Genomic DNA, 144,179 nt, shown 5'->3' on the forward strand with positions numbered 1-144,179 from the left:
TGTCTAAAGAACTAAGAAAACTATACAGAGAAAATGTCTCATAAATAATGAATATCACTAAAGACATGAAAATTCTTTTAAAAGAAACAAAAAATTCTGGAGTTGAAAACTACAATAACTGAAATGATTTGAGCTGCCAGAAGGAAAGAATTGGCAAACGTGGAGATAGGTCATGTGAGATCCAGTCAGGAACAGAGAGAGAAAAGGATGAAGAAGCTTTGTTGAGGAAGTAGGGAAATCAGAAACTGGACTGTACAATGATATAGCTACTTGGAAAAGTTTGGCAGCTCCTTGAAATGTTAAGCATGGCTTTACTCCTTGACTTGGCAACTCTACTCCTAGTATAAACCCAAGAGAAATGAGAGCACATGCCCGCACAACAACTGTTCCATGGATGTTCCCAGCAGCACTATTCACGATGATACAAAGGAAGATGCAGCCTGAATGTCCATCAGCTGGGGAGTGGACCAAGTGGTCTATCCACACAACAGAATGTTGTTTGACAATAAAAATGAAGTGCTAATACATGCTGTATCGTGGATGAACTTTGAAAACATTATGCTAAGTTAAAGAAGCCAATTACAAAAGAAATCAATCGTACAACTCCGTTTATATGAAACTCCCAGAATAGGGAAATACATATGGAAGGTAGATTCGTGGTTGCCAGGCATTAGGGAGAGAGGGAGTGAGGACTGACTGCAGATGGGTACGAGGTTTCTTTTTGCGCTGGTCCATATACTCGGGAATTAGATGGTGTGTGGGGGGCTCCACATCTCTGTGAATATACTAAAAACACCGAATTATACACTTGAAAGGGAGAATTATATGCTTTGTGAATTTATCTCAAAGAATTGTACTTTAAATTGTATAAGAAATGGTCATTTTTAATGTGATCAAGCTATGTTGCAGAGAATATTGTTAAAAAAAAAAAACCCTGAAGTATATTTTATTTCTTTTGAAGTAGGTTATAGGTATTCTAATTTTTAAAAAATAGATGAATAATTACCCTTGAATGTGAGTAAAACATTTCTAACAACTCAAAGTTCTCAAAGCCTCTTTAAAAGGAAATCTACTGCCACCTAGTGTCTAACTCCTAGAATAACCTAATTCTGTGCTTGGAAATATTGTAAAACTTATAGAACCACTTGGTGGCACTGTGGACAAGGACATTAAAAGGTACAACTTCCAATTTATGGACCAGTTGTTTTCTGTTCATAAGAATTTGTTAAATGTGGCAAATACATTGCCCTTTTTGGGGGGGGGGATTAACAGTGTTACATTTTCCAAGAAGATCTGGCATATTTTTGAACTGCTGTTTCAACTTTCAAAAGTCATGAGAAACCTGAACATTTTCAGATTTAATTTTTGATTTTCAAAGATTTAAGGCTTTAAATAATTCAGATTAGATTTTCTTTTCCCCTCCGTTCTCCACTTTAGCCACATAACTGTAATCCAAACCAATTTCAATACATGGAGCGAGGTTTAACATTTGCTCTAACATTAAGTGAAATTATGCACAACGTGTTTCCACATAATTCAAAAGAAGGAAGAAAAGCAACTCAGATGAAACTATGTGATGATAACAAGGGCTCTGTGTATTTAGAAAATGTGGTGGTGGGTGTGGGGATAACTTCTGTTTTAAGCATTAAATCTGGTGGAAACACTTCACCTCCTGACAAGAACATCTGCCTGAGATGATGATTCATTATAAAGTGACACACAGCGTGGGTCTAGAAAAATCGAGAATATTACTACGAAAAATTTAGTAATTTATTATGTGAGCATACTTCTGCTCTTGTTTTGTTTTTGATGCCATCAAATTTAGTGTAGTCATAGCAATGGGAAATGACATTCATTCCACTTCCTCTAATAGGCAGATTCTGGAAGAGATTGCTCTAATAAGCTGACTTTATGGTTATGCAAGGAAGAGAAAGATAAAACAAATCAATATTTGAAAACATAACGCCTGGCGAACATAAACATCATGCCCTAAACACATAAAAACATCAAATAAAATTTTGGTTCTTAGTATCACATAATATCTATGTATGTATGTATATATGTATCAATCCATCATACAGAACATATACATCCATAATGTCTACTGTAGCTTTTACAATTTTCTAAGTCTAATATATAATTGGTTAAGGTATTATACTTACAATGATTCCGTCTACATACTGTTGCTAGTGAAATGGGAAGACTAATTGCCAAAACACTACTTTGGTATATTCTGGTAATAATGATTATTAAGATTTTTAAGTCTAATGAGGAATGAGTTCTCACAGCTTATTAAAGAGCAAAAGAATTTTACTTGTTTGATTAGATTTCTTTATCATCCCTTTTGGTCTCTATTACAAATCACCATCATTCTTAACATTTAATTTATAATGTTCCCCAAGCCTTGTCTATTATGTAACTGAGAAAGTGGTGATTATCTGTTGATTGTCAGCCCTACCCCATACTTACTAATTCATAAGCATTTCCCTCCCTCCTTTCTTCATACTCCGAAGGACAATGTACTCCTCTTCCTGCTCAAAGCTAAACCCTCTCCTGGGGCCCATGGCCTCTTCCTCCCTCCCCATCTCCATGGGTGAATGTTACTCCACCAGTCATTCCCATGCTATTCCCATCTTCTACCTTAATCCTTTTTTGGCTCCGGTACTGGGTCCAGAGACCCAGAGATTTTTCTCATCCTTCAAAAACAGACAAACAAAATACCCCAAAACACAACAATTAAAAAAATTCTTATGACCAAAAACCAAAACAGTCACTAACAAAAAATCCACCTTTTTGACCTGAAATTTCCCTTTGCCTCGCATTCTGTCTTTTCCCTTCCTTTTTTGTCAAGGAGTGATCTCTTTTTTCACCCTCTTTTTACTCAACTTACTACCTTCTAGTTTCCTCTCCCACCACTAGACTGACACAATTTGTGAAATTTGCCAATGATCATTTTAGCCCTTACTGGACCTATTTGCCAAATTTGATAAGATTTTTCAAAGCTTCCTTCTTGAAACTGTCCCATGTTCTCTTTGTAGCCTTCTTTTAATCCCTTCCTGGTCTTCTGTTAGTCTGCTCATCTCTTAAATGTTGATTTTCCTTTGTTTGATTCTCAAATTTTCCCTCTTCTGACTCTGCATCAAGAATTTTTAAGCCTGAGGTTCTTTCAGGGTCCACAGACCTCCTGAAATGGTATGCAGAATTTTGAGTGTTTGGTATACATAACTTTTTAGTGAGAAGACCTTCTCAAAGGCATTCATGTCTTTCAGGTTAATAACCACCATTCTACATGGTCTTCCAAGGTCATCTTAGCAATTAATTTAGTTTTTAAACAACTAACATATATCAGGTGCCAACTAAGAAAAATATAATAATTTTCTTAAGTAACTTTCAGAACAACTGTATAAAGTAGGTATGATAATCTCCACTTTACAGATGAGAAAACTGAGACATAGAGAGATTAAGTGACTTGGCTAAGGAAACACAGTTAGTAGGCAGCTGTCATAGATTTAACTCCCATTTATTTGCTGATGATTCTCAAACTCATGTCTCCAGCCTTTATCTCCCAAGCTTCAGGTAACTCAGATGATCCCTGGGCTGTCCAGCTCAACATTTCTGACATGAATTATTACCTTCCCTCCCCAAACTATTTCTCCTGTGTTCTCCACTCAGGGGCCATGTTACAGGAGTCATCTTCGTACTTTCCTTTGGTCTCCTACATTGGACTGATCTTCAGTCCTACTGAATTTAAACTCACATTACTGCTTCTTCAGTTCAGGTCCTGATCACCTTTCACCCAGCTACAAACTCTGTCCTGTTTCATCCTTTCCCAGGTCTTTCAGGGAAGCGAGTGACAACCGGTCTGACTACTTCTTGCTAAAATGGGGCATAGTCTTACCTCCTTGATTTGGGGAATGGACAGTGATTTGGAAATGTTTTCTGAGTTCCAAATTCTGGATCTGACCTTTGCATGATTGAGATTTCATTCCCCGAAGAAATTCAGGAAAATAAACCTGGAAAACCAGTCTGGACCTGGCACTTTGGGGGAAGACTTGTAGCCAGGTAGCCAGTTGAATACTTTTATCTCAGTAAGTTTTAACTTTTCATGTGGTATTAACATATATATGTAGAAGAGCTATTGGCCACTACACATATATACTTTTCTCTGCTAACATCTGATCTGAAGCAATTTTACTGTCTAAAAATGTGTTACAAGAGGAGGCTGTGAGATCATAAGGTTATAGCTGCCATCTGCCAGCAGACACTGCTTTGAGAATGGCTGGTGGTGTCTCCAGTATGACACAGCTCAGAAAATCGAGTTCTCAACAATACAGGAACATGTTTAAAATCATGTCCACAGTAGCCACCTAGTTTTACCTTGGATGTCTGAACCACAGATACTCCATTTTGACTTTCAAATGTGTTCCCCTCTTCAAGGTCAAAGCAGATGTACAATGCATGTGCAAAAGGCCATAAAGCAGGCTGCTTTTGTCAGTAAAGTCAAACCATGTATAAGCCAGAATGACTTCCCCAAACCTCAATATGTGCAGGTTTTCCCATCATTTCCCCTTTTGATTGCAAAGTTTATAAAAAATATCGAAAAGTTTCACACAGTCTGTTATCGCAGCATTCTAAGTAAACTTGTTCTCTTAACAGAGAGGAACCAAAATCTAGTCCTACATTCGCCTAATTTAAATAACAAAATCCAAAATCTGTTCCTTGATGCTGGGGTGGTGGCTCCCATGTTCATATCATGTCCCTTTATATTTGCCTAGTTATCCTTTATATGTATGTATGCTTTATCTTTGCTTTACATTTTGCTTTATATTTGCTAGACTTCCTTTATATTTGCCTAGTTATCCACATTGGGGGAAAATTATCAAATCCTGTGAAAAGGCTCAGAGGTATGTTAATGGGGAAACACTTTCCAGGCCATACGTTTTATCACTTATACCCAAGTTTTACACAAGCATTGTACATGTGCTTTTAGCAACAGACTTACAGCAAGCATCGTTATACATCATGAGTTGTCACATTATACTCGGTGACAACTCCATTAGAGAATTCTCTTTCTATCCTAAACACTGGGGGCAATATTGATAGTAAGACAAATATTTGGTAAACAGTTCAATTAGAAAACAGAATAAAAGCCAGGAATACTTAAGACAACCAAACAATTATAACTATATTCATCAGTTCACCCAATCCCATGCAATCAATCCCCCTCACCAACAGTTTCATGAAATCCAAGGTTTGACTAGAACTCTTAAACATCCTACCAGCTCAGCAGCGTGATTTAAAAGAAACCTGTACTTGTGAAAAAGTCCGCCCCACAGATCGCCTTGAGGATGAAGCAGTTTCGCAAAGCCACCAGCTTAATTACTAACGATGACAAAAGACCCAAAAAGGCAAGGCAGAAGATCTGGTTACAATGTTCTTGACAGAGAGGCTTAAACAAGTTGCTGTGATGTATAGCATTTCAAGATAACAGTCAGAGTCATGACTGATAGCATTATATCAGGACACATCTAAATTTCAGAAACTTTATATAATTTCTAGAATGTTCTACATCAACAACATTCATCCATACCGTACATTCCAAGAAGGCTTATCACTCATTTGACGATGCTTCAGGTGCAATTCAACATACCAACCAATCTTAATTTAATAGTTTTCTCTGGGATATCTCAGAGGCCGTTTGAAGCCTCCCAAAGTTAGCTGGGAAGTCAAAAGAATGTTAATTAGAATTTGATAGGAAGTTTATAAAAAATACCGAAAAGTTTCACACAGTCTGTTATCACAGCATTCTAAGTAAACTTGTTCTCTTAACAGAGAGGAACCAAAATCTAGTCCTACATTCGCCTAATTTTAATAACAAAATCCATTTACCTAATAAAGTTTAATCTAATCTCAGCCCAACCATGCACAAAACTCCTTTTTTTGGGGTCCCTTTCTGCAAACTTTCCACAACTTTCTGTATCCATATTAGTTTGTCCTCTATTTTTTCCCCCATATAGAAACAACTAGGACCAAATCACTTTGTTTTCCCTTAACAAAATGCAGTTCCATTCCTCATGCCTTTTTCTTTTTTTAACCAAAAACATATATCCTACTTGCCTACTGTATACTGAAATGTTTCCCCCCATTATTTTTAGTAGTTTCAATTACATATTTAAATTAGACTCCTCAATTCTTAAAAATCTTAATTTCTAGTGAAATGTTTCAGTGTCTTATTTTGTTTGGGAATGACCAAGCTATTCAACTATTCAATAAACTTCCATCATTTAACTTAATTTAGCACAACTCAAAATTTCAAGTTACCTAATATCTGGAGAGATCATTTTTAACTAGACATTCCTGAAACAATGATTTCTAAAGAGTTTGTCCAAAAGCTATTATCTCATTTGCATTTAATTCAATTATAAGAATTTCATCATACCAAGTTGATTTTTTTCTTTCTGCTGACAAACTGCAACAGAAACATGAACTTATTGACCTTCAGTAAACCTACATATAATAAAAGACATGTCTGTATTGATTATACCAATAAGCTTAAGCTAGTTTTAATATCAGATATCAATATTAAATATTTCCCAGATCACATGAAATTTGTTGTCTAGCTTCTTTTATACTTAGAAGTATTTAATTTGTAAGCACTTCCTTTTAAGTCAATTAAATAGAGCTTATTTACAAGTTAATTTTTTTACATGAAGACAGGCAGAACCAGAGATCTCAGTTTTTCTGCTTGAGTTTTAAAAGAAACTCTATTTTTCACTGAGACCCCAGGTAGGTCATCTATATCTCAAAGGCATTGGAAGAGAAATGCAAATTCCTCTTCTACAAAAACCTAACCATCCTGGCTATTTTCAGGAATTTTTTTCCAGTTCCCAAATACCCACTTCAGTTTAAAAAAAAACAAACCCAGTGATAGACAATTATATATATATAGAGAGAGACAGTGTACCACCCCAGTCAAACTCCCCACCTGGCACTGTCCATATATATATATATATATATATGCACACATACACACACATATATAAATCATTGGCTCACATTTGTATGCCTCAGTTTTAGCAAAACCAGGAGGAGAGAACAGGATTTGGATTCAGGTACTGAGGCTCACACACACACACACACTCACACTCAATCAAGATAAAAGCTGAAGCAATTGCAAAAAGCCCACTTTGATATAACAGCAGAACCACTGGGGCCATTGTTCTCCAGATCTCGGGGAGTCCTGAGCCCACACAGTATTACAATAAAAAAAAATACCATTTTCGTTCATTTATAGGAGCATACCTGAAGATCTCCCAGTTTTGCAAAATATATCCTAGGGGGTCTATAAGATGGAACAGAGCTCTGATCATCCATAAGTAATCATTCACAGCTGATTTTATCAAATACTAAGCTAACAACAATTCAAAACAGTCTTTGGGTTACAGTTCCCTTGCCCCAAAACGGGAGAAACCCCAGCCAATGCACCATCAGAGATGGAGCTGAATGAATGACCAAGGCTAACCTGAAAGGGAAAATCCTGACCAATGCTCTGCCATAGGCAAGGCCAGCACAATAAGGAATGGTACCCTGGTGCCGTCACATCCAATCCCCCTTGCTCACCAAAGATGTCTCAACCAGCCAGCGCAGGTACTTACACACACACATAAAAAGAACAAATACGATCCCACAATCAAAAGACCAGATGCGGTGCAGCCCAATAATTCCACTTCCACTCCCAGATGGAGGCCTCCAAACGGATGTGCCCCCAGCTCTCAAAAAAGAACGGACCTAGAGTGCTCACAATGAGCCCAGAGGGGCTCACTTCCCACAAGGGGATGAGCTCAGGTAGAGTGGAGGATTCCCAGCCTGTGTAAGCTGAAGTAACTCACCCCCAAGCGACACTGAATGTGGACCACAGCTCCCGATGTTTCTTGGCTCCAGACAGCTTCAGGCTGTTGCCTGCAGAATCCCACCCAGTTCCCTGGAGCGAAATGAGCTCTGGCAGCTGCTGGGACCCAGGGAAGGGGATGCCCCCAGCTAGGGTTGACCTGCTTCAGCCACAGACCCCTAGGCTGGCTTGTCAAAATTATTACTGGGCGCAAGTTTGTGTGCCTGACCTTAAAGGCCAAAAACCCCTCCAAAACATTGGAGTTTGGGGCAGAGAAAGGTTTATTGCTGGGCTGAGCAAGGAAAACGTGTGGCTCATGCCCAAAAGACCCTGAATTTCCTGAAGGGTTTCAGCTGAGGGTTTTTAAAGGCCCACTGAGGGCGGGGCTCCCCAGGGCCTGTGATCAGCTGTGCCCAGTTCTCTAACTGATTGATGGTGATCAAACCTTAGGCACCAGAATGTCTAGGGGCTACGTGCTCATGACCATCATAGTTTATTTCTTCCACTGGGTGGTGGTTTTTAGCAACTGAAAAACTCAGGAAATCTGCATGAGATACTATTATCTGGGTGCCTCAGAGAGGAGCTACAGTAGAGGGTATGGGGGAGGGGGTCTGTCCCTGGAAGCTCCCATAGGGTCCTTTGGTTACATCCCTTCCCACAAGTCACCCTGCAGTTACACTGAATTACTTGGTGTTCCTCCCGGATGGATGCCCTGTTATTTCTCACTTCCATGCCTGTGCTCATGTGGTCCCCTCTGTCTGGAATGCACTTCACTTCCTTTTTCATCCAGCTAAGTCTTATTCATCCTCGGTGTCACTTCATGAGGACTTGTGGGCCTCCTTCCCTGGACTAACATGATTTACTGCTGGAATGGATGAGAAGGGGAGGAAATGAAGATGACTTGAGGTTTTGGCCTCAGCAACGAGAAGAATGGGACTGTCACTCTTTGAGACCGAGGTTTTGGGGCTAAAATCATGATCTGGTTTTGGACATACGGAGTTTGAATGACTATTAAATTTGCAAGTGAAGTTATTGATCAGGCATTTAGCTAGAAGAGACTGGAATTCAGGGCCAAACTAGGGATGCACATCAGCATAGAGATGGTATTAAAGCCATGAGGCTGAGGGAGAGTATCAAGGGGATGAACAAAGAAGGAGAACAGGTCCAAAGACTGAGTCTCAAGGCAACCAGGTAGTAATAATCTGTTCATGTACATGCGTCCCCACCAAGGGATGAGATCGTGGTACTCCTGGGCTTTGTTTTCATTATCCTTTTAAGTACCTTGTATAATATTGCATGTATAAACGTTGTTTAATAAATGCTTGTTCAATGAAATGAATTAGTGAATGGATGGATGAGCTAGAATGGGTGATATTAAACAGAGGTCACCATGCCAAATACCTACAGGACACAAGCAACAGTGCAGGAAAATAAAGCATCTTAGGTGTAAGTAACAGGGAGCGGTACGGGCCATGGGAAATGGAGACGTATGTGCTTCGGCAAAAAGAGGGAAGCCTTGACTTAGGTCCAATTGATTGCTACGATGCACAAACTTTTGTCAAGGGCAGCCAGTTTTTCTGATTTCAGGAGAAGCTGGACATTTCAGACTTTGTTAATGTGGAATTTTCTGTGAGCCAAGATTCTGTAGGTCAGATGAAATTTGTCCTGAATCTGTTTATTATCCTGCCAGGTCATGACCTCTGATCAAGTAGTTCAACATAATTTATAGATGAGGAAAAGCAGGCTTTTCTGTTATCTATTATTAGACAGGGAGCTAACCTTTTCCAGGCAGCAAATGACCCTTTTACCTTTGGCTAAGATTTAGGCTGCCTTTAAGCTCAAACAGAAAGGCAGGAAAACTGTAACCATGAAAGCTGCTCAATAAATATTCTTATATGTGTTCTGCTTCTTTAACTCGATTGCTTAACTTGCTCCTTTCCTTTGGTTTCCGGGATTTAGTTACCACACATAGCAGTTTTTCCACCTGAAAAATGGGATAACAATCTTTACCTTAATTATCTAACAGGGTTAGTATGAGAATCAAATAAGAGAATCTAAGTTTAAGTGATGTGAAAGGCTTAAATGGAACGCAGCTGTGAGCTGCTGTTACCCTACGCTCCAGAGGTTAACCCAGGCTGAGGCATAAATGGCTGGCTAAGCTCAGTGGTCTTGGCCAGTGTGCCCTTCAGTGTGAGTGGAGAGCATAAGGCCAAAGTGAATGTACTAAATGCAGTTCTCTGTAAGTGGGTAGTACAAAAACCCAAAACAATGAAATATGCTTTCTTCATGTCTGGATTGGTCCAGGGATAAATTAAAAAAATTATTTATTGGGTTGGGTAAACATTATACCGTTTAATTAGTCCTTCATGAATATTATTTCTTGCACTTTGACTTTGGATCAAAGTTGGCCAATGATGCATATTTTGCTAGTTGACAAATGTCTTAGAGTAATTATTTGGTGTTACTGATTGAAGTACATGTATTTTTAAAACTCATATACTTCACAAATAACAGATTTAAAAAATCAACTGAGCAGAGAGGTAAAAGGGAATGTCACCTTAGGAAAATCAAGGTGCCCAGCTTAGACTTTGTCTTGATTTGGCACGGGCCTACCCCTGCACAGAGGAGGCCTGGGAGCACTGTAGACAGTGTAAAGATTTTTCTCAGAAAACAGTTCTGAGTCTGCTCCAGGATAAGGGCAAATCAATAAACAAGGTTCCAAAGTTCTACACTGTAGACCACGGCTTTGACAATTTTTGCCTGGAAAAATTTCAAAGCAGAATTACCCACAGAAAAATCTCAGAAATCCTTCTGTGAAATGTCTGACTTTGAGAGTTTCCTAGTGACCCTTCTGGGGAAAATCACTTGTGAAATGTACCCCATACTAATAAAAATGATTGAGATGCTGTCTAAGGTTGTTGGATATAAACCAATGAAACCTTGGAGGACATCTGCCAGGAATATGAATTTATGTTTAGAGATAATTGATCTTAAATGAACTCTTTCTATTACATGGTAGGAATACTGTGTATTGAGCCCAGTACTAGTACAGAATATTTCTCTTTTTAGTTTCTTTGTTTGTTTTTGTTTTTTGGCAAGGGGAATTATACTCAGGTTATAAAGTTGAGCTTGGTTTCTTTCAATTTCTAATAGTCTTATGAGACTGCTGTTAACTGGGTATTTGTCTACAAATTAACAAACTGTAAATGTTTGGATTTTCCACACAACTACCCAAGAGAGGTGCATAATTAAAAGAAGTACTCAGAGGCTTTGAGCTATGCTCCAAAACCTTATGTTTTAGAGGTGCTCTCAGTGACTGAACTTGTGTATAATGAATCACATTCGGTTGCATAAAATGACTCTTCCCCTCTACCAATGACCTTACACCTTCTTTTTTTTTTTTTTTAAACGTTTCTAATTTAACTCACCTGCCATAGCATACAAACTCCTAGGAGTAGATCAGCAGACATCACTGTGGGAGGGTAGGGAAGTGGAAGAAGGAAAAAGAAAGTGGCATGTTCTAAGGCTTAAAAAAAACAGCAACAACAACTTTCCCCCCTTAATTTCTCTTCAAAAACTGCAAAAGTGACATGAACTTAGTGAGAGTGAAATAGTATAAAGATAAAGAAAAAAGCCAATGATCAATATATTTTTTCACCTCATCTCCCGGCCACCTCCCCATCTTCTGGGTTCTCAGAGCAACGAATGTTGACAACCTGGTGGATATCCTGTCACACAGTCTACTTGCTCATTCATTCACGAAACGACTGGTACATATGAAATCCCATGGGTCCTGAATTCAGCTGCACCATTCTCTCCACGGACCTGACTTGGAATCTCCTTTTCCTTAGGGACACCAAGTAGTTGCTGTCTGGGTTATGAAATGAAGTGTGACAAGAAACATCAAAGAGCACCAACAGAGATGGCTCTGGGAACTCAGCTAGGATGACTCAAATGGCTGAGGAGGACTTGAATGACTGGGGCTGGAGGTCTCTACTTCCAAGACGGCCTCTTCCTCACACATCTCTCCTCGGTGGAGATGGCTGAAGAACCAGCTCAGCAGGGATTGTTGGCGGACCGTGGGTCTGAGCCTACTCCAGCATGGCGGGCTCAGGGTAGTCAGACTTCTCCTGGTGACCCAGGTCACTCCAAGAATGAGCGAGGCAGACGCTGCATGGCTTCTTATGACCTCAACTTAGAAATCACATGGTACTGACCCCTCAGTACCCTACTGGTGGGAGGAGTCACAAGCCCACCCACATCCAGGGGATGGGCACATGGGCTTGCCTCTTGATGGGAAGATGAGTGCACATTTGTGGCCACTCCCTAAGAGTTCTCCCGTGAAATATTTATCTGAGAAGCTCATGCTTGCTTTGTATCAAAGTAGAATATGGCTAATAGGCTAATAATTTGTTTTGCTCCTTTAAAAGTTGCTCTTTTAAAAATAGGGCTGACTGTATTCTGAGCCTAACCAGGCAGGGCCACATTCTTAAAGATTGTAAGTGCCAACAGAGATTGTAAGTGCTGACGTCAGCCTGTCAGAGAAGACCTTGACTAAATCATGGCAAGAATTCTTTATTATGTACTTTATTTAGCTTGAGCTGTGAATCAGCTCTCCTAAAGGTGAAAACTTTACTGAGACTGAGGTATAAATAAGCCTGCATCACAAAGTTTAGGGTCATTGCCCTAAAAATAAAGTATAAGTCAGCTTCTCAGGTGGCACATGATTTGGACTTCCATGATCCCACCCAACATGATAATACTGTTGGATTCTCCATCTCCAGGTCTGTCTTCATTAGTGGTTCCAACAGCGAAACTCAGGCCCTGCACAATCATTTCTTATACCTAAGGTTTTATAATGCAGCAAAAATTTATAGTAAAACCATGACAAAGTGGTGGCCATGGTACCAGGTACTCAGATATAAAAATGAATAAGGTAGGGGGGCTGCCTTCAAAGAGCACACAGTCTGGTGGGTGTTTCTGGCATGTGAACAGATAAATTGCAGCAGAAGTCATTACCTGGAAATGAATCACGTGACCCTAGAGGGAGATCTGTGTGCCTGGGCGTTCACGCTGACAAGCACCTATAACCCCTCCTCTCTGCCCACACCTGAGCTTTTGAACCTTATCTCTTCTCTGGCCTTTTAGGATGTCTCTTTGATAGACTTCAAAGCCAGTGTTTTCCTCTGCCTTGATTTTTTGCTTTCATGACTGACTTGGATTCTTTTTTTTTAATTGAAGTATAGTTGATATACAATATTGTGTCAATTTCTGGTGTACAGCATAGTGATTTAGTTATATATATATACATTCCTTTTCATATTCTTTTTCATTATAGGCTATTAACTTGGATTTCTTCTTTTTCCCTGACATTCCCCTTTTCCACAATATTTTGTCTCAATCCTGTTTTTTGTGTCTAACCTCTAAAGCCTGAGGGTAAGAGATTCATTCATTAAAACATGTAAGTTGAAAAGTGACTCTATGCTGGGAAAAATGCTAGATGCTGGAGATACAGTGGTAAGCCAGTTACATACAGTTCCTGTCTATTGCAAGGAGCTTACTTCTGTAGGATGCCTCCTAGACTCTCGGAATTATGTGTCTGGCCTGGTCAAATGTGGGGTTAGACCCTGAGAAAGTCAGGGGAGCCTTTCTGGCCAGGTGACATTTGATCTATTATTCTTTTCTAATGAAAAATTAGAAGTTTTCCAGGTTGGGGTGGAGGTGGAGTGGTGGACGACCGGACACTTCAGGCAGAGGATGTAACATAGGCCAAAAATAGGCAGAGCACGGTCAAGTGGGGAGACAGAGAAGTTCATCTGGAGTGTGGTGAGGCATATCAGAGAGTGAAGCTAGAGAAACAGATTGGGGTCATATTGGGAAGTGCCTTGTATGGCCCTTCTGATGAAGTCTGAACTTAATCCTGTAGGAAAGGAGAATCAGCAAAAATTTAGAAGCAGGATGGTGACAAATCAGATCTGTTCTTCTCTAAGAAGGTAAACCACGCTGGATGGTCACAGGGTGGGGAAAAAACAAATAGCAAGAAGATCGGTTAGGAGACTAGGCATTATCCTTGATTAGAATGTGTGAAAGCCTGAGTGAAGAGGTCAAAAGAGGGGACAACGAGCAGAGGTTAATTTCACAATAGAGTTTCAAGGTGGAATCAAGAAACCCCAGTGACTCACTAGCACAGAACACTTGACGAATGGTAAGATCATCGATCTAAGACAGAAGAAGAGGGACGAGGAGCAGATTTTTGTGAGTAAGAGAACACCAAGTTTTGTTTTGGATACTTGGATATTCAAGTGAAAATGCACGGGAGACTTTGATTTGAATCTACCGAGGGAGAGAAGATGGGCTGGAGACTCATTTCTAGAGGCCAGAAGAGAGGCAAATGGACAGAAAGTTAAAAAAAATATTCGAGAAAGAAGGAGAAAAGTCAACAAAGATTGTGGAATCAGCGAATAAGGAGGAGAAGCAGCAAAGATTAGCCTCTTGGCAGGGAGGAAAGATCAAATAGACGAGTAGGGTTGCTTCCTGGTTGACCAAAGTTCTGTGAGCGTCTGGGACAAGTGTGGGTGCATGTGATGACGAGGATGTAACAAGGATCAGCTGCTGGTTCTGATGCTTAGGATGTTGCCACTGATGGTTGCACCAAAGTGATATCCGGTGCAGTTTTCGGCCCTCCATCTTGGTTCTTGCAAGTCGGGAGTCAGAATGGAGTTAGAACACTTCCTGGGTTGGTCTCACTCCTGAGAAAAAGAGGACTCTAGAAACTTGGAACACCACTTTCCAAAAGTTAAGAATCACGGGAGACATCATCTGCCTCTTGGGAATAATTGCACTCTAGTTTTAACTTTAAGTTACTTTTTTCCATTTCTGTGCCTGAAGCACAGAAAGCCTGATGCATTTGGTTGAATACCACGTTTATTTTTTATTGCATTAGAGATGTTTTTGAGTTGGCATGTTATGCAGTTTTATGCTGAAGAATATTTCAGATTGTTCTAAAAAGTCCTCCCCAAGAAAGCAGTAAGAATTTTCTCTTTCTTCATCATAGATGCACAAGCCAATTCCAAGAGAAGACTTTTGCCCAAATGGCATTTGTTTCCATAGTTTATTTGTTCATTTAGTTTCCATCGGGAAGTATATTAATTATAAATGCTCCAATTGTTTGAGATGAGTCATTTAATTTGCACAGTCCCTTGTGAGTAGTGTTTGGTATCAAAGTATCTGGACTCAGTTTAGATGCTAAGTGACAATCGGGTGTGGTGGAGTTAGTTCAGAACGATGCTGGCTGACTGCCCTGGGAAGATTAATATCCACATTCTGGATTATCTGGCTGAATGAAAGCACTGCTTGTAGATTAGAAGAGAGTACAGTGGCCAGGTGACCTGGAAATAATCATAATGGGAAGAAAAATCACCATAAAACCAAATCAAGCCAAACACTTACTCTGCCCTAGAGAAAGTGATATGGGAACAGGGCTTAAAAGGGAGCCCTGAAATTCACTTCCAAGAGTTAGTCTTTTCACTCTCTCTTTGTTGATAGCATTTTCATTTTTGTCTCCTCTATGCGATACAATCTGTGGGGTGACTCCTTCCTTCTTTTTAAAAATTGAGTGTTAATCAGCAGTGTAATTGAAGCCTTTCCTGTTTGGTTCATAAAGGAAAGTGCTCCATTATGTGCATTTAACTAGGCTTTCTTTCAGATCAGAATCTCCGTTGTGAAATACAGTGGCAATCATGCAACATCTACTGACTTGTATTTACACAACTATCTGTGTATGAGTTGTGTTTTTCTTACTTAATAATAAGTACTTTCAGGGCAGGAAACACTAGCTTTTCATCCATCTGTTTGTCCATCCATCCATCTATCCATTTACCAAAACTCTAAGTATGTGTCAGGAACAGTGAGGAAGAGGACAGTTTGACTGGGGCTGTGGTTCCTGACCAGGCCTGCACGTAAGAGTCCCCTGGGTTCCAGGGCTCCACTTCCTTGAAGTCTGTTTTCATTATGTGACCTGGGTGTTGACGTACATTTTTAGAGCTTTTAAGGTGATTCCAGGGGGCAAACAGATTGAGAGCCTCTGAGTTAGGCAGATAGGCCTATGGTATGTTAAGTTCTGTAATTAAAAAAACAGAATTTCGTTGACACACGGAAGAAAATACAGTCACATACTTTTAAGAAAAACCTTGTATCCCTCAGGGCACCTACCACAGGGCACAGCATCTTGACTGCTACGTGACACATTTCTTTAATTAATGAATGTATTACCGTTGGGCTCAGTCACCTACATCAGTATCATTAGGTGATATTCTCTATTGCAATTAAATTAGGACAATTCTATCATTTATTAATTGACTTTCTGTCCCAACTTAGAGACTTCTGGGGTCTTTTTCTTTGAGAAATAATGAATTTAGCTGTTGCTATATTTAGCTTTATAGCTTTTGGGTTCTTGATTTTATTTGATGAATTCTATTTCATCTTTTAATGGGCAAAATCCTTTTTGGACTTTGAAAAACCTGACTTTTAAATATCAGCTTTTCTTAGTTTAGACAGGTCATTTTATAAATTAATTAACTATCTTAACATATTTTATATATTTAAAATGATAATTGGAGCTCCCATAAAGTGGATATGACACTGTCACACCATAAACTCCTGACCTGAGGAAGGACATTGGAGAGGCTCACTGAGGCAGTACGGTATTGTGTTTCTCTCACTGGGGAATCCATTTCTGCTCAGACACCTAATCTGGAAATTACTCTTCTCAGTCAAGTCCAAATGAGATAAAATCCTCCCCTCCTCACAGAAAGCATGAGGCTGGAGAACACACGGGGCAGACTGCTGAGTGTGCCGCTCAGAGTCCAGTTCCTGTCTCGCTGAGAGCAGCCCATTTAGACAGAACCAGTGTTAGTGGCAGATGCTTTGTGGTGCATTGAGCATAGCCAACCTCTTCAGAAATACTATTGATCAAGATAGAACTCACTATGACCTAGAAGCCTTGATGATTCCACAGAGTAGAGGTCCCATACCTGGTCAGACTTATGTGAAAGAGGAATGAACTATCAGATTTGTCGCTGCTACTTTGTGTCTCCGTCATACACAATTTGTACTGTGTCCTAATTCCTTAGTCCCTCAACCTCTGGGCCAACCATGCTGAACTAAATACAGTCCCTAACCTTGCTATAAACTTTTCAAACTCCTTCTTACCTTTACCTGTACTTGAACTGCATTTTCAAATACATTTTCTCCATGAGCCAAGGTGGACTCCTACTAATTTTTCAAGACTCAGATGAAATCTTACTCTCTCTTGGAAGTCTTCCTTGATATTTCCATGTAGAGGTGATAATCCTTTCATGATTTCCTTCAGTAGACCTTCTACATCATTAAAATTATGACAATATGCAGACTCTATTGAGTATCTACTCTGTGTCAAGTACCTTAAATTTGCTTGACATAAAATAGCTCATTTACTCTCTGAATAGCCTTGCAGGGTGTGTGTATTAAACTCATTTTATAGATGAGAAAAATCTAAACTTAGTGAGAGAGGCTGGGTAGTCTGCCACACGTCATAACGTTAGAGTAAACAGTAGAGCTGGAACTCAAAGACAGATTAACTGGATTCCAATCCCATGTTCTATCCACTCTGCCTTCATTGCAGTCCCCCCTCCTATGGTGTCACATTTATTTGCTTCCATGTACACCTCGTCCAGTTATACCCTGGATTCCTCATATTGAGCTCCTTGTGGGAGCTCAGTATATACAAGTATATACACTCAACTTCCCTCTCCAGTTGTCTTCCAAAGTTATGGTATAAACTCTAGGGATAATGCCCACCTCAGGTGCAGAGCCAAGGGCAATCACTGCTTGTCCTCGGATTTCTCCTTGGATCGTGTGTCTGTAATTGTCTGATGCTTCGTATCTTAGGCTGGCTCTGGTTACTGTTTGACAGGGTACTAGTCTACTCGGGCTGGCATAACAGAATGCCACAGACTGGGTGGCTTAAACAACATTTATTTGCTCACAGTTATAGATGCTGGGAGTCCAAAATCAGGGTGCTATCAGGGCTGGTTTCTGGTGAGACCTCCCTTCCTGGCTTGTAGATGGACTCACGCTTGTTGTGTCTTTATATAGCCTTTACTCTGTGCCTTGAAACCCTAGTGTCTTTCTCTCTCCTCTTATAAGGACACCAGTCCTATTAAATTAAGGCATCCACCCAGATGACCTCATTGTTGAAATCAATTTCTGGACTCAAGATGGAACTTCTCCTGCCTGAGGTGCCAAGTCAGACACAAAAACTTGGAAAACCTTCCTTTCCCTGTAAACCCTCTGCTTGACCGGAAACACTGAATATCCAGTCAGCCAGTCTCCAAACGCCAAGCTAATTCTGGGCTCTAGACTTATCACCTTGTTTCTTTATCCTATAAAAGTTTCTTGTCTTCCACCCCATTTTGCAGTTCTCTTGGGAATGAAGACTGTCTGCTTCCTGAAGTGTTAGTTTGTTTGTATCACCTAAATTGTCTTCTTTCATCATTTTTAACACTACAAAAACGAGTCTTCCTTTCCAGTATGTTCCATGGACACGACTGCCTGAATGTGTGGTGAGAATGTGAAGTGTGCCAGCTCATCCTACCCAGTCCTCAGTTTCCTGATCTTTAAAATGGGGATAATAATAACAGATCCTCCTATCTCACAACTGGATTTTTCTTTTCTTTTCCTTTTCTTCATATTAAATACAATAATATCCAGAAAGTGCTTTGCCAACCAAAGGTGCTATGTCTAAAACATCCTTTCCCCAACTGCCTGGTAAATTTTGACTCATTTTTAAGACTCAGACTAAATATCACCTCTGCTGTGAGCTATTATTTTTCCTTATCATTATTACTGACTGGTGGATGGGTAAAGTTTTTCCACCCCAGGGCCCAAGCCTAATACAGGTAAAATATAAAAAGAGCATAGATAATTTGCTGAAGTCTTGCAAGTAATCAGCCCTTCCTTCTCTAACCAAAGTTCCTACATGGTCCGGTGTGTTCAGACACAGAGCAGACTTCTTGTCCTTTCCTTCTTTCTCTCCCCACTTCTTACCAATGTCCTATGAAAAGAGTGTAAGATTTGAAGTAAGACTGATCAGGGTTTAAACCTTGATTCGGCAACTACTTCCTTATCTGACCTTGGGCAGCTCATTTCGCCTCTGTGATTCTTACTGCTCTCTGGGCCAATCTGAGACTTCAGGCAGAACTGCTTTCCTGATTCACCTCCTTCCTCTGCATGGCCAGGAAGTGCGGGGCTGTGGGTGCAAGGGAGAAAGGAGGGGGTGTGGGGGAGGGAAGAGTATTGAGAACTGTGAGGAGAGGTGGCATTTGTGTCATTCTCTGTGGTTGTATTGCCACATCTGTCCCCAAATCGGGATCCAGCTCCAAAATCCATGAATCTTACATGTTCATTTCCTGCTGAGTAAAATCAGGCCTCTGTTATCTTTTACAGTAAGTGTTGCTTTTCGTGCTGTGGGGGGACAGATGTCATAGTTGATGCACAGACTTCTGGGAAGCAGGGGAGGGGGCAGGAGGCCGTCTGGTAAAGCAGGTGGGCAGGCCATGGACGCCCGGAAAGCATGTGTGTCTGGGGTGTTGGTTACTGTGCTGACCTGGCTGAGAGTCTAGAGAGCTTGAATTTTCCAAGAAGGAAAAAAAATTTTTTCTGGCACTTGGGACTGAACGAAATAAATTAACCATCTCTGATTGGTTTCAGATTCGCAGGTCTCCGAGGAATTTGAAAAGGGTGTGGCAATTAAGCAATCGTGGAAGCTCCACATACTGAATACACTAAGTATTTTGAGGCTTGCACAAGTTCTGAATACGGTCCAGGTCTTTTTAGTAAACATCTATTGCATTTCTCAAAACAGAAATGGCTGAAGGAAAAAAAAAATAAAGAAACACCTAAAGAGAAGAATGAACGAATTTATAAAAGGACAGAAAAGGTTTTTGAGCTGAAGACTCTGAGTAAATGCTCTTTTATTAAAGGATGATCTGTAATGCTTAGCAGTGACTTAGAGGCTTTTTCTCCCTGCCCTACCCCTCTGGTAGATATAGATTCATTCTTTTTATCAGAGTGATATTTTGTTCAATGGGCAATGTTTGTCTGTATCCATGTCTGGTGATAGTCTTAAGACACAGGCAATACAGAAGTGATTTGAGGGACTCCAGGGAAATGAATTCACCAGTAGCTACGAGCAAAGTACTGGAGTTAAAATTTGCATCTGGGAAGGGTGCAAAACAGGATTCAAAGCAGATTTGTTAGGCTCGGCAGCCTGTTTCCCTGGGCTGGCCTTGACAATGCCGCTCCGTCTCCCAGGGCTGTCGCGAGGACTGAAGAATGTGTGCCATTTGTAAAGTAGGTGCACAGTAGGTGTTTTTCAACTGTTAGTTCCCTTGCCCTTGACCTCAATGACAAAACGATGCCCATATCAAAATTATTTCCATCTCCAAGGTATGCGTGTGTGTGTGTGTGTGTATTTGTGACACAGGGATGGTCTTAATAAAATGTACATGTTGGTACAGTATCCGGTGGTTAACTGATCTTGAAAAAGATGTTCAGCTCTGGATCATTTAGTTTTCTTTTATTTAAGGGACAATAAGTTTCTATTTTCTGTTTTACTTTGGACATAGATTTAAGAGGAGGCCTAAATATTAGGGGGTTTTAGGAAGAAACATACTTAAGTGGAAACTGTGGCCCCACATCCAACGTCTAAAGGGTAGGCCAAGGGCGACTTTCATGGGGTTCCAAGGGAGGCGGAAACTGGCTGGCGTGAAAAGCCTCTTCACTGGGGAGTTCAGACTAAGCTGAGTGTCGTGGCACCAGGGCTCAGCAGGCTGCTGTGAGGACCACAAACCTGTGGGCCAGAGTCTTATGATGTAGCAAGAGTTGATTTGAAGAAAGGACATACTTTCAAGGGAAATGGTAATAAGGCAAGATTACCTCAGGGTCAGTGGGGTGACCCAACCATCCGGTAGTGATGATGTGCATCGAATCTCTGAAAGGCCTTTGACCATCACTGTCTAACAGCCTAGCTCTGGCCATTCTGAGGCTGTGTGCTGACTGATGTTTTCTTTGAAGAGAACCTTGAATTGCAGTTTCAAACTAGAAAGAAAAAGTAATCAATAGTTAAAGAAAAGCAAGGCAGGTAATGAGCCCCAGTTTAGGCTGTTGAATGTACTGCAAATATATGCTGGGAATTTACACTAGGGAGTGAGCTGGAATCTGAACCTTCCTACAGAAGCTTTCAATAAAGACTCTTGCTTCTTTCTTTGCTTCTTGCAGGAGACTATGTTGATTTTCCTTTTTACCAAATGGAAAAAACAATGTGTGAACAGAGAAAGACAGCCAGAGTGACAGGTGAGTTTTGCAAAGCTCAAAGTATCACACACATTTCCCTGCTGTTTGCCAACACGCTGATGTGGGCCCCAGCTCAGAGTCTGTCAGTGTTCTGTCAGTCCTGCTTAATCAAGGAAAGAAGTTCGGCTTAACATCTTTCTCTTTTCCCCACATTGTGCACCTCTGCAAAAACAAAACCGGCACTGAATAAAACACAACAAACAAAAGCAAATACCCATCCAAGACGCTGAGTGATTTACCTCTTATGGGGATTAAACATGACAGAGGCTGAACTCATGAAATGGTGAGTCACTGTGAGCAGCTGAGCAGCTGTCACTGTGAGGTTGTTACTGTTTTTCAGTCTGGCCCAGACATGCAGTTCAATTAAAGAAGGTACCAACTCCAGGGGTTTGGTATTGGGGATCTAATTATGGACATGATTACTTGTGGGCCTTCAAGATGCTTGGAGATACAGAGAGGTTTCTGCCCCGTTTGGACACCCTCCTTGCATGGGTTCTGACTCACTCAGACACCCTTCTTACTTGGATTTTTACTTATGCTGGGCTGATTTCTTATCTGCTGGACCATCCTCTTACCCTCATGTGGGACATGGCCACCACTGGGCTGCCATGAAGGAAAGAAGAAAAGAAAGAAGGAAAAAAAGAAGAAGGAATCTAAAGAAATAACTTCAGAGTTAATGATATTTTTTAAAAAGCCATTTATATAGCCATTGTCTTTTTGAAAACTCAAGCTCACATTGCTTTATAGCTATTATTATAGAATCATTGTATTGAGGCTTGAAAGAAAAGTTAGAATGTCTAATCAAATTCTCTCATTTAACATGCATGTGATGGTTACTCAGGACAAGTTACTTGGAAAGGTCATGTAATTAATCAAAAGTCATAGTCTGATTAAGAAGCCAAGGTATCCGGAAGGTTCTGGTGCATTAGAAGATTTTTTTTTTAATGTTTTACTTGAAACCAAAAGAGTAATATATTCCCCTTAAGATCTCGATTTCTAAACCTGTGAAAGAGTAAAAGCTTAGCTAAATTTATTTTCTGTCAAATTGATATCAGGGAGTTTCTTCCTTAATACTTTGATACAGGAAAAGGGAATGAGAAGTATTTGCTGAGTGCCTGGTCTTTCAGGAAGAAAACCAGGCTCCTTTGCTTAGTTAAATAACCCCAACTTCACCTATGTGAAGTTCTTAAGGGATAAAGATGAATACTTAACAACATAGATCTTCAGTGTAAACCACATCATTTTTCAACTGAGGACTTCATCTTTGCTTTTAGTAGTTAGCTCTTTAGACAGATGATCCCTATTATGAAGCAATGGTGGTTCATTTACCTCAGTTTAAAAATAGACATATTCTTAACAGGAATGGTTGATGGACTGTTCAATTCCCAGGATGTTCATCCTCTTTAACATTGTTCCAAACTGGGTAGCTGCTTCAGGGAAACATGGTTAGGATGTGAATGGTGGAGTGACATATATAAAGCCAGTTACACTTCAAGTTTGCTTGTTAATCAAAGCCTGGGATCTAAAAAAAAAACCCAGGCTGTCAACTTATGAGATGGTTTTATATATTATATTTCTTCTAGTAAACTAGTTTAAAGAATGCATGCTCATTTGTTAATATGATTTGAGGGGAAGATATAAAAATACATCTACAACTATTGCTTAATATCTCAACTATAAAATATTGATGAAGAAAGTTTAATATATTTTAAGTAAATTAGTGATAAGAATATCTATTCAGCACCTATGATGTGTTAGACACTATTGATTTACCCATTTTAATGCTCACAATAATCACAGTAGGTGGAGCAAATTTATTCCTATTTTTAGAGGCTAAGAAATCGGGAACTTGGTGTCCGAGATCACATAGTTATAGAAGGTGGACACCAAGCTCAAGGAGCTTGAAATAAGCATGTAGGGAGTCCTTGCTTGCCACACAAATCTTCATTCAGGGAGTCCCCAAAGTAAAGTTACGGATTTCTGTAAAGAAGCACAAGTCCTCATAACATGAAAATGTTTACTCATGAACTTCTGCTAATAACATCAATCTCCAGTCGTGCTTCCTTTAACACCACTAGAGATTTTGATGCCTATAGTGTGCCTTCTCTGTCAGCCCCTGACCAATTTTGGGATGCCAGGATAAAATGCAGATCAATTGCCATGTGAAATTTCAAATCTTGCACAAAGGCAGGATTACACGCAGTGTTGAACACAGTGCTGAAGAACTTCTCAACCTTTTACTGCAAAAAGAACATTAGGTACAATTAAACCAGTTAGCAGTAGAAGACAGTGGAAATCTACCCAGATGACAGAGTTTTTTTTTTTTTTAAATTTTGGTAAAAAACTACATAAATTGCTGACTTTTGACAAATACCTCCACTTGTGCAACTCAAATATATATCCCTACTGAGATATGGACCTTAACCTTCACCACAGAAACCTTGTACTCATTCCCAGTTAATATTCATACCCACTGCCCCAGAGAAAACTATTATATTCATTTTTTCCACCGTAGATTAATGTAACCAGTTGTAGAATTTCCCATATATATATTCATACTGTATGTGCTCTTTTTGTAAGGTGTCTTTCATTCAAGATATTCTTTTTGAAATTCATCCATGTTGTTACACGCATCAGTAACTTATTCCTTTTCATTTTGGAGTAGTAGTCTATTATATAAACATACCACAGTTCATGATGGCATTTGGGCTGTCCGCAGTGTTTAACAATTACGAATAAACTTGTGAAGAGAATTCATGCACAGATGTTTTTGTAAACATATACAGCTGTCCCTTGGCATCCCAGGAGATTGGATCTAGGACTCCTGTGGATTCCAAAACCCACAGATTCTCAAGACCCTTAGGTGCAGTGGTGTAGAACATCCCTCATCTGCTGACACGGGGGGCTGACTGTACTTTCATTTCTCTTGTGTAAATTTCTGGGAGTGGAATTGCTGGGTCGTAGACTAGGTGTGTTTTGCTTTGCAAGACACTAGCAGACCTTTTTCTGAAGTGCTCTTACCATTCTCATTTAGGTTTTAAAAATGACCATTTTGGTTGCAATGTGGAGAGGATTTTAAGGAAACAGGGATAGACTCTGGGAAGCCAGTATATTGTCACAGCCTAGAGCCAGAACCTATGTGTAGGTTTTACCCAATTTTTTTGGTTAAATATTTGTATGTTTTTTAATTGCTAGTAAAGCTGGTATCTGACTCAGAATGTGATAACTAACCATAGGGCCAGTTTCAGCTGTGTACTTTGGAACCATGTAAGGAATTTACAACTCCAGCTCTACTTACAGGAAAGAATCCTTCAATTTAGAGAAGGTAATACTTGTAAATCACACAGGGAGGATATTCCTGTAAGCCTCTGTGCTGTTTTCCAGGTGAGTTATGAGGTGTCAAATAAAGCTGTATTAGTTTTTTTTAATCACAAGACTTACATATTTTTCTTTTTTTTATGAAATTAAAGTTCAGATCCAGAAAAACCACACAGAGTTATGTAACTCTGAGTTATTATAAACTGAATGCTCTTTTAACTACCACCTAAGCCAAAATATAAAGTTTTTCCAGCCATTCCAGAAGGCCCTCCAGGTGACCTGTTCTGGTCACACAGGCCCCTCTCTCCAAAGGTAACCACTACCCTGACTCTTATGATAATCACTTCCTTTTTTCATGATTTTTATCACTTAAGTGTGCATTATTTGACACGATAGTTGATTTTTCCCATTTGAAAAATGCAGTATCTTTTATGTCTTTTTAATCTATGGGCTAGCCTCCATTCCATTCTCTGTGTTACAGTTTGTTAAAGAACCTAGGCCATTTCACTCACGTGTCTTGCAGCCTGGACTGTTTTCACGGCATCCTCATGGTGCAGTTCAACACACTGCTTTATCCTCTGTATTTCCTGAGCATTGGCAGCTGGGTCCAGTAGCTTGGTCAGACTCACATTTAATTCCATGGACCCATATGTTTTTCTGGTGTTACCAGACATTGACACTCATCACTGCAAAGTATTCATTCACTGGGGCTTGCAAAAAGGGTGAGGCTCTAATTCTGTCATTTGGTTTTCAATTATTAGCTGAAATACTTTTATTAAGAGATGCTCCCTTCACCTACTATTAGGCTACCTAGAAGTACAATTTATATAGGAAAGGCTGCATAATAAAAATTTTTTTTTTCTTTTTTTATTGAGGTATGGTGGATTTGCAATATTATGTTCATTTCTGGTATATAGCATAGTGTTCATTTATACATTTATATATTCCTCTTCATATTTTATTCATTATAAGCCATTACAAGGTATCGAATATAGCTCCCTGTGCTATATGATAGGATCTTGCAGTTTTGATTTGTGCCCTTTACTCACCAGTTTTTAGGTGAAAAATTGGATTTGGTTCCATAGCATCCCCTGAAGATGAGTGATTGATTTTATATATGTATAGGGGGAGGGAGTTTGTAAAAGATTTTGGAAACTTCTCTTACCTGGAATGGTTCCATTGTCAAGTTTTACATTGTGTGAATGTGTGAGTTTGTGTGACAGGAGAAACAAAATAGGGCTATTCTTAGCAACACTAGGAAGCACTTTCTGTAAATATTCTATGAATTGTGTGTCAAAGTTCAACACTGAAGTTCTTGGTCATTTTAGAGCTAAAATGGTTCTGTTTCTAATTTGGGCTTTGCTTTGACTATAGTTATTCATTTTGTAAGTGATGTCCTTCTAGTTAATGGAGTTAAGGTATAAACAGGTGAAATAAAAAAGCGTAATTGCCATTTAATGTAGAAGAATAATGAATATCGCCGTGATGAACCATGGTCCCTAAAGACTACTGGCTAGGATAGCTGATCTTAGCCAGTTTCTGTTGCCTGAGTTCTGAATCCAATAGTCTTCTTACCGGTTGTTTGAATTATCTACTGCTGAAGCTGCCATCCAGAGGTAGGTTGGTTTATCCAATTTAACCAGCAATCAGTCTGTGCTACCTGTGCCCGCTCTGTGCTCCGAGAGGAGATACAACGGTGAATGAAACATGCTTCTATCTTTGAGAACATATATATCCAAAAGCAGTGTTACTCAAAGTGTGGGCCGTGGACCAGTGCCAGCCCACAAACTGTTTCTTACTGAGTTGATTATGAAATAAGTACAGCAATTAGGAGTTAACGTTTAAGAAAGATTACAGAAGTTTAGCAGTAATTTTATGTGTGTTGGTATCATTCTGCTAGTCATGTCATTGCCTTTTTATTGTATTTTGAAAAAGTATTGCTCTGAGACAGACTGGAAATTTTAAAATCTAAAAATTCTATGCCACTGATAGTTTCAGAAGCACCTGTTAAATGTATAAGTCAGACATGTAGATAAATAACTACAGGTAATCGAATGGTTCAAACAAAACCCATAAATGACTGATAACTAGGTTTCTTGTCATCAAATTAACTTTGGCTTAAATATTTTCTTATTTAATATCATGATAAGTGGTTTGACTTTTCTCTTTTATTATTATTTTAAATTGGGATATAATTCACTTACAATAAAATCCACCCCCTTTAAAGTATACAAAACTTAATAGCTTTTAATGTATTCACAGAGTTGTGTACTCTTCACCACTATCTAATTCCAGAACATTACTATCACCCTAAAAAGAAACCCTAAACCCATAAGCAGTCACTTCTCATTTTCCCATTCTCCCAAGCCCTTGGCAAACACTAATCTACCTGCTGTCTGTATGGATTTGCCTATTTTGGACATTTCCAATAAATAGAATCCTAGAGTATGTGGTCTTTTGTATCTGGCTTAGTTCATTTAGCAAAATGTCTTCATTTTTCATAATGTTCTGATAAGTATCAGAAATTCATTCCTCTTTATGGCTGAATAATATTCCAATGTATTGGTTTTTTACCATGTATTATTTATCCATTCATCTGTTAATGGATATTTGAGTTACTTCCACTTTTTGACTGTTTTGAATAATGTTGCTGTGTTACAAATTTTTCTGAGAACATACATTTGTTTTCAATTCTACTGGATTTATAAGAGTAGAATTGCTGGATCATATGTTAACTATGTTTAACTTTTTGAGGAACTACCAAAATGCTTTCCAAAGTGGCTGCAGTCTTTTTTCATTCTCACCAGAATCATACGAAGTTTCCAATTTCTCCATATTCTTGTCAACAAGTGTTAGTGTTCATCTTTTAATGACAGCCATCCCAGTGGGTGTGAAGTGGTATCTCATTGTAATTTTTATTTGCATTTCCCTAATGATAAATAATGTTGAAAGTCTTTTCTGTGCTTATTGGCCATTTGTGTATCTTCTTGGATAAATGTATATTCAAATTCTTTGTCCATTTTTTAATCAAGTTTTTTTTTTGTATTTTTGTTGTTGAATCATCAGAGTTCTTTATATATTCTGGATTCTAGGCTCTTATCAGATACATGATTTGCAGTTTCTTCCTTTTTTTTTTTTTTTTTACCATTTTATGGGTTGTCTTCATTTTCTGGACTTTTTAAAGCACAAATTAATTTTAATGAATTTAAATTCATCTATTTTTTTTTGTTCATCACTGTGCTTTAGGAGTCAAATATAAGAAATTATTGTCTAATCTCAGGTCACAGAGATTTGCACCTGTGTTTTCTAAGTGTTTTACTATCTTAGCTTTAGCATTTAGGTCTTTGATCCATTTTGAATTAATTTTTTGCATAAAGTGTGAGGTAGGGATTCAACTTCATTCGGGTTAGGAATGGTAAATCCACAAAGTTCAACCATCACCTGATGATTGTATTCCTCCTACACTTAGCTTTTCCAAGTATCTGTGCAACCTGTGGTTCAATCCCTCTAGTGAGAAGAAACTCTCTGTCAATAAGACCACCAATTCCACCTTGAACACTTCAAAACATTCAATAACCTAACCTTTTTTTCATTGAAACCTTCTGCAGAGAGTGGTAATACAAGGGAAATGAGACAAGATTTCTAGTAACAGTATGAGTAGTACAGTTGATTGGAAAGTTAAAATTACATATGATTTAAGAATAATGACAATTTCTTTTTTATTTAGAAAATGAAAATTTTCTGAAAATCAAATATCAAAAATAAACCAAATAATAGGCATTCCTTTAAATTTATGGTCAATTTTTTCACTCTTAGGTCATAGTGGTCATATCATCATATGTATTATAGGAGAAATCCGTTAATTAAAACATGTTTGTTGAGAGCCTTTACTTTAAGTGCTGTGGATAGTGAAAAAACTTGACAGTCGGTCTTTTAAGGAGCTTACAATCTCTTTGAAAAGTTTGGTAAAAATACAGAAAATAACTGAAAATATGAAGGCACTAACAATATGGATCAGTGAAGGGCTGAAAATAATAAAACTTAGGACTTCCCAGGAGGGAGAGGTACGAGTGGTCTGTGATGTATTGTGGAAGTAGGAGGACATGGGAACTGATGGAGGATGTGACTTTACCATGGAGGATGGAGGACATGGGAACTGATAGGATGAGGATGAAGATAAGGAGGCTGTTTCAGGCTGAACGATGAGAGTCAGTGGGTGTAAGCACAGCTATGGAGGCAGGAAAGAAGAGTGCCTGGGGGCGGATCTGGTAACTGTAGGAGGTGAGGCTGACAAGGTAAAAATGGGTCAGATGGTGGAGAACCAGGCTAAAGCATGCAGATTCTTGTTGGGCAAAGTTTTGAGAGTTACAGAATGAGTTTGAATAAAGAAGTGCTGTGTTCCACAAACTCTAAACATCAGAAGAGGAAAGACACTGCAGTTATGTTGACTTTGTGATTACGGCAGAACTTCAGAATTGAAATGAAAAAGTCTGACCTATGTTGATAGTAAAGAGTGGAAAAGTAGGGATGGATGTTAGTGAAGTTATACAAGAAGAGTTAAAAGAACTTAATAACTTGGCTTAGAAGCAAGAGGCAGGTAACTCTCATACTTTTCTTGATGAAGGACATTATAAAAAATGCATTTATATGTTTCATATATAAGTACATATATGTACATATGTTATACATACATCCGTATAACAGAAATGAAAATTCTAAGAAACATTATTTACCTTTAAGTGATTCTGTCCTGATGCTTATATTTACTTCTCTTTTATTTTATGAAAAAATAAGTTGGTGTTAACCCACAAAGTGGGTTGTCATACACAATTTGAACACTATGTTCTGGGGGATGATTTAAAGGAAAGCAGAAAGGTATCTTTCCCCGGGACCTTTTAGTGATGTTGCATTTCTAGCATTGGAAATTGAGATTTTGGTTCTCTGTTAAAGCAAACATCTTTGGAAAGGGGCTAAATTTTGCCAGTCTTATACCTTAGGATGAATGATTATTATTTTTTCTGGAAAGCTAATTATAATATAGGGGCAAATAGAGAAAACGTGGAAACCTGAAGTGTATGCCTGGAAGGGACCAAAGATACAGAGGTTCTGAGAAAGAAATCAGACTTCTACCATTTTACCTAAAGGTTTCCACAATGCGTACAAAATAAAGTTAATAGTTATTGCTAAGATAAGACCTTAGCAGTTCACTCTCTGAATGAGGAAGAAAGAATCTGGCAAACAGGACAGTAGTGCGTCATTTCTTAACTCTATAGGAAAGGTATTAACCAGTACATCTGCAAGGTGGGAGCCTGGAAAGGGAGTGGTTTGGAATTACCAGAATAGGAAAGGACGAAGAGTGTGGGGTTTACATTTTATAAACAAGATGTGTCAATGGCCCATAATAAAGTGACTCTGGTGCTCTGGTTTAGGCAAGATGCCTGGTCTTTTGTTGCCAAAACTTAATTCCCCTGGAATTATCTGTCCCGACAAATCAACACAAAGGGAATTAAGAAAACTGGTTCAAAGGTCGTCAGTGGTATTGTTAGGAGGACAGAAGAGTCAGGCAGCTGGTGTTTTCCTGGTGGTTCTCAAGACTGAAAAAAAAAATCATATCAGAAAAGTGGCTTAGGGCAGGTGCCTAAGTTAGTGTGTGTGGAGAAGGACTCTTTCAAGCTTGTTGTGAGAGTCCCAGGATGGCAGTGGAATTTCACTGTGCTGGTATGTTCTGCACCTCCATGATTTTGTCTGGGCTGAGGGGTCAGTGCAGGGTTATTTTGTACCAGGTCACTTTGTCAGTATGTAGAATACAGCAGTTTTACCCTAAAACCTGCGGTGTTAATTTGGCACAAGCAACAGTCAGTGAATGAAGTAAAATAATTTAAATAGAGCATAATGGGTGCATTAACTTGTATCATAGCCCATCTGATCTCTGTTATCAGATGCATGAGACTACTTTTCTCTTGAAGGACCAATATCCTTAAAAGAAAGATCAGTTTTCTCTTGTTTAATAAATAGAGGCACTAAGTGTTATTTGCAACTCGATCCTCAGAATTTGTACCTGAAACATTCCCTTTAATTTGGAGTAAATTCTGTGGAACCGGAATAACCAGAGGAGTTCACCCATCTCTCTTTGTCAGTTTACAAAGAAGGGGTCAGAGAAACGGATAGGACCACACTGCTTTCTTCCCAGAACAATAATCACTCAAGTGCTGAGGAGAAGCCCAACTCACAGTGCAAAGGCTTTCTTTCTAATCTTTGTTGAGAGCGTGAGAGGAAGAAAGTGAATTTGCCCTCATTTCCCTGAGATTGAGGAGGAAGGGAACAGTGTGTGTGAGCCCCTTCCCACCTTCAGTGACTTTGTCATTAAATCCTTGCATTACTCCAGGAGTCCCCCCACTTGCCCTACACTGCTAGCCAGAGAATTTGGCTGGATGATGGTATCAGGAATCCCCCTGAATGTTGTACCTGAGGAAAACTTTGCCATTTCCTGTAATTGTGTAAAATAACCCATAACTAACAGATGGGGGGGGGGGTTACCCCTGCCCCTCAATGCAAATGCTCCTCACTCTCTTTTCCTTCTCAGAGATAGGGGTAAATTCTAGCTAAGCCACACCTTGTGATGCTATTGGCCTGGGGCAGAGATGAGAGCTGGCAGGGGAAGCAGTAGACCACAGTACTGGGTCTGGAAGTTCTGAGCGTCTTCTTGAGGTGGGGCAGTGAGTACCTATTTGAGATCTTTAGTGAGTCACAACACCTGCCTCCTCTGGCAGCACGCCATCCTCACTTCATTGACTCTTCAGTGAACCACAGTCTAATGGTCTTATTGGGGGATCTGCTCTGTAAACATACACTCCTAGTTCTGTTTCACAGGAACAGGAGTCAGAACTTTAAGGACATAAACAAATCAAATGACCACCTTGGAAGACTAACTCACTGTCTACAAGACATTAGCATTTGAACATTTTACATGATTTCATGATCATGAAGAATGGCAAAGAACAGCATGGAACCTGCAACCAGCCAACTGGTCAAGAATGGCTGACTTCAGGAGACTGACTCTCCATCCTTGGGAAGACCAGGCTGAAAAGTCTTGATTTTTTTTTTTTTTTTTAGCACATCCCTCTCAATTTCTGGATTGTAGTTTGGGCCATATACCAGTGATTCCCAACTCAAGTGAGATGGGTGTACACAAGGGCATGGTGAAAGGAGAAAAGTCACAAAATGGAGTGAGTTTTTCATAAGGCCAAATTTATTGCACTTAATGGAATTTTTCTTACCTTAAGATTATGCTTTTACATTCTAGCTGATAAAATGTCCTCCCTCTTAAGGAATATTATGGAGAGAGTGAGCGGGTGTGTATGTGCACAGAGATGCATTATTTAATGTGCTTACTTGGCAAAGGAAAGTGGGAAACTCTTTGCCTCTTCCTAACTCTTTTAGGGAAATTTTACTGGTCTCTGAAGTTCCAAGATCTCGGAGCCACAATTTTGTACCATGTTTTGTATGTTGGAAGGTCAAAAAGATAAGAGTTCATCTTAGCTGTTTTCTTGAAAATAATTAATATATTTATTTTAGAGCAGTTTTAGGTTTACAGAAAAATGAGTGGAAAGTACAGAGTGTTTTTACAAGTTCTCTCTTGCTCCCCCAGTTTCCCCATCATCAACAACTTACATTAGTGGGATACATTTGTTACAATAGATGAGCCAGTATTGATACATTATTATTATGGACTAAAGTCCATAGTTTACATTAGGGTTCACTACTTGTGTTGCAAATTCTATGCATTTTGACAAAATATAATGATGTGTATCCACAATTATTGTATCATATAATATACTTTCATTGCCCTAAAAGTCCTCTGTGCTTTGCCTATTCATCCTTCTCTTTACTTAAGCCACTGGCAACCACTGATCTTTTTATTGCCTTCATTGTATTACCCTTTCCAGAATGTCATATAGTTGGAATCATATAATATGGAACCTTTTCAGATTTCCCTCTTTCAATTGTCAGTGTGTAAATTTAAGGTTCCTCTATGACTGTCATGGCTTGATATCTCATTTCTTTTTATCACTGGATAATATTCCATTGTCTGGATAGACATCTTGGTTGCCTCCAACTTTGACAATTATGAATAAAGTTTCATCTTGGCCTAATTTTTTTGCAGTTAGAAATACATAGTGTAGTATTCTTTTGCTACTATTAAAATGATATTCATTATGAAATTTTAGAAAGTACAAGGAATATAAAAAAGAAATTAAATATTATTGGTAATCTCACTCCAAAGATAATACTAGTAACTGTTAGTGTATATCTATACTCTTTTTTAAACCTAAATCTATTTCTAGCTATATCTGGAAACTATATCTATGTCTACATACGCCTCCATTAATTTTTTTATAAACTTGGAAATCATACTTATATATTACTTATATAGTATATTTATTTTTGTATCTTAGTTGTTTTATCACTTAACATTATGTATACATATTTACAAATCTTTAAATTGTAGGTTTTGAAAAGATATTTAATAACTATACATAACTCATTGTATGCTAAGTGTTTTTAAAAATGAACTACATGTGTTACTTCATTCTACTACTAGTGAAATAAGAACTCTAAGAAGGTAAGGATTTTAGTCTGTTTTGTTTATTGATGATCCTTCAGTGCATAGAAGAGTGCCTGGCAGGCACATAAAAGGCACACCCCAAAAGCATTTGTTAAATAAATGAAAGAATTATATTTTTGAAATTTGTATGATTCCATCAGTTACTCCTTAGAATCACCCCAGCACTTAGTTTTGGTGAAAGTCATTGCCTGCTAAACTGAGGATCAAAACAGTTGTGCAGTCTCAAATATAGTGTTTTTAAGGAATGGATTACTATAGTGGCTTATTCATATAGTTAGTGATGACAATATATCTGCAACTTGGTTTTTCAGTGAGGGGGTAGTACAGTTCCTGCCCTGCCCCTTCTGTCGAGAACAGTGAAACGTTAAAAAGCTGTTGAAGATTAAATCTTTGTCCAGAGAGCAGAGCAACTCTTCCTGGATTAGGCTGGAAACAACTCTTACTAGGCTACAGTGATGCCCTGATGGTAGGGTCCCATCTAGAAAGTGCTTCTCAAGGCTTCCTGGATGGGAACCCAGAGTGACTAGCGAGGCTGCACATGTTTCTGGAATTGTCCAGGAAACTAACCTCTCCATCTTAGCTGACTGGAAATTCTTACTCATGTTCTCAAGTGCTGGTATTGGTTTGTGTCCAGCAAGGTGGAGAGAGGGGAGTGGCAGTGATCACACATCGTTTAGATGGTTTGTAGCTGGAAAGGGCAGTTCAGCAGCGCATCCAGGCAAGATTCTTAGATTTGCCAAGGGGTGAGGCAGCAAACAGACACAGAAAGCTTCTGATTTTAGAGCCAGGACTTGAAGTGGAAGCAGCAGGAAGAGAAATCATGGAGTCAAAGGCCTGGAACAGATTTTACTTACTGCTCAGCCTCACTGAAAGGCTAGTTCTTTTCATCACCTTATTGTTTCACTGGGTGAGGTCATAAATTTAAACAATGTCACTAAAAGTCATCAAACATTGACTAATTTACTGGATTGACTTAATTTTCCAATTGAAAATGCCTGCTTTGTATTACAAACTTTTAAAATTGCTTTCTAAGTAATGGATTAACAGAATCCGAGCAGGCAAGTATCCATGGCTACAGCAGGAATGGTATCAGAGAGTTCTGAAGGTAGCATTTTTGTCTTAGATTTTTATAGAGTTTCAACTTATTAATATTCCTTCTGTTTTGCTTCAACTCTTTCTATATGATTTAAAACTTTTTGCCAGCTTTTTGATTGTTAAAAATTTTTAGTAACCTTATTTAACAATTTTAATTTTACTGTTTCATCTATTTTACCAATATTTATTGAATACCTAAAATATGTGAAGTACGTGAGAATCAGTGGGAAATAAAAACCTTCAAAAATTATGATCGATAAACAACAAGGACTAATTGTATAGCACAGGGAGCAATATTCATTATCCTGTAATAACCCATAATGGAAAAAATACGAATCACTTTGCTGCATGCTTGAAACTAATACAATATTGTAAATAAACTATACTTTAATTTTAAAAAGTATAATCTAGTGTATAGCTTAAAAAAATAAACAGGCAATTAAAATACAGCATTGTATGTGTTAAGAACACATAGGAGAGGCACCTAACCAAAAAATTAACATTAGAGGTTTTCAAGAGTAAGTGCCAGCTGAACTAGGAATGGTAAAGATGAGTGGTAGTGGTGATGAAGAATGGAGAATGGCATTTCAAGAGGCAGGAGTAGCAGGTGCAAAGGCCCTGAGGGGATAGATGGCATGGCTGGTCAGAGACCTGAAAATAGCTTCATTGTACTAGTCTATCAAGTGAGAAGTGAGAGATGAGTCTGTGGAGGAAAACTAGGTCTAAAAGACCTCACAAGTCACATTAAAGACATTTTGCCAGAAACAATGGGAAATATTTGAGGGTTTTATGAGCAAGGAAGTGGGATCAGATAGCCCATTTAGAAAGCACACTCTGACTTCCCTGTAGAGAACAATTTGGTGAGGGACAATTCACAAGGCAAGCAGATTAGCTGGAAGACCGCTGCATTATTAGGTAATCTTTGATGGTGGCCTGAGCCCAGGATAAAGGCAGTGGGCTTGGACAGAGTAGACCCATCTGAAAGCCAAGATAGATTTATGAGAATTTAATGACTGATGGCCAGGTAAAATGGACAAAGGAGAAAACTAAGAGAATGACACTGACGATCTTAGTGTGAGCGCCCCCAGTTACCTGCAAGTCTGAGACAGGACTGGGGTTCCGGAGGTTGATTTTTTAAAAATAATTTTTATCCTTTTATTTTTTGTAGTATAACAAGGTTGTGATTTTTAAATTTATTTTATTTTGTTTTTTAGTAATTAGGAGTATGAGAACAGTAAGTTTGGTTAAAAAATTACACTCTTTAGACATTTTCTTAACCTTTAATTACCACTACTAACACCTTAATAATAAGAAAGTGACTTCCTTTCCTTTCTTTTCAGGAAGTTTACTTTACAGGTGATCCGAGGCAGTAAGAGTGAATGAATGGAAAGAGCGAGTCAGGAAAGGAGAAAAGCCAGTTCTAGGAAGGATGAAAGTCAGGCAAGTGTGCACCACTGAGCCATTTCCTGCTGCAGAACCTGGAGCACAGTCTTGTGGGGGCGTTCCCGGGGAACCATGTTGAAACCTCTCAGAAGGCTCCCTCTGGAAGACTGGACACTGGGCCTTCATTCCCTAACTCTCCTGTCCCTTTGGTGTCTTGCCTCCAGGGATGGTCACTCATCTGCTCTTGAGACCTGCTGAGTGAGTTGTTAGAACTTTGCAGAAAACCCTGAGGCAGAAAATCTGAGAGAAATACCTGAGGAGAAACCGGAGTTGGAAGTGGACTGAGGAGACCTGACATGGGGCACCAGCAGGGTCTACGACAGTGACCATGTTTCTGGTTCAGGAAGCTAGATGCACTGGCACATGTAGAATTCTTGAAATATTTTTGAAACATCCACGTGGTGAGATCCAGTAGATAGCGGGGTATGATCGGGTGATTAGACCTGACAGTGATTAAACCCACAGTAATGAGTTTAGGAGCCATAGCCTAATTGTAGGTTGTGCGTTAGTTTGGTAGGGCTGCCAAAACAAAGTCCAGAGACCCAGGGGCTGAAACAACAGAAATTATTTTCTCACAGTTCTAGAAGTCCAAGACCCAGGTGTCGACAGGGGCGACTTCTTGTGAGGCTGCCCTCCTTGGCTGTCCTCTCCCTGGGTCTTCACATGGTCTTTCTTCTGTGTGTATCTGTGCCCACATCTCCTCTTCTTATAAGGACAGCAGTAATATTGGGTTAGGCCACCCCTATGATCTTATTTTAATTACCTCTCTAAAGACCGTATCTCCAAATGCAGTCTCATGCTGAGGTACTGGGGGTTAAGACTTCAACGTATGCATTTTCATGGGACACAGTTCAGCCCACAACAGGTAGTAACTGACACAAAGGGAACAGATAAGCTTGTTCAAGAAATATGAACGAGAAAGAAAGGGCCTTGAGCAGGGTTTGGAGGGACACCAGCATTTAACAGGATTAACACCAACACTAGGACTAAACTTTAACTAATGAAACAGACTGATGAGTTTAGAAAACTTGGAGGAAACCAGAAGTATGGCTGCATGGAAGCCAGGGCAGGATTGTGTCAAGAAGGAGAGAGTAGTCAGTCAATGCCAAACGCTGATGAGAGACATAGCAGACGAGGCAAACCATGAGGTTGCCGAGCCCACTTGCTGATAATTGAGAAGAAGGTGCAAAACTTTGCGAGAAGAGTGAAGTGGAGCGTGAAGTAGGTGGGTGGGTTTTGCAGCAGAAAGAACTAATCTGACTCCGTCTTAGATCTGTTCCTCTGACTTTAACCTTGTGCTCTGTTTCCTAGGCTTAGTCATGCTGGTTCTGCACCTTTTGTAAAAGAATGTTGCCTATAGCCTGAAATATACAGGATCGCTTGTCCTCAAGGCTCTGACCTTTAAGGGTGTCAACACTTTTGCATTCATATAGAGATAAAAAGTTGCAGAGTAGAAAATAACATTTGTTTTGTTGGAGATTTACAGAGACACCGTGACCTGACCCATGTGGACAGCTGCAAGAACAAAGAATCCGACACCAGGGAGTTTGCAATAATCAACCATACCCCTCCCCCTATTTAGTATAAAAGGAGCCTGAATTCTGACTTGGGAAAGATGGTTCTGCAGGACATTAGTCTGCCATCTTCTCAGCCTGCCAGCTTTCTGAAAAAAGTCATTATTCCTTGCCGCAACACCTTGTCTCCCTATTTATTGGCCTGTTGTGCAGCAAGCAGAACGAGTTTGGACTTGGTGACAGTTTGAGTGCTACTGGGATGAACCACTGTGGGGGATAGGGCTGAAGGTGGAGGAAGAGAAATGGATTCATAGGCCTGGTGAGGGACTGGTCTTAGTTAAGTGTAGAGACAACGCTTCCATTTGTCTAGGATGGAAGGAGGAAACAATGGGAAAAATTGCAAAGTAAGGAAGAATGGCTATGAAGGCACAGTTTTGGGGGAGAGAGAAGATAGTCTGAGTTAAACAAAGGGTTGAAGGAAGATTTCTTAGAAGAGCATGCAAATGTGTTTTTATAAATAATTTATAGGTTGTTAAATCCAGTATAATTTTTGTCCTTGTAGCTTCTGGAATCCATTTTCTTCACAAAATCAGGGCTTTGACATATTTTTAAAAAGATGAGTTTGGTGAAAATATGAAACACAGCATTCAGAGAATGTTCGTTATTGTGTGTATACACGGATGATTAGATGGTATTGTTATCTTACTCCGCTTCTAAAAATAGCTTGCGTAAAGCTCCTAGTTCTCTTCTTCTATGGAGGCCTTGCTAGGAAGTATAACAGTGTATCCCTGATATCGGCAGTTAGCAAAGTTTGCCTTATCTTGCTGTTGAGCTACTGTTTACTACTGATAACGAGGGCAGTGGGGAGATGAAGGCACGTTTACGTGGATATAAATGGTTGATTCCCGTGAACTGTCACATCATGGACTAATGCCATCACAGCCCTGTTCACAGTTTAGGGAATGTGTTTTACATTTAACTGGGCTCCTTAGTTTTCTCTTTTCACTCAGCTCATTGTGCAAAATTCCTGCTGCTTCTCAGAGCATTGAACCGAGCAAGGAATCTTCACTTACTGCATTTATTTGCATAATATCTCTGATTTTGTATTCCTTGTCTGTAAATTGCCTCAATATCCAGGAGGAAGTTATTTTTTCTCATTTAATATAATTAAGATAATAATCTTAAATGTCAATGAAATTATAAGGTGGGGTTGGTGATGTGGAATTTTAGTGGAAATTAAACTGGTTTGATAGTGAAAAGCTTTTATCCCAGTTTGCATTTTATCGTGTACGCACTTAGATGTCACAGGAAGGCCTTTTGGTTCTTAAGTCATTTAGTTTCCAAATCTGTAAGATAAAAGTTAAAACCCTCTTTTCCTTAATACATAAGATGAATATGAAGATTAATATCTGCTAATAGCTTTGGAAGGTATAATATAAAATAAAGACATCACAGTTTACCTTAGGGTAAAATGTTAGTGATAATGTATGCTTGCAAAATATAAAAATCCTTTTCATTAGTAACCTTCAAATTCTTGAAAACTTATAACAAAATCCTTGCAAAATTTATAGCATTCATAAATAGTGAGTGCTTAAATCAAAATTTAAATTTTATGTATCATATGTAATTAATAATCTGAAAGCAAATGCATTGCACTGTTCCACAAAATTTAACTAAGAACCTACTGAGTGCCAAGGCCTGGAGTGGGGTATGAAAAAAACACATCGATTCTCTGTCTTTTTGGAACTTAGATTCCAGTGAGGAAGATAGACAATAGTAAGAAATTAACATATAGTATTACTTGTTTTCAAGAAAAACAAAGTTCAATAAGTTACTTTGACAAAAGTGGCTTTGGGGAGTGCTGAAAGGACTGGGGCTGACCAGAAGGAGTGTATCAGAGAACTAGGGGGAAGGGATGACAGCAGTTATAGGTAACTCTTTAAAGATATTTGCTATAACAAGGAAGCAAAAGAATAAGGTGCTAGCTTAAGGGAGATTTAAGGTCCAGGGATTTTTAAGTGAGAAGAGATAATGTTTCCCGCTCACTGGGAATAATCTAGTCCAGAGTAGAAATGATATGTTATTTGTTAGGGCTGCCTTAACAAAGTACCACAAATTAAGTGGCTTAGAACAACGGAAATTTTGTCTCACATGCAGTTCTGAAAGCTAGAGGTCTGAAATCAAGTTGTTGGCAGGGCCACACTCCCTCTGATACCTTTAGGGGAACCTCTCCCTGCATCTCCCTAGCCTCTGGTGGTTTGTTCGTAATCACTGGCATTCCTTGGCCTGCAGCTGCATATCTCCAATAGCAGCCTTCATCGTCCCTTGGTGTTCTTCTCTCCCTTCACATGTCCGTCTTCTTATAAGGACACCAGTAACACTGGATTGAGCCCGATCCAACTCCAGCTAATTCCATCCACAATGACCTTATTTCTAAACAAGTTTATGTTCTGAGTTACTGAGGGTTAGAACATCAACATACCTTCTTTTGAGGAACACAATTCAACCCATATCAAGTAGAATGATAGCTTCAGTGATATGTAGCATGAAAGGAACTTCTCAGACATAAGAGATAACAATTTCTGCTCTTGGAAATGATCTAGTATGAGGGGAAAACCAGTGGTATCATAGGAGAGGGAAGTATAATTGTGGGAACAAGAACCCTGAGTAAGCAAGAGAGGATGGGCCCCACTGACCCAGTGGAGGCCTGGTCATAGGAAAAACCTTGGGAATTTCATTTTCTCTAGCAGGAGAAAAGGTTCAAGATGTGCAAGTATTAACTACTATATATAAAATAGATAAACAATAAGTTTATTCTGTATAGCACAGGGAACTATATTCAATATCTTGAATAGAATGGAATGAATATGAAAACAGATATATGCATGTATATGTAGGACTGAAACATTATGCTGTACACCAGAAATTGACACACTGTAAACTGACTATAATTCAAGTTAATAAAAAAAAAAAAAAGAATTTAGGTAAGAGTGGATTGTAGATTTGATACTGGGGAAATAAATTTCTTTTCTGAGTGCTTATATTTTCTCAGTGAAAAAGAAACAGATATTTCTGATTTGAACTTCAGATCAATGTGATAATCACAATGAATGAGTGCTGTTTTAGGGAATTGCAGTCCATGTGAAAATACAGCACAGTACTTGAGACCCATGTGCACACATACATCCCTATGTCTTTATGCTAGATACTTTACATATATTATCTACTTTAATCCTCACAACATTGGACAAAGGAATTTTCTGGCAAAAGAACTTCTTTTTCTACATGCCATAAAAACTTGACAGGTATTGTATGTCTGCACATAGTAGTCCAGAGGCTAGCTAATAGCACATGGTCATGTCAATAGGTCTTTGGAAGTTCGTAGTGTAATCAGTACGAAACTGAGAAGAATAGTTAATTTTTTTAAAGAAATATTTGGGATGTAGATTAAAGATCAATTAGTGAATATTTACCATAAACCAATTCATTTTATTAATATCACTGTTTATCAATAATCAGTCATGTGTTAGCAAGGACAGGACCAAGAGACCTAAAAACCACACCAAACAAAGTCTCTTTGTGGTCATTTAAAACTTACAGGGAACTCCACATTACTTTTTTGGTCATGTATCTTGTATAATACTTAGCTGTTAGAAGAATCCAGGCCAAGAAAAGAAATGTCAAAAAAGAAACAGACAAACAAAAAATCCAAACCAACCAAACAAACAAAAAAAAAACCAAACCCATTTTAACTGTTGTACAAGATGACAAGTAGCTGCACACTGTGCACAAGGACACTCGGGTTCCTGGCAACCGACTTCATGGGCTGATCAAACACTGCAGCCTCTTTGGACTTTAACCCGGCTTCTTGGCCAGAAGCCCATTCAGGAGGCATTGTCTTTTGTTTCAGTTTCTCCAATATAGATCAGTTTGTTAGTAGGTAGTGGTCTTTACCATCCTTATCAAGATTTATATCAAAAGATTACAAGTTTGAAATGTATACTGCTTATGACTTTTAACATTAGCCTTTGTTTCAAATGAGTCAACATTTAAAAACCATTTTGGGGGGGAGGGTAATATTAGCTCAGTGGTGGAGTGTGTGCTTAGCATGCACAGGGTCCTGGGTTCAACCCCTAGTACCTCCATTTAAAAACATTAAGTTAAAATAAATAAATAGATAAATAAACCTAGTTACCTCCCCCTCCAAAAACAAAAAAAATAAAATAAAAACCAGTTGACTTTTCTGTATTTAACCTATCTTCGATTTGAATTCACTCCTAATATTTAAGAATATAAACTATATGGGAAGTGCTCTCATCTGATTAAGGCAATGAATTAATGTTCCAAATGTTCACACACTAGAATTGAAATGTCAGATAACAATTCAAACAAAGGTTATATGAGGAAAATATCACCTGTAAGAAAATGATAGCATTTAGACAACTACACATTAATTTGGATGATACAGTAAGAATGCTGTTACTTTCATTGTAGGCTTCCCCCCAGATCTACTCCAGAGACCAAACTGCCCCAGTGGTTATGTCTTTGTAGTCACTGTGGATTAGAAAGAGTAATTACAGAAATTATTTTTGTTTATGGCATTGAAACTACAGTTATAAATATTGAATTCTACAGTGTCAGCAGGGATGGCAAATGGCAGTGATACAAATGTTTTCTAATTATCTTAAAGCCCAGGCATCTCTGAACCTACTCTAGAAACGGTTTTGATATGATCCGGTTTGTGATCACACTTGACCCTATTCTTTGGTTCTTAAATCTGTGTCAGCCCAGGCACAGCGTAGGCAGATGGTAATGCTACGCATATCTCTTCCTTTTCTAATCCCAGTCATTTTTGCTAATCTTACTCTCCAACATTGGCCAAGACAGAGCATTGCAAACCTCTCGAGCAGGAAGGAAATACTAAGGCTTGAGAGCTTCAACTTTCTGTCTGAACTCTCTGGATGACAGATTTATTTTGGCTCCAAGTTTGTTCCAAGGTTTTTCTGTCTTCTTTAAAAATTCAAATCTTAGATTCACAAATGATGAAGAGTAAAAAAGGCAGGGACCTAACAAAAAAAATTTTGCATTATAAAAATGGAAAACTTCACATAATATTGGCAAAAACCTGCTTTGCATTAACTTTCAGTGGATTAAGTAGTAAGAAACAACTTGGAGATGTTACTTATTCCTATTTTAGATATTTTAGATAATTTTATTTTAGATTAAATTTTTAGTCTAATTTAGATATTTTGGTACTTAGTAATATTTTAGATTAAAACTCTCTAAAATAATTATTATTCTTATGCAATATTTTAGATGAAAACTTGCAAAGTGGTAGCTACCCAGAATTTACTGGACCATCTATTGTATCTTAAACATTTGGATTCTAAGGTTTTAGTCTACCTTTTCCCTTTGTATGTAGGAGGCTATAATTGTAGTTGGAAAGTTTTATGGGGCTTAAAAATTCTGGCCTTGGGGGATTTTTTTCTCCCTACTAAATACTGGGTTTGCTGACTCAATTCTTGTTCTTGCTGTGAGTCTGTAATTAACTCTATAGACAAGGAGAAAGCGGGGTTCTTTCCTCAAATTAAAGGAAATCCCAGAGGCATGAAATTCAGAGTGGGAGAGTCTCACCTCACGTTACCAATGGCTTTTCAGTGAAAAGCTGTTTATATTCTCCTTCTGCTTAGCTTTCTAACTTTTAACTTTGTTGTTGTCATTGTTTTTAAATTAATAGTAAAAACTTAATTGTGAAAATACAGATAATCAGAAACATTTCATATTTCCAGAATCCAGGGATGATCAAGTTGATAATTTTGTGCATTAAATTCTTTCATCTATGCACATTTATTATTTTATTTTTAACAAATATGAATTTAACCTTGTTTAAAATTATGATTGTATCAGCAACAATTTTTCATGACATTTGAAATAATGAAAACTGTATTTAAATAAAAACCACAGTAGTAGGGTGAGAGCTCCATATATAATAAGCTCTCTATTTAGTTTGGAAATTATAGTTGGGAGATGTGATTCCATTTTTAATAATAAAACTAATTTGGAAATGTCAAAGGAAATATGAACTTGTTCAGTATATGAAATTCATATTATCAGACTCATACCATTATAGAATATTTCCTTTAACCCTTCTTCTTTCTTTTCCTTGCCTCAAATTCACAAATGACAGATAATAAAAGATTGAAAAAAATCCATCTGAATTCTGTATTTTCCTGGAATTAACTCCATTATAGCAATTCTTTCATTTTTTAGGTGAGAGTAACCGAGGCGATAGTCTTGGGACTTTGGAATAAAGCACCTACTTAATCCTGCTTGTATTAACCTAAAACCTACTCACAGTGTTTTTGTCTGAGTAAATATTTAGGCTTCTTTTAACGTGAATTGTTTTCATGTCTAATTTAGTTTCCAAACCACAGTGGAAAATATATTTTTCACTTGTGAGAAAGAACAAACACGTTTTGGGTAACTTGAAATAAGAACTAGGCTGGTTCCTAGAAGACACCAAAGGGCTATTAGTTGGTCATAGACTTGAAAAAATATTAAAAAAAGAATAAAATAATACATTTGCAGCAACATGGATGGGCCTGGAGATTGTCATTCTAAGTGAAGTAAGCCAGAAACAGAAAGAAAAATACCATATGGTATCACTCATATATGGAATTAAAAAAAAAAAAAGACACAAATGGACTTATTTACAAAACAGAGACAGAGTCACAGACATAGAAACAAACTCATGGTTACAAGAGGGGAAGGGGGTGGGAAGGGATAAATTGGGAGTTTGAGATTTGCAGATACACACTACTATATATAAAATAGATAAACAATAAGTTTCTACTTTATAGCACAGGGAACTATATTCAGTATCTTGTAGTAACCTATAATGAAAAAGAATATGAAAACAAATATATGTATGTATATGTATGACTGAAGCGTTATGCTATACATCAGAGATGGATACAACTTCGTAAACTGACTATACTTCAATTAATTAAAAAAAAAAAGAAATACACATTTACCAGGTGAGACATTTTTAGAGATTTTGCCTGGAACATAACAAGCCATGGACATTAGTAAATCCTGTATTTTCTCAGTGGCATCAGACTTTATGTCTGAGGAATATTTCTTCTTTCACAAATACAAGTTGAACAGCTCCCTACAGTCTTTAGGGTAGATATTAAGATTTGTTCTTTTTGGACAGTGTTTCCCATGTTTTCAAATCAGTATCTTTCCCTGTAATATCTATCCTGCTTTTACTTTATATTTGCGTACAATTTTTATTCCGTGTACATTTTTTATTCCAAGTACATTTATCTATATTAAGACTTTCCCTTAAGAATGGATCACAGTTAAGTGTAAAGCCGCAAGTACCAAAGCTTGTTTTTCCTTTGTGTGCGCCATGAATAATTTTCCTCCTTCTGAAACAAACCAAATAAAGGCATCAGAATAAGAAATCAGACTAGAAATCATTAAAGTTTCTATGATAAAATGACAAATTCCATCCAAGTTAAAAAAAAAAAAAAGCAGTTTTCAAAAGTGAGCTCTCTGGACCATGCTGTGGCCCTACGGAGAAGTAATTTTCCGGTCTAGAGAGGATGAGCTACCTGGCCTGTTTGATGTTATGTGTGTCAGACAGACAAGTAGTTTTCACAAAGTTATCAACCATGCTCAAAATGACATCTCAGTCTGGTTTGGATGATTTGAAATTTTAGTGTTCCTTGGCTTTGTAGATGATAAAATGCTTTAATTTGTTATCTCAACGAACTATCAAAACAACCCTACGAGATACACAAAGAGCTAAGGGATTCAAACTACCCAGACGACAAAACTGTTCACACGGTTTCAGTTACAATGAAAACTCAAGTCTTCTGATTCTTCTCTCATCGTTCTTTTCCTCAGTACTGGGCTGTCAGGGGACCTTGGGCTGGTTAGTCTATTTGCATTCCTTAGCGATCATGCGCCTCTTTCAAACAGAAGTTATAGATGAATGTTCCACAGTGAGAGGAATTCTTCTGCAGCAAGAATGTGGAGTGGACAAGCCTCGGGGGGGAAAAGACTAGAAGTGACGCCGGTCAAGAGGATTCTTTTGTAGATTTAAGCTCCTCAGAGTGCATACACACACTGAAGAGAGAACACTTGCTCTGTTTGCTTTTTTACTTCCAATAGTCTCATTTAAACTCTTCAAAATGTTTTGCCAACTAGGTAAGCCAGTGACACCTTCGGCATAAAAAACTGCAAATAGTTCCTCGGCCATTCATCATTTAAAATTCTTAGTCTTTTATATTTTAATGTAAATGGAGAGACTGAATGTGAGTGGAGAATGGACGATTTGAAGGAAGGGACGGCAAGGGAAAGAGGGCGTGGGCCCAGGTATTAGGAGGTTGAGAACTCAGAGGAGAAAACAGTCCCTTGTCATAGTTCCATTTCGCAAATTTGCCCAGGGCCAGGCTTTGTACTAAGATCTTATCTTGAAAACAAAATTCTTCATTGTTCTCACATGATTCTATTTCCTAGCAGCTCCATTTCACTCCAGCTTTGAGCCCCTGTCCCTCAAGTGCTGGGAGAGTGAAGATACGGGAAGCCCCCGCCTTTCCAAGGAGAAGTATTCATGCCTATAGTTCAGCGGACTCCTTTCTTCATCAAAGACCCGGGGCTACTCCGGATTCACAGGGTGAAAGCAGTTGGCTGCCCTTCAGGGCTATTTTTATAAACTATGCTATTTTTGTTAGCTTTCTGTGATGAAGCAGCAGCCAACCCTGAAGCACCACACCTCCGTCTACTGCTCACTGGGCTCCCGGAGGCATCTTGATTCTAACTCCCCGTGTTCCCATTTTAGAGGCCACTTAGAGTTCTATCACCGCCTACATTTTGATAATTTTAATCAGTTATTAAAGTAAGACACACCTGTTAAAAAATTCAAACACTATAGACGTGTGTAAAGAAAAAGATACAATTTTCTCATTCTTCTCTCCAGAGAAAGGTGTTATTCTTGCATGGGAATCCCCTGCTCCCCAGACCTACTGCTCGAAAGGAAGACATTGCAGACAGCTTGGTGCATAAACCACCTCCAGACCTCTGATAATCAAAGTGCAAACACACACACAGAGTTGTTTATATTGTTTTAAAACATATTCCGCTCCTACTTTTTTCATTAATTTATTCAACATCTTTCTGCCAGTGTGCATATACATTTTCCAGAAATTCTAAGACAATCTTGAAAAATTGTATGACATTATAGAGCACAGAAGCCATGGTGAGGTCACCGTGGTGAGGTCATGCTGGGTGAGCTGAGCTGAATGGGAATGAAAGGCCCGCGGATGCTGTTCCATTAGAAAAGAGCTGAAGAATTGGGAGTTCGAGATTTGCAGACACTATTATATATAAATTAAACAACATTTCTATTGTATAGCACAGGAAACTATATTCAGTATCTTGTAGTAACCTATAATGAAAAAGAATATGAAAAGGAATATATGTATGTATATGTATGACTGGACTGTTATGCTGTACACCAGAGACTGACACATTGTAAACTGACTATACTTCAATTAAAAAAGTAAAAGAAAAGAGCTGAAGAGAAAGGAGGAGGACGAGTGGGGAAGAACATAGGCTGATTTAATTTCCAGTTTCATTTACTCAATCGAAAAGTCACGTGTAATATTCTCCAAACATTGACTGGTGTTTACTTTGGGTGGTAAAATGGAAAAAGGCAGATTTAGGCCCGAGAGTTACTGGACCGTGGCACTCAGCTCCCCTGAGCTTTCCTCTCCTCACGCCAAAATGACCAGATTAGAGCGAATAGAATGATGTCTATCTTTCTTTCCATTTCTGATTAGCACTTTGATTTCCTGGAAAAAAAACCTCAAGAATTTAGTTCAGTATAAAGTCGTCTTTGTTCCAAGGGTCTTGGTTGTTTTTGTCCGTTTTCCAATAGCAACTCACCAGGCTGATCACACAGGTCACACTACCTTACCGTGTTGAGAAGCGTGTAATAATACTGATATTCTGTTACACAGTTTATAAAGAGTTTTCACACACCTTTCCCTCTCTGATTTTCACAGTCATTCAGTGACACAGATTGAGCTGAAATTATTTAAATCCCCATTTTATAGACTGAGTCAAGATCAGAGAGGACTTGCAGAAATCTGATTCCTACCTGTATTGTCTGTAGTGTCGATGGCTGAGTCACGTCCAATCTGGATAGAGTCATTACCTGGCTTCTATTTGAGACTTACATGTGGCGTGTTTGCAATAATAAGACATGAATATCATTTGATGCTTGGAATACAGGAAAGGGGAGGTTTACATTCACCGAGGAGAATTTTACAGCTGATGATCATGAGGAATCTTTTGAAGTTTCACTAGATGAAGACATCTTTGACCCAGTGGAACTTTGAGTTCTGGCTCCAGACTCTCTAGTACCAAAGACCCTCTTGTATTTCTCCGTGCTCTGTCAGGTCTCTCAGGGCTTTTTATTTTGCATCTCTTCGTCCTGGAATGTGCTTCCTCTCCCTGCCTTTCTGTCAAACTTCTACCTGTTCTTCAAGCTCAAGGGTTACCTGCTCTGTGAATTATTTGCTCAGCATCCTCTGCAGACCTAAGTCCTCCTCTCTCACTCCTCTGCAGCCTGTACAATCTCCATTATAGCAACCACCTCCCTTCAGTCTAACCCTATGGGCCTCTTAAAGGGAAAACAAAATGCGTATTTTCACTCTTGTTTCCCTAAACAGCATGAACTGTGATGCCAATGCTAAAAATATGAATTGAATGACTCAATTAATTTCATGGAATATTACTAAGTTGGGATTTTAGCAAAATTTTAGTTTTAATTCCTATGTAATTTGTTACAGGAACTTTCTCGTTTCCTTATTAATGCTCAACATTTTGCTTTTTAAGTTTTGAAGCAATGACAAGCTTACAGAAAAGTTACAAACACAGTACAAAGACCTTTTCCCTGCTGAGCCATTTGAGTGTAATTTGCTGCTCTGATATTCCATTATCTTGAAATACTTTAACATGTGTTTCCTACATTCTTTGACCACTTCCTTGCTTTCAGGAACAGCAAGAGATTCCAGGTTCATCTCGGTCTTTGCCTGCCCAGTCCTGGAATCAATCCTCTTTCTAAGGAGCCCTGGTTCCTATTAGCGGAGAATAGTTTTTAGAAGCCAAGCTCGGGGGCTTCGGTATGTTTCTTGGTTTTAGGTGTTTGCAGCCCCTCCCAGTGGGACAAAGCTAGGGATCATCTCCAACAATATCTGCTTTATCTGTTTATACACTGAAAACCATGAATTAATGCTGATCTCTCCAACACAGCATCATGGGCTCATTCAAGGTTCCTCCTTCTTGATGTTTGCAACTCCCCTCTCTGACAATGAGAAAACTGGCTACTATTACCTTTAATATATTTACCTGTTTAATGGATCCCTTTACGTGTAACTAATCTATTTCTGATGCCATCTCCTTCCCTCCTGACTCCCTCCTTCTTCTCCTCCTGTAATTCTGCACCCAAATTTCAATATGGGGGGGGTGGGTTTCCCCACACATCCAAGTGATTCTCAGACACCAGCTGGGTGTCCTACAATTCAACTCAGTTCATTCCCACAGTTTCAGGGCTTAATTGTACAAGACTGTCACCCACCCCCCATGCTACACAAAGTCCAGGTTGCCACCTGAGCTTCTGATAGACTGGCTATAGATCAAAGGTTCCAATGACTCAAGAACTCAAAAGAAACATGTTACTTACTCAGTCCCCAGTGTTTTACAAAAGGATGTAACTCAGGAATAGCTAGATAGAAGAGATGCATAGGATAAGATTTGGAGAAAGTGGGCAGAGCTTCTTCCCTCTGAATGCACCTCTCCACGAGTCTCCGCCTGTTCACTAACCTGCAATCTCTCCCAGCTCGGTTCCTTTGGATTTTTATGAAGGCTTCGCCGACCTCCAGCCCCTCACCTCCCGTGAGAGGTCAAGAGGGTGGGGCTAGGAAAGTTCCAACTTCTAATCACAAGGTTGGTTCTCCTGGCAACCAGCCCCTTAGGTGGGGTCCAAAGGTCACCTTTAATGCTCCCATCACTTAGGAAATTCCAAGGGTTTAGGAGCACTGCACCAGAAACTGAGGTGAAGACCACATATATATTTCTTATTATAAATCACACTATCACACATCCCTTGTCAGGCTGCCCTCCTCACCGTACAGACTCTGGTAGCTCATGCTGCTGCTTGGCAGGGTTTCCCTCCTCATCCTTATCCTTATGCACGTTCTGTGCAGGGCCACCATCAAGCATGGATGCCTTCCTCACTCACCCATGCTCTGACTCCACGCTTGGCTGCCTCTTTCTCTCCTGTGACCCAAGGATGCCCTCCAATCTTTGCTCTGACTCTGACACCCCACACCAGGCCACTGCTTTGTGGAGATGCCCCCCTGTTCCAGCTTTGGCTCTGACAACATACTGGGAAGGATGCTCCTCTCATACTTGGGTGCTGGGTGCCTGCACACACTCTTACCCGGTTAGGGGTGCATCCTCTGATTTTCAATGTTTCCTCTCCCAATCTGGACACCGTTGTCACCCCGCTTGGACTCTGTCCCCACTAAATTTCCCTCCCACTTGGATAGCCTTCTCCCCGGTTCTGTCTCTAACACCCTTCTTTGGACCACTGGGACTGCCCTCCACATGGATATGCTTTATTATGCTATGCTCCCTTGACGGCTTTGGAACAGGAAGGGAGAGGAAGAGGAGGGAAGGGAAAGAAGGGAACAGGGAAATACCATCCCCTAGATTTGCATATTAGTCCTTCCACAGGGAAATGAATGCAAATTGCATGAAAAAATTTAAAGGTGGCCAATTTGTTCCTTATTTGCAATAGTACCAAAAAATTTGGACTGAGAAAAATTTGAAGCTATCAGGAAAAAAAAAGATTTGAGGTTAAATGCCCTTTCCATTGGAGAAATGAACTTTTCATTTCTCTCCTAGGTGTTTCACATGTTATTCTGATAGATGACTTCTAAATTAGACATTTAGAAATGAAAAGGTTGGAATGGATATCTGTATTTCTACCCCAGTTTTCTTGTTTCATAGATGAAGTAATTGAGTTAGGGCAAATGACTTTCTCAGGTGACACAGTCAGAAAGATAAAGACATCTTTCAGTATCCTGGCCAGTGTTTGTTGCATTCTCCTTTCATTATTATTATTGAAAATTGTTTGATCTTTAAGGCAAATTTCTGAGAAAAAGTAGTTTTTACATTACACCTTATATTTTAAATTGGAAGTCCTTTCCTTCAGTAATGATATTGCTGGTAGAATGCTATATTTTGGGCCCTAAAACATTGTCTGAGTAGCGCTTTGGTGAATATGTTCCATCAGAGTGGAGATTTAGACCCGGCCTCACCAATTTGGTAGTTAGTAGCTTATAATTGTCTGAATACTCTCTTTTAATTGAATGCTTACATTATGTTAACTGTTTTTGGTAAAGTTTCCTAGCAGGTTGATTATCATTTATTTTACTATTTATTGTCTTGTGGGGTTGAGGGACTGGCAAAATATATATACATGAATGGCTGATAAATAAAATTTTATTCTAAAAATCCACAATATAAAATTTGTATTACTTGAAATCCATTAACCATTTGTGGAAAGTCAAATATCTTATCAACTTCTCAACACTGCAGTTCAAGTTGGCAATGTACAGCTTGTTGGGTGTAGACGAACCATTAGAATGTTCATTGATTTCCAAGAATCATCTTGAGTTTCTGGGGCCAAAAGGAAAAACAGGCAACAGACCACATTTAAGAACTCAAGAAAAATCTTGAAGTGATCCCATCAACTGTGTAATTTAAGAGCTTAAGTGTGACATGAACTTACTTCTGGCCTTTGGGTAAAATATTTCTCCTTTTTGCACCAATGTTATTTTGTAAATTAATATCAACAATACATAGATTTATTAATTGAAGTATAGTCAGTTCACAATGTTGTGTCAGTTTCTGGTGTACAGCATGTTTCAGTCATATATATACATACATATATTCGTTTTCATATGCTTTTTCATTATAGGTTACTACAAGCTATTGAATATGGCTCCCTGTACTCTACAGTAGGACCTTGCTGTTTATCTATTTTATATACAGTAGTGTGTATCTGCAAATCCAGATCTCCCAGTTTATCCCTTCCTTACTCCTTTCCCCCTAAGTAACCATAAGTTTATTTTCTATGTCTGTGAGTCTGTTTGCTTTTTTTTTTTTTAAACAAATACACACACCATCAAGATCAGTTTATTGATCTCTCTCCAAGACAGGAATCCTTCTACTACACACCCATGGGTTTGAATCACCTTCAATCATGGGGAAATCACTACCTCCCAAAGCAGCTGTGCCTTACTTTCTGCAAAAACCTTCCTCTTGGTAACTTTGCCTTGTTACTTCTACTTTCTGCCCTCTGTAGTTAGAATACAGTTAAACCCTCTTAACATGACACCCCTTCAGTTATGTGCCCCTAGAGCCTCATCCTTCTGGAATTTTCTCTCCCTGTCTCTTTCTTCCATCATCACAGTTCCTTATGGGAAATGAGATTCTTTCCCAGCCCCTTGTCTGGACTTAGTGTCTCTTTTAAAATGTGCTGTTTTAGGGGACTGTGCTCTCTACCCCATGTAACCCAAGAACAAAACTTTGAATTCCTCTTGTCTTTAGCCCTGTAACAGTGAATCGTGGTTTCACTTTGTTTCTGGACAGTTAACAGCCACCAGACACAACCTTTGCCCCTAAACACCGCATTCACTTTGCACAAACTTGTTGACCACACACCTAAGTCAGCTTTTCTTGAACCCTCATCTGAACAAACAAACATTGATTCTGATCTGCGGATATCCTGTGTGGCGTCAGGAAGGGCCAGCTTGAGCCGTGCTGGCTCAGTTAGCTTGCCACCAACGCTACAGATTTGGTTTCCTTTTTCTCCTGACTAGTAAGACAAAAAAGCAATTCCTGCTATTCTCTTAGACAATGCAAAGGGCTCCAGACTCTATTTCAGGAAACTGGTTTCAACAAGGTAACAAAGAGACCACCAGACCAGAATGGAGGGTAGGGATATCGACAAGGAGGTGGCATTCAGGTAACCCCTGGGGATGAGGGTGGGGAGCCGGCTCGGCTGAGGGTGGGAGGGCGCAGAGAGAGCCAAGAGCAAAGGCCAGCGGCTGTGCGCCCCGGCGTGGACGCGCGCGGTAGTTCAGGCTGGGGAGTGTGTCACCACGTGCTGCAGGGAGGCGGGGACAGGGTCCTCCTCCTGTTATCTGTGAAGAGCGCCGGGCCGGATCTCGGAGTTTCACAGCGGATTTGCCAGAGATAGTGTTGAGAGAGAGACAGAGAAACAGAGAGAGAGATTGAGAGACTGATTCACGTGGACATAGACGCAGAAACAAACAGGCGAGGTGAGAGGTTAGTTAGCAGGCTAGCTAACCCACTAGCTTGCCAATTGAGAGAAGAGATCTGGGAAAGGAAGGGTCTCGTTTAGACGCTCAAACTTCAGGACCCCAAAGGGCCATTTCCTGCAGCTCCTCGGGGACTGCACGTCTCACCCCTTCTAAGTTTGCTCTACGGGAATGCAGCAGAAAGAAAGGAAGAGGAGGTGGGGTTCTACAGCCAGTAAGGTTTTAGTTCTCCCTAAGAAGTGGCGTGGTTTGGGGCTTCATATCCGGAAGGAGCGTGTGTCATCACTCTGTACGCTAATCCTGGGACGTTTGCAAACCCGGCTCCGGGGCAGTTGGCCCCTTGCCCGGCCGGGCGTTCGAGGGCTCCGGCCTCACAGTGCTCCCGGGGCCGGCCAGCGGGTGGCCCGGTGGCCTTTATCTCTGTCCCCCTTTGTCCTCTTTATCTCAGGCTCTCCAGGAGGCCCGGGGGCCCGCTCTGTCTATCGCTCCACACCCCCGGCTGCACCGCCACTTCAATGCCCGGCAGGTCGCGGGCGGCTGCTCTTTCCAAGGCGGCGGAGGACCAGGGGCGCCCCGCGCCACCGCTGACTCGGACCGACGCCGACGCCTGACCCGCGCGTCCTTGGGCACCCACGCCGGTGCGCCTGGCGCGTCCCTTGTGTGCTCCAGTCCTTTTCCGGCCCTCGACGGGCAGCCCCGGCCAGGATGGCCCCGGGCCGGGCGGTGGCTGGGCTCCTACTGCTGGCGGCTGCCGGCCTCGGAGAGGCGGCGGCGGGGCCCGGGCTCGCCTTCAGCGAGGATGTGCTGAGGGTGTTCGGCGCGAACCGGAGCCTGTCGGCGGCGCAGCTCGGGCGCCTGTTGGAGCAGCTGGGAGCCGCCCACGCGGAGGGCGCCCCGGAGCCCGGGCAGCTGCACTTCAACCAGGTAAGGCTCGGGCAGGCCGCCCTTCCCCGCGGGGTGTCCGGAGACGTCCATTTGCACACGAACGCTGTTTATTGGGGGAGAAGTGCAGGAGGAAGAATTTCGTTACGTTTTTCAAGTGTGAGGCGGAAGCTGATTGGTGGTCCTTGCTTTTCACTAGACCCGGCTTTCTAGTCAGGCAGGGTTCAAGGGCTGGCGGTGTTGAGGGAGCCAGAAATCGCAGATTTATGCTTGATGAGCTGAGCGGCCAGACGCTAGTGATTATAACATTTTACAGAAAAGTTTACGAAGTAGTTGAGGGCGGGAAGCACTTTAAGAGATGCATTTTAGGTAAGAATGGTGTACTGAAGTTTTCTCAGCAGACAGAGGCTCACATGCCACCCTCGTTAACAGTTACTCGGTGCCAACGAGATATACTGTAGTTTTTTTTTTTTTTTTTTTTTTTTTTTTTTCTGGTGTACGTTACAGAAGGCATTTAGGCTGAAGGGCCTATTTACAGAGATAGAGAGACTAAGGGAACCTTGAGGCCAATGTCACACATCCTGTTGGTGGCCGAACTGCGTTTAGAGCCATAGTTTTCAGTCATCTGTCACGTCAAGGGTTTGATTTTAATATTCACTCAAAATTAAAAAAAATCTATCTCAGTACATGTAAACAGAATTATCTAGGCATTTGGTAATTCCTAGGATTTAAGGACCGCTGTGAGTTACCTAGGAGCAATTAAGATCTTATCTGTCAATAAACTCCAAAAATGATCATATTATAGATTCCCTAGTTACTTCTGTAATGAACATTCTGTGGTAGTTCTTTGTGAAGTAGGCAAAATGTGCTTTCAGCATCCTTCCCAGAACTCCTCCCTACTTTTAAAAACTCAGTGCTTTGATTTTTTTTTTTCTTCTGCTTTTGTGCCGTTGACAACTGATGATGAATGGCAGTATGCAGTATTTTCCCTATTGTTTAGTCACTTCTGGGCAATGTTAGTTTGTGCTACAAAAAGTTTTCGTGGTCCAGGATGCTTGGGAAATGCTGAATATTATACTCCATTGTTGGAAATGAAGCATTTCCCAGTGTATCTGACCTTACATTACAGTTAGGGAAACTTTAACCAGATACATTCTTTGCTAATAACATTATAGTTTGGCATTCTTTGTGTTAGAAATATCTATCTCAATTAAAACATACAGTATTCAAGAAGTATAAGTTTCTGATGGCATGGAATATGGCTCTAGAAGGGCCATGTGGTCCTCTTAGGCATGTTCTTTAGTTAACTAACTATAGATCCAGTTCTGACTGACATTACAGTTGGTTTAATGTCTAGGAAATGATATGCTGGAAAAACTGTACTGACGCCATAATATATTGATACTTTAGAAAATAAAATAAAAGAAACAACTTCCTAAGCAGTTTCTGTCTAGTTGCAGTCCCTTCAACTGAGGGGAAACAGCTACGCTGACGAAAGCCTTTCTAGGCAGGGGCAGTCTACGCTTGGAAAGAAGCTTGGGGACTTGACTTGCAGCTGCATATCTGTAGCCCACATATTGTCTTGACTTAAATTATCTCCTTATCTTGCACTGTTGATGAATTATAAGGGGACAAAAGACTTCTGAGCCACACCTTGGCAGAGACACTGGAAAATACACCTAAATTATTTAGGAAAATTGGTTGTTTATTAGCAATGTGATTCCCAGTTTATGAGTAAGTAGGATACCTCAGTAGGTAAATTATATGTTTGTCTCTCATTCTTATGTTTTTATATTTAACTACCTTTATTATGGCCTCTGTGGGCATCAAAAAGGATGGGAAGAAGTCCATAATTACTTTGGAAACAAAGGGAAGCCAAGGAAAATTTATCACTTAATCAGACTTAGCAAACGTTTGATGTTTTAAAACGTCGTGATTAAAACAACAATTGTCGGTTAAATGATGTCAAATGAAATGCTACTCCAGAAGAATCTATTAATTTGCTAGCATTTATATCTGCTCCAGCAGGAAACCATCCAGTCTGGAGTAAAATTTAGGGCCATTAATATCTCCATATCTTAAAGAATACAACTTCAGTTTCCTCACCTACAACAAAATAGAGTAATAATATATATGATTTTCTAACTTTGAAAACATTTGAAAAAATAGAACTTACTTCTCTGGGCCATTTATTGAATCTCCCATGAGGTCTATTTACAAATAACATTATTCCTTTGCGTGAAGGCTGAGGTCAGCTTTTCCCAGGTGATAAGACTATGGTACTACAAAATTTAGATAATTTTGGAAGGTTTCCTAATATTTTTTCAGTGTGCCTAAGTACTAGTAAGTTAACTTGTTGCTTTGAGAGAGCAAGGTGATCTGAGTTCAAACTGGAGACAGCAGAATAATTGAGTTTATTGTTCTGCTTCTTATGGTTTCTGAGGGTACAAAGCGCAGGTAGAAGAGGCAGCCTGGAGAAGCGGGAGGAGGGAGCTCTTTTAGCCAAGTGGGCCTCTGGGGCCCGAGACTGGGTGTAAGTCTGGTCTATTGCAGGGCGTTTCCAGAGTACAAAAGAAAGCCCCCCTGAGCGGAGAGCCTGGGCGACTAACTTAGGGGATTTAAGAAAGGGCTCAGTGCCACCCTTAGTTTGTTCATATGCTCCTTTATCATTCTCCAGGTGTTTTTTTTCTTCTCTCTTTATTTCCTCTTCAAAACACCTTATCTCCAAGTTCTTCCGTGTAGACCCATATATTAAACAGCTTGATAACAAGGAAGATCCTCATTCTCCAAGCTATCACATTAAGCTGCGGGAAATGCCCCCATTCAGATAAATTGGTCTCCCGGAGAGGGTTAGTGGGGGTGCTGGAGATGTGGGTGCGGGTGTGGTAGGTTGGCACAGGAGGCAACCTTTGTTTCTCACCGTCACCCAACCTGTTGTTCTTTTAATAGGTATCTTGCAGCACATCTCCTATATCTTTTTTTTTTTTCTTTCACATTTCTATCACCTGGTTGCCTGAACCTTGTTTTTAAGTCTCTTTCAGTTTGTTTTCAGTTTTCCTAAAGGAGTCCTTGGAGAATGCCTCTCTTCTTTCAGACCTCCCCCAGACCTCCTCCTCCTTTAGAATTGTCTTTTGGCTGGTGAAGTCTAAATCTGGGGCCTGGCATTCAGGCCCTGCATCTCAGGGTTGATCCTGGGATGTCAACCTACCTGTCCAGACCTCGCACTTGTCAAACAGTACTATTCACTCTTCTCTGAATTCACCTTATACTTCTACTCAACCACTTGTTACCTCATTATGTTTCTTGCACCCTTCCTGTTTCCAACTGGACTGTCCCACTTTTCCTGGAAGCCCCCTATCAAAATCTTAAATTTTTAAAAGCCCAGCTAAACTCCTCCATAAAACCTTTCTGGGGCATCACCACCAGCACTGATTTGCTGATTTCTCTTTTTTTTGAATTCCTGAAACTTTTTTTTATTATGCTAATCACACTTAGCTCTTCACTTCAACAAATATTTCAAATAACGACTATACTTTAATTAGAGTGGCCAGTTTTTATTAAAACAATTAAATGCCTTCAAGATAAACTTCAAACAGTTTAATGTGGCTTAAGCCTTTTATTGATCTGGTTCCTGTATATTTCTCAAGCCTTATCCTTCGCTCCTACTCCAGTCCTAATGGACCACCTGTTGTTCCTGGTTCTCCATATGCACCTGCTTGCACTTCAGGTATCAGTTTAGACATTACCTCTTCTGAGAATCCTTTCTTAGTCTGCTCAAGGATTTAGTAGGAGCCCCTTCTGTGTGATCCTAGATTAATTGGTGCCTGTGCAATCACGACATATTACATATTGCAATTATATTATAATATGTAATTTTATATGTATTACAATTTTCTGTTTATATGGCCCCCAACCCCCTTACACACTTTTAAACGAATTGAAGGGAATGGTCTGATGCATCTCTCTAGGGGCTACTATAGTGCCTGGTACATAACATGTATTTATTATATATTTTTCAAATGAGTGAGTGTGAATTGTTTAATCTGAGTAAGGTGATTTGTCCCTCACATGACTTTACAGTTTATAGGTGGACGTATAACATATGTACATGTAACTATAATGTGCAGTAGAATGATATATCTGATTAAGGAATTTCAAACAAAAGTGGAAAGGGATCAGATTTGTGTTTTAGAAAATTCATCTGCGTGAGAGTGTGAAATGTGTCAGAGTGGGTCGAGACTGGAGCTAAGGAGGAAACTGCAGTGGTTTGTTTGAGATGTAATGATTGCTTGAATCTGGACTTGAGAGGTAGCATAAAGGCTCTGCCTTCTTCTGGAAGAGCAGGCATGACTGAAGAGTAGGCACAAAAGCCCCACAAAAGATATTTTCTGCTTCACTCTTTTGCTTGTGGTAGTTATTTAGCTATTGTTAGATTTTTCCTTTCATTCGTTTCTGGTCCAGTGAGAGGCGGTAACTCTTGGCTTATTTCAATGGAGGGCCAGGCTAGTGGTCTCGAGCAAAGAGCGTGTGTGTGTGTGTGTGTGTGGTCATTACATACATGTATGCATAGCTTGTTGTCCATTGTACTTTCTTCCTGGGATGGGGGTAATAGTGGATTAGATGATGGAGGTTTTTGGAAGCACTGACCATGGACAGAGGAGAGAAAGAGCATCTTCTCTCTCTCTCTGTTTTTGTTTGTTTTTTTGTTTTGGTTTTTTGCCTTTATGTTCTGAGAAATGGTGGGGTAAATCTTCCAGCCTCCTTGTTCAGGTGAGGAACTGTTTGGAAGGGCAGGACTGAAGGGCTAGGTTGTGCTGTGGTCCCTGGTGGCTTTTCCTTCAAGACAGTAGACCTATTCTGATCCATTACATCACTCTCATTTAAGTTGACCGTGTACAGTGTGTCATTGTTTCCAAGAGGTTTTGGGAAAATGAGAGACACTCACAATTCATTTGACTATGATGTCAAGAGCTTAGTTTGCTTCCATGCCAGGGATGATTGGGATCCACATGAGAACAGACCCGTCATTTTTTCTATCTTGAATTCCCAAACTTGCATCTTTAGCCATTCCAAGGAATCACTTGAGCTCTTTTGTGCATGACAAAAATAATTATATCTATTTCTGTTTTGTGAATAAGTTCATGTGTGTCCTATTTTTTTAGAGTCCACATATAAGTGATATTATATAGAACAAGAAACTATATTCAATACCTTGTAATAACCTATAATGAAAAAGAATGTGAAAACAAATATATGTAGGCATATGTATGACTGAACTACTACACTGTACACCAGAAATTGACAAAACATTGTAAACTGACCATACTTCAATAAAAAATTTTAAAAATTAAAAAATTATTATATCTAGGATTTATTGGTCTTTTACTATGTCACATAACTCTCAACCAATTTATTTGTATTATCACATTTCAAAATCATAACAATCCTATGATAAAGATACCATTATTAATTTTACACAAGAGAAAAATATGGTGCCAAAAGATTAAGGAACTAGACCAAAATCATGCAATAAGTGGTCAAACCTCAGGCAATCCTAAACACTGTGCTGTAGTGGACTTTTTGAATTAAAGTTTAGAAAGTCATACTGTCTCTAGGCAAGGCAACTGTTACTGCAGATTTGGAACTATGGGTAGAAGTTACTAATCATCAGTCAATCACTTGTCTGGCTCCATTGCTTAGTTATGTTAAGGGAACAGTGCTAAGACTACAGAAGGCACAGTGATGATGACAGGTCCTTGTCCTCAGAGAGCTTATAATCGAATTAAGAAATAAGATGGAAACTTGTGAAAAGTGTGCAAGGCAAAACTGCAGCAGTTAAGTAATGACTGAAACAAATCTTATAAGACATATCATAAAGCTGAGGGCGATTAACTGCCAGATAAATACAGTGACAGCACGTGTTACTGGTTAGAAGGCTAAGCAAGCCTTTTGGGAAACACCTCGTGGAGGAGTTACCAATCAGTCAAGTCTCCTTTTGAGAATTTTGCTTATTTGGTTTAGTTTGTAAAAGACTTCTTGGCTGAACATCTACTTGTGCCAAAAGTGTCTGTGCTATTGATTACAAGTTGGGTTTTCCTGTAGGTTACATGAATTCCCTTTTATAGACTGAAGTTTTCTTTTAATTTTTCTTATGTACTGAATTTTTCTCAGAGAAAATATTTCAGCAACAATAGTTTTCCGATTCTGAGTTTCAGAAGTTTTCCTGGAGAAAGGCATATTAATCAAATTGTTCTTTTTCCTATGGACAGACTTCAGATATGGGAGAAATACCCATGTCTAGTATTCAAAGTTTCAATCCTGTTCTCCTTTTTACTCTAAAAGGATTCTGCCAATGAATTCACTCTCTTCTGGCAGACTAGAGTGTAAGTCCTCCTTTTTTTTTTTTTTTTTTTTTTAAATTGCCCCGTGTTCTTTCTGGTAGATTTTTTTTTACATGTTAATTAGCTATTGTCTTTCTTTTTTATTGAAGTATAGTTGATGTACAATATTATAAAAGTTACAGGTGTACAATATAGTGATTTGCAGTTTTTAAAGGTTTATAGTTATTATAAAATATTGGCTCTCTTCCCTGTGTTGTATAGTATATTCTTGTAGCTTATTTTATACATAATCATTTGTACCTCTTAATCCTGGAAGTCCTCCCTTTTCATGCCTGTGAAGCAACTGCACTGCTGACAGCACAAGCCTGGAGAAGGAGGTTTGTGCATAGGCACTGGGGAATGAGCTGAAGCAGTGAGCAGGGAGAATAGGTGGGCAGAGCACGGTAACAGGGGTGCTCTTCTCTGACAGAATAACTAACTCTGAGTAAGTCATTGCTGCTAGGGGGTAATTTGAGCTCTCTCCCCAGGTACCAGGAGAAGAAGAGGCAAACTTTTCCCCTTAACTGAGATAGATGTTTATTTCTCTCTAGGGATGTTCAAAGTCGAGTAGCTGAGTGGGAGATTGGCAGTTTCTGTGCTTTCCCGGCTTCACACCGTATTTCTGTTTCCTGACGGTGCCCACTTTGGGAGATGCTGACGGGAAGGAACTTCATTTCCCCATCATAAAAAATCCTATTGCTTTTCAGCTACAACTGTAGTTTAAGGTTTTTTTTCCTTTAAATTTAGTATACATTTAGGATATGTATTCAGGATTCTGTATACTTCTGTATATACTATATATGAAATTGATAACAAGGTTCTACTGTATAGTGCAGGGAACTAAATTTAATACCTTGTAATGACCTATAATGGAAATGAATATGAAAAGGAATCTAGATATATTATAACTGAATCATTATGCTCTACACCAGAAACTAACAAATTGTAAGTCAACTATCTTTCAGTCGAAAAAACTTAAGATACATTTGAATCCTCTGTGTTACCCATTTCTTCTGGCAGTAGTAGGGGTCAGAAGAGAAAAACAGGAATGTAAATAGGCAAGGAAAGTAAGCCTGAAAGATTGAGAAAGATTGACATTCCTCAGGGAAAAGAAAAGCAACCCCGTAGTGAGGGCAGCTTAACGTGTTTGGTAATAAAAGTTTGCCAGTTACTTGGATTCAGAGTGGCATTTCCTCAAGGGACTGTACATATTACTAAGTGCACACAGTTGACATTAGGATCATTTAAAGAATGTTGCTAAGCTCTCGACAACCTAAGAAACTGTTTTCTAGTTTTCTGAGGGTGTTCCCATTTCCAGCTCCAGGTATCAGTAGATTCCTGATCGTAATTGAAACAAGTCAATTTATTCTCAAACTACTCCCAGGTGTCTGTTTCAGGAGACCAATGAGTTTGCTGAGTCTTGAGATGTATTTTGTAAAGAAATGAAACTATCATTGAATTACCCTTGTGATAATGGGTTTTGGGAACATAGAGAGTCTTCAGAAGGAGCCTTGTTTAATTTGGTTTCCGTCTCCTTCCAAAGCTCCTCCGTTGTTTCCCTTGGCCTGAAGTTTAAGGAGAACAAAGACAAAAACCTGTGAATCTAGATCAAAGGTGTTAACCTGAAAAGTAGTATTATGCCTTCCAAGTCCAAATATTTTTAATACCTTGACCTTTTAAAAATAACTTAATACTTAGAGAAAACATCCAAGTGAGCATTGATAAGGCCTCTAAGGCTCTGGTTCTATGAACCTAGTTCAAAAATAATATAGTTGTCAGTGATGTGTTCAGTAGGCTTCTGAGGTCTCTAAGAAAACACAACGTAATGGGTAGCAGTTTGGCCTCAGAGTCAAACAGACCTGGGCTGAAATTCTAAGTCTGTCCCATACTAGCTGGGCAATCACAGGCAGGTGGCTTGAACCATCCTTAATCCTTAGTTTTCACATCTGTGAACTGAAAAAAATGAACCTTACTCATAGGATAGTTGTGAACTAAAAACAGCATGAACAATAACTGTTACTGAGCATCCCCTGTGTTTCAGGCACTTACATATTTAGTGCGTTATATATAGTAACTCAAACAAGTAAGGAATTTTTACCCATTATCTGTATTACTTCATGTAGTAAGTGAAAAATAAGACAATGCATGTAAAATACTTAGCTTCATATCTGGCTCAAACTACATGCTCAATGAATAGTTACTATCGTCATTATGATACTGTGTTGGTTGTTAGGGCTTAACAATAGCTTAACTATCCTCAGCAAAACTCTCTCTCACTGGAGGCTTGAGCACCTTAGAGTCAGTTACCTTAGAGGAAAGTGCTGCTATAAAAAGACAGCAAGGATTAATGAAGTAAAAATTCAGCGAGAAATACGTCAGTCCAGTGACTTTGGTTTCAATGCTAGTTTCCATGGTGACTCACATCCTGAGAAAAGCTTTTACTAATTGCCTCTACTTCCCTTTTATCAAGCAGTAGTCATAAATTCCTGAAAATGTAAACCTTTGGTGCAGAGACTAATGAAATAATCTGAGTGTTTCAGTATGCACTGGGATGATGAACGTTCCCTCTTCTCTGGAAAACGTCTGAGGCTGTACTTAGGGGTTGGCTCTGTTTTCATTGTTTTTGTCCAAAGTTTACATCAATACCAAAATGTGAATGGTTGAAAGTCCATATTATACTTATAGAAATGGGTGTAATTGTGGTTTTAAATTTAGATTTACCTCAGGAACTCTGTGTGGGTTTTACAAGCCCAAAGAATCTGGGGCCCCCACGTTCAGCCGACCTTGGGTAGCAGGCAGGTAAGAGAACAGGGGCCACTTTGTTCTCACTGTGGGAGTGAGGGATGTGTCTCTTCAGGGACAGGGGAGGAGAAGTCAGCCCGAACTTCAGATGAGAGGGAATGGTAAAGTGAGTGTACCGACTCTGAGGTAGGTAACACACCCTGCTTTTTATATATATGTGTGTGTGTGTGTGTGTGTGTGTGTATACATACACACACACACACATATAGAATGTATATGTGTGTGTGTGTGTGTGTGTGTTTATACATACACACACACACATATATAGAATGTATATACTAGAAAACACAAATCCTTTTGTTAAGGGATGCAAGCTGTTGAGGACTCCAGGTACTTGAGTTTGTATGTGAAATCACAATGCTTTACAGTTTTCTTTAGGAGCAGGGTTCTCAGTATGTTCTTTGGTTACTTTACCTACACGTATTAATGAGAAAGTCTAGACACTGGCTCCGTCCCTAATCTTGGGATGCATGCCATTTAAGTAAATGTTCAGGTAGAGCCTTCACTCTAGCAGAGAAGCAGGTCCCATCCTAATGGGAGTGATAGTTAACGTTTACGGAGTACTTATCATGTGCCAGGCGTTGTGCTCAGTACCTTCTTATATACCGTCCCGTGCATTCTCTTAATTTCCTTGGCTAAGTGCTCTAGGCATGCATGAGGAAACTTGGGCTCAGCTAGGTCGAACACCTCACTCGGAGTCAGAGCTCAGAAGTGGCAGGGTGAGGGCTCCCCTCCAGGGTGACTAGATTTCAACACCTCACCCTCTCTACTGTTGCTCTTCATGCCGAAGAATGTCATCCCATGGAGGGCCTGGTGTATTTTCCAGAAAGCCGAGTGCCTCCTATATCATCCAGGTGCCTGGATGTCAGAGTAAAACTGATGCCAGTTTCCTGAAGCCACTGGGAACCGTACAATCATTTGAAGCAGGAGGGTGCTCTCTGCTGAGATTCCTCTTGTTTCAGTAAAACAAGGAAAAAAGACTATTATTATTACTATTATTACTACTACTACTACTACTACTACTATTATTATTATTATTATTATTATTATTATTATTATTATTATTATTATTATTATTATTATTTTCCCTGCTGCAGCTATCTCTTCAGTAGTCAGGTCTGGCTCTAAAGCATGATAGTCCCACATTATTTTTCAACCTTATGAAGCTATTACCTGATCACTGATACCTGATGCTGAAAACAGCATTATGAGAGACTTAGGATGTATCAGTTTCCCCAGAAACTGAGGCACAACGAAGTCACTTGGCAGAAGTCACCAAGTACCCAGTCTTGTCTGAGAGAACAGCTGTTCCGGTTTTGAGTCCCCAGCTCTTCCCCACCGTGGTGGCTTTAGGCAGGTGCTGTTAGGGCAGCCCCTGTGCTCCGAATCCCCTGAGCAGCCCATGGCCTTTGTGCCGTGCTTTCTGTATATAACTGGGCTGTGGAGACGTATGAATCCGATTCCATTTTCTCACCTTCCGGACACTCCTCAACACCTTGTGGTTCGGTTCTGTCCCCACTGCTTCCTTGAGATTGCTCTCCAGGACGTCACCCAGAACCTTCTCATTGCTAAATACAGTGGGCACTTCTCAGGCCATAGCTCTCTGTTAATTTTGACACATCCTACTTGAAACACACCCCCTCCTTGCCTGCAACTGTGCCTGTCTTGGTTTTCTAACACCTCTGCCTGATTATTTTCAATTTCAACGTCCTGTTCATCCTTTAAATATCAGTGGTCCTCGGGGTTCTACCCCAAGCCCTCTCCCTTCTGGTTCTGCACTCTGTCTCTGCGTAACCTCAGTCACTCCTCTGGCTGTGGTCATTATCCAACTGTAGATGCTTTCTGCATAGGTTGGCTTGGTTCAGGTTTCTCTCTTGAGGTTCAGCCATGCACATCCTGTTGCCAATTGATGTCTAACTCTCTTCCCTCCCTGACTCAACCTGTCCCAAATGGAACTCATCAACTCCATCCATCCTTTCCTTATCAACACTTTCTGGTAATCCTGTTCTGTCAATCTAAGTGATCAGTATCACCATCCACTTCGATGAGTAAGCTGAAAACCAGATGTTATTCTTGATTCCTCTCTCTCCCTACCTTGCATATCAAATGCCCATAAGTCCTGTCACAGTAACTTTTTCCTTTTTCTTTTTTTATTGATGTATAGTCAGTTTACAGTGTTGTGTTAATTTCTTGTATATATATGTGTATGTGCGTGTGTGTGTATATATATATTCCTTTTCGTATTCTTTTTCATTATAGGTTATTACAAAATATTGAATATAGTTCCCTGTATAGGGAACAGTAGGACCTTATCTATTTTATATGTAGTAATTAGTATCTGCAAATCCCAAACTCCCAATTCATTCCTCTGCCCTCCCCCTTCTCCCCTTGCAATCATAGGTTTGTTTTCTATGTCTGTGAGTCTGTTTCTGTTTTGTAAATAAATTCATTTGTGTGTGTGTGTGTGTGTGTTGTTTTTAGACTCCACATATAAGTGATACCATGTGGTATTTTTCTTTCTCTTTCTGGCTTACTTCACTTAGAATGACCATCTCTAGGTCCAGCCATGTTGCTGCAAATGGCATTATTTTATTCTTTTTTATGGCTGAGTAGTATTCCATTGTGTAAATATACCACAGCTTCTTTATCCAGTCATTTGTCAGTGGACATTTAGGTTGTTTCCATGTCTTGGCTATTGTAAATAGTGCTGCTGTGATCATTGGGGTGCATGTATCTTTTTGAATTAGAGTTTCCTTCAGGTATGTAAGTTTTAAATATCTCTTACTTCACCTCTCTAAATTCCAGCTTTCTCTTCTGTGTAAGGGGGATAATTTACCTACTTTGTGGGATCATTGGGAGATTAAGTTAGATACAATGTCTTGCTGCCCTGTTTGTGCCTGGCGGGCTGCTGCCCACTGCCTTCCATCTTGCCCCATTTCCCATCTTCCACATTGTTGCCAGACTTATGTCTCAAATATGCAAATCTGATCATTTCCACCATCTTCAGATGGCTTCTCATTACTGTTAGAATAAAATCTGAACTCCTTGCCTGCTACTTAAGACCTTGCAGTATCTACCCCTACCCCCAATATTTTCCCAAACTGATTTCTCCTTTTTTTTCTCCATGCCATCTTAGATGTTCTTTTCTCCAGGAAGCCTTGGGCAATCCCACTACTTTAGGGTAGGTTAGTTATCCTGTCTTCTTCACATTCCCAGATGCTACCCTAAAACTTACCAGGCCATCCTCTAATTACCTATTTATCTGAACCCTGTAATAGTCTGTAAGATCTATTGTGAAGGACAGGGTTTATCTCAGTCACCTTCTTTATTCCTGTAACTAGCATAGTGTCTAGCGTATAGTAGGTATTCAGGAAATACTTGTTAAATGAATGAATAACTTCAAACTTTTACAATAAATTTTATAACACAAAACAAACATAACTTTTAAATTATTTCAGTCAACCTAGATGTCCCATTTAACTCAAAGTAAACCAGCAATCCATTTATTTGTTGCAGACAAATTAATAAAACAAATAGTAGAAAAGAGTATGATAAAACTGAACCCACATATCATATCAGTAGAAGAAAATAATAACGTTTTTTGTTCCTTCTAATTTCTGAGATTTTCAGATTTTTTCGGTCATAATTTAAAATTAGACTTTCTCCATAGCACAGAGCTATAATTTTTAGGGCGGCTTAGAAACAATGATGTCAGTATTAGTTTATTTGTAGTCTCAGAGCCCTACTGAGCTGACGTTGGGGAAGTTTTATAAAATGGGCAAAGAAACTTGTGATTAGAAAATGTGGCTCTTCAGAGTTCCTGGTAAATAACTCTCAGGTAACAGTAATAAGCCTATACCATATTAATGTTTTTTAATGAAAACTAATTGTATTTACCATGACAAAAATTTAGTGAGAAGAATAGCATTGTTTTACATTTTTGCAAATCTCTAATGTCTGGCTTAGTAGAAGATAGTTGGATTCTAATATGTGCTTCTGTAGTCAATCTGTAGGAACATGTTATTTAGCCTCTGGAATATCCATTGTTCACTCAGAAAAGACTGAGAGTGAAAAAGAAAAATGAAGTTTTAGCATTATTATGAAATACTGTCGTGAACTTGCATATTGTCTGGCAGGGTCTTGGTCACCCCCAGGGATCCCTGGACCATACTTTGAGAACCACTATACTAAAAGATTGTGCTGTAATTGGGCCTGTGATGGACAAGGTGATTCCACATGTGCAGAGGTGAGATAACTTTGAAGGATGAACTCATTCCTCATAGCATCTACCCCAGCCCTGAGTTGGAGAAGCGGCAAGCCTTCCACACCTGGTCCCCCACAGGGACTGAGTGGAAAGCCCTTGGTGAGCAGCAAGGCTAAAAGGATTTTTTTTGTTTTTGTTTTTTGTTTTGTCTTGGCAGCAAATGGGAAGATGCCTGGGGACTATCTTGCTAGTGATGGAAAATAGGGTGGCCCCTGCCTTCTGGAGGCAGGTCAGGGTCATGAAGTCAAGGATACAGACTGTTTGTGCTCTGACAGCAAACCAGGCATTTAGGGGTAAGAGGGCTTTGAGAAACTGCATATGGAGTGGGATAGAGATGAAAAACTTGTCAGTAGCTGTGGTTAAGTCAGAAGACTTTGTAAACCTCTTTTAAAGAGTATATCATAGCTTTTAAAATTGATTTTTCTTTAGTAAAAATTAAAAATTCCAGCCTGTCTTCATTGTGTTTGAAGAAACCTGGAAAAAGATTTTTAAAACCTCTGATTTAATTTTAACTTCCTAACTGAAACAGGAACACATACATGTTGTCTAAAACTTTGGCAAGTCAGGAGGAGGTTATAGCTCAGTGGTAGAGTGCATGCTTATTTAGCACGCACAAGTTCAATCTCCAGTACTTCCATTAAATAAATAAATAAATAAATCGAACTACCTGCCCACTCAAAAAACAAACAAACAAACAAACAAAAATTGACAAGTACAGAGAAGCAAAAATGAAAAAAAAAATTACCCATAATTTCACCATCCAGAGATACACACTGTTAACATTTTGAAGCATATATCTCCAGATTTTATTTAACCTTATTTCTAGCAGTGGTGTCATTCTATACATACTGTTTTGTAACAGTCTTTTCCCCCCTTAACAATGTATTATAAAACAAGGCGTCTTTCTCCTTTAAATAATATATGGAGGAAGGGCTCTTTTCATCTCCTCTTAAGGAAGAACTTCGAAAGTGCATGTGAACGTGTGTTTGTGTGTGTGTGTGTGTGTGTGTGTGTGTGTGTGTGTGTACATCGTGGGAGGGAATGCCCAGCACCATAGTGGCTTCAGTAAGAAATATAAGTAAGAAAATCTGCGAGGAGAAATGGAAAACAAATCTTGGGGAAATAGAGTTGTGATCGCTTGATTAGCCACCTCTTACACTTCTTATATCTGGAAGATCTTTCTAGAATGTTCTTTGCTCAAGCCTTAGAAAACTCTTTGATTATGGTGAAATAATGAGTAAACTTTAAAGAGGAAATTAAGAGGGAAGAAGTTCAAGAGAAGTTTGGTAGAGGGTGATTGAGCACATTGTTGTGCAATATCAAGGCGATTTGAAAGTGGTACTCGAGTTCCTTGTAGCCAAAGTTAGATAGTTCCATTATTGCATCACTAACAAATGTGGAAGTGATGTCGAGTCACTCCAACATTGACATTTCTGCTGCCAGGGTGGAATATTTAAATCACCAGCTCCGTGACGTTGTGCAGTCCCCCCTGAAGGGGCGAGTTAGTGGGACTGTCGACTGGTTTCAGGGTCAGAAATGGCCTCCCACTTGTTAAACTCAAACCACCCTTTTTAAATATAAATATTTAAATTGTCCTATTGGGATCTTTGGCCAGTTGCCGTATTTGAAACACTCTTGTGTGTACTTTTCCCTCTGTACTTCTTTTGCTTCTTTTGTCATTTTGTTTAGGTTACTACTATGAAAAACTGGTTTTGCTATTGATTTTAAATATTACTGTGATGACAGGTAAGAGGTTCATTCATTCATTTACTGATTCATTCATTCAGCAAGTATTTACTGAAATCTTCTTGTGCCAAGCACATAGTATTATATTGTTAGTATTAGCGTTAGTAAATACTAAGGTAGATATGAGTTCAAGGATTGCAGCGGTTTCTTTCTCATTAAATAAGTATTTTGGATCTTCATCTTTTTCTCTTCTGAATACATTCCTAACAATCTGTGACCAGTCTTACTGGTCTCGTAGTCATATGTAGTTATATGATGGTAGCTTAAGTGGGTGAATCAACAAGTTGGCTTCTCTGCTTGAACTGCAAGGATACTGGGTTTAAACTAGTCATAGGGAGGCAAAACATTCAAGACGGTGCACATCCATGTATTCCAGGTTTGATGGTCCTCTTGCAGGCGTGCTTCATGGCGATGCCAGCAGGCATGGGTGTGCAGTAGAGGGTGTTGTGCCACGTCTGGGCTGTCTGCCGCTTGAGTGGGGCTGTTACACCTGCCCAGTGTTCCTGCTTGGGTGATGGACTTCTTGGGGGGAGATGGACAATAAGGGGCGCTTTTGGTAGGGGGGGCAAAGAATGGCTACCATCTTGCATTTCCTTCTTAATTCTCATCATGGTGAGAAAACTTGGCTGATGTTTGATTGCTTTTGAGGTCTCTCTTTGGGTAGGGTGCTAAATATGGCCTGAGAGTACTTTAAATTTATGATTCAAGTCACTATAAGGGGAAACAAATACACTCCTTGTCAAGATCTAAGTGGTTCTTTCTTTCATTATTTGTGTTCTTGGTGTTCAGTCCACCAAAACATACGAGTATAGCAGCAAGAGTGCTGGCTTAGAAGTCGGAAGACACAAGAAGACATTGGTTTGAATTCTGTCTTTAACACTTACAAATTGTTTAATCTTGGACATGATTTCTTTATCCCAGATTTCTCTTAAAATCCACTTTAATAGTTGAAGTGGGAATTGAAAGAGATCAATCATACAGTTATGTTAAGCACGTAGCTCTTATGTGCTTCCCAGAACATCTATAATAACTATTGTTTATAAAATTCACTTGTCAACTAATCACCTACTTATTTGCAGTACTGATTTCTGCCTTATTTAAGTTCTTGTGGCTCATGTCTTATCTCTTCAGCCATCAGAAGTGTTGAGCTAACGTTTCAAACATGTATCTCCTCCTCCAGGAAGCCCTCCCTGACCTCTTCCTTCTTCCCTCACAAGACTTGGCACATATCTTTATCATTCCACTTATCCCCTTGTATTGTAGCTATCTGTTTGTATCTATATGTTTTACTTACGGAATGGTGAGCTTATCGAAGGTGGAACTATGTCTTCTTCTCAGCACGTAGCAGAACACATGGCCCAGAGAAGATGTGATCAGCATGTGTTTGGTGAATGACTAGATGAACGAGAGTGAGGGAGAAGTGGAACTGGTTTCTACAGGAGCAGAATAGAGGAAGATTTTGCATGGATTTTTATTCAGCCTCTTACCTGCGGCATCTCTTCAAAGAACAGGAGACCTGTCATTCACCTGGAATGTGGAGAGGGACAGGTTACATGGCTCTCATCTCAGCTACGTATATACAAATTCCAGAAGGTTAGTTGTAGTTCTTACTGAAAAACAACAGCTGTGGCAGAGCAGGGCATGATAGGGAAGTCACTAAAAGAAAAGAAGGTAGATGGGACCCTTTCAGACTTGGAGTCTAACCCCAGTTCTGCCTCTAGGACTTCGTAATGCAATTTAGAGTTTAAGTGCTCAGCTACTTGACCACCAAGAAAAACCGACCGGACTTGATGTTTCACTCTAATTTTGATCGTCACTGAGTCTAGATGTATTACAAGGCACTCTCTCTCTTGGCCTTTACCTCTGTGGCAGAGAGCTGTGACACACCTGGCAGCATCCTGATTGGGGATGTGAGCTGCTCGCCTTCCACAGAAGCACAGTCCATGCAAAACAGAATTTGAAACCACCCCTGGGGTGACTTTTGAGTGGAGTGATACTTTATTTGTGGCGTGGTGTGAAGGCCTAGGCTTAATGGGTACAGGCTCAGATGGTCCTGTTGCTTTGTATTATTTAGTGGGTGCCACTTGACTAGGCAGCCAAACAGAGAAGAAAGCCCATGTGCTGGGAAGAGGAGGAAGGATGGAGAAGCTGCTCTCTTCATTTCCCACAGTTTTGGGTGCAGCATTCCTTTGCTAGCTTTAAAAATGTCTTTTAAATAATTACTTTATGTATCAATTAGGACTCTTTCATTTCTAAGTAAAAGAAACCTAAGAGAAATTAGCTTAAGTCAAAAAGGAAATTCATTGGCTCAGGGAACTGAAGAGTCAATGGGTAGAACCAGCATTAGGTACAGCTGTATCCAGGAGATTTAGTGCTGGCATTGGATACCTGCCTCTCTCTATTCATTAGTCCACTTCCTTTTACGTGGTGGAAAAGTGGCCTCAGGAGCCCATAGACTCCTAGAAATCCCAGTGGAAGATTTCTTCAGTAGCTCCACCAGAGAGTGGACAGGTCTGGGTCCTATTTCCCTGGTCAGCACCTACTAAATCACATGGAGAGGGGCTCTGGTCACAGGCAGGTGGTCTGTTACTGGATGATGGGGAAGGGGTCTCAGGCAGGCAAAACCGATAAGCACTTACTCCATTTTACTGGCTACGTTTTGGGCTTAGCTTGCTCTGCTTGATTCTCTGGCTCCCTTTTCTGCTTTTGCACAAATCGTGTATGTGTTTCTATTCTCTCTCCTGATGGTCTCTGCCACTCCCACTTAGCCTTTGTCTCCTTACAGAGGACAGCCCTGTCCTTACCTCCGGCCTCTCCCTTTCTCAGAGAACACTCACACATCGTTTCTATCTGGTGTCCCACAGGCAGGCACTGCAACTTTAAATGTCTAAAACCAAGCTTGCCACAATCCTCTCAAAGGTATTTTTCCCCCCAGATTCCCTTATCACACCAGTAGCAACATCCTCTTTCTACTCTCCCAGAGTTGTAACCTCAAAAGTCGTTCTTTGACTATTTCCTTTGCATATTTTTTTTCTGCTTTATGTGAACTCTCCGTTGTTCTTTATCATTATGTCTCTTACGAATTTATCACTTTCCCTCTGGTTTTATACCTACTGGTGTATCTGATTTATTTCTGCAAAAATTATTTAGGTTTCTTGATGGGAGGTGTGATGGCTTATTTATGTTTGTACTATTTCTTTCTTGGTTGTCACCCTCCAGCTTCCCTTGCTTTCCACTCTTTCCGTCAGTATTATACCCAGGATTTTATGATGCAATAAATATTTGTTGAATGAAGAAAAGAATTGATGTGCTGTGTAGTATAATTACATGGTCATTATACTTGGTATTGACAAGGAAAGCCAGAGCCTGACAGGAGTTAAAGCAACGAAGACAGAGTTTATGCAAGAACTATTGCAGTGGGGTAGCAGGGACCTCCGTATAGAACTGGGCTCAGTTCCAAGTACATCACGGACAGGTGGGGGTTTACAGTCAAGGAGCAAGGTGGGGGGGTCAGTGGATGGGAAATTACTAAGAGGAAACATCAAGTTTAGGGAGGGATGTTGGTTTACTAGACCTCAGAAGATTCCTACTGAAGGCAGTCCGGGATAATCAGATACCAAGGGTGAGAAATGAGGAATGGGCCAGATATTAAGGGTGATCAAATATTAGCGATGGGGGATTTCTCCAACCTGACTTAGCAGGACTCTTGCTAACACTGGGGAGTGCAGGCCCAGAAGGATGGAAGCAAGGCTGAGACCTAGATGGCTTAGGAGAACCTGGTTAAAGTTTGGTCCAGTAGAGAGTGTGTGTCATTCTCTAAGCTGTGTAATTTCACATCTTGCCTAACTCATTGGCATTTATCCTAGGCAGATTGCCACTGTAAAAAATGCTGAGGGAGGAACTTGCCCTCATTGTTCAACCTTCCCCATCTCCTTTTTGCTCCAGTCGCAGCATTTCCACAAAGATCTATCTGGGAAAGAAGAGGGAAAAAAAACCCCCAACCTTCTGACTAGTCAGCTCTGGAGGAAGACAGAGTAGAGGAAACAGAAGAAGAAATGCCTGGGACTATGTGCTAAAATGATGTTGAATATAATTTGGCGTCTTATTTATGATACAGGCCAAAACCCTCTTTTCTCTACCATGACCTGACTTTGGTGCTTCCTGTGTATAAGGCCCTTCCGAGATCACTTTAATGGGGTAAGAGACTAGCAAGTAGGAGGTTAAGTCCACACTGAGAAAATATCTTTAGGAAGAAGTCAGCCCCCTGTGCATTCGTGTGTCTGCCGGTGGGGGTGTGCGTTCCCTAGCACAGAGCTCACAGGGCCACAGCACACATCGGGTGGCGCTCTTGAAAACAGCAGTTTTGTAAGAGCAAACAGGTGGAAGGAGGAACAGCTGAGTCCAGGAAGGCGAAGGAGAGAGTGAGAGCGCCTGAAGGCACATGCTGTTCTGGTCAATCACCTTGCCTGTCTGCCCAGGAGCTCTTGTGGACCACGCTGGCTTCATAGTTCCTTCAGTGTTTGTTTTGGAGGAGAAGGGGTGTGTTTGAGAGGACGTTTGAACTTCCTCAATGGTTCTACCGGTTCTGCTGTCACCCTCAATGTGCAGGCCCTGGGCGCTCGTCCTGTTTGTCTCTGCCCTGGGCAGCACCGCCCTTTCTCAGACAGCTGCCTTCCTTGTGTGAGGTTCAACTGTTTAATCAAAGCACTATCAAAATCAATATTGTTTAAAGCCAAACAAGGTGCTGTGTAATGCTCTTTGCATTCTACTTGCTGGAAGATAGCTATTTAATTAAACTAACTAATTAATTTTCACTCATAACTTAGCTCCTTTATTTTGTTTTTAATTAAACTATAGTTAGCATTCAATATTATGTCAGTTTTAGGTGTCCTACCTAGTGATTTGACGTTTGCAGACATTGTGAAATGGTCACTGTGCTATGCCTAGCAACCATCTGTCCCTTGCAAAGTTACTGCAGTATTATCGACCACGTTCCTTATGCTGTGTATTATATTCCCATGGCTTTTTGTACCTTTTAATACCCTGCACCTATTTCACTTCCCTGCTTCTGACAACCACTGTTCTCTGAAGGTAGAAGCTATTTTAAATAAATCAGGCTGCCATTAATTCAGTTTTTCATGCTATTAGTATTCTATCCTCATTCTAAAATCATAAAGCAAAGCCTAGAGGTTTGTCATCTCTCTTCCTTTTTGTTCTTTCTATATAGATCGCCAAGACTCTCAGCTATCTTGTAGTGTTGATTATGTATTCGACTGCATTGTTTATTTTTCCTAACCATATATAGGAGAGTGTCTTTAATAACGTACAGTGAGCAATCTGGGCATCCTTAGGGATAGTGACTTTAAAACTCTTGATCGCCATTTATAGTGAAAAATGAACTTTACATCTTGTGGTCCAGTGTACACGTACATGCTACGTACAAAGTGTAACTGAAGCAAAAGTTTGATTAAGTCATACTTACCCTTGTGTGTAATGCACTCTACAGTTCCTATTATATTGTTTTTTACTTACAGAATGCTGACTGTGACTTAGTGGATTTCCTGATTCACTAATGGGTCACAATTAGAGTCTGAAAAGAACTGCTTAACAGTCATCAAGTTTTAGGAAGTCTTAGACTGTTAATTCTGAGACTTTGCAAGTTATCTTTGGGCAGCTTCCCCTTTTCCTCCTATTTTATAGTTGGAGGAACTTGAAGTCCAAGTCCTTAAGACTTCCTCGCAGGGAAACAGTGCTGCTCTGTGTTTACCCTGCTACACTTATTCCTGGAGTCCTGCAGTGGGGCGGTTGAACCACATGGACTCTGTAATTTTTGAGCCTAACAATTATGCTCCTGGGTGTCTTCATGGTAATGAATAAACTACACCCGCTTTCTCTCCCTCAGTTGGCTTTTGAGCTATTTTCTCCCTCCATTAGTTTATTGTCCCCTATTCTCGGCCTAAGGGAAGACTAACGCAGCATTGAGTGTACTGTCTCCTCTTCCAGGGGTGGTGCACAGCTGTCACTGTCAGGAACCCAAAGGAGAGTTTGAGTTCAGTAAAGAACAGCTTTAGGCACATACTAAATCATTAAAAAAAAAAAGTCTGTGCATTTTCTTTAAGGCAATTGAAGCTGTAGCTTTCAACAACTACCTATATTTTGATGTGTTTGATGTTTTTTTCATCTTTCCGTCATAAACAGTAGTGATCTCTTTTTACCAAATCGTACATTTTTAATTTGACTGTTTCTGTTGTGAAAGGAATTGCAGCACTTTAAGGTCAAACAATTAACAACAACTTTGGAGTTCTCAGCATGCTCAGTTCATAGTGTATTAGTCAGCACGAGCTGCCATAACAAAATACTGTAGACTGGGTGGCTTCAACAACAGAAATTTATTTTCTCATGGGCTGGAGACTGGAAGACCAAAGTCAAGGGTTGGTGTCTGCTAAGAGCTCTCTCCTTGGATGGCTGATGGCCGCTTTTTGGCTGTGTCCTCACATGGCAGAGAGAGGGAGAGAACAAGGAAGCTCTTTTGTGTCTCCTTGGAGCAGGGCCTCACCCTAGTGACTTCATCTAACTCTAATAGCTCCTAAAGGCCTCATCATCAAATATCATCACCTTGTGGGTTAAGGCTTCAATGTATGAATGTGAGAAGGACGCAATCCAGTCCATAGCACAGAGCTAAGGTCTCAGTGGGGTTTAAATACTGGCTGAAGTATACAAAGAAATGTTCTTTGCACACCTTAAAGACAGACTTTTCTATTTGAGTGAATGAGTGTATTTCATACTCTATAATTCTCATAACATTTATTAGCAATAGTAATACATTTAATTTCTTTTGTATTCTTCCTAATAATGCAAGTATATGTAAGAAAGTTTACAATTAAAATATGCCCAAGAGTAAAATGATACTTTGAAAAAGTTATTTCTGCCCAGAATTTTTTCTAATGCAGATTCTGTTCCTCATTAATAGTTAAATAAATTTCTAAACAGTCTAGCACCATTTTCAAAACTTTATATAATATAGGAAAGCTACCCACCATCGAGAATAATATATATCTTAGCAAACAACCATTTGTGATAAAGACATATTTTAAAACAACTTTTATATATTGAAATTATTATCAGAGTCTAGAATGGATGAATTTCTTGACCATGAAACTGTGAGGGAACCAGGTGTTTGTCTGCAAGAAATGCTATACAGACCCACTCCCGTAGCCAACACAAAACACCTAATCAAACCAAAGAAAAACAGAGAGGGAAGGTTGAGGATACAGAATTGTCTTAAACCTCCTTGTGAGAATTACCATCATTCTAATTTTAATATGTTTAAAGTCCCTGGAAATCCCCAAATCCATTCTTGTATTTTGGCTGCTACGGGTAGACTGTTGACTGAGTTTTCTCTTTTTTTTTTTTGCTATTTTTCTAATTTCTAGATTTAAAGAGATGTGGCCTGCTTTATGATTGTAGAGGTCTAACATTTTTGTAGTGAGTTTTTGTATAAGAGATAGTGTTGTGTGTCTAGAGGAGATGCTGTCTCTACAGTGTCTATGCTTGCAGCCTTCTACTATGTTGACACGTATATGTTTACTTTGTGTCTTCTCTTCCAGTGTTTATCAGCTGAAGAGATCTTTTCCCTTCATGGCTTTTCAAATGCTACGCAGATAACCAGCTCAAACTTCTCTGTCATCTGTCCAGCGGTCTTACAGCAATTGAACTTTCACCCTTGTGGGGATCGGCCCAAACACAAAACAAAACCAAGTCTTTCAGAAGGTATGTTGGAAGCTTTTTCTCCCATTTGTTGGAAAAGTCTGCGAGCTAGTTTGAAATGAAAATAAGGCGCTTCTTTTTCTGCTTTATTGCTCTTAATTAATCTACATCAAATCCCTTGAGTAAAAATACTTATATTCTGGAAGTATTTAGAGTATACATAGTTAGAACTCATTTAAGCTTCAGAAGTTATGCTGTTTGATTTATGGAGTCAAAATTTTACTTGGTACCAATTGAAAATTTTAGAAAATTTGGTTCTTGATTTTAAACAATGTGTTTTATGCTGTGTATGTTGGATGGCACATTCACTATTTGGGTCATAAGTGACCAATTTCCATTACCTTCTGCTTATCGTATTATTTTAAAACTGTCAATTTATCTGCCATTGTTAGGAAAGAGATAAAGGAACTAGTGTGGTTCTAGAGTAAATCTTAAGGTACTGAGTTATTAGTGCTTTAATTTTCATAAGTGAAAGGAAACACCAGTGCCTATTTTAAGTGCCTATGATGGTGTTGCCATAGATACTGAATTAAAAAAAGTAACCTGCAAAAAAATGTTAAAAAAAGAAGTGTGTCCTTACTGGTTAGTTCACATACTCCATTAAATATGTAGAAGAGTTCTTTCACCAGTGAGAGAAACCAATTGTTGAGGGGTTATTTTGCTAGCTCTGTGCAATTTCTTGATATTCCCAAATTGCTACCGTATCCCACACGAGTATTTTAATTCTTATTTTTTTTGCTCCTTTATGTTCTGTGTATTAAGGATTCAGCAGTGAGCAAGAAGAAAAAGTACAGTAAAAGCACAGATTCTGAAGTCAGCCCACCGAGGCTCACATCCCAGCTCTGCAGCTTTCCAGCTATGTTGTGTGCTTGACTTTATGTCTGTGGGCTATCTGCCTCACTTTTCTCATTTAAAATAATACCTTTCTTATAAGGTTCTACAAGGATTAAATAACAATGTTTGTAAAACATTTAGAGTACTATCTGGCACATAATAGGTACTATATATATATCTTTTAAATAAAATGTATTTAACATGTACATAATTCTGGGGACAGGGGGAAAAGCTTCAGAAAAAGCAAATCCTCTACTCTGTGCAAGTCAATTACTGATACTCAAAAGTGTTTTAACCCCAATTCCCAGGTTACTCTCAGGAACCAGGTGGGAGGAACAGGGAAGTGGGAAGCAGTAAGTGGAAGAATTCTAGGGTCAACACTGCAAAGTCACAAAATGGAAAAATCAACACTTCTTAGTTACAAGATCAAGTAGACTCTGACTATTTGGACCCAGGACCCAATAATGAAAGAAATGCCTCTTAGGGTGCATGTTATCTTAGGAGTTTAAATAAGGCTGGAGTGGGTGGGATTGGGTGAGAGGAGATAGAGAAAAGTTTCTGGAGAACTAGAGGAACTAGAAGAATACTCACTGCTCATCTAAGATGTTGAATTTGATGGCATATTGCCTATACTTGGTGTAATATCTTAATTGTTTCATTTTCGTGCAGCTGTGTAGTCTTGGGTAACTTATTTAATGTCTCTATGCGTCATCTGTAAAATGGAGTCATAATAGTACCTTTCTTACAGAATTACTGGGTGTATCAAATGAGTTAATACATGCAAGCACCCAGGACAGTGCCTGGTACGGAGCAGAAAGAATATGTCTTCACTCTTCTTATATATGTGCTCATAGGTTCACCCCATTCCCTGGCTGTGTGTAAGCTTGTCCTTTTCTCACAAAGAAATCATTTTTTAACTACTGAAATGCATTGGATTCTTGATATAACAGTTCACCTAATATAGAGTCAATTTTGAGCTCATTTAAGGGAATGAAAAACCAAAATAAAAGCAATCTAAAGGAGTCATGATACAGAGATTTTATGAACACATTTACTCTGATATTTCAGTGAGCAGAGCAAAGAGTTTTATTTATCTGAAACCTCACATTTTGTGGTTTTTAAATTGCCTTTCAGGTGCTTTATAAACTCATACTGATGAGTGCAAGAAACTGATGATAAATTAAATTCTCTAGGATATTAATTACATTTTAGCAAGAAATTAATGGCCAAAAGTTGCCTCATTTTTTTTTTTTGCAATCACAGAATGCGGTTCAATTCAAATAACAGATAAGAATAATAGAATTTTACTCGAAGTGTCCCTGAAAATCACATTGTCTAACTCGTAATACAACCAGTGACATAAATCTATGCTCCAGAGAGGTTAGGTGGCTTCCTCTAGGTACAATACCTGAGACGGGATGACAGCCCAGGGCTCCTGACTCCTGGGTTGTTGCCCTTTCATTGTCTAACAGTGGGATAAGTGAACTGAAATTTGCATAATGTCTGCTTACTAATTTTTTAAAAAAGTAATAATAACACTTACTGAAGACTTACTGTATTCCAGGGACTGTATTAACTGTTTTTATTCTTGTAAAAACTCTATGAACTAGGAGAATTCAATAAGTTTAAAAAAGTGAAGTTCTTAGAAGAATCTTAACACATTCTGGGCATTCAATAAATATTAGCTGTTGTTACTAATATGGCTTGTAATGTATTAAAAATCCTTCAGAGTTCACTAAGAAGCAGAGAGAAAGGATTCTCCCTGGAACACATCATTAGAGGGAGTCCTATGGGTGTATAGAGCAGTCCAAGGAATGCTTTTATACCAGTTCAATCTTTGGTGCCCAAGTTGAGGGGATGAATGGATTTTTTTTTCTTGAGTAATGTTCTAATGATACAAGAAGGGGAAACCATCTGCAGTGCGATGGTTCACACTTCCACAGTTCCCCAGGTGCTTCTGATAAAATGTGCACAATAGTAAGGAAGGTAAGAAAAATTGGACAAGGAAATGAATTAGTATTTTTTCGAAAGAGTTCTGGGCTGCACCTTGAGATATGGCATTCATTAATTCATTCATCAAGGAATGTGTACTGTTTGCTAAGCAATGTTCTAGGCACTGAATAAAATATAGCCCCTGTCCTTGAAAATCTTATAATTTGTATTAGGTAGACAAGTACAGGAGTGATAGAATGATGGTAGCATGCAAGAAATGGTGGACGGTCCACACACCTTCAAACAAAGAGCTGTGGGAAACATGACAAGCAAGGCACTTCTGCCTGGAGGAGCCAGGAAAGCTTCTTAGAGGAGATCTTTGAGGTGGCTGGGAGAGCCCTGTGTGAATCTGTCAGGCAATGAAGATAGAAAGGTGTTTCCAGACAAAGAACCACAGTGCAAAGATAATTCTGCTTTTGGAAAACATTGTATCTGCATAAAGGCTGTGTTGATCTGGGTAAATAACATTGGAGAGGTGGTGTGGCAGTCTGTTTATGAAGGATAGTTGTGAATAGAGGCACGAGATGATTTGAGCTGTGTTTTGGGATACTAAGTCTGGTGGCCATGCCAAGTAGGGGGAGGAAGACCAGAAAGCTGTCATAATGTGTCAGATGAGGAGAGTGAGAGATGAGAGCCTGAACTCAAGCCATGAGCAACGGGAGGGAGAAGCTGGAGCGAGAGAGATCTCAAGCAGAATTGATAGCGTTTGGTCACTAATTATCTTTGGAATTGATTGTGGAGAGTGAGAAATTGAAATTGATCCTTATCCTTCTGCTATTTACAGAAACCATGAACATGGGCAGTGAAATAGAATTTCTCAGGGGAAGCTGATGAATTTTTATGTGTAGTGGCTTTTCCTCCATTTGGTGCTCAAAAAATTTTTTGCATTTTTCTTTTAGTTTCAATGTGTATATATCTTGTCTACCCAGCTGGATTATATTTGTTGAATGAATGAATACATGTAGGCTAGTGATGGGATGGAAGGTTAGGACAACTACACATTGATATACCATGGAGGAAGAGGTGGGACTGAGAACTTAGTCTAAGTGGGAACTTTGAAGGGAGTGGGTAGTATTGTTTTAGGTGATAAGATAAGAAAAAGGAAAGAGGTGGACCTTTGTGAGTCCAATGAGATGACTCTAGGGCATGATCAGAAGTCTGGGACTGATAGGAAAGTATCTGGAGAAGAGAAAAGTCATGGTTGGTGCTGTGATGGTTCTTGTGGTAACATAGTAAAGTTTATTATCTGTCCTTTTCACTTGGTATCCAACACAAGCTAGCTTGTCTTGCTCTGTGTGTGTGTGTGGCTGCTTGCCTCCCCAGGCAAAGGATCCAAGGTCCTTGTTGGCAGGAACCACGGTTTGGTCTACATCCTGGACTCCATAAACATTTGCTCTGGCTGTTTATTTGTAGTTAGACTCGCTTGAACTAGAGTAATGGTGAGCAATCCTGTATTCATGAAGCACGATAATGAAGGTCCACAATTTTGTTGAGTCCCTTGGGCTTAAGTTAGATTACTTCTAAGGAGTAACGAAGCAGATTGCTAATGAACGTGGACTCTGGAGCCGGACTGGGTTGGAAATCTAGCATTCTATCCACGTGACTCTGGCAGCTTATTTGAACTCCACATACCTTGGTTTCCTCAACCGTATGAAGGAGGTAGTAGCAGTACTTACCTCAGAGGGTTTTGTGAAGATCAGATGAATTAATACACATTAGTCATTTAGCGCAGTGCCTGGCGTGTGGCAGTCACTCACCAAGCATCTGGTGTTACTCCGCCCTCCATTGCGTGTTGACAGAGGAAAGCGGCCCAACATTTAAAAATGTTTTCTGGGCATTTTAAAGAAGTGACAGTGCAGGGGCAGCTTTCTAACCTTTCACACTGTTCCTTTGTGCACAGAAAATGGGGCCACAGGCAGAGCCAATGTCCCACAAGTGCAGGGGCCGATTTGTATACAGCCGGCACTGCCGTCCACCACTGGCCGGTTCACACGGTCTGTTCCCATTTTGTTTTTAAACCAAGCCTTCTAGGATAACCAGGGGGATACTGAGGCCCAGAGCAACAGGTCACACATGTCATTAGCCATAGAGTCAGGATGCCACTCATTCACTTCATTCTAAGTAATGTTTATGAAGCACCTACTGGGAGCCAGGCCCTGGGGTTGGAGAGAAGACGGCACCAACTCCTTTTGTCACCACGGTCTCCACCGGATGGGATATTTTTGCCTTCATCCGAGCCAGGTAGGGTGGGCTGTGCAGTGTGTCTGCTCTATGCTGCCGGCTTGTGCTGCCTTCCTGAGTGCTCACTGCACTGGGGCTCCCTGGGGGCCAGCAAGGGGGTGAGGTGCTGCTCCCCCCGCCACGGTGGGGGAGCTGTCCACAGGCGCCTGCAGACAAGTGATTATGGCAAGCTCAGTGTCAACAACTGTGGTCATCTTGAAGCTAACTATCCCCACCCATCTCCACCCCTTCCTTGCACTCGCCTCCCATCCCTTCTCCCTGAAACTCACACTGCCTCTCTTATTCCTCTGGAAGACTGAGTTTTACACTAGGCTTTGAGCCATAGCTGAGACTAGGTAGCTTGGAGCCTGTGGGTCTCAGACGATCACCCTGCTAGATGCTCTCCAAATTCTCTGCAAGCTATAAATAAAGTCCTTAATCCTGTAATGATGATGTAGGACGGATGAAAGCGTGGGCAGTATTACTATTAATATTTATATGCTGTATTTATATTCTCAGCTCCCTATGTAATTTTCATTGAGAAGATTTTGTTGTTTTAAAGAAGATACCTGTTTTAAGCTTTTAAAAAAGAAAGTCGTTTCAGGCTTAATGTACAACTTCATTTGGCTCCTTTGCTCTGATTAATTTCTGCTCTTTTCCCTCTGATCCACAGTTTGGGGATATGGTTTCCTGTCAGTGACAATTATTAATCTGGCATCTCTCCTCGGACTGGTTTTGACTCCGTTGATAAAGAAATCTTATTTCCCTAAGATTTTGACCTTTTTTGTGGGGCTGGCTATTGGGACTCTATTTTCAAATGCAATTTTCCAACTTATTCCAGAGGTAAGGAGGTTGGCTGTTTGTTTCCGTGAATAATTGTTTCTTTTAAATGTTTCAGTGCTTTGTACATTTTAAGCCTCCATAATTCTCACGGCCTTTTATGGTCTGGTTTATAGTGTTTTGGATAAAAGAAAGCTGAATCACAGCAAATGAAAAGGCTTGTCCCAAGCTGCAGGGGAAGTCAGTGTTCGAGATAAAATTAATATTCTGGGAGGCCAGCCACCAGGACGTGCTCAGACAGCTCTGGGACACCTCGGAGGGCCTTAAAACTCTATTCTGTCTCACATTTGGCAAATTTAATTTTTCTACACTCTTTTATTATTTATATATTTATTTACTTCTAAAGAGCATGCAGTGTCAAATTTACTAAAGATACACAACAAAATTCCTTCATATATTTACAACAGCTATAGAAGACTAGAGGATAAATTAGAACATGGTTGACAAACCTTTTCAGTTTTTTTTTGACTGTAGGATAAAAATCAATTGAGGGCTGATAACTAAACAGCAGCTTACTTTTTCTCTTTGATAAAATATGTTATTGATCTGCCATTGACTATAGTGTGCTATTCAAATAACCAACACATAAATATACGTGCTTTACTTTCTGAATCACTTTGCTGTACACCTGAAATGTTGTAAATCAACTATATTTCAATAATAAAAAATGTTTTATTTCAAATCTGTAATGTGATCATATAGGGAAGAGAGACTGAGGGAGGAGGCTTAAGAGAGAGGAAAAGAGAAGGGAAAGAGAAAGAGACCTTAATAGGAGGGAGCCACAAAGGGGAACTAGAGAAATACCTACACACGTGGATCCCATGCACACACGAGGATGCAGGGACAAGCTCCAAACAAAGGGAAAGTTGTACCACCGCCAGCTCCTAAGTTGTAGGAAATTTTATCCGAAGATCCTTTTAGTTTTTGCAGCTGTGTGTGAAAGTAGGGATATAACTTCTTAAAGTCATAGTTTTTATTTTATTATTGCTATTATTATGTTTAGAAAGGACCTAGGAGAACATCTACTACAAACTCTCAACTGTAGAGATGAAAAAATTAAAATCCAAGGGGGTTAAATGACTTGATTGTAGCCACCTCATCAGCTAGTAACAAAGCTAGGATGACAAAACACGTGATCTGATTTAAAAAATTGTATGTAATAATATGTATGTAATATATTTAACATAATATATTGCATCTTTAGCTCATCTGATTTCTGTGTCAGATTAAATTAAATTGATACTGTGTGTGGACTGAAGATTGTACATTTATGATTTTGAGGTTTTCTATTTTATTGCAAATATAATTATACATAAAAATGTCTATTAGGAAAATCAGAAACTTCTTTAACGGCACATACAAATGTTCTTTTACCTTTCCGTGATAATTAGGAAATTATGAATGTGATCAGAGAATTGTGGAAACACTAAAGAATCTATCTTTTTAATAATATCCCAAATTTATATAGATAGTTATTTCTTCTTTTTTTGGCAAAGTTATTTCCCTTTTGTTATTTCATTTTATTTTCATAACCTGTTAGGTCTTTGGAGTGGGTATTTTTTATGCCATTTTTACACTGTATATAAATAGGCACAGGGACGTCACTAAAATGAAGACGTGGTGTGAGGTCTCCCCAGAGACAGACGTAGAGACAGACGGCGTCCTCCCTTCTAGACTTCTGTTCGGAGGAGAGAGTCACAACATGTGGAATGATACAAAGCTGTGGCTTTTCATGCATTACTCTCTCCTCTTATTTTGTTTAAGTTTGTGCTTCTTGTCTGCTAGGAGCATCTTGACTCTATGTAACTTCAAGCTCCAGCTCTTGCCCTCTGTCCTTTAAATGATGAATTATTTCCTCTTCGGTCTGTGTGTGCCGGGTATCTTGAATCTTTTCTTGTTTATTCTTGGACTCAGTCTTTGGTTTGTTTATCTCTTTAGGACTTATTCGGATCCTCTAAGGTCAAGAGGGTTTCTCTTGGGGAAACAGTAACCCAAGTGACCTGCCATACTTGCTTTAAAAATTTGGATATGGTGGGCAAATATGTTACTTTTAGGAAGAAGTGGATAATCAATGTCTCATTTATCTTTATTACCCATATCTAATGTTATTTCATAAATAAAGGAATCATTGCTGCTGTTTTACTATTAAAATTTTACTTTTTTAAGGCAAATATTGCTGAAGGTTTTATAGCTAGGAAACTATAAGATCCTTTGGGGGCTTCACTTAATAGGATTTCTTTTGGTTATAAGACTTCTGTGCCATCTCTTACAGTTTGATTACTCAAATTTCAGAGTTTCTGTTTTGTGATTTTGGTGGGTTAATTCCAAATATTACCTGGGAGTGAAGAATGGACTTAGAACGTTGGTGAAAATTGTTACTGAATCAAAGTAAATTACTTGGCTTTATCTGAATTGCCCTTTTTTCTCCCTTAGGCATTTGGATTCAACCCTAAGATTGACAACTATGTTGAGAAGGCAGTTGCTGTGTTTGGTGGATTTTACATACTTTTCTTTTTTGAAAGAATGCTTAAGATGTTATTAAAGACATATGGTCAGGTAAATGGGCTTTACTTAAAATTGGCTTTATTTCTCATTTATTTGAACAGTATAGTTTGCTGTTTTACCCACTAAAGCTACCTGATAGAGGCAAATACAGGCAGGAATTTTATTCTTACAATTATGCGAGCAGTGTAGATATTAGATTTGTGAATGTGAGGAGAAAGAAAAGAGTCAACGTATTGCTAAGTACAGGAGGAACACTTGATTTGTATTGTAGAATTTGGAGTAAATACTAGCACTTTGATGTCCAATAACAGATGCACATAATTTGTATTCCATCCGTATTCATCAGCACAGGAAGGATATGCTCCCTGACATGAAGGAACAGAAACAGCAGAATCTAACAAATGGGCATACACTTAGAGGGAGAGAAATTTTATAAACCTAAAAAGATCACACCACATACAGAATAGACATACAAATTTTCTCATGTAAATAAAACCCACTAAATTCTGTTTTCCTGCCTGTATGTGCCATCTTTTTTCTTCTTGTAACCTTTTCCTCCCTTATTTTTCTGTGTAGAAAGGTCATACCCACTTTGGAAATGATGACTTTGGTCCTCCTCAGGAAAAAACTCATCAACCTAAAACGTTACCTGCCATCAACGGTGTGACATGTTATGCAAATCCAGCTGTCACAGAGCCTAATGGACACATCCATTTTGATAATGTCAGTGTGGCATCTCTACAGGTATTGTAATTCTCTGCACTCTGCTGCATCCTTGACACACTATGGAGACTGCTGTGAATTCAGTCAAGTCAGTATTTCACACATTTAATTGTGTCAGATTTATTCCTGTATATATGTGGGATAAGCGGAGTGTAAGTCTGTTTCTTTTTCCACTTTCCCTCCATCTATTTACTATAAACACATGAGTTAAGCAAGAAATTGTAGGTTACTAGGTCAGAGGCTTTATTATTCTCTAAGATTGTTTAACTGTGTAAGAGTCACATAGATTTATATGATAGCAAAATTAATTCAGAGCATTTCTCTTATTTTGCAATTCTTTCTAAGATCCTAAACCAAAGAATCTCTGACTGATTTTGAAACTGAAAGATTTGTAAGCTATTAAAATTGTATTCATTAATTAATTGATTTAGAATGCGTGTTCCCATTTTCTAAATAATGTTAAGAGGTATCATTTCTTGAACATATGGTAAATGCCAGGTAATATGCCAGGGCCTTATTTTATCTCCCTTAGCTTTTATAGCAACTATTAAAATTAGGGATTATTTTCTACATATTAGAACTACATAGCAAAACTCTTTAGAACTGAAAGTAGGGATTATTTCCTATATATAAGAACTATTTGGAAAGCAACCCCAAATTATGTATGCAAAAAGGAGAATTTATTGGAGAGATAATGGGCTGTCTAATGGAATAACCAAGCTACAGGGAGATCAAGAACCTGGAACCATGAGAATCATCCGGCCTCCCTCTCTTTCTTCTTTCTGCATCTCTGAGCCATTCTTTCCTTTTACTGTGGGCTGGCTCCTTCATAAATGGGAAGCATAGCCACTAACAACTCCTGAGATCTAAGTTTTATAATTTCAGCTGCTAGAAGGAAATTGACCCGCCTCTTCTGGTCCTAAATTCACAACTCTGGCAAGTGTCTCCTTGGTCCAGCTTGAATTAGATGTCCACTTAGACTAGTCTAAGTGCTTAGACGGCTGGGTCCCTTGTACGCCCCCAAGGAAATGTAGATGCAGCAGAGAAGTGGTTATTAAAAAGTGAGACTGGGATGTCATTGGTGTCCACAGCATTCTCATTTGACAGATTAAGAAAGTGGAGCTTTAAATATTAAATAATCTCTTCAGTGTCACTCAGCTTATAAATGACAGATCCGCAAGCTACAAAGTTAAACACAATATAAAAGAGAACAATTAAAAATAAAATTAAAAGGAAGCCAGCCAAGTAAAAAAAAAAAAAAAAAAGCAGAAAGAAGGTATTTGGAAGAGGTTATTAGCACAAATGACCTGAGTTTCCTTCTGGAAAGAAAGCATGATTGGTCCTTCACTTCTTCCCACCTGATTACGGAAAATCTCAAGTGTATTTGAAAAGGCAGTTTTGTATTAGCACTAAGCTAAGAGAGGAAATTATTTTATGAAAAGTAATGAATGATGCTTTCAGGGAAGATTTTTGCAAAGAATATGGAAATGTTCAAATAGATAACTTCTTATAATAATTGCAGCTAACATTTATTAGATGTTCAAGGACTATGCCTAGAACTTTAGATGAATGATCTCGTTTGATCCGTGAAACAGCTGAGGAGACAAGCACTCTTACAATGAGGAGGCTGTGGCTTAGGTCAAATAAAACCAAGGACACACGGCTCCTAATGGTGAGGCTTGAATCAGGACTGAGGCGTCTGGTGTTGAAGCCTGCACTCTTGTCTGCCTTGCAGGACTGCCTTCTGCATGTCACTGCTCTAACAGAACCAAGATGATCACATTAACTCTTAACTTAGTAAATAATAATTTTTGTGGAGGGAAGAAGATAACTTGCCCCAAGGGCCCTGCTTTCTGAGGACAAATAAAATTGAATGACTCAAAAGTTTGACTTTAGTTTTCAAGTTTTAGGGCTTGGTGATGTGAAAACGATATGTGAGGTCTTCTTTGATTGATCGAGAAACATCCCTTAAGAGGTCAGCAGAGAATTGGATGATGAGAAAGAAGAGCCAGCCATGCAAATATCTAGGAAAATAATATTCGAGAAGCTTTGAGAATAATCAAACAGATCCCATCCAAGGGAACTGGAAGCTCAGTGGCACTAAACTTGCCAACATCAATGCTGGAGACCAGTGGCACTGTATTCTGTTGAATGTTCTGAATAGAATACACTGTGCAGTTGTGAACCTGGGTGGACTACCAATCCAGTGAGAGAGCAGAATGAAGCTAAGAGTCTGGAAATACACTTCTAGGAACGAGAAGTCCTCCTAAGGCAGAGAAGGGGTGTGCCAGGACGACACCCATGCACCTGGCCTTGACATGAACTGTAAACAGTCCTGGCACTTGGTTCCTCTGGGGACTGGTTTCTGGACTGTAATCTCCAGTGAAGAGAGATTTAAACAAATCGAGCATCATACTGTTATTTTCAGTTTTCTCTTACGGCATTAAAAAAATGGAAAGCAGTGGAATTTAAGAACTACTATTAGGATCTATTTTGCTTTAAGAGATAGTGGGTAGAGAAACGTGAGCGATACTGATTTTAATAATAAAATTAGAATATTTTCTAATATTTTCTTGGGATAGATTTAACCTGAGTGACCCCATTACAGTGATTGAACATGACGTGTAAAACTCGTGGTTCATTTTGAATTCCAAGTCTAGCTTTGAGAATTTGGTTGATGATTTCTTGTTGCGGCTTCTTCAACACAATGAAGTTTTTCCAAATTAAAAATAATAAGAAACCATCTAAGAGTGAGTTAAGAAAAGTAGTTGTAGCTTGACATTACTATCAAAGGAACACAAATTATGTGACAATCTAGACTATAACAGCATGATTCTTGGTTGTTCTGGAATATAGGAAGAACAAAATAAATGTTACAGAATCATTGAAGTGCATGACTTAGGGATGTCTTTTTTAATGTTCATCTTTGGTCCATCACAGAATACTCAGAAATGCTATAATGTTTAAGTTTAGTTGCCTTCAGCATTTTGTCTGTATTCAGTCATATAAAGACCATATTTTACATGTATTTTTGAAAATTTTGTTGCCATGGAAGCGTATTTATCATGGTAGGAGGGTAGAATTTTATATGGAACCATCAAAGACCTAGAATTGCCAAAGCATTGCTGAAGTAGAAGATATTTTGTTTAACAGTTTGTTAGCTTGATTTTATATTTAGAGAAATGGTGTGAAACTTCCCTGGTCCCCTTGCTCTAGCCTCGATAAATGTTAGCACCACAACCCACGTGGCAGGTGTGTGCGCATTGCTGTGGGCATGTGGGCGCATGCGTGTCTCGGGGGAAAGGTCAAGGTAATAGAGGCGTAATAAGAAGACAGTTTTGAGGGAAGGATTCCATTTCTCCGGTTATTCAGTTATTGCCACTAAGTGATGTTTCTTATCTTACCCTGTGACACTTGCTCGGATCCTTTCTCTCTCTGACTATTGTACAAACACAGGGAGAAGGCATTTCAGTATCTATACGAACAGGTGGGTCTTCCCCCCCGCGAGCATAAGCTTTGGAAGGACTGTGTTTATTAGACGTTGCTTCCTCAGGAATGTCAGGTACTTTGGGGAGTGTTAGCTCTTCAAGGCCACTAGAGGGCCCACCTGGCTCATTCCTCCAGTAGTCCGTAATCAGTCTCTCTAAATGAACCTCCTGTGCTTTCATTCAAGAACAAGGTCCTGCTCTATCGCACGGGGAATTATATTCAATAGCTTGTAATAACCTATAATGAAAAGAATATGAAAAAGCATGTGTATGTGTAACTGAATCACCATGCTGTACACCAGAAACTAACACAACATTGTAAATCAACTACACTTAAAAAAAAAGGATGCCATTAAATACAAAGTGATACGAGCCATTTGTTTCTTCTTTCTAATAGAAGAAAGATTAATATCAGCCATTTTTAGAAGTTGACTATTGTGAGTTTTATGTTTAAAATCGAGGTTCAATGAAGTGGAATTTAGCTGCCAAGTGTGGTGCTGTTAGGGAGACTTACTTTGTCAATAACTGAAAGGGAGTGATACTCTACAAATACAAAGATAACATTTTTGAGGTGCTTGGGTCTCCATGAGGGTCAAGCAGGTTTTAAATACACTTCATGATTCAAGTATTTATTGAGCACCTAATATGCACTGGCATTATTCTAAGTACTGAGAAGCCATCCATGGACAGAACAGAAAAACTCTGCCCTTCCGTAACTTAACTGAAAAGTTATATAATATACAGAAATACTATATAGAACAGTGGAAAGCATCCTTTTTTTTTTAAACATTTTTTATTGATTTATAATCATTTTACAATGTAGTGTCAAATTCCAGTGTAGAGCATAATTTTTCTTTCTTTCTTTTTTTTTTTTTAAGTTCAAAAAACAAACCAGAAGCTCTGTGTATCTGTGGGGCTTGTCTACTGCTCTTGTCTCTTGTGTGGTTGGTTTTTCTCCATTCTGGAGTAGGAAGGATGGGGAAATAGGGTGGGAAAAGAAGGGGGGCTGTGAATGTCTGACTCCATACTGTTGTCTTCACTCATGTACTTTACTCCAGGCTTCAGTTTGCTCAGTGCCTTTTTTACTTTATTTTATTTTTGGGTGGGGGAGGTAATTAGATTTATTTATTTATTTTAAGAGGAGGTATGGGGATTAAACCCAGGACCTCATGCGTGCTAAGCATACGCTCTACCACTTGAGCTGTACCCTCTCCCCCTGCTCTGTGTCCTTGAATCGAGGGTCTCTCTGGTTCAGTTTCCCCAGAGGGTAAGTCTCCAGTCATCATTTGGGGTGGTTGCCCTGCTGTATTGGCTTGGGAGCAATGATCTGGGGTTTTAATTGCTCCCTATATAAACTTACAACGAATTCCCTTACTTCTAGTTCCACTCTTTCCCTGCCCCCTTCAGAGAGACTTGGCACCTCTGTTCCCTGAACTTTTCTGAGGTTCCGGGCTCTGCATCCCTTTATTTCTTGTTGACTTTTTCGCTCTGTGAAGCCAGAACTCACCCTCTTCTTTTCGTCTTCCAAAATAAATATCTCAGTGCTCTCATCTTCCAATCTTTCTGTCCTTGTGACTTTATGGTTTTTTTAGTCTTTTATTTTAGGAAGTTTCAGGAGGGACTAGAAAAAAATATGTTTGTCTAGCCTGCCATATTTCACCAAAGACCTATTTACTATTTTAAATCATATAGTTTTTGAACATCACAGGATTTAGAAACAGAAGTCAGTTACTCTCTTTTATGTGGTCATACTAACAATTAGTTAAAATTGAAAACTGTAATTGTGTAAGAAGTGGTTTTCATTGATCCTGACTGACAGGTGCTTACAAGAAAGCTGCAGGCGATGTCCCGCCCCTGGGGGAGGAGGAGCACTGAGTGCACCTTGGCTGCTGGGGGAGCTTGTTGTCTCACTGGATCCGTCTCAGTGCTTCCCTGCTCCCCACAGCCTAGTTTATCAGGCTCTAGTCTATGTGTTTTGAAAATTGTGAAAATTTGTACCTGAATCCACTAGGAATTTAGCCTACACTTCACTGATACTAATGATGCTTTTATTCATCTTTAACGAACACCTTTTCATACTGTCAAGAGTAATTGTTCCAAAAAGTTTTTCCTTACTCTACAAAATTCTTCCTGCGACCTTGTCTTCCTTTTATGAGGAAACTGCGAAGGTTATTTGGAATCTCTGAACTTTGCTGTCTCACCTCCTCAGTCACTTTCTGAAAGTGCTCTGTGTCCTCGCTTGTGTCCCCCTCATCTGTTCTCCAGCATCCCTTTTGTGTCAAAACTTGTATCCTTTTCCCTTTTTTAAGGCCAGTTCCTCCGAATGTGCTCATCTTTCCCATAACCTCTTCCTGTCTTCATCTGTCTCTCCTGAATCTTTCCTTCTCTCCATGTCTACACACATCACAAGAATTTTCTTCTTTAAAATACTCCTTTTTTCTTAACTTTGCTACTCCCCGAGATTTCTGAAGCCTCTCCTTCCCGACATGGCCCAACATCTTGAAACATCAGCTAATGCTGAAATGAGACTACACATCGGACATTGCCTTATGTGCTTTACGTATGTTAACTCATTTACTTCTCAGAGTCACAACTGTATAAGGTGAGTACAGTCACTATCTCCATCTTAAAGATGGAAAACGGATGTACAGAGAAGCCGAGGAACTTAGCCAAGGTCACATGTGTACCAAGTTAGGAAGCCCGGGCGTCCTGGTTCCCAGGATGGTAACCGCTACCCTGCACTGCGCTGCCTGTTCTTTCCGCTTGCTGACTGGTCACTACGTGCTCTCTCCTCTTATTCATCGGCTCCTCAAATATTTAATTGTCCATAATTTAAAAAATTCACTACCTATTCTCTGAAATTTCTTTTTGGAACAGTACAAGTGATTTTTCTAGGTAGCAGGCTATGTTCTTAACACTCATTCTCATTCTTTCTGAAGCATTCCTGTAGTTTCTCACTCATTCTTGGCTAAATGCTAGGAATATAAAGGCAGATTTTTCACTGGAACTTATTTCTTCCCTCTTGGAATGACTCATTAGATGGTTTCTGTGATGTGAGACTATCCTTCTTCCCGTTTCCTTAGTTACTACTTTCCTGGAATCTCCTTTCCTTTGCAGGGCAACTGGGAGGAGGAAGCAAGGGCTTTGGAGTTACATGGGCCAGTGTTCATGTCTTAGCAATTAAATATATTAGCTGTGTGGTCTGGGGAAAGTTAATTGACATCTCTGAGTCTTTGTTTATTCACCTGTAAAATGAGGAGCCAAAAGCCTTAAATTAATATTTTTTTGTGAAAATATTTTCTTAGGGGCCAACTATATAACAATGTCTCTGACATTATATGGGTGTGATAAATATATATTTTCCTCCTCCTTTCAGTCACCAAATTTTTTTCTTCACTTTCCTTAGTTTTTCATCATACTGATCTCATCAACCCTATCACTTCAATTTTCATTTCTCTGGGATTAACTTTTAAATCTATATGCAAATCATTTGCAGATCATCACTTAGAAGAGGTCTTCTTGTACGAAGCCCTAAGGGCTTTTGAATCTATTTGTGTTTTTTTCACTAGGATAGAGTAACACAATGAGAGGATAAAAACATAGAATGTCATGCTTTCTCATCTTTATTATTTACCCTTTTTGAAATTTGAGTACCTTTCCTAGAAACTGAAGTTTGATTTTTAAAACTTGAAGGCTATTTGGTAATAAAGGCAACTTTCTGAGTGTAAATGCCTGCAAGCCAGCCATTGACCTCTGTCTGATAGACTAGGAGAACTTGATACATTTGCTCTCACTGAAATAAAACTTTGAAGTCCAACTTAAGTTGCCATTTGAATGGTATTATCAGTTTTTGCACCAGATTCTCTGTCAGAGTTGTTCAGCTACACACTCATCAGTCCAGTTGTATCTGTCACACTCGGACACATTCAGTTCATTTGAAAGGACATTAAAATAATGGTACCTTAATTATGTATGACAGGTATTTGATTGTCATATTATTGAAATAATTGGGGTGCATAAAATCTTTCAAAATTGAATTTAGGTCTGTAGTCAGTGCTGTTAACTTTTTGAGTCTGGATACAGACATTTTATACAGATAAATTATTAAGATGAGAAAGATTTAGTGATACGAAACGTAAAAATTATAATTTGAAAGGTGAGCTAGAGTCACACCACTGGGGATAGAGCATGCAACCTAAATTAAATCAGAACTGAAATGAAGAGGTTTGCAACATCAGCCAGAGCAACTTGCCAGAAAGGAAAACCATCCATTAGGAACAACTTTTGCTGTTCCAGATAAAACCATGTCCCAGATATGTAAATTTGGCAGAAGCATTTTAGTTGATACCCAGTGTGAGGACGATTTAGGGTTACTGTTGTTTCTTAAATTAGCCACTCATTTGTCCAGCTCGGACATCCCTGTTCTCACACAGGGAGGCTGGCAGTGTTGCCACTGACACAGAAAATTCATACAGAAAGAGTCAGTACTACCAACCCCTAGGCCAGATGGGAGAATCAAATAAGATAATGTATATGAAACTGCTTTGAAATGTACCCAAATCTGTACTAATAAATCTATCTGAAGGATAGTTACTTACGGGTCTCAGGGACTGCTATGATATCCAAATGAAAAGGGAATATTTTATTTGCTCATCTGATAAATGTTTAAATGGTTAGTATTTTTATAAAGTTCATAATTTTAATCTATTAATGTGTGCTTTCAGGTCCATGTGAGCATAATTTAAATGTTATAAAAATTTGAGTTCTGGGTATAACTTGTAGACTTTCGGGTTTTCTTTTGCCTCTGTATGTAGACACACACACACACACACACACACACACACACACACACACACACAATTTAATTTCTGTTGAATAAAAATATTTTAAAGTAAAAAAAAGAAAAGAAGGAAAAGGCATTAGAGGACAAGACATTCCCAGCGAAATGCTCTCTATCTCCCTAGAAATTAGCAGGAAAATCCTGACTGATTTCTATCCCATATGTTGTTTACCAAAGAATCTAAAAATTCAAAGAGACAGAAATCTTCTGTGAGTTATTAGGATAGGATGCCAAAAACATCTTGGTTTCTAACTTGATTAACAAAATGCAGAGCAAGAGAGAAAACAGAAGATCTGTTTGATGTTGGTGGGAAAGAAGGAAAGACACATCTGATAAAAGTTCCAGTTGGTATCAGTTGATCTTGGCAAGAGTTGGTCTGCTGGAGTTGAAAGACCAAAAATGATGGCGTGAGCCTATTTTTCAGAAAAAATTCTGGTATGATTAACAGATATGAATCAGTCAGAAAGAGAACTCAGGAAGAAGTGGGAAAGATGATTAAATTTTCTCTAAATAAACATTTTTATTGAGGCAGAACATACATACAGAATAGTGGACAGATCATCATTATATAGCTCTATGAATTCTTCCCAGTAAATCCATCCGTGGAACCACCACCTACACCATGAAACAGACTATATTCATCAGCAGTTCAGAAGCCTCCATTGCTCCCCACCCCTACCCACCCAGCGATTACACTGTTTCCTCCCAAAGGAAACTGCTACTATGTGTTCTAACATTGTACAATGCATAGGTTTTCATGGAGAATGTAATCTTTTTTATCTGCCTTCTTGTGTTCAAAATTACATTTGTGAAATTGATTCACACTGCTGCTTGTAATAGTAGTCCACTCATTTTCATTGCTTTATAGTATTCCATTGCATGTGTACATCTCATCAGTATCATTATCATGAACTTAATCTTACCATATATATTCATGTTTTTATATTTTTGCTATGTATCTGTATATCCATAAACAATACACTGGATTGTTTTCCATTTTTCAAGCTGAGTAAAGAAGATATATTGGACACTTCATTGGGCAATTTGCTTTTTGGGGGCCCATATTTTAGTCCTTGTAGTTTTAATTCATTCATTTTATCTGTGTGATCTTAGTTCATTTTCTTGACAATAATAATTTTTTTTTCTTCCCAGCTGTTTGCTCTAACAAACATCCCTGCACAGTACCTTCTTATACATGTCTCATCGTACCTGTGTGTGAGCTGGGTGCTAATGGCATTTCAGACAGAACAATTCTTTGTGCGAAAGTGTTCTGTGCATTGTAGGTTATTAATGACTTCTGGCTTCCAGGGTATTATTTATTAGTAGTAACACTCAGTCATTAATGACAACCAAAAAATAGCCCCATTACCCTCATATTTCTAAATGCCCTTGGGTGACACTTGGATGGTTGCAGATTTAGAATCATTGATCTAGAGCTTTTCTAAACTGAAGTCTTGTGAGACAAGTAAGTCCCATAGAAAATGATTTAAGTGAGTGTTTTCTCTCATCTCTTAAGGACGGTACATAGTACCATTACATATACATAGAACATCAAATAATTTATTATATGTATGGATGCCTTAAGGCATTAGGGCTAAACTGTCTCACAGAAACTCTGTGAGAAAGGTCAGGGCACATAGCTAGACTTGTAAGAAATGGGTCATAGGATATGCACATACGTAATTTTACTGAATAACAACAGCACATTGGTCTCCAAACTCTTATACTTATTTACACTCTCATCAGAAGCTGAAGAGAAGTCACATTTTCTCCACATCTTTGGCAAGTTTTGGAAATTTTAGACTTAAAAACAATCTATTGCTAATTTAATGAGTTTGAAATGGTCTCTTTCTGTGATTTGCCTCTGTATATTTCCGGTTACTAGTGAAGTTGAGCATCTCTTTATATGCTTATTGGCCATAAGTTTGCCTTTGTGTTTCCTGTTCATCTTTTTCACACATTTTTAGTTGAGTTGTTTGTCTTTTTTCCTGTTGATTTGTATTAAAGAAAAACTTATTCTGACACTTGTTGAAATGGCAAGGAAGACTTTATTCGAGACTATGGAAATATTTTTCTTTCTCTTTCTCTTTCTGGCTTACTTCACTTAGAATGATGATTTCCAGGTCCATCCATGTTGCTGCAACTATATTCAATATCTTGTAGTAACCTATAATGAAAAAGAATATGAAAAGGAATATATGTATGTTTATGTATGACTGAAGCATTATGCTGTGCACCAGAAATTGCCACAACATTGTAAACTGACTATACTTCAAGCAATTTATAGCCAAGATTTATATTAATGAAGGTTTCCAGATTAACTGAGGAGAGCAGGGATTTCATGGAAGTTTGCAGAGAACAAAACCAAATGGCAAGTTTGAATAAAGGCTGTGAAGGCAGTTGAATCGAATTCTGGGGTTGATTTGCTTTCCCTGCAGATCAAATCTCTCAGTGTCAGGGGTGGTTAGAAGAGACGCTGGTGCACCAAGTCCTGTGCGACAGGCAGCTCTGTCCTCAGGGGCATCACAGAGGAACGCAGAAGAAAATGGCCGGGGACCGGGGTGGGGTGGAGGGGTGCTATGCTTCCAGCTGTAAATAGAGAAAACCTCGAGTCTTTATTTAGTGGACTCTTCTTGATAATATGTCTTTGTTCAAAAGCATTGCCCAGCATGGAGTAATGAATGAGAATGATCGGTCAGCTTCCAGAATAACAAGTTTATCTGAGGACAGAGAACTCATATATAGGGAGGGGGAAGAAAAATTTGAAAGAACTTTCAAGGAAGAGGAGATTGGAGGTTCTGCTCTGACAGCTGAAATAATGGCCAGGAAGAGAGGTCTGGAGGGCATTTGAAATGATGCTGTTTGTGTGCTGAATAACTCCTTCCTTGGTGTTTTCAAATAGGCTCGAGTAAAGAATATGTAAGTTTTCAATGCTCTGAAGTTAGATATAGCTACTTTTGGAGGGATTACTGTGCTGCAATGGGCTATAAGGAGAGGAAAGGCCAGATTTAATAAACAGATACAGAAGAAGACTAGAAAAGTGAGTTATTTCAAGGAGTTTGCCGTTGAAGGGGAAAAAATGAGGAAGAACAGCAGTTCAGTAGAGTATCAGGATTCAGGATTTTGTTAATCGAAGGGAGGTTTCGGACAGAGAGAAAGGCTGAGTGGACAGAGAGAGGCTGAGGATGCAGGAGAGAGTGGAAGTCAGGTCAGCAGTCGGATGGAACAAATTCCCAGACAAGAAACTAAAAGGGAATTAGAACTCTGGTGGAGCCGCTGATCCCCAAAAGGAAGACAAGGTGGAGAAAGTGCTTGTGGGTGGAGGGGAGGGCGTGGGTGTCGGACAGCCTCCACCTCAGGCAGGAGGAGGCGGCAGTGAAGGAGTGTGGGGGAGGGGCCGGGAGATAAGGCCTGGAAGAGGTTCTCGTTCCTCTCCGTTCCTCTCACCTAAAAGGTGACGCAAGCTGATAGCAGATTGCTGGGCAGAAAGGCAGAGTTCTCAGCCCTGGGCCTATGTCCTCCCTTTCAGGGATGGAAGTGTTGACCTTTTCAACTCGGACTCACAAATTCAAGCCATACTCTGTATAGGTGGGCGGTGGAGACAGAATCCACCTGGGTAGAACCCCACTGCTGCAGACCTGGAGAATGGCATGCCTGCTACCTTTGGAGTGTTCTGGGGACCAGGCGGTCACATATGAAGGTAGTCTGCTCCTGTGTACAGGGTTCCAGAAATAGCACTTTGCACTCCACTTCCAGAAAGCTGTCCCTGCATAGGTTTTCTTTTCTCTGAGCCATGGTCAGTGTCAGGCAGAGCGTCCTGCGTCAGGCGGAGAGCAAGCATGTTAGATTTCCATTACCTGTCACTCCTGAGTAATGAGCAGCACTGGCAGCGATGGTGGTGGTTAGGGGTGTGCGGCTGGTGGTCTGGATCATGTGCAGGGGGTGTACTCGATGTCTGACAAATATTACTCAGGTGCAGCCTTGATCAGTAGGTGTGATTTTCTCCATTTCTGAGCTGAATTTCAGAGCATTTCGGATTTATTTGAACTTACATCTGTCAAATTCTAAGTTCTTTTAACAAAGCCCAGTTACTTCCTAATGTGCATGTTTCTCAACAATTAAAATGACTACTTTTAATGAAATCAAAATATAAATACACTTTTGTAAGAAAAAAGTCCTCCCCTTACCAAGCATCCATGTACTTGGAATTCCTTAAAGGCACGTACATCCATGTGAAAATAGTTATTGTGCTGTGTGGTGAGCACACAGGTTGCTGTGCTGAGACAGACGTGGCCCATGTTGGGGTGAGAGGTGATGCAGGTGAGGTGGTCACAGATGCTTTCTGAGCAGGTGCTGCTTGTACCTTCAATCTGAAGGATGGGTGGGAGGTTGCTAAGTAATAAGACTGGATGAAATGGTAACCTGGATGCAGAGACTACTTCAAATTATTATTTTTAAGCATTTGGCCATTTCTGATTCTTAAAAATTTAGGGAGTGCCCCTGTAGGACATTGTCACCTTGTAATCGTTCCCCTTAAGAAGCTGTTTGATGAAGCGTGTGAACTTTGGCAACAGAAGAGTATACAGACCCACCAATTCTTACATGCAATTTAAAGGGGTTCATGAAGCCACTGAAGTGCCTCTGCAGCCTCCCCGTTATCCCCTCTGATGTAGAAAGATGCTTGATTGAAGCAAATGAAGGCCCAGGGGTGAGAGTGGAGAGCACTGTGGTAGGTGCCTTACGGTTATGATGTTTAATTCCAACAACAGTCTTGTGACATAGGTAGTAAATCTATTTACAGATGTAATTAACTCAGTTAAGTTAAATAACTTACACAAGGTCACACAGATAATAAATGGCAGGGCTACCAATGAGATCCCCTCCAGGGTCTGGAGTCCCAACCCCATGTTCTGTCCATAGACATGATACTAATGGGAGCATGGCTCTAGTCAGTTCTGATTTCCAACAATGAACTTACAAAATGAACTTTTGGGGTGCAGCTCGTAGTGAATTGAGGATTACCTGCAGAGTGAAACATCATTAATTTTGACTCTAATCTGTCACCGCGGAGAGCCTGTGATTTGTCAGTATTTTACTCACAGGCTAGACTGTAGACTACTTTGGCATCATCTATGAAAATTACTTTTGAAATAATTTGTCAGCAAGATGCACCTAAAGATTTTAAGTTATCTGAAGAAACATCGGGTTGTTATTATGTAATTAAGATGCTACATAACTGTTACCATGCAGTGTGGCAGGTTTTCTGAAGGACCTCTATCATACCCTGTGCTTGCTGTAGGAGCTGTTTATTAGCATGAGTTCTGGAAAGCAATAAAGGCGTATTTATCAAAACATGTTCTATACTAAATTGCTTTCACTAATCAAGCAGGACTTGTCCCTATTTAGAAGAATTAGTGAGGTTTTACTCAATTAAGCTTGATGTTCAGTTAATTTTCCCCCCATTAGTATAATGAAGAATTGCTGGGTTGTTCTGTCATGCATGCTGATTGATAAAAAATTGAGAATGAATGCCAATATATTTTTCTTTTGAAAAATAAGGAAAAAATGAAGAGGTTCAAGTAAGTTAATTCTGGGCATCAGAAAGAGTTGCTGGATTCTATTGTGTAGAAAGCCCAGAAGCCAACCAGCATAAGCAATGGAAAAATGTAAATATATATTCTATCGCTGCTGTGTCTTTAACATCAGCCTTTTCAAGCTTTTTAAGGTTGAGTTGTAAAAGATGTCCATGTCATAGACACTGGACTTGCCAAGATAGGCCTCTTTCTTTTACTTTTACTTTTTAATCTCTGCTATTTTCTCATTTGAAAATGTTTACTTGGTGCTATGTTCTTTACATGCTCCGACTTGCGGTTTGGGAATACTGGATCAAGACCTGGTGAGTAATTTTTACCCAGTGGATCGCATGATGGAAACCTTGCCAAAGCATGAGGTGTTTGATTGTAATAAACAAAATTCATGTCCCAGGAAGAAGTACTTGGGGAGGTAAAGTTTATTCTGTATTCTATTTTCCATGTTATGTTTATTCTATGTATTTCAAAATAAGGATCCTAAATTAGAAAGAACACAAAGCTGAAGTATCATGCAGGTGAAGTGTGGTCTTGCCAAAATGTTTTTTGAATTTGATGCCACTACACTGTGTGGTAGAGCATTAGCAAATTGGTACACACACACACACACACACACACGCCCCTATAGGTATTTATCTGCCTACGTATTCCCTCTATTCAATTTTGTGACTGAGACAAATGTCTTGGTCACACATAACATTTTTATAACCGTCAATACTTCACTGATAATCTTAGTGCAGAAAAAATAATTGAAGGTGTTTAAAGACCAAATTAAGTGTTCACTCTTAATAAATGAACTCTCAGGTTCCAGTCAGATCATTGATTGGGTGGTGAAATATGATTTTACTGTATGCTTGCTTTCTAGATAGGGGATTTCAGTTCCTTTCTGAGGCTCTCAGTGCCATTAAGTTAATGACTCTTCATTTATGTTAATTAAGTGGTGACTGTCTCCTGTCTTTAACTTTGTTCACCGTGTTGATCAGCGGTCCAGTTTATTCAGATCTATTGTAAGTTTTGAGTTCTTAGCAGTCACAAGGAGAGAGCCCAATTTTTTAAAAGTGGTTTTCTGCTTTGCTTTTTATTTCTGTCATCAGGTATCAGAACATTAAAAGTGAAAAAAAAAAAAAAGAGCAAACTTGGTTGAATCTTCTACTTAGGAATACCAGATTGCTTAATGAGCATGGTTTTATTAAACCTTTATAGCAATCTACTGAAGGCAGATTAAAGAAAAAAATTCAAAAGCTAAGAAAACACCATTAAAGATTACCTCTGAAAGTTCAGTAAACCTGAAGGTTGAGGTCTCTGGTCTGATGCTTTTTAGTTCATCTACTTTTATTACTATGTTATAAAATACATATCAGAAAAACTGAAGTGGGGGATCGTCAACAATTTTCTAGGCTGCAAAACAAATACTTAAATCTAGAGATTGTTTTACATTTGGAAAGTAAAATTGCAAAAACTCTTTACTGGGAAAGCATGACTTTTGCAGAAAATTTCTCTGGATTCTTGATGGTTTTCATGACTTTGATCAAAATTTCAGTCATGCAAGTTATATATTAAAGCAATAAAGGCAATCTTAAGTTGAGTCTTCTTTTGTGGTAAGAGTTCATGTTCTGAATGACATCTTGGTCTGTAGGTCAAATTAGTGAAGCCATATTAACGGGTGGGAGGATGGTATTCAGTTTTTTGTTCTGTTGTTCATTCAATTGTCATGTATCCTGTGATCACCTGCTCAATCCTGTCTTTGTTCTACACACGGGAGATATTGTGGCAAATTAGAAAATGTTTCTGATCTTGGGCTCTCTTTGTCCCAGTGGACGTGCAGTGCAGCATTTTAGGGTTACAGATGCTGTGCAGGGAACTAGAACGTGAGGATGTGAGCATGTCTGGGTAGTTACTTTAGTTTGAGTGATCGGGGTGTATTTAAGCTGCAATCTGAACTGTAGGAAGCTGCTATCTAAGCAAAGATCAAGGAGGAGAACGTCGTGGCCGTGGAAACAGCAGCACAAAGTCTTTAGGGTGGGAAAGAGTCTGGTAGGGTTTAGGGATTGAAAGAAGGTCGGAGTAGCTTGGGCATAGTGGATGCCTGTATGAAATGACATTGCAGAAAATTCTTTCCTTAAAATAAGTGTTACTATGCTCTAACCTTTAAATAAGTATCAATAATCTCAAATAAGCCTCTCATTCTAAAATTAAATTTTACTAAATGTAACAAACTCAGGAAGGGACAGTCAAAAACAACTGTATCTTTTCTATCCATATTGTGGTCTGTAGACAACAGATTATATGGAGTAGATTTGAAAGCCTAGGATGGTGTTTTTTCCCCTCAAGGATTGGAGGTATTATTTTAAGTGTGTCTGAAGTGTTAGCAAACCCCAGAACATCAGCTTAGTGTTTGCTCCTCAAAACCACAGGAACTAGAATCAGTGGCACCTTCAAGGATGGAGACTGGAAACAGGAATGAAATAACCCAGTATTATAGCAATACACTGCTGAACTCTGAATTTCTTATCTGAAAAAACTCAGGTCTCTTAAGCAGCCTTCTCTGCCTTTCCTTGCTTGGGCTTAGGAGCCCAGCCATCTGGGGTCAGTGACTTTTCCGTCTCTAGCTGTGTGGCTTCGGTCAAGCTCTTCCCTCTACTGCCCACATTGCTTCATCTGTGATTGGATGTTAGAGGCTTAGGAGAGTCCCTTGCAAGTGGGAAGCACTCAGCAGTGTTAGTTGCTACTATTCTTATTTTTATGGCCTCTTCCTCCAACAGTCTTCTGAAAAACGTGGAAGTCTCATCAGGTTAGATGCAAGATGTCTGCTGATAAAACTCTTCTGCCCCTTGGTGGTCACTGGGATGGAGGTGGAGGCACTGACAGCTGCTGACTAGAATGTGACCTTGGCATTCCACTCCTCCCTTCAGCTCAGCAAAACAAGTCCCCTCTCCGCGTGATTTATTTAAAAGAAGTGTTTACTGAACACCTACTAATTTTAAGCTCTGGGTTGAAATGAAAAAAAAACAAAAAAACAAAAAAACAAAAAACCTGTCTTCCAGGAACTTTTGATCTGGCTCCATGACCTTAAAGAATTGGTGAGAAAACAAAGAAAGAACAACAAAAATGCTTCCGCACTTTCAGAGGGTTTTTTTTTTTATGTAGATGATCCAACTTGGAATTGATTAATGACCATTTTTCTATGCACATACTTCCCACGTTGTGTAAATGCCTTTATGTTTGCTCTCTGGAAAGACTGAAATAGATGCTTCGTGTGACAATGATTTGTGAACCTGTCAGGAAAGAAAAAGTACTTTTACTATATCTGCACTTTCATTTATTCAGACAACGAATGTTCAGAGTCCCTGCAGTGCTAGATACTGGATGAACAGGAGTGAGTAAGAGAAAATAAAACCCCATGTTTCCCAGGGATCCCGGGTGTAGTTTGTTTAAATCCCGTCTCTGCTTCTTTCTACAGGAATGACTTTGGGCAAGTTACTTAATGCCTTAATACCTCAGTTTCCTCATCTGTTAAATGGGAGCTAATAGCCACATAGGATTGTTGTGAAGATGAAATGACTTGTCTTGTTTTTGTCTGGGCTCACTGAGTATATCCTGTGTCTGCCATGCTCAATTCGCCACAATCAAATTTCTTTTCTTAAACTGGTGAGCAGATCTTCACAGTGTCACAGTGACATTGTTAAGAGGGAGTGAAGTCCTGGAACCCTTACCCCTGTATGGTTCTCACCCCTCACTCTCCACATGCAAAGCAGAGATGACCTCTGTTTTTCTGAACCACTGGAGTGTAGACCAGGGTTGGTTGCCTCTTCGGAGAACCCGCTTCGCTCTCTAACCCGCTGTCACTCACTTTCTTCTCTGCTGGGAGGTTGCTCATTTCTTCACATCCCCACAGTGGTCCTAACTGCCTCTTCTGTCACGGTGGCTGCAGTTGCTCCTGTCATCAGTCATCCCTTGCTTCTTAGCATTTTTCCTGAGTTTCTTGCCTTAAAGAGGGTTGCGTTCCTAGATCTCTGAGGATCAGAGAGCATACCCTCATCTTTTGCAGGGCCAGTCAGTCAGTCGCTTGTAATACCTTGGCTGGGCTCTTCTATATTTCAGTTCTTTCACATAATTCATGTCAAATGGTAATTACCCCACAGGCAGCTGCTGCATGGGGTGGGTTCCTCTACTGCACCTCGTCCTACCCCTGTTTCCTCATCTGAATTATTCTGGAAGATGATGCTGAGCAGGGTAGATATTTCTGATTTTGGGGAACACGATATTGCAGAAGCCCGGCAACAAATTTCTCCAACTTACATTAAAACTTAACCAATTTCCTGGTGCCTTCTGACTCCCTTTGAGAGACTTCTCAGTAACAATGAGAGTTGCCTGGGCTGGGGAGTACATTATGCAAGCTTTTTATGAGAAATGATACCCTGCTTCCCGAATGTATCAGAGCATTAATGCCTTCCTCATCTGTAGTAACAGTAGGCATCCTTTCAGAGTGGCATAAGTAGTCCATTAGGATAACTGTAGATACTTAATTAGGATATACTTCAAATTCCATTGGCAAAATGGTCGCATACTTTCTTGAAAACCCCTCGGATTTCTCCTAAATTATTTTTTTAAGACAGTCAAATGATATGGTCCCAAACTAAAAATGCAAGACAGTTTCAACTCCTGAAGATTTAAACAACTTCACTCACATTTCACAGAAGAGATAGAAGGAAAGGAAAGAATTTTCAAGGTTTCTGGAAACTTTTATTTTCTTGCTAATGGTTCTTTTCATTGGCAAAGAGAGTTTTGAAAATAGTTACGAAGTTTTCCTGAAACCAAATGTCTAGAGACTAAATGCATTTGAATTATATTTGGTTATATCATTAAAAATAAGTTTAATTTCTCCTTTCTCCTATGAAGCTTGATTTTGGTTGTAGTTAGGTGAGACTGACTTTTCAGGGCTAGAGGAAGGACAAAGATACCGCCTTATGTTGGGAAGGATCCAGTGTAATCATCCTGCTGCAACATATGGCCAACTGGACCATCTTGACCCTTTGGGCAATGATGTCTTTTGGGGGGCTCAGGATTGACCTTGGCTTTTGACAGGTTGGGGCTTCTTCAGTGTTGATAAGCCAGATCACCCTTGGTAGAAAAAGAGAATCCTGAATCCATGAATAGTCTCCATCCCCACTCCTCTGACCTCTTTGTATATGGGCCATTAAGCAAACATTGGGATGGCTAATGAAAGACACCAAGTGACATTTATAGTTGGGTCTTCTTGCTTCCTTTGTTATTGAGGTATCCTTGGTGATAGCTTCTTATGGAACTTAATGGAACAGAGTTATCTTCACACTCTGTGCCTTTTGACATGTGATCCATTTGTGTATTTTTTCCCAGATCTCTTTTCTACCAATTTCTAATTTTGTTTTTTGGAAGTCTCTGACCATCTGGCTGACTTTTTTAGCACCCATTCATGAGTTAGTGTAGATGTATATCTCAGGCCATCACTTCTACGTGAAGTTCAACACTACACTCAAACGTTCTGCCCCCCTGGATGATTTATCTTTATCATTATGCTTTAAGTTCACTGTGAGTAGGATTGTATAGCGGGCTGGTGCTGTTCACAGCTGGCTGTGGGAAGCTCCCCATGAAGCCTTATTATTGTTGAGGGAAAAGAGATGAAGTATTAGGTTTAGATTATGGGAGTCTAAATCAACTGCCATAGCAGTTTGTTTGTGTCTTTAAGACTGGTGCAGGCTTGTTCTTGTATGTACAACCTAATGATGGAATGATGTGAGCAGCTGGTTTTATAGCTTGCTGGATCAGATAACATCCAGTTCATGTTGGGCATGGTCTCACAGTCACTTATGTCCCAGAGGCACAAGGTAAGTCTCTACAAGGACCTAGAAACAAGCAAGAAACTGCTTTTGAGATAAAGAATAGTTAATGACTAAAGAAGGCATGGCTTTACTCTAACATCTTAGAGGTCTGCACTGTGATTCTCCGATCAGGGCTTGCCAGGGGAGCATCTCTGTCTGCCAAGCTCTCCCAGTTCCACTAGGACTGCTGGGTCACAAGGACCAAGTGGCAGGAAAGCTTGCAATACAGCATAGATCTTGTAGAGCCCTTTCATGTTCTGCGCTTCACTGAAAAATGCAGCCCACCTGTGGGTAACCAATGTCCATTTCCCCATACTTTGAATACATGAAAAACCAATTAAATTCCATTTTTGGAGTCTGTTTTCTATGACCATTTCCAGCACAAATGACCCCTATCAGTTATGATCCCAATAGGAAACAGATAGATCACTCAGATTGGAATAATTTCAGGAAGATTTATTTATAAGGTGTGAGTAGGGTATAAAAGTAGTGCATGAACGGGGGAGCAGTAATGACAAAGTTGTTACCAACCCTGGACCAAAGATGGAGAGGAGGGAGCAGTTACTAGAACCTGGGAAGAGAGTTAGTTTCTTGAGAAGAGCTATGTTCTCCGTTTGAAGGTCACTGACAGCTTAAGGTGATCGCTCAGAGGGGTGTCAGAGGAATAAACACTCTGCCTTCTCCCTCCTTTCTCCCCTGAAATCCCCCTAGGGTCCATCTCAAGTGGAAACCAGAGGACAAGAAGCCTGTAGAGGTGGCCCATTCAGGACAGAGAGCAGGGCGAGAGGCTGGAGAGTCATTCTGAAAGGGCAGATGGGAGTCAGTTAGCATAGACTTGAAGTTTGAATCTTGGATGTTCTGTTTTGGATGAATGCCGACAACATGGAGATTCTTGTGTTTATATTTCTGTCCTTGATTCTGAGCACAGTCCCCACCTGCTGTAAAATAGGTGTTCAGTAAATTGTTAAGGAGCCTAATCCCAGCACCTCCTGTGTGATGACACTGAGCAAGTCATTTATATTCTTGGGTTGTCATTCTCCTCATCTCTAAAATTAGGGTGCCAATAATTGTTCTGTTTTACTCATGAGGATGTTACAAAGGTCAAGAGAAAATGAAGGCACCAACATATGGAAGTGCTTTGTAAACTGTGAAATGCTGTATATGCAAGATAGTACTTTACATCTTAAAGATTCCTTTCTTCCTATACCCAGCCATTTACCAGATTCATATAAACTTACTATCTCAGATTGCATGCTTTTCACAGTGAATTTGACCTTCTGGATAATTAATCTCCTGACTCTTTCATATACCTTGAACTCCAGTAGTTGAATGTTCAATATCTTTCTTCAAGAGTCTGTTTATGGGGGGAGGGTATAGCTCAGTGGTAGAGTGTGTGCTTGGCATGCACAAGGTCCTGCGTTCAATCCCCAGTACCTCCATCAAATAAATAAATAAAATGAACTTAATGACCTCCATCCCTCCCCCAAAATATAAATAAATAAATAAATAGTTGGACCAAAAAAAAAAAATTAAAAAAAAAGAGTATATGCCCAAGCTCAAGCATCCTTGTTAAAAGTTCTTCTTTTTTCTCTGAACAAATCACTGTATCCTCTCACTTTTCTAAAACTCTTTTCTGGTAAATTTATTTTTTTCCCCCTTTTCTCCAATAATCTTGATCAGTATGCTTTTGAATTTGTTTAAGGATCATATATGAGAAATCTTTATCTTGCCCATTTGTCTCTTAGGCAGTTTTTGTTTTTCTTCCTTATAACAATGCTGCGTTCATCTGCACTTTGTTAGATAAAAATCATCCGTGTGACACAATAATAAGCATTCATGGGGCACTCGGCAGTTTATAAACATCTCATTTTATCATCACAACAGTCCTTTGAAGTTGATAGTGTTACTTTCTCCATTCTACAGATAAAGGATCTGAAGTCAGATTCCAAGTAACTTTTTTTTAAAGGAACTTTTTTTTTTTTTTTTTTTTTTTTTTTTAAATTTTAAGAGCAGTTTTAGGTTCATAGCAAAACTGAGAGGAAAGTTTGGAGATTTTCCACGTACTCCTGCCCTCAACATGAGTAGCCATCCCCAGTATCAACATCCCCCACCATGCCAGCACACTTGTGGCAACTGATGAACCTACACTGACACATCATAATCAAAGTCCGTAATTTAGAGTTCACTCTTGGTGTTGTACATTCCGTGGGTCTGGACAAGTGTGTAATGACATGTTTCTATCACTGTAGTATCATATAGGCTAAGTTCATGCCCTAAAAATTCTCTGTGCTCCACCTGCTCATCCCTCTCCATTCCTCCAACCCCTGGCAACCACTGATTTTTTTTATTGTCTCCGTAGTTTGGCCTTTTTCAGAATGTCATATAGTTGGAATCATAGAGTAGGTAGCCTTCTCAGATTGTCTTCTTTCAGTTAGTAACATGCATTTAAGATTCATCCATGTCTTTTCATGGCTTGACTGCTCTTTTTTTTTTTTTTTTTGATGTGGGGACAATATTCCATTATCTGGATGTACCAGTTTATTTATCCACTCACCTAATGAAAGGTATCTTGGTTGCTTCCAAGTTTTGGCAGTTAGGAATAAAGGTGCTATAAACATCTGTGTACAGGTTTTGGTGTGGACACAGTCTTCAACTTCTTTGGATAAATACCAAGGAGCTCAGTTGGTGGTTCATATGGGAAGTGTATTTTCAGTTTTGTAGGAAACTGCCAAACTGTCTTCCAAAGTGGTTGTACCATTTTGTATTCCCACTAGCAATGAATGAGAGTTCTTTTTCTCCATATCCTTACCAATATTTGGTATTGTAGTATTCCTGGATTTGGCCATTATAATAGATGTGTAGTGTTATCTTGTTTTAATTTGCATTTCTCTGATGACATATGACGTGGAGCACCTTTTCATATGCTTATTTGCCATGTGTATATCTTCTTTGGTGAAGTGTCTGTTCAGGTCTTTGGCCCATTTTTTATTCAGGTTGTTTGTTTTCTTATTGTTTAGTTTAAAAAGGTTTTTTAAATATTTTACTTAATAGTCCTTTATCAGATATGTGTTTTGTAAATATTTTCTCACAGTCTATGGCTTGTCTTCTTATTCTATTGATACTGCCTTTTGCAAAGCAGAAGTTTCTAATTTTAATAAAGTCTAGGCTCTCAATTATTTATTTCATGGATTGTGCTTTTGGTGTCATATTTAAAAGGTCATAGCCATACTCAGAGTTTTCTAGATTTTTTCCTTATGTTATCTTCTTGGGGTTTTAGAGTTTTGCATTTACATTTAGGTCTATGATCCATTTTGAGTTCATTTTTTTGTGAAGGATGTCAAATCTATATTGAGATTTCTGTCTTTCTTTCTTTGCATATCCACTTCTTCCAGAACAATTTGGTGAAAATACTGCCTTTTCTCCATTGTATTGCTTTTTGTTGTTTACAGTGTTGGGTCAATTTCTGGGGTACAGCATATAGTTCAGTCATACATATACATACATATATTCATTTTCATATTCTTTTTCATTATAGTTCACTACAAGATATTGACTATGGTTCCCTGTGCTAGACAGTATAAACTTGTTGTTTATCTATTTTATTCATAGTAGTTAATATCTAAAAATCTCAAACTCCCTTTATCCCTTTCCACCCCTTTCCCCCTTGGTAACCATGAGTTTGTTTTCTCTGTCTGTGAGTCTGTTTCTATTTTGTAAATAAGTTCATTTGCCTTTTTTTTAAGATTCCACATGTAAGTGATATCATATGGTATTTTTCTTCCTCTTTCTGGCTTACTTCACTTAGAATGACAATTTCTGGGTCCATCCATGTTGCTGCAAATGGCATTATTTTATTCTTTTTTATGATTGAGTAGTATTCCATTGTATAAATATACCACAACTTCTCTATCCAGTCATCTGTCGATGGATATTTAGGTTGTTTCCATGTCTTGGCTATTGTAAATAGTGCTACTATGAACATTGGGCTGCACGTATCTTTTTAAATTAGAGTTCCCTCCTTATATATGCCCAAAAGTGTGATTTCTGGATCATATGTTAAGTCTACTTTTAGTTTTTAGAGGAATCTCCCATACTGTTTTCCATAATGGCTACACCAAACTACATTCCCACCAACAGTGTAGGGGAGTTCCCTTTTCTCCACATTTATCATTTGTGGATTTTTAATGATGGCCATTCTGACTGGTGTAGTATTTTGTTTTCTGAGTATTGAAATAATATATAGTAAGTGCAAACAAAATACAGAATACCCATAAAAGATAAAAGGAAAAAAAATATAAGGATTATTCACAGTACTGTCTTCCAGGGAGAACCACGATTAGCATTTTTGTATCTTTACAAAAACATTTGTGCTTAGACCATCATAGAATTATAATAATAAATTTTACAAAATGGTGCCACAGACATGCTGTTTTATATAGATATATTTTACTTCAAGGCTGTGTTTTGGATATACTTACATGTGGAAAGATATAGCTATTCATCATCTCTGCTCTGCACAGTATTTCACAGCAGGTGTAAGTCATATTTGTATGATCCATATCCTACTGCAGGATAGGCAAGTCTTTTCTTTTTCTTTCCTCATCTCCTCCTTTTCCTTGCCCTCCTTGTTTTTCTCCACCTCATTTCTAACCTTCTCCTCACCCTTCTTATCTTACTCTTGGTTTTTCGTCCTCCTCCTCCCACCTCATGTCACTCCTCCTCCTTATCTTCCTCTAGTCCCATCTCCTCCATTTGATCTTCCTCCTTCTTTGCTTAAACTGTTCTGCAATAAGTTCACTTGCTTTCTTCATTTGATTTCTTAGTACTTTTTTTTTCCTTTTCCTTCTTCCCCTCTGTATTTATGTTGGGATTCTACTTAGTCCCCCCCCCCAACTCTTATGACTTTGGTCCATGACATTCTTTCTCCCTCCATTCCAACTACTTTGCACTTTGCTTTCTTTGACTTTCATTTTCATTAATAAGGTGAGAAATGTTAAGAGCCTGGCTGATGATTGCATAGTAATTCCTGTCAGAGCCAACGTAGCACTCAGTTCTGGATTCCAGACTGATGGTCTTTTCACTCGATCGAGTTGCCTTATCATGTTGAGGTTGGAAACAGCCTCATATTTAGTGTACAAGTCAGACAAGGAAGCAAGCAAGCAAGCAACAACAGAGGAAAATAAAAAAGAAAGGGAAAGAGAATACTCCCTAATTTGGCTAGAGGGACTTCATTGTTCTTTCTGCTCGGTGACTTTGTTCCAGGTGAATTAAAAAAGGACTGTTTGTGAATGGTTGCCGACATTGATTTTTTCCAAGACTATTAAAATTGTGTTAACTGTTAACCTACCCAACAGTGTCATTTGAGACCTAAGCTTACAGAGCTAAAAGAAAGCATAATAAACAGAGTGAATAATATCTGTACTCAGAGGTAAGAGAACCATGCCTGATATATTAATTTAATTTCTTTTTCAGAATTAGAAGAGTTTGTATACAGACTCTGTACAAAATGCCATGCAGTCAAGACTTGGGCTTGTAATCTTTCCCCCAAATCATCACAAGTAAATAAGGAAATTATTAACTATGTGGTTAGGTAAACCGAGTTAGAAGAGAACACCTGGTCTTACCGGGGTGTCTTGGCAGTAAGTTTTTACAACGCCAAGGTCACTTCATTTATGGCTTTTCTCATGACCACCTTTGTTTTTCCTTTAGCAGTCACTGCTTCCTCATCCGGGGCATTTCTTAGTCAAGCCACCCATTTGACATTTACCAAATCACGGCTGTTCATTATGCTGTGCATTTAAAATCTACCAATTATTAAATTAATTAAACAAGGAGGAAATTAGACTGAAGTGTCTTTAATGCCGTATATAAACAAACCAAAATTTAAGCTGGTAGATGCCTCAAGGTTTTGAAATCGAAACCTAAGGGCAATCCATTGCGAGCAGCCACGTAAGCTGTAACTGTAGCCAGTCAATAGTCTGCTTGCTCTGCTCTGCCTTTTCTCTGGGAAAGTCTCTCCCTGAGCTACCTGTCTGTGGAGTGCTCCTCACCACTTCCGAGTTGATGCTGCCAGATGGGAACTGATTCTTGTTCAAATAAAACTCTTAAACTTTTAAAAAAATTGCCTCAGTTTATGTTTTAACACTTTATAGCAAGACCACTTTTTAAGATTAGATGGAATTCTTTTTATGCTAATGAGAATTGCCTTTAAAAAAAAAAAAAAAGGAGATTAAACACTTATTCCAACGTTACTTCAAGTTTTTATAAGAGTTTTGAGAGGAGGGAGTGTTCTGCTTGGGAACTGCCTTCAGATCTTATCACAAACACAAACAGGAAGTGTTCCCCTCCCCCTACCATAAATTTGAAGTAAGAGGACGCTTACTAGAAAAAGCCCACTTCTCTCTTTTGCATCCCTGGTAAGTTCACTGGCCTTTCTGTGCTTTAGTGTCTTCAACCATAAAATGATGGTTATAGTACTACTTTGCTCCTAGAATTGTTCTCGAGGAATTAGATAGCTAGAGTGCTTAGAACAGTGCCTGGCACATAATAAATACCACGCTTTGCTATTACTATTTCTACCATTACTACGGCAAATACTAACAATGCTCCCTCCTTGCATAGTCATGTAAGAATTTCTTGGCTCCAGATGACTTCTGGCTGTGTCTACAAACAAAAAACATCCCTCAAAAATAAAGATTTGCCACTAATGAAACAGTGAAAAGATGTATGGCAAGATCTAAATCAGTTCTGAAAAAACAGTCCCCAGAGTGTTTTGAGCAATGAGTTGGCAACAGAATAAATGTACAACCTCTCAGACAATTGTTTTGAAGGAACCCTTCTCAGCCGATGTATATTGCACATTTTTTAAAGTTAGTCATATACTCTGCATCTTGTTTCTCCGAGGTAAAAACACTTCTTGAAGAGAGAGGCAGTATTTTCCACTTCCGTGAACTTTTCATAGCATACAGCACACTACTGTACAAACTGCAGATATTCAATAAATATGTTGATTAGCTGCCGAGGTAGAGTTGAGAGGAAGAGAATTAAGAATAAAATGTTCTCCAGTTAATTGCAAATTGCTTCCCTACTTAAAAATGGATTTGCACTTTATTATATTTTTCTACAGTTCCTGGAAAATGCTTCCATCGGCATTTGTCATTATACAATCTTGTAAATTTTATGGAAAGTTAAATTCTTACAAAAGGTCCATTGTAGGATTTTCCCCTTTTGTTACAGTTTCAAAATAGAAGGAAGTGTTGGTGTAAAAGGCAAGCCTATTCTGATCACACTTCGTCGAATTTGTTAAGGGAATCGTTGAAATTTAGAGCTCATAGGGACCACGTGGTTGTAGCCTAAACACCCCACACACTACCTGGAACACAGTGAAAAATTAATCAGTCACTGGAAAAATGAATCATTAAAAAAAAGAAGAACAAATGACTCATCTAGTACATTCTCTTCACTTTGCAGTTGAAACTGAAGCCCAATCACTTGCTCATAGTCACACAGCGGCATAGGGTGGATTGGAATGAATGTTCCTTGATGCCATCAGGCTTTAAGTGTAGACTTCACATGTATGTTGTCAACATAGAAAAGACTCTAAATTTCGTCTTTGAAAAACTTCTTTTATTTTAAAGTATGTGAATAAATCACACTCTTAGGTTAATCTCTCTTACATTTTAGGAAGGTAGTAAGAATTTTTTCTTAAAAGTCAAGAGGATTGTTTGAAGGAGAAATCAAAAATGTGGTTTGTTCAAGGCCTCTCAATCTGTTGATTTCCTTCCTTCTTACCGTAAGTCTTTTCTGTGTTATAGACGATTTAGGGGTTCCTATCCACCATAAAGGACTTTGTTGGAAAAATGTCTCTCTCAATGCATAATACATCTCCTACTTCTCTGTATCTCTTAGACTTTCAAGAAATGTTGAGACTATATTCAATACCTTGTAATAGCCTATAATGAAAAAGAATATGAAAGGGAATATATATATATATATATATATATATATATATATATATATATATATATATATATATATAAATACATGTCTATAACTGAATCACAGTGTTGTGTACCAGCAACTAACACAACGTTGTAAGTTGACTATACCTCAATTAAAAAAAAATGTTGGTTATCCTGGTTATCCTGTTGACTGATTTTCTGTTCTTTTACAGGATGGAAAAAAGGAGTTATGTTCATGGACCTGCTTGAAGGGGCCCAAACTCTCAGAAATAGGGACGATTGCCTGGATGATTACACTCAGCGATGCCCTCCACAACTTCATCGATGGCCTGGCCATTGGGGCCTCCTGTACTTTGTCTCTCCTGCAGGGACTCAGCACCTCTATAGCCATCCTGTGTGAGGAGTTCCCTCACGAGTTAGGTGAGGGGCTCTGTGCACACCGTCCAAGGCCCTCACTTCTTGACTTCAGGGGAGGGAGACATTTCATATGATACACTCTTAGAAGTCCTGCTGGTGCCTCAGAAGGAAGGAACCCTTTTCAGACATTGGTGATTATCGTTTATCATGTCCAAAAATAGAAAAAAAAAAAAACCCTATTCACTTGATATATTCTTCTTCTTCTAGGGGACTTTGTGATCCTGCTCAATGCAGGAATGAGCACCCGACAGGCCTTGTTATTCAACTTCCTTTCTGCGTGTTCCTGCTACGTGGGGCTAGCTTTTGGCATCTTGGTGGGCAATAATTTTGCTCCAAATATTATATTTGCCCTTGCTGGAGGCATGTTCCTCTATATTTCTCTAGCGGATATGGTAAGAAATTTTAAAATTTTATCTTGTTTTAATATAAATTTAGAAATAAGCATCTGGGCTATGAATTGACTAAGGGCAACTTTCTGCTTTCCGTACTGTGGAGGGCTTTTCTATTATAATTTAAAGTATTCTTGGTCCAACAGTTAACTCTTTTTGAGTAGTTTGTACTAATAGTGATTGCCTTTATTTATTTATTTCTTTTTTTTAATTGAAGCATAGTCAGTTTACAGTATTGTGAAACTTATATAACTGTGCCTTTATTTTTGGGGGGGGGAAGTAATTAAGTTTATTTATTTTTTTAATGGAGGTACTGGGGATTGAACCCAGGATCTCGTACATGGTAAGCACGCACTCTACCACTGAGCTCTACCCTCCCCCTTGTACTAATAGTGGTTGGAAGGTGAGTCTCATTGACTCTTTGATCTATGATCTCATTAGTAGAGGGTGAAATGACCTATTTTTTTTTATACTTAAATCTTTTTTTTTAATTTTAATTTTTTGTTGAAGTATAGGTGATTTACAATATTTCAGGTGTACAGCAAAATGATTCAGTTATACATATATATACAAATACATATTTTTTCAAGTTCTTTTCCATTATGGGTTATTACAAGATATTGAATATAGTTCCCTGTGCTACACAGTAGGTCCTTGTTATTTATCTATACTTAAATCTTGAAATCTTCCTTTATGACTTTTGGGTTTCCCATATTAAGGCTTCCTATACGTGAAGGTTACTCATATATTTTCCTAAACTACGTTTCTAATATTAATATCAATATAATTCATTGCATCAGTAAAGAAAAGATATCCTAGGATTAGATTAATCAATGCCCAAAAATGCTGACAAAATTCAGTAGCCATCCCTAATATAAATTCTAAGTAAATAGTAACAGAATGAAATGACAAAATCTATTTATATACACACACTCACATATAAACAAATCCATACACCAGGTAAACATCATATTGAATGGTAAAATACTGAAGCCTTGACATTTAAATCAGGAACGCTATTATTCAACACTACTTTTGGTTTTCCAGATAGTACAATAAGATAAGAAAATAAGTGGAGGAAGAGAAGGTGTTTTAATAGACATAATAGCTAATAATCTATTCAAATTCATGAAAAATTTAATAGGGAGACTGGATATAAGAAATATACCTAAAATAGCTTTTATTTATAATATAATAGAAATGACCTATTTTTGCTGAAGTGGAGGTACTTCCTCAGGTATTTTGCCTTGTGTTCTACAATCGTATGTCCCTCTAGGACTTTTCAGCCCTCTTCTGTGAGGATATCACATTTGGAAGGGAATAGCCTGTTGAAGGAAATAGCATTTTGTTAATTTCAAAGTCCTAAACAGTGAGATCCTTTTGGGCTAAACTAAAACTAGTAAATTGAAATTGGAGGCTATTTACTTGGATCAGTATATGTTTGTATGTATGTTTGTGTCTATGCTGTGTCTTTATTTCTGTGTGTGGTGTGTGTGTGTGTGTGTAAGAGAGAGAATGTCCTGTGCATTTTCAAGTAAATCATGGACAGCTTTCAAAAAAATGAAAAATGTGCTAAGTTTATGCAAATCAAAGAATGTTTCCTTTGCATTTGGAACTGAATATGTATTACAGACATAATTCAATAATTTAATTTTCTTCATCTGCATTCAGAGCTCCAAGTGATAACTGTCCATCTCTGTTCATTGTTCTGTGCAAACACTTACAAGGGCAGAAATTTCATCTCTAAGAACCATTACTGCATTTATGCTTTTCTTCACAGAATTAATGCCTCATAGTTCATTTATGCTAGGTCATCACTTCTCCATTCTCTGGTTTTAAGAACAGAGTCTATCTAGTTTAAAGAAATCGTGCTAATATATGATACTGCATGTACTTACAGCGGTTTTACTTTTTTCAGAATGGTTTGACAACTTTCACCCATTTTATCATAGCAACAATTTTCTTAAATCAGGCACATGGATTGACTGAACTCTGGAGATCTCTCAGATGCTCTGGCACAGTGCACCACTGTTTACATATAAGTAAATCATTTTGAAATATGTCTTGAAAAGATGGCATTCACAGATCTCACGGAGCCTTTTCAGTAGAAGTTATATGCTGAGAAAGGGTCAATTTTTAAAACTTGGGGGTTTTAATTGCTTTCGCTGCAATGAGATTGTTATAGTCTAAATCCTAGAAGAGTGCACAATTTATATAAAACCTCATGATTTTGTGAGAGGTAGAGAAAGCAAAAGAAAACACATTGAAGAGGACGGGAATTAAATATATAGTTATTTCTGAAAGTTTATTTAGTCAGCTACTATTGATTGATATTTCTGTACCAGGCCTGGACATTGGTAAGGTACTGTGGACCCCAGAGTGAGCAATAAGGCACAATCCCTGCATCCCTGGGGCTTCCGTCTGCAAGGAGGGGAACCTGAAATTCAGCACACAAACAAAATCACACACATGGTGACATAATTACAAAAAATCTGTGACATGAAAGGAAAAGCAATATGTATGATGATAGATGATAACAGGGAATCTAATGCAACTTAGGAGGGGCTCAGAGAAGCCTTTCTGGGAAATGATGATTTATGCTGAAACCTCAAAGACTTACTTAGCTCATTGAAAAACTTGAGGGAGAAGAGTTCAGATAGAGATTTTGGTGGGCGTGAAGATTTTGAGGATGGAAAGAGACTGGATGCATTTAAGGTCCTAAAAGAATGGTGTGGATGGAGCAGAGAGAGCAAAGAAGAAGGAGGGCTAGAGAGATGGAGAGAGAGAGACAGAGACATACAGAGACAGAGAGACAGAGACAGAGAGGGACAGAAGGCATGAAATGAGGTAAATCCCATCCCACTGATTAATCTGTTGGGGAACACTATTTCCGTCTTGTCTCCCTGTTGATACCTGATCAGGCTGGATATCACTATTTTGCTCTCTATACGAGAAAACGCTTAAACAACTGAAATACATAATCATCCCCTCCACAGAACTCTGTAAGTGGCTGTTTCATGTTTGACCACAAGAGGGCAACAGTCACCTAACAATGCATCTTCCCTCTAGTTTCCAGAGATGAATGACATGCTGAGAGAGAAGGTAACTGGAAGAAAAACAGACTTCACCTTCTTCATGATTCAGAATGCTGGCATGTTGACTGGATTCACAGCCATTCTGCTCATCACTCTGTATGCAGGAGAAATTGAATTGGAGTAGTAGGAAGTGAGAGATGGTGGTGTTCATGAAGGCATTTCGTAAATAAAAAACATCTCCAAAGGGATTTTTAAGCCGATCCTATTTAGATAAAAGATAATTTTGTGTTCAACTGTAGGTCAAGAAAACCAATTATTGGTTTCAGATCTGTGAAATAGGCCATTATTTGTTGTTAAAATTGTTTCAAAAAGCTCTCAGTTCTAGTTTGAAAAGCCTAATAGATGAGATCTTTGGTAAACACCCACTTTTTTTTGTTTCATGAATACAAAAAATCATCACAAAGCAAGAAATGTGCATTCTGTAATCGTTTCAATATCAAGACCCAGAGTAAAATACAAACTAGGCCATATAAGCCTTTCACCATCTCTGGTCAGATCAAACATTCAAGTAGTTTCAGAATTGTTTTCTTTCAGTTAATTTGGTTTAGTGCTTTCACGAGCAAGTACATCAAAATGGGGAAGAAAATCAGAATGTACACAACATGGATATAAGTGATTCCAAGGCCTTAATGAAGCCAGGAGAGAAAGATTGCTCATAGTTTTTGTTTTGTTTTATATTTCAGTTAGATCTTGTAGGATTGCTTTGAAAACCATCCTGAAATAATACGAATAATGAAATCAGTAAAGCTTTGTTGGCCCTGCTAAGTTCAGAGTTTGTCTGCCATTCTGTCTCGAAGTGTAAACTCCACCAGATTCCATGAAAAGCCAGAATTGTTTTCTTTTGACTTATTTTGTGCTTGTACCACAACAAATGGCAGAACAGTATGTAAAGCTGGTGACAATTCAGTTTCAATGTACAGTGTGTTTGCTTTGTGAAGGTGAAGCAGATGTTCGTTTATAGAAAGAAACTGAATGTAATTTTAAGCAATTTACTTTTAAAGATGAGCACAACTATTTAGCAGAGGGTATTTTAAGTAAATGCAAAATAACAGCTGAACGGCTGTATGTCAAACACTGATTGTCTAGAAAATGTATGTTCCTTATGGGTGATTGAGAGACATTCAGAAAGTACTTCTTTTGTATTCAGGCTGCATTTTTCCTGTGTGGTAGACCTTGCAAAAAAGTTCCACACACCGTGGTTCTGTTTCTACCTTTTATAAAAGATAGAGTTTGTTTATTCACTTAGCAGATACAGGAAGTTGGTCTACAATTGAACATCCTAACCCCAACTCACGCTCCCAAGTCACTCAAGGAAAAATGATTTGACAGTGAAGAAAATGACTGATGAAAACCAACAAGTATCTCAGGAATCACATTTTCCCACAGGCCTTAAAATGGTGCCATGTAGCAATAAAGCAGATGTGATGAGTATCTGACATGTATGTTAATGCACATTTCACTCTATGACTGACAATTAAGAAACATTTTTTGACCAGTAGTAAACACCTTTGAAACCATGTATTGTGTCATTCATAATTCATCTTAATATGCATTTTTTGAGTGCCTTCCGTGTACCTGGTATGAGGGAGAGGAATAGACAGTAAATTCGTGATGTGTTTATTTCAAAAATATTCAGCAAACAAATACTATAAAATTAACTATTGTTCATTAAAATCAGTACAGATAGACTCTATTTTTATCATTTCATGTGTTTACATTCAGTCTTTAGAAATAATCTTTACTACCTCTTTAAAGCACAGATTACATGTCTGGGTGAAAAGCTCTTTACGCAGTCATGTTAAAACAAGATGGTTTAGCAAACTCCCATTCGGTGTAGATCATTGTGTATGAGGACTGCCGGGGAGCTTCATGTTACCCTCTCCGTGTGTTGTCTTGTGGCCATTTTCCTCAACTGTGAGGAGAACAGAGGCAATGGGGCACGGAGACCCAAAAAGAAAAAGAAAATGGCTACTTATTAGAGGCGATGGTTGCCGGTAGGAGGAAGCATATGGGAAGCCATGACTGAGTTTAAATTATCCTAGAAAACAAAGTGTAGACCTGTCAGTCAGCGTATCTTATGAGGCATTCATTATACCACCTGAATACTCTATACATTTCAGGCTTTAAAGATGCAACTATGACAAACCTAAAATGATTTCAGTGCGTTATACGGGGGTGCATATTCTACTTTTGTTATTGAACTTTATAACAATGCTTACTAATATTTGGACCTTTTTGAGTACTGAATCAGACCCCGTCTTCGTCTGTTTAGGCTGCTAAAGCAAAAGAACACAGACTGGGTAGGTTATGAACAACTGAAATATATTTCTTCCAGTTCTGGAGGCTGGAAATCTAAGACCCACGCACTGGCAGATTTGGGGTCTGGTTTGTAGATGGCGCCTTCTTGCTGTGTCCTCAGGTGCTGGAAGAACAAGGGATGGCTCTGGGCCGGTTTTATAAAAGCAGGAATCTCATTCATGAGGGCTCCATCCTCATGCCCTAAGTATTTCCCAAAGCCCTTACCTCCTGATGTCATCATTGTTGGGGGAGGTTAGGACCACAGCAGACCTCTACCAGCACTGCTCCCGTGGAGTAGAACCCATCCAAGGAGCAGAAGAACCCAGGCTCACAACGACAGGTTATTCTCGTGCTCACAGGTCTGCCGATGAGCGGGCCCAGCCTGGGCTCCGCAGGGCGGCTCAGGGCAGCTGCGGGTCATCTGGGTTGGGCCACTGGAGCAGGAGGCGCTGCAGAGTCTCAGGACAAAGGGCAGAGCAACTCTACAGCAAGGGGAGAGCCAGGAGTACACGTGGGTGCAATCCACCTACACAGGTTTCCTGTTCCATTGTACTTAGAAAATCCACCCAAAGTTCCCACAACCACTTTCGTGTTTGAACTTTAATATTTATTCTGATTCCTTTTTAAGAGAACATTATTTTCTTTCCCTTACCAGTGACAGTTACTACGTGTAGTTATGTGGCTGTGACACTGGTTTGCTCTAAGTCAGGATAATCTGTGTTCCCTCGGTTCTCAAGTCTGACCCGGCCACGTTCACGTCTCCAGCAGTTGCTCAGCGGAACCAGCACGAGAGTCCAGTTAGAGAACAGGCCTTGACTACTGAACAGCATTTTACGATGAACTCTAGACGCTTAGTATTTCAGACCCACCCCATCTAAAAGGGTTTCTTTACCCAGGAGCTTACATTTTTGAAAAATGAGTTAATTGGGAAGCACCAAAACAAGCCCTGTGAGTTTACCAGGTAATTGGCATAGGTGGATTAACAGAATTATTGATGGCCTGTGGCAGGGAACGGTAACTGCCAACCTGTCCTCCACACTCTGATTGGCATCGCCTTCCTTTGGGGCTCACTTTGGTTTTTTAGCAATAGGCTATCATGGTTTCCAGACTCCCTCTGTGTGTACTTAAGCTCCATTACAGTACAAGAGGTTGACAATACAAGAGGTTCTAATCCTGAAACAAAAAACTCCTTAACACTGATGTTGCTACAGCTGCTTTCTGTGACGCGGGGCCTTCCTCCAGCTGTGGGTTGCAATACCTGTGTTAGACTGCATTTCCCTTCATATTTTAACATTTCCAAAGGATCTGCCAGAATCATAGGCAACCAGGTGGTATTGTGTGAAAATGAAAATCATTTGTTGGAATCTGGTAAGGCCAAGAAAATGCCAGCATCATTGTATTTAGGATATGATGGTGCAGAATAACAGATGCATGAAGATGTTTGCTTTCCTGCCTGTAACAAAGTGTGGAAGCAGCAGAGCAGGGCTGGCATGGCGGGTCCCCGGTCTTTGGGTCCCCAGGCTTCTTTGACTTGTAATCTTTGGCTTCTGACTTCAAGATTACCTCACGTTCTAAGGTGTTTGCTAGAGAGACCCAGCCTTGAAGTCTAAATTCCACATAGCAGGAAGGAGAAATCGGTGGAAAGACAAAAATTTCACACCCAGCTCTTCATCCTCTTTACATGAACATTCACAGAAGTAACACACAACAAGCTCCACTTAAAGTCACGTACCGACTTAGTCTCAGGTCACCCCAACTTGCAGGAGAAGCTGGGAAATGTTGCTTTTAGCTGGATGTACCTCCATCAATAAAATCAGGGTTCTGTTTGTAAAAAGAAGCCAACAATGATGCTGGAGAGCCAGTGGCTGTGTCAGTGAAGACGGGTTTTTGCATCTGGCTCACTTGGGAACTTACTATTCAAGATGGTTCTGACACAGCCAGTTCAAGAACCGCTTCTTGTGGGATTTCTCAGGACTTCTTTCAGATTAGCTCCTTGACTCTTTGGCCATTTTAATTATACTGGCCCACCTGACCAATCTTACCTGACAAACAGTATTGTACATACACTCGTGTACTTATCTTTCTAGTTTCTCTGTCTCAGCCTGTTGTGAGTACTGTTTATTTACCTTGGAGACATCCAGTGTGTATTTACCTTGAAGACATCCTGTGTTTTTCACTGGATGGTCTAAATTCTAAAACAACAGCAAAAACAACCCCCACTTATTTTCTATGAACTTAACACTTCTGATTGCTGGGCTCAAATCTAGAATTGTGAAACTCAGTAGAAACTGGCAAAAAATAAAGTTAAAAAATTATTTCCCCCTCCTCTCTGTGGGTCATAGTAGCTATGTAGCATGAGCAAAGTTGGACCAGAAATGTTGCCGTCTGATTTTTGTAGATAATTAGATGAGCTACTGGTAACGCCAAATCTCATGTCATTTAGTTCGGGTGTATGCAGCAAGATTACCGAAGAATTGTTTCCATGGACAGGGCTTATATGTTTTAAACTTTATATGAAGGTTTAATTCCTATTGCAGTGACTGTGCATGGTGGCCCCACGCTGTATAGACCTAGCTGTGGTAAAACCCCAGTAGGGCAACATGTGGATAATTTATGACCATGCTTATGGTCACCAAAGGGATATTTGATCAGGAGTCATGGGAAAGGAAAATGAAGATGAAATATTTTGAATTACATGGGAAATTACATAGGAAGAATTCAGATCAGAACTACTTCCCTTCCTCATAAGGCTGAGGAAGTTTATAAAACCTGTCTCATTCTGTATTTTGTGATATGCTCCACCAGCAGGCCCCCTAGACAGCCCAGCAGGGGCCGCTGCAGCTCTGATGGATGCAGAGGACTGGTGTCTGACTCCCTTCCTGAAAACAGAGAGGCTAAGAGGAGGCTGGCAGGTGGCTTTGGAGGTCCAGTGAGGAGAGTTGCTGGTGCAAAGGAGAGGAGAGTGGGGACAGAGTATGGCTTTCCTTGACTCTCTTCCACGGGGTTCCTGGGAGTCACCTGTGTTGCTCAACTGAAGGGCAGCCCCTCTCCCTAAAGCCATCTCCAGAGTGGAGATTCTTATTCTACCTGTGATGAAGGGCCACTTTCTTATTTCCAATTTGTCACAGGTTGGTACTTTTGTAAATAGAATGCAAAGGAATTACCAGAAAATATAAAATAAAATTTAAAATAAAGACAGAATCAAAATCATTTTATTATTATTAGATACAACGGACATACAATTGTGTTACTGAATTGCTATTGAAAATTGTAAATGCTTACTCAGTTTCTGTGCCAAGCTCATCTAAGCAACAGTTGCTGGATCCTTTCCTTTGCTTCTGGTCATCACCCTCTCTCTGTTCCCTTGGCCTGGGGTAGTAACAGCTCTGCTGCAGTTTGCCCTGGTTCCATGCCATGGTTTCCTCAAGTCCCATCTGCATTTTTTATAATGAGATCCTTTGTGAATAAATGGACCCGTCTCACCTTGTTCTAGGTTGAGTGGCCCGTTGTTTTTCTTGTGAGTGGGGCTGATCAGCAGAAGGCATCTTACCGTGAATTTGGTGGAAAAAGTAAAACACTAAAGTGGGTCAATGGAAGGAAAGTTATTACCATTTGAAAGCAAACTGAAAATTTGTAGGAATTAAAGATGATGGGAAAATACGCACTAAATGTTCTTGGTTAACAGAATGGAACTGGGTTTGATTAACTTGTGTGAGTAACTGTTACAACAGGGAAGAATATCTAGGATGCTTTGAGAGACTAGCTAAGAAGAAGGCTTATATTCCTGGCAGATAAATACCTTTTAAATAGATAAAAGATTGTGCCTATCCGTGGGGCACCACTTCCTTAAACATCATTTCTTTTTAAACGAAGACAAACAGTACAGATTCTAGATGGGAAAGATATTTCTCTACATGCTTACTGAATAAACAGTTTGTGATTTATTGAGATTTTTTTCCCCCATGTAGATGTATCATACTCCCTCACTTAAAATGTACTCTTTACTATGCGGCATATTCAGTTGAGGAAAGCAGGGACCCAGCTTATCATCTTAGAGCTCGGAGGCTCCTCCTGTTCGCAGCAGACATCTGTGAATAGATGATGTTTTTCCTTTGGGAGTCATCCTATTTGTTAGCCTTACTGTTATTATCCTTGTAATTAAATGCGGGGTTGTTAACGAACGTGGAAACCCTGATTTTAGAAATCTTAGAAACTGTTGGGAAGGTACGTCATAGGCATCTTTCCCCTTTCTCCACCCTTGCTTTCAATTAAAGTCTTTTCATTTGCAAAAACTGAGCCTCAGAATTTTACATGAGCATATTATAGAAGGACACGTGAGAACACTCACCTGAACCACCGTAGTGATCTCTTGGGGTCTGAAGGTGAAAACCGTTCAAAACATTTTAGAATAGTGAATATTAGAGACACGTTTATAAAGTAAGAGTTGAGTGGCCCTCCACCTATGCAGGGACAAAACTGGTGAAAGTGCGAGTAAAGCCATTGCCGACAAGTTCGGAGTAATGGACGTCTGTTAGTTTTCCTGCTCACCTTGACTCCGCCCTTCTGCCTGTAACCGCCTCACTCTTCCTCTTAGAAACTGGCTGCTCCGCCCCCTAGTGGCTGTGGAGGTCTGTGCAAGGAGCTGGGCACATCACCTGGCTGGACCAATCACAGTCTTTCCACAGAACTTCCCACACTGGAGGGGAAGAGCCAGAGCTCTCCAGGGACTCCAGAGCTGCCGGTGGTCACACCTTCGGCATGAGGAGAAACCTGAGAAAAAGGAGACTGACGCTCACAGAGAAGTAGATGATGATACGGGTGAAGACTGAGGTGGAGAGAGAGAGTTATTGTCGTCCACGGTTGAAGTCTCTGACATCCTCAGTATGTTTCTGTTTTTTCCTGCAATTCCTTTAGTTTTGTGAGTTATCCAAGTTATTCCAAGATCTCAATAAGACCTTTCTTCTTTTGGCTTTAGATAATTGTATTTGAGTTTCTGTTACTTGCACACGAAGGCTTTCTAACTAATACAGCAGTTAAATACTGAGATTTTAATTTTAAACACAATTTCTAGCTCTTAAATTTAGTACACTTTTTGGACCCGCTCCCCATCCCCCACGTCAAAGTTTGGGGATCAACTTCCTATTTTGGGCAGAGTGTAGCAAAATCTCCATAATGTGCCACTAGAGGTGCTCAAAAGTCTTTCAAAACTTGCAGGTCATCTGAGATTCATTTTTATTTCACTTTGGAATATAGAAACATTGTAGATGTTTTAATTTTTGTGTTTAGCCCTGCTAGTACCTCAGAAATGGCGATTGTCCCTCAGTGGTGACTAAAAGGGAGGGTAACATTTGATGCCACTGAAAAGCTTTGGAGCTAAAGAGGATCTCACTATGCAATCTAAACAACCTAGGGTCCAGAACAGATAACGATGTTGAAATAATGTTCTATGTATAAAAACATTTTTAATAGCAGAAGCAGGAGAGCAGAAAGAGTAACTTACATGCCTTGACAAGCCATGCAAAATCAGACTTTTTAGATAACTCCCAGGAAGATGTTTTATGTAGGATATGAATCTAGGCCATACTTCATACACTATGTATTCACAGAAAAATGCAGTTTCTTAGCAACCATCACCTGGCTGTCAAGTTATTACTTGATTTTTACAGACACCTGGCTTTTTTAGGCATATACATCACTAGTACATAAGCATAATATCTAGGTTAGTGTTTGAATAATTACATGTCACTTTTTTTAAACAAATAATATTTAAAAAATTAACCATTCAAACTTAAACTCTTTAAAAAAAATAAGATAGACCATTGCAGGGAATGAGAAAAAAGAATTCTGAGCTTGTTCTCCTGTGAATGAATGAATTCATTCATTTGTTCAATAAAACATATTTGATGTCTACTGATGTCAGGCCCAGAGGATGCAAAGGTGTATCAGCTCATGTCTGATCTCAGGAGGATCATGGGGGAACAGTCACATAAAATTCAATGATCTCACAAATCATGGGTGTTAGACAGAAACACAGACAGACAGACAGACATTCAGGCAAATAGTAATTGAGCACAAGTGGGGGAATTCTCTTTAGATTGGAGTGGGAATCGATCAGGCAGTTCTTCACAGAGGAGGTTACTTTTGATTATTTGACTTTGGTTTTGATGAATATGTCTAATTCCTTTCTGATTAGACCCTTTCTCCCTTCCAAGAACTTCCTTCTGTGACTTAACTCAACATGGAACACTTCTGCAATTAATGGTGCTAAATGTTGCTTTTGGGGTCATCAGAATGATACTTCTGGTATCAACACACTGGTATTATTTACACTGTGTCTATTTAATAAATATCCCTTGATACCAAATGCATACATTTTGGTATCATTTACACCACTGTGGAGTATAAATATGTGAGAGGTGAGATGTTCCAGATAATACAATTACTTCTAATACAGTAAGAAAGGCAATGTAAATGATTAAATCACCATAAACTGAAAAAAAACCCAACAACAAAACAGGCTACTTAGCAGTATGCCCTCTACAACCCCAATTTTTCTTTATACAGATGTGTGTATAATAGATACAGATGAGAAAGATAATTTTCTAGTGCATCAGTAGGGGGTTTCTCTGTTTGTGGGGTTATGAACTACTTTAAATTGGCTCTTTGTGAAATATTAACATTTTCTTCAATAAATATGCATACACTAGTGTTTTAGAAGAAGAAATCTCAGTTGGTGGGATAAGAATCATTCAAAATTTGCTGTTTTTAATAGTTTCAATTTTCTTCAGTGAACATTTATTCTAAGACAATTAACAAATGCAACTGAAAGAAAGAAGAAAACCTCACAACTTGGAGGACAGAAAAATTTTGGAGAGCATAATAATGGATGTGCTTAGTATCTTGCAACATTTCTTCTCTTTATCAGTCCAGGTCATAATTGAACTCTCTGGAGCATTTCACCTCCAAATTCCTGCAATTCCAGCCGCTTCAGTAGTGATTGGTGAGGCACATGACACAGTTTCTGACCTCTGAGGTAGGACAATGTGTGTGCTGGAAGTTTTTCAAAAGGAGTGAGGAAGAGGGAAGAGGTACCCTCTGCTTCCTTGAGACATTGTGTGTAGCTGTGATGTCTGGAACAGCTGTTTTGCTACTGTTATGAATTGAATTGGGTCCTCCCCCCTTAAAAAAAAAGCTATGTTGGAATCCTAATCCCTAGTGTCTCTAAAATCCCTAGCAGATTCCTAATCTGCTGGGACTAGTGTTGTTATGAAAAGGGGAATTTTGGACACAGATACGCACACAGGAAGAACACCATGAAAAAAGGAAGGCAGAGATTGGGGTGATGCCTCTACAAGCAAAGGAATGCCAAAGATTGCCATCAAACCCCCAGAAGCTAGGAAAGAGGCGTGACACAGGCTTTCCTTCACAGCCCTTAGAAAGGGCTAACGCTATGCACACCTTGATCTTGGACTTCTAGACTCGAGAACTGTAAGACCACATGCTTCTGTTGCTTAAGCCCCTGGTCTGTGGCACTTTGTATGGCAGCCCTAGCAAACGAAAGCAGCCACCTTGAGAGGAATAACATGAGGACAAATGCGATGTGCTGAGGACGCAAGGTAAAACATGGAACTGTGGTCGAGAATGACATCCGTAGCAGTTTAACTAACAGAGCTCCTCCTGGGAGTCCCACTTCCTTGGGACTTCTTGACATATGTAATAATCACTTTTCCTAGTCATGCAAACCCTTTTGAGTTGCTTTCGATTACTAGCAATTAAAGCAAACTAACTGATTCAGCCCTCCTCGGTGACCACTGTTGTAATCCAAATTCTGATGTCCAACTCTGCCTGCTGGGCACGCTACTCCACTGGTCCCCCAGATGTCTCTGTGTGTCTCAACTCAAAAGGGATCGTGCAGCATTCATCTATCATGACAGGATTACTTCACTTAGCATAATGTCCTCCAGGTCCATTCGTGTTGTCACATATTGCAGAATTTCTTTCAGTTTTTAAGGCTGAATAATATTTCATTCATTGTATAGCACATTGTCTTTATCCAATCACCCATTAATGGACATTTAGGTTGTTTCCGTAACTTGGCTACAGTGAATAATGCTGTTGTGAACATGGCAGCATTAATAGCTCTTCAAGGTTCTGACTTCAATACTTCTGCATAAGTACCTAGAAATGGGAGGGCTAGATCATAGTAGTTCTATTTTTAATTTTTTGAAGAAATTACATACTGTTTTCCACAGTGGCCACATCATTTTGTGTTCTAACAACAGTTTACAGAGGCCCCAGTTTCTCCACATGCTTGTCAACACTTGTTGCCTTTGGCTTCTGCATGATTCCATTTATCTAAAGTGTCTTATCTACAGGCATCTAAAATAGTGAAAATCATAGAATCCAGGAGTGGAATGGTGGTTGCCAGGAGCCGGGAGGAGGGGGAAATAGAGATTTGATCACCAACCGGCGTAAACTTTCAGTTAAGCAAGCAGAGTAAATTCTAGAGATCTGCCCGACAACGTTGCACCCAGGGTTAACAATACTGTGTTGTACAACTAAACACTGTGGGGAGGGTGGATGTCACACTCACGGTTCTTTCCACACACACCCACACACACTGAAGAGGAACAGAGGGCTAAACCATTTTCTGCACACACCACCTACCCCGGCCCCCACCAGACTCCCTGCTTCTGTGAAACCAGAAGGAAGGGTGTTATCACAGTAGGAGCGTTTAGATAGCTAAATTTTATGAGAAAAACCAGACAGACCAGTTTTTTCATCGTTGTATGTTCCCTGCTTGCCAGCGCTTCCCAGCCGCCGCAGCGCAGGAGGGCAGCGGTCCCAGGCCCGTGCTCTGACTCATCATTTTTTGGAGTTAGCTTTGGCCCTGGGACCTCTAGAACCGAGGAAGCGTAGCCGTTTCCCTGCTCCGCTTTGGCGGAGAGAAGCTTCGGTGAGTTGAGAGGTTGGAAGTGATCTCCAAGAGGAAGAGAGAAAAGGAAGTGCCTAACGCCACTAGGTCCGGGAAGTCAGAGGGCGATCTCCTGACGTGCAGGCGGGCGGGGGTGCGAGAGCTGGCGCTGGGGAACTCTCTGTCCCGTCCAGCCGTGTCGCGATGCCAGCTGTCCCCGCACGGGAACTGGGGCCCCTGCCTTTTGCTGAGGGGGTTAAGATTCCTAGGACCCCCTCATCTTCATGTGGCTTCCCTGGGCCTCTAAGGAGCTAAACTAACGCACCCCTCCAATGGGAGACGGGATGTGGATTTAGGGGAAGAGGGTAATTCTCACTCGCCGCAGAAGCTCTCCAGCCCCTGATTTCCAGGCGGGAGTCCTGATTGGCTGCCCTGCTTCCACTTGCATCGTGGGTCATGGGCTTGAATGACTTCCTGACGACAGCTTGGGATTTCTGCCCTGGGATGTTGGTATGGAATCTCATTTACTCATTTATTGCAGAAATGGTGGTGAATGGAGGGAAAGGGATTTTTGAAGGTGGTATTTTTCTGCTGACGAAATAAAGAATGGGAAGTGTCTTCCTTGAGTGGTTTGTCAAACTGCAATGAATGATTAGTAAGCTATCCTCACAGAACTAGTGAAAGTAAAAAACTTTCTTAAAAAGCACTCAGAGGATACAAAGAAACTAGATCATCCTTTAACCTGGTTTTGAAATGTAGAACCTGCCATTGCTATTTCAAGATCAGGATAAAAATAGGTAATTTTGAGTAGAGAACCTTTTATTAAATATACCACTTTTTTTTTTTGGCTGGTCTGTTGTCAATCAATCAATCAATCAATATTAGCCAATAAGTGCTTCTACTATTTTAAATTCTAAGTTTTTTATTTCTTTCATGTACGTCTTAACACTGCCGCTTACTAAGTGGTTCGTCTGTTAAAAGTAATTTTCCTTTTGAAATTTCTCCTGTGTATGTAATTAGAAAAACTAATTTCTGGGGTAACTATAGAAATATTTCCTCATTAAAAATTTACTGTGAGCTTATTTCAGGTACTTAAACTTTTAGATTTGATCTTATATCATTAAAAACATTTCTCTACAGTTGTTTTTTAGTTAATTAATTTTCAATTATTTAGTTTTTTTTTTTTAATTGTAGAAATAGCAGATGTGTTGAAGAGGGAATGACTTTGAAATTCCTACCTCTGATACCTACTTATTATGTGAACTTGGTTACACTTTTCTGAACCGCAGTTTCCTCATCTAGAAAGCAGGGATAATAATTTCTATCTCACAGGATTAAAAGTAACCTTGCATAATATATATATCTGGTATACAGTAGACATTCAACTTGTAGTATTTTAAAAGCTTCTTCATTCTCTGAATTTCACTTAAGGATAACAAATTGTTTCTATTTCATGGTAACAATACCATAGAGCTATTAATATTTACAAAAAACTTTAATGGAGGGTATTTTTAAGGTTTCACTATTACACTAAATTTGCATTTTTTGAAAGTATATATATGTAGCAGGAATATTACTGATATCACTTTATAAGATGAATGCTTAAATGATACTTTCACTTAAAATATTGTTTTATAATAGGTACTTAAGATTAGTGGGATCCCTGCCTAGATTCAGATGGATTCATGCAATGACTTAGTCGTCATCTTGACCTTGCCTGACAGACAACTTTGCTTTGATTTTAATTCTTTGATAATTTCCCGTTTCTTTGTGATTTTCAGACACACATTACTCAAAATGCTACAGATATTTTTTCCTTTCCTATACTGCCTCTGATGGAAGAAATATGGTTCAGTGTTACACTAATAATAATAATTGTACAGAACTTTGTGTTCATCAGGTTTTCTCTATATCTATTATTATTTCATTGTCATATTAACTCTGCACAGTACAAGGGACAAAAAATATTCAGATGAAGAGAGTAAACCCCAAAGAAACTGTGATTTGTCTGAAAGTATATGCAGGATCTGGGATTCATTCTTTTTTTTTAATGCTCAAAGCAATTTTTAAAAATTGAAGTGTCATTGAATTACAGTGTTATAGTTTCAGGTTTATAACAGTGATTTTGGTATTTTTATAGATTATACTCCATTTAAAGTTATAAAATATTGGCTATATTCCCTGTGCTGTACATTATATCCTCATAACTTATTTATTTTATACTTAGTAGTTTGTCCCCTTCAATTCCCTTCCCCTATCTTGCTCCTCCTCTCATCCCATCCCCATGGGTAACCTCTAATTTGTTGTCTATGAGTCTGTTTCTGCTTTGTTATATTCACTCATTTGTTTTATTTTATAGCTTCTATATGTAAGTGAAAAATACAAATTTGTCTTTCTCTGTCTGGTTTACTTCACTAAGAATAATACCCTTCAGGTATACCTATGTTATTACAAATGGCAACATTTCATGATTTTTTATGGTTGAGTAATATTCCAGCATGCATCTCTATTTCTATCTATCTATCTTACATCTTCTTTATGCATTTATCTGTTTATGGCACTCAGGTTGTTTTCATATTTTGGCTATTGTAAAAAATGCTGCGGTGAACATTGGGGTGCATCTATCTTTTCCAATTAGTGTTTTTATTTTCTTCAGATGTATACCCAGGAGTGGAATTGCTGGCTTATATTGTAGTTCTTTTTTAAAAGTTTTTGAGGAAACTGCATACTGTTTTCCACAGTGACTATACAAATTTTTATTCCCACCAACATTGCATAAGTGTTCCCTTTTCTCCACATCTTTGCTGACATTTATAATTTGTGGTCTTTTTGATGATAGCCATTCTGACAAATGTGAGGTAATATCTCATTGTGGTTTTAATTTTCATTTCCCTGATAATTAATGATGTTGAGCTCCCTTGCATGTGCCTGTTGGCCATCTGTATGTCTTCTTTGGCAAAATGTCTATTCAGTTCTTCTGCCCAGTTTTACTTGGGTTGTTGGGGTTTCTTTTTTAGAATATTAAGTTGCATACACTGTATAAATTTGAATAGTGACCCCTTAGCAGACTTATCATTTAGAAATATCTTCTCCCATTCAGTAGGTTGTCTTTTATTTTGTTGATGGTTTCCTTTGCTGTCAAAAAGCTTTTAAGTTTAACTAGGTCCTATTTGTTAAGTTTTACTTTTGTTTCCCTTGCTTAAGGAGACAAATGTAAAAAAAATATTGCTAAGACATGTCAAAGAGTGTACTGCTTATGTTGTCTTCTAGGAGTTTTATGGTTTCTGGATTTACACTTAGTTCTTCAGTCCATTTTCAGTTTATTTTTGTATATCATGTGAGAAGATGTTCCAATTTCATTCTTTTACATGTAGCTTTCCAGTTTTCCCAACACCACTTATTGAAGAGACTGTCTTTCCCACATTGTATATTTTTCCTCCTTTGTTGTAGATTCATTGACCATATGGGTGTGGGTTTATTTCTGAATTCTCTATTCTGTTCCACTGATCGATGTATCTGTTTTTGTGTCAGTTCCATGTTGTTTTAATTACGAGCTTGCTTTAGCTATTTTGGTGGTTTTTTTTTTTTTTTTATTATTTCCATACAAATTTTAGAACTATTTTTTCTAGTTCTGTAAACAAGTCATGAGTATTTTGATAAGGATTGCACTAAATCTGTAGATTGCTTTGGGTAGTATGGACATTTTAACAATATGAATTCTTCAAACCCAAGAGCATAGAATATCTTTCCATTTATGTGTATCATCTGGTCCTTTTGTATACGCTGCTAATGAACTAACAGAAAGAGAAAGCAAGAAAATAATCACCTTTACAATTGCATCAAAAATAATAAAATGCCCAGGAATAAAGTTAATCAGAGTTGAGAGACCTAGATTCTGAAAACTGTGCAACATTGATGAAGGAAATTGAAGATCATACACTCAAACAGAAAGACATCCCATGCTCTGGTCTATCTGATGTCATACTGCACATCCCCATGTCCATCCCTTAACTGTTCACTGTAGTTATATTTGATTTTACAATTGTTTTCTCTTATCCTTCACACTAGCTTAAGTAGCTGAACCACAGCCTTTACTGTGTATTTCCCTTTACCAGTGGAATTTCTTCCTTCCTGTAATTTCTTATTTCTTGTAGCCTTTTCTTTTTCACTTAGAGAAGAGCCTTTAACACTTCTTGTAAGGTCAGTTCAGAATTGATGAATTCTTTGAGTTTTAGCTTGTCTGAGAAGCTCTGTCTCTCTCATTCGATTCTGAATGATAACCTTGCTGGGTAGAGTATCTTAGGTGGTAGGTTTTTCCCTTCCATCACTGTAAATATCTCATGCCACGCTCTTCTGGCCTGCAATGTTTCTGCAGAACATAGCCTTGTGGGGGTTCCTTTGTATGTGGCTTTTTGTTTTCCCTTGCTGACTTTAAAATCCTCTCTTTACCCTTAATTTTTGTCATTTTAACTATGATATGTTTCGGTGTGGGCCTCTTTGGGTTCATCTTTTTTGAGGCTCTCTGTGCTTCCTGTACCTTGGTATCTGTTTCCTTCTTCAAGTTTGGAAATTCTTCAGCCATAATTTCATCATATGCATTTTCTCCTTTTCTTCTTCTTGGACCTCTATTATGCAAATGTTAGTACTTTTGAAGTTGTCCCAAAACTATTCTCATTTTATTAAAATTTGTTTTTCTTTTTGCTATTCTGATTGGGTGATTTCCATTATTCTGTCTTCCAGATCACTTATATGTCCTGTATCATCTAATCTGCTGTTAATTCCTTCTAATGTATTTTTCATTTCAGTTACTTTGTTCTTCAGCTCTGACTGGTTCTATTTTGTATTTTCTAGTCTTTTTGCTTAAATTCTCACTGTGTTTATTGTTTTCTCAAGTTCGGTTAGCATTCTTTTTACTACTGCTTTGAACTCTTTATCAAGTAAATTATTTACTTCTGTGTAACTGTTTTTTTTTCTTGTTCATTTGTTTGAAACATATTCCTCTGTCTCCTCATTTTATTTAACTTTCTCTGTTTCTGTGAAATTAGGTGAGACAGTTAACCTATCCTGGCCTTGAATTCATGTCCTCGTGTGGGAGTTTCCCTGTGCAGTCTGTGTACCTAGTGGCTTCGGTGCAAGGGCTAGACTTGAAGTGAGCCCAGGGTCTGCTGGCAGCTCCTGCCTTGGTGGGAGGTAGGGTTGGAAATAGAGGGGCCAGAGCCAGAGTTAGGTGCTAGCTGGGGCTTCTCCTTCCTCAGCTCAGCAGTTTTCTGAGGAGCTGGGCAGGGGCTCTGAGGAAGCTGGGTTTCTCCTGGGTGTGATGGAAGTCTCTGCCTTGGTTTGGAGGCATTGCCAGGGTCTGAGGTTTTGGGGCTGCACTACTGTTCTGGTTTCACTTTTCCCTCCCAGTGTGCATGCCTTAGTTAGAGGCTAGGTCGGAGCCAGAGGGGTTGCTTCACTCCTTCCAAATGTGCACAGCGAGGCACTCACCTGCCATGGTAGCCTCCGCCCTGGAGCTAATTTTGCTCCTCCTAACTGTGCACAAGGACATGCACCCTAGCAATGGCTGCCTCCATTGTGATCAGAGGCAGAGCCAGGGTCCAAGCTGGCTCTGTTCTCTCCACGTGTGCACTTTTGCTGGCCATGGCCGTCTCTGCCTTAGTGGGGTGCAGCACTGGTGCTACAGAAGCTGGAACAGGAGCCCTATGTGAGCTGGGGGCTGCACTGGCACAGTGCTGGCAAGTCAGCCAGGGTCCCAGGTGCTTTTCAGTCTCCTGCCTCTGCTCTGTGATGAGGAGTAAGCCAGTCTGTGTGTGCGGTCTTCAAGAGTAGAGTCTTAGTTTCTTACAGTCCCTGGTAAGCCCTGCTGCTTTTCAAACCAGCTAGTGGGGCTCGTCTTCCCAGCGTCAGACCCCAGGGCTGGGCTGCCTGATGTGTGGCTCGAACCTCTTGCTCCCAAGAAAGGATGCCCAAGCCTATAATAGCAGCCTCCTCTTCTGGGTCCCCCGGCAAGGGTGCGAGTCGTGACCGGATTGCTTCTCCTCCCTTGCTCCATACAGATCTTTCTTTACAGCCTTGGTTGTAGAAGAGCTGTTCTGCTAGTCCCCAGGTTGATTTTAGTGAGAGTTGCTATGTATGTAGTTGTAGTATTTCATATGTTCATGAGGGGAGGTGAACCCAGTGTCGTCCTACTGTACCATCTGGACCTTCCCCCTCCTGGGATTCAGTGATAACATCACCTTCGTAAAGATTATTTTTACTGTGTAAAGTACAGTCAGTTCTTAAACTTTTTTGGATCCTGGAATTCTTCAAATCTCTGATGAACGCGAGAGTGCCTGCCTCCACATACACCGGAAATAAACATACGCGCACACACTGTCTACAGTTAATCTCTGCTCCAACTCAGCTGGTTAACAGAACCTCCAGTTTTAATACTGCTTCTGGATCACATGACAGTGCCCCTGATAAGACAGCCTGGTCTTGCTGATTTGTAACACTGTTTTACACGTAAGTGTGCGTGGATGTGACCATCTGGGACACACAGCACAGATCCTTCCCCCAGCAATGCACTCTGATAATTTCACCACAGAGAGAGAATAAAGGTTGATTAATTCATTCAAACTGTGTTCTATGGAAAAAGGGTAATCTACAAAATGTTAACATCTTTTTCTAAGGAAAAAGAATGCTGTGTTCAAAAGGCTGAAGAAATGCTGCATACTGTGGTTGTACCCCAGAGGTTCACTTGAGGATATGAAAGACTCTGAAGTCCTGCAGTAAAGAAACCAGTGCAACTCTTTTTGACCCGGCTTCTCCTGTATTTTCAAACCACATACGCTTTTTTTTTTTTTTTTTTCATATTTGGATACTTCTAATTGGTATCACTTAGAATACACTTTTGGAAACGGTGACTACTTTCACTCATTTTTTTTGTGACTCTTATAACAGCTGCCCCTTGCCCCGGTGCCTCTTGACAGTGCTGGGGTTGCTCCAGCATCTGGGAGGGACAGCCAGGTCCCTGGCTGTTGCTCTGTCTTATGGTTCTTACTTTCACCCAGGCCAGATTCCAGGACTGTTGCCTTCTTCTGTCTACTGGTCCAATGTACTGAGACTGAGATGGAGCCCAGTTTTCTGTTTTTTATTCTAAAAGCTTTTGAAGATAATAGACAGGGATCAAATACACCCTTTGTAGTAATTACCTCCTATTTCATTTTCAGCAGTTTCTATTTCTTTCTCTTTTTTAAAGTTATTCCAGTCACTAGTTCAGTAACAGTTAAGACTAGAGCTTATCTGACTATAATCTCACTTTTCATTACCAGGTGGGTTTGAGAGGCAGAGTTTCAGGGATGAGCACCATTGTGGATGGCTCCAGGATCAGAGGCCCAGGTCCACTGTCACCAGCTCTGTGAGCACAGCACCCTGCCGGACCGCATCTGTAGGATGGTGATAGTAATGGCGCCTGCCTCATTGGTGCCACTACCTTGAAGCAGTTAATGTACACAATGGAATTAGAACAGGGCATGGTTATAATAGATGAGTGTTAAGAAAATTCAAAGTCAGTTGAATCTTGTGACCTGTCCACGACCTACCACACAGCAAGCACCCAAACATCAGCTGTTATTGCCATGATCATTGTTACTCTTTTGGTAATTTTATTGATTACATTCTCATTGTTTTGACTTACCTGATTCCAGAATGAAGATCAATTTGATATAAACTGATTATAGAAATTTAAATTCTAGTACCAAGGGTTCCTGTTATGGAATTGTTACGTTATTTGTTGTTGATTTTTAACAGCATGATTCCAGTAAGGAACAGACTATTTTCTTTCTTGCTTATTTGAAAGAATTTCCCTGCCAAACTGAACCAGAGGGTAGAAGAGCTACGCGTGTGGGGATGTGTCAGGTTGGATCTGAAAGAGCTTCAGGAAGGGAGAGGAAGTAATTACGTTACACCTTCTGGAAATGCACAATCAACAAGAAAGTCACATTTAATGGAAAAACAACCCGGTCCCTGTTCCTGTGTTTATTTTTTCACTCCTAACCATTTCATTACATTTTGCCACAGAGGCAAAATGAGGGTAACTTACATTTGCCACAGCTTCAATGTAAGTTACCCTCACAACCTAAATAAATGACTCAGAAAACTGAAGTAAGGCCTATATTGCCTGTTCTATGCTTATTTGTTCCTTTTAGGTTCTATCTTGCCTCCCTTACTGTGGAAATAGTTGCTTAACAGTTTTAAGTGTGAAACAGTTTGCAAGAATCCAGATTAGTTTCATCCTGAAAGGAGAAAAAGTTACCAATACCAATTTACATGTATTTGCATTGAACGTTTGTTATTTTCAGCAACCAGATATATAACATTTCCGTGGAGCAAAAAAGGGGAGCAGTTTAACTTGAAAGCAGGTGGGTTGAGGCCTATTGGGAAGTGTCTCCTGTCAGTAGGCTCTGGATATAGAGAAAGGGCCTCTGACCTTAACAAATCCTGTTCCATATTTGAAAGCAGTTTTCAGAATTTTTTTTTTTAAATAGTGGGTCTAATTCTTACACAAAATGTTATTTGGAGCCCAGATGTGAAAGAAGAGGCAAGAAAAATGGTTGGAGTGTGAGGACTTGGCTTCTCTTGCCCTCTTGTTCCTCCCATGATCATCTCTGGGAAATCTGAGAATTCCAGGTTTGAAAAGCACTAACATGTGGAATAAATGAATATATTTGTTAAATTTCTCACTCTATTATATTAGGTGAAATACTTAAGAATATATTTAAATTTTTGTATTTTTAACGAGCACTCTAGAAGAGGGGTTGGCAACTTTTTCTGTAAACAGCCAGATGGTAAATAGTTTGCACTTTGAGGGTCACAATGCAACACTGAGAATATGATGTAAATACTAATATACCAGGAGCAAGAACGAAAATTTCCATAAAATTTTTTTAAACAAAATTCAAAATATATAATTAGGATTATTGAGTACATACAAGTTTTGGTAATATAGGTTGGCTAATGGGAAGAATTGGATTTTTTAAAATAACATTTTGCTTAATTGGCATTCCAGGTAACATTCCTTATCATCAAATCGATTGCAAATGTTCACCTGTGAAAACAATTCTTAGCTCGTGGGATGTACAAAAATAGGTTTGGTCTGTGGGCCGTAGTTTGTCGATTCTTTCTCTAGAATAAGCCTCAACTGGAAAATAGTAATTAGGAGATTTCAATTAACCTTTAAAGTGCTTTCATTTTGTAGTGATAGCAATAAAACACCTTCTCGCTGCTCTTATATGAGCAATGCTCTTTCCCTTTGATGGTGAAATTTCAATACCCAGTGTTGTGATAGTTTCAGAAAAAGTGAATCTCATATATTCTCAGTGAGAGTCTTTTTGGGAAGAGAATTTGTCAAAAAGTGTCAAAAAATCTAAGAAAGCACACATGCACTTTGACCTAGTGATTCCACTTGTAGGAATTTAGCTCAATGAGGAGTATTTATGTGCGGTGTTATTTATGACAGGACTGCTCATCTTAGTGAAAATTTGGGCACATCCTAAATGCTTAGCAATAAAGGGATCTGTGAAATAACTTATTGCAGAGATGCAAAGAAGAGTATTAGAAAGACATTGAAAATTGTACTGTGAACCTTTATTGACACGGAAAGATTGTTTTAAAAAAGCAAGCTGAAGACATTATGCATAGTATGAGCCCATTGTTGAATAAAAAATTATGTGAAGCTTGCACGTAGAAAACCAAATGACTGTACACCAGAAATTGACACAACATTGTAAATTGACTATACTTCAATTTAGTATAAAAATTGTATAAAAATTATTTTAAAAGTATACAAAATTTTTTATAAATAAAAAGACAGTAAAAAATTTTTTTAAATGGTAAAATGTCGACAGTGCTTATTTGTGAGATAGGAATGTAGATCATTATTAGTAGTAACATAATAAGAAGTACAATTTCTTGAGCACTTAGCAACTGTAGGCACTCTGGGGATGCTTTACAGACATAATCTCGTGTGCTCTTCAGATCAAGTAGGAGTGCTAATTTCTACATCCAGGGGACATTGAGGTTTGGAGAAGTTAACTAACTTCCCCCTTTGACATAGCTAGAAATGGGGAGCCTGGGTTTTGTACTCAGACGTGTTTCATTCCAGAATTTGCACTGCTGTCTCACAATTCTCCTATTTTCTTCATGCTAATGGATATTTCCAATCTTGCTCTGAAGTATCAGCGGGTGTTTTCAAGAAAGTTGAAGATGAGATCATTAGGTGTAATTACATTAAAAACACTGAATTGCCATGTAGAAGATTTAAGCATTTCTTGACCCATAGCTGCTAATTCTGGGAACTCCCATCTGCCTGTCCTTGCTACTGGCCCATCGGGCTCCCATGAAGGCTTGGAAGGGCAGAAGTCATTATTCTAGGCTACTGCAAAGAATGGGCATTCCAGTTGTCTCTAAGTCTCTAACACCCAGCCAAGAAATATTTGTTCGCCTCCAAGGTAAAAAATAATCTTCCATATTTTAATGGTAAATTCCTTTTCTTCAGGAGACAGGCTGACTCTAAGAGCTTTACAGAGTCAGTGCAAGTAGTGGGAGTAATCGTCAGTTGGTGACCAAGAGACTTCCCCCCACTTCCCCAGTATACGCCCTCCTCCTTACCACATTCCCTCAAAAGTGACTAGGGATAGTGTTGGTCCAGGAGGGGATCGTTAACTTATTCAAATAAAAAATAAGTGCTTATTTAATAATGTGTCTACTAGAAATAAATTATTACCTGGATTTAAACTTCATCATTTTTTTCCTGTGAGCTAGGCTACAGATGCTGTAAAAATGATGGCCATTAAACTCCGACATTTTCCATTCACTGAACAAGATGAACTGTTCTTTCCCGCTAAATTGCTCTTTAAGATAATGAGTCCTGTCACCAAAGGTCTGTGATCATCTTGCCACTTTGGTCTGTGTGATTACTGGGTTATAGAGCACAGTCAACATGATCAATTTTTTTTCTGACCTGTTTTGTCACATCTTTTGTTCCCAGCTCCTTAAAAACAGGATGATGGGTAAATTCATCTTTCTTAGGAGTTGTGAAGAGCCATAGTTTTATTTATTGAATGCAGTTAAAATGGCCTGTTGTGAAATGATGCCAGATGCAGGGTCATCTAAAGCTCTTACAGGAGGCACATGAAAAATCTTGAAACACCGGTAAATTAAAAGTGATTACAAGTATCTATCTAGGTATTGAACTGGGAATTTAATGGTCATTATTGACTCAGAATCACTTTGGAGTAGGCAAAACTCAGGTTGTTTGGTGAAGATTAATAAATAGCTAAGTACAGTAATTGGATGTGGGGTGAAGGGTAGAGGGGACTAATATATAATGATAGCTCTGATTATTTTTTTAGTTCCCAGCTATTAATCCATTTATCTAACAAATATTTATTGAGGTCTACAGGCAATGAGCACACAGAGCTCAGCAGAGCAGACCCAATCTCTATTCCCATGGACCCTCGGTTTTCCCAGATGGATGCTGAGTATCTTGTCATGTGTGTGACTTGGAATCTTCCATAAATCATGAGGATGTAGAACTGTACCCCCCTCCCTGCCATAGACACATAACCATGACTTTGAACATGAAAGGGAGAAACCAGTGGAAAAAGTTGACTTTTCTAGCTGTATACAATTTAGATTAATTCATATTTTAAAAATCCTCCAATGAGATTGGCTCAGACTGAAGAAGGAGAACTACTCTAATAATTACTATTTTCATAATATCTTTAAGCTAGAGTTTTAATTTTCAAATGAAATGGCACCAAATGATGGCAGGTGCTGTAGAAGAGAGCAGGGCTATCCTTTCTGCTGGTTTTGCCAGAGATCATAGATGATGGCTCACTGTTTAAGTGAGTCCTCTTTGTTTAAGCAGATAATTTTTCCAATTCAGTGTATTTCTCATTATAAAAATAGCATTAAATAGAAGAACAATTTTCAAAGATAATGTTTTTAAAAGGGATGAAGAATAATTTCTTACTTTTCTCACTAATGAACATTTCCTTTATCAATTCTTTAAGGATCCTGGCCTGAAATCATGTATTTTTCCCAGTAATTTGCTCTTGACCTTCTTGGAGCTGAGTGTCAAAGTGATCCAGGTTGTTTGTCTTTTAGCAGTTCTTTTAAATTAATTTCTGTATTAGGAACAATTAGCCTCTGATTTCAGAAGCTTTGTTCTCTTATTGTGTGCACAGTTTCAGAGGAGAAAAAAAAAAGGAATTTATTCTGGAGGACAAGATGGCTGCAGGAGCTCCAAGAATCACCTCCTCATATTACAGTATTTGAAAGAAAGCGCTCCTTTGCTGTATTCATTTTCCTAGGGCTCTTTGCAGACCCCCTTCAGGTTCCTTGGTCTACGCTACACTAATCACTGCAGAGGGGAGGGAAGTGACTGTGTTTGGCTTTAAGTCAATCATGATTCATCCTTAGGGTCTGGAGAGTTCAGCTTCCTCTGTGGTCATGGCTTCTTGAAGAAGGATTGATGCAATTTGGTTTTCATTGGCACCAAGGGGAGCGAATGACTTTTGGGTAGGCAAGCTGTGCTACGTGCCAAAGTTGGTTTTGGCAAGTTAAGTTTATCAATTCTGGTAACATTTTCTCCCCCCTCTTATAGCTGTCAAAATTCTCACTTCACAGTATTCTGATTCTTCTTTTTTATTGAAGTATAGTTGATTTACAATATTGTGTTAATTTCAGGTGTACAGCAATGTGATTTAGTGATATATATATATATATTCTTTTTCAGCTTCTTTTCCATTATAGGTTATTACAAGGTATTGAATATAGTTCTCTATGCTATGCAGTAAGTCCTTGTTGTTTATTGATTCTTCTTCAGATTCTTGATTTGCTTATCAAATTCATTGTTTATAGATAAGTAAAACATCAAAAAATACATGATGATATATAATATTTTATTGTAATGATATTTTATTAAAGTGGATGTATTTTTAGAATTGCTACCTAAAATTTTGGGACCTCAGAAATGAAGCAAGGAAGGGAAGAAAAGCTTACAGTTTATTGCAAGGAAAAGAAAGTTATACACAAACTTCTCAGTCTCTTCAGGCTGTGGTAACTGGAGCATTTATATCTCTGTTTCTTCAGATGTGTCTTTCAAGGTAGTTGGATTATCTGAGATGAAAAGAGGTGAGAAAGCTGAAGGATAGTGTTATGGGCTAAACTGTATCCCCCCCACTCCAATTTGCATTTTGAAACCCCAACCACCAGTACCTCAGAATGAGACTGTGTTTGGAGATAGAATCCTGAAAGAAGTAATTAAGTTAAAATGAGGCCATTAAGGTGTACCCTAATTCAATCTGACTGGTGTCCTTCCAGAAAGAGATCAGGCACACAGAGAGACACCAGGGTTGTGTGTGCACGGAAGGAAGGCCACGTGAGGACACAGTGAGAAGGTGGCCGTCTGCAAGCCAAGGAGCGAGGCCTCGGAAGAACTCAAACCTGCTGACCCCGTGATCTCGGAGTTCAAGTTCTCAGCTTCCAGATCTGTGAGAAAATACATTTCTGTTGTTTAAGCCACCCCATCTGTGGTATTTTGTTATGGCAGCCCTAGTGAGTGAATATAGACAGTAATTAGCGCCACCTGCTAATGGAAACCTATGCAGTGCTGGGAACCGTACTAGGAGGCCTTTATGAACTCCATTTTAATGACTGAAAAACTGAGTCTCAAAGAGGTTAAACAATTTGTAAGTGGAAGAATGGGGAATCAGCACACTCTAAATATTTCCCAAAGACCTATGCAGCCTGGATAAAGTACATTCATTATATTCAATATTATATATATATAATATAATATATACATATAATTTGCACATATAAAGTACATTTATAAATTTATAAAAACATAAAAACTTGCTGAATTCTTCCTGTTCATTAGGCATAAGGTGCTAAGCACGTGATATGAGTTAGTGTGTTTAAGCCTCACCATGACATTATGACCATTGTCATTCCATATAACAGATAAGGCTCATAGACTTTGAGTCAGTTTCCTAGGATCACACAGGGACCACGGCCACGTGCTGGAGTCAGGACTGAAGCTTGGATAATCTCACCCTCGAGCATTCTTTGCTCTCCAGCATCTAAACTACTTTCTGTTTGGGTAGATCATCAGAAGGAAAGGTTTATGAAGGGAAAGCTTAAGTCAAAACGACACAGAGCACCCATAATAGAGGAGAAATGTAAAATTAATGATATGTTCATTGTTCAATGGATCTTGAAGAGATTTTTAAAAGACAATGTGAAATACTACTTATTATGAAACTAGTACATGCTTGGAAATATTTATTTACCCTTCCAGCACATAGATCAGTTTTTTAATCGATTAGTCAGTCAATGAAAAGATAAAGAAAAGAGACACAGGCAGTCCCTGAAATGGTATCATATTAACAGAGTGGCCAAGTGAAGTCCCCTTTTCCATAGAGATGTGCTATAATTAGGGCTCGAAGGATAAATACTCATTATCAAATAACTTACACGTGGGACCAAAATATTCCACAAACAGGCATATGCACCTGAATATAAACTTTAAAGATGTCTTAAAAGGAAGAATACGTATTTAGGTCTTGTAAAATGGGCATTGATATTATGTTCCTCCCCTCTCTTACCAATTTTATGTTTCAAAAAAGTGATAACAGGCACTTGGCATGTCACTGTGGCTAAGACGAGGAAGATTCAGTTGTTCCTGGTGATGGCAGGTGGTGTCTATGAAATCACTATGCAGCTATAAGTCTCGGTATTTTTTGCTAAATGCCAGCTGTGCCTCTCTTACACCTTATTTGAGTCACTGCCTGGAAACCAATGGCTGAATGGGAAATGCAGCGAGATGTGAAGCAGAGTGTTAATTAGTAGCAATGGATGGAAACTCACGGCTTGTGGAGAACTCAGTAACAGGACTGACTATAGGAATTCCTGTGCCTCTTGTAAAATAATCCTGATTTTTTGAGCTGTAAAATCCTTTCTTGGTTAATTTGAGTTTGATTTCTTTTGCCATTAGTAAATTATATGTAATATTGTCAGATGGTTTTGAACTAAAATCAATTCAGCTTTGAGAAATTTTGTATCATTCTTTGGTATAAATATCTAAGACCTCAAAAGCAGGAGATTGAAAATGACTTCTGATTTGCATTTATGAATAAACTTAGAAAGTATGTTAAACTATATCATGCCATAGAGATTTTTATACCACACACTAAAGGGTGGGGGTTGAAACGAGTGAGGTATTTTAAAAAATATACCTCACTGTCTTAAAAAGTGAAATACCAATAGATTAAGCAAGAAACCCTCTAAAATGCACATGCAGGGGCAGGGTAACGTTCTCAGCACTGCCAGGGAAGGAGAACTACTCACACTGGATTTTTGTCAAGATTAAAATGAGGACTTGGAAAACGTTTTATGATGGCTAGCTCAGACTTTTTAATTTGACTCTTACACTTTCTCCAGATATTTACACCACAATGGCTGACTGGTGTCACCCTACTGTCATCAAGATGGCCCTTATGCTGCTGGCAGTCACATCACGTCACCCAAGACCCTTCCCTCCTCAGTCTCCAGGACCACGACATTGTCTCCACCCTGATCCCTCTCCTCAAACCTCCAAAACCCTTTCAACTTCCCACTTCTTAT

At 39.2% G+C, this 144,179-nt stretch overlaps 1 protein-coding gene and 2 non-coding genes across 5 annotated transcripts; 2 read left to right on the forward strand and 1 right to left on the reverse strand.

Annotated features, from left to right (window-relative positions):
• The first annotated feature begins 52,555 nt into the window (after positions 1–52,555).
• On the forward strand, positions 52,556–118,812 carry SLC39A8 (solute carrier family 39 member 8). 3 transcript variants are annotated; one of them, XM_064484606.1, is made up of 9 exons: positions 52,556–52,704; positions 53,153–53,628; positions 76,386–76,548; positions 82,265–82,434; positions 84,865–84,987; positions 85,513–85,680; positions 113,607–113,814; positions 114,019–114,203; positions 117,270–118,812. In XM_064484606.1, the coding sequence occupies exons 2-9, from the start codon at positions 53,410–53,412 to the stop codon at positions 117,417–117,419; spliced, it is 1,386 nt and encodes a 461-aa protein (XP_064340676.1). In that variant the 5' UTR covers positions 52,556–52,704; positions 53,153–53,409; the 3' UTR covers positions 117,420–118,812. The 3 variants fall into 3 exon arrangements, with proteins under 3 accessions (XP_064340676.1, XP_064340677.1, XP_031324538.1); XM_064484607.1 differs by having other exon boundaries at positions 52,573–52,711; XM_031468678.2 differs by lacking the exon at positions 52,556–52,704 and having other exon boundaries at positions 53,011–53,628.
• On the forward strand, positions 106,800–106,872 carry TRNAA-GGC (transfer RNA alanine (anticodon GGC)). The gene has a single exon. It is a non-coding gene; the product is annotated as a tRNA-Ala (tRNA).
• TRNAG-ACC (transfer RNA glycine (anticodon ACC)) lies at positions 114,506–114,578 on the reverse strand. Its single transcript has one exon. It is a non-coding gene; the product is annotated as a tRNA-Gly (tRNA).
• Positions 118,813–144,179: the final 25,367 nt, after the last annotated feature.

This window comes from Camelus dromedarius, chromosome 1 (assembly GCF_036321535.1).
Source record: "Camelus dromedarius isolate mCamDro1 chromosome 1, mCamDro1.pat, whole genome shotgun sequence".
Taxonomy (NCBI): domain Eukaryota; kingdom Metazoa; phylum Chordata; class Mammalia; order Artiodactyla; family Camelidae; genus Camelus; species Camelus dromedarius.

Coding starts and splice junctions, on each gene's coding strand:
- SLC39A8 (XM_064484606.1), top strand. CDS start 53,410: ATGGCCCCGGGCCGGGCGGTGGCTGGGCTCCTACTGCTGGCGGCTGCC. Junction 85,681..113,606: donor TCAGTGTGGCATCTCTACAG/GTATTGTAATTC, acceptor GTTCTTTTACAG/GATGGAAAAAAGGAGTTATG. Junction 113,815..114,018: donor GGAGTTCCCTCACGAGTTAG/GTGAGGGGCTCT, acceptor TTCTTCTTCTAG/GGGACTTTGTGATCCTGCTC.